Below are 116,646 nucleotides of genomic sequence, written 5' to 3'. Positions count from 1 at the left end.
TCTTCTGGGCCTCCATTGGTTTGTTTTTGTGCCACATTTTCGAATTCGGGACAATAACCTGAACTATTTATAAATGATGAGGGGGAAAAAATCTGCATTGTTGTAGCTGTTTTGTCTGCTGAATGAAGGTAATCAGTCAAAACTGCCCTTGATGACTGCCATTGACAAGTGAGAGGATATTTACTAAAGGATTTTGTTGGGTTAGATTTTTATTTGGGATCACTAGACTCTATAGTTTTTTACCAATTGAATAATCCTGCAGACATATCAGTATAAAAGAATGTGTGGAGGCGGCTGTAGACATGATAACTGGGGCCTGATATCGGTCACGGCCACCTCTTAGCTCAGTTCCTGCAAAACAAGCATTTTGTACGAAGAGTGGGATATGGCTCTTACCAGGGTCCATTTGTCTTCTATATGTTCAAGGCATTCCTTAATACAATTCAAAGTGTTTTACACAGGTTACATTTCTCAAAAGCTAAACTACCAAAAATATTTCCAAACATAGACCCATGTGATAGATGTAAACAGACTCCAGCTACTTCCCTTCATATGTTCTGGTCCTGTCTGAAAATTCCCACCGGTTTTAACCACCCAGATAAATGCACATTCTCATATAAAACTCTGTAAAATCCATATAACACTACATCTATATATCCATTTTTTTGAGTACCCACTAATTCAAAGTCACAGGGTGGCTGGAGTCTATACCAGGTCACCAGTCTATCACAGGGCTAATCTGAGATTTAGTGCAGTAAACAATAAATAAATAAAATGTAGGACAATGTTAAAGAACAGAAAATAAAATATTAACATTTACTGTTTAAAATGTTTAATTTCAGTGTAGTTTTCATCAGTGTCACTGTTGGTTTTCTTTTACATCAGTTGCAATATAGATAGTATTTGACAGACTGAGATTTAAGAAGTTCAGAAGAGATAATACAACACAAGCACTTGACTCACTGTCAACACATGATTTTTTGTGCCTCAGATTCAACAAGGTGCTGAAAACATTCCTCAGAGTTTTTGGTCCATGTCAACGTGATAGCATCGACAGTTGCTGCAGAATTATTTGCTGCACATTCCTCAAGAGAATCTCTCGTTAGCCCATGTCCCACAGGTGCTCTGCTGGATTGCAATCTGAACTGTGGAGGTAATTTGAGCACAGTGAACTTATTGTTTTCTTTAAGAAACCAGTTTGAGATGATTTGAGCTTTGTGACATGGTTTGTTATTCTGCTGGAAACCATTAAGAAGATGGGTACACTGCAGTCATGAAGGGATGGACATGGTCATCAGCAGTACCAAAATAGTTTTCAACCTCAATAAATATGAATGCAACTAAAATATATATAACCAAAAGTTTATTTATTCAAATAATCAATCATTAATGGAGATGTGCTTGGTATTACCCAAATGCATACTAATCAAATAATAATTTGACCAGATTCCATTAAATTTAACATTTTATACTGTACATAAGTAACAAAAATAGATGAAAAACTTACATGTAATCAAATTATTTAAAGGCACATTCAAGCCACCAGTGGCCTGAACTGTTGATACAAAGCAGGATGGAGCCACGCTCTTATCTTTACCCCTAAAAAATGATCCTACCATCTGAATGTCACAGCAGAAACTGAGACTTCATAAACTCCAGGCAACATTTTTTCCATGTCATATATCGTCCTCTTTTGGTGAGCCTGTGTGAACTGTTGCTGTGAACTGTCCTGTTCTTGACAGCTTCAGCCCGTGGTGTGGTCTTCTGGTGCTGCTGAAGCCCATCTGCTTTAAGCCTTGACATGTTGTGCATTCAAAGATGCTCTTCTGCATACCTGTAATGAATACCTTTCTTCTCCTGTCGGTTCAGTTCAGTTCAATTTAATTTTGGTTATATGGCGCCAAATCACAACAACAGTTTCCTTAATACAAAGAAAACTGAGAAAACACCAACAATCTTATAACCCCTGTGAGCAATCGTTTTGGCGACAGTGGAAAGGAAAACAATATTTTCCAAAATATCTTAACAGGAAGAAACCTCCAGCAGGGAGGGTCGGTCATCTGCCGCGAGCGGTTGGGGTGAGGGGAGGAAGACAGGACGCTGTGGAAGAGAGCCAGAGATTAATAATAAGTAATAATTAAGAGACGTGTATATATATCATGAGAATACCCCAGCAATCTAGATCTGGGATCTGACAAAAACTAAAACTATCATTAAAACTTATTTTATTTTTATTTAATTCAATCATTGAAACGCTTAAATTTAAAAAGTCTGTCGTTTGTTTTTATTTCATGTTTTATGGTAATTTTGATGGCACCCGTTTCACCGAGGGACACCTGAAAGCAGCACGTCATTGAGCGTGGACAGCAGCGTCGTTGCGGTGACCTGCTCACACATCCGCGATGACACCCAACACCAGACTGTCTTTGCTGTTCACGCGCGCACAGTGGACGAAACGACGCTGTCACGTGCCTCGCATATCCCCTAACAAACAGAAACGTGTCGGATTATAAGAAGCGCTTTCACGCGGCATTCAGGGAGCAAAAGAATCAGACAAACGGCTTTTTGCGCCATCTGTCGTGCGGCACGAGAAACATACGACCTGTGTCTGTTGTTATAAGCCTGATCCAAAACCACAGAGAAGGGAGGGACAGGTTTCCATGTAACCTCACCTGTTTTCCCTGCTATGAGAAGAGGATACCCACTACACTAGCACTGTTATAGTGGAACTTTTAATTGTGAATAATTATCAGTGTCACGCCTCTGCACGGGTGTAAGAGTTGGGGTGTGTTTGATATACTGAAAAAGGCTTAGTGAGCCAGCGCTTAGTTTATATTATAAGATATTATAAAACTGTTTGATCAAAACAGTCAAAAGAAGCCTGTTAGAAGAAAAGGCTCAGACTCAATTTTTGAGCTTATTTTTAACACTAAATCTCAACTATGAAATAAGAAGGTGAAGTTCTCACATTTGCATAGTGGCTTTCAATCATTTTAACAAAAAAGATGATCTCCCCTCAAGTCACACCTTAGAAATTTAGGATATACACAGAAGACATAGCTGAGGAACTGATAAGCAGTGAGCTGAACTCATCCTAACCTAAAGAAGTCAAATAAAGCAGGGCAGGTTATTGCAGTTTCAAACCGAAGCGAGGCTGAAATTACAGGCCTGCATTGATTTTAAATGGAAGATGAAGGTCGTTTTTGCAGTAAAAGCTGGCCGGAGCTCTTGCCAGCAAAAGAAGACCCAATGAAAATGACAGATAGCTATTAATTATACTGGGCATTAAGGGCAGTCTGGATTTAATTACACCCATTGAGCAGGAGGAATCACAGCAAAAATAGGTATCATGCATAGGTCAGTGCTTTTGCATACTTTGAAAGTCTTCACTTAAGTCTCTTTATTTATTATTTACTGTGGCTGAATTTGACGTGGTAACAAAGTAGGGCAACAACAAGAATGTGACTTAAAAATCAATCAAATTTAATTTAAACTGCACCCAAAAGGTTTCAACCACAACTCACATAAGCTTGGGCTGATCAGTCTTCATGTCTAGACAGGCAGAAAGGCGGCACAGGCACTCCCTGTCCTGATGTACTGCTATGCCAAAGGACTAAACCCATATTTCCTTCACAGGCTTCAGAGCCAGGAGAGCCATATTCATAAAAACAAATGAATTCATCGCTTTGATATTTCTGTTATTTGTTCGTGACCTTGAAAGGCTTCCAGAGGGTCCTCAGGTGTTTTCAAAGTCATTTCCATGCAGTACTAAAGGTTGACCACCAGGTGGCAATCTGCTACAAGAAATATGTTAGAGCCTTAACTAATGTCTTTTAATGCACAACCTGGAGCTATGTCCCAGTTTTTTTGGTCAGAATGCTCAGTAAATGGCCAGTTCAAACCTCAGGTTTGCTTCCATGTTAATTAAAATCCATGTTTTCATGCCAGCTTCGCAGGCACACTCACTTTGGTATCTTTTTTTGGAAAGCAGGCTACAATCCCACCCCCCTCAAATCACCCTCAAGTGATTTTTTTGATGCTTCCTCGCTCCGCTGCAAGATAAACAAGCCTAAAAGCTTCAATTAGCCCTTAAAAATCCTATGAGCAAGCTAAAGTATGCTACGCAGTGAAGATGATTCACAACATCCTGCATTAACTTTGTCAGTTATAATCCATCACTTGGTAATAGTCTTAAATAAATCTCATAGTAATTGAGATGAATCCCTCATTTCAATGACAAGTCTGGTTTTTAAGACCCAATTACCACTTTGAGTTCTCTGGCCCAGAGGATGTGCGGTGTATGAGAAGAGGGGGGCAGCGAGTTGGCTGCTTTGGCGAAGAAGCGAGGATGGAGAGATGGACTCAGTCCAAATAGGGATGGATATCTTCCTCAGGGGCTGCACTGCATCAGAGGGCAGGTAGATTTATGACAAACGCACACAATCTTAATTTGTGCTCGGCCCGATAATGCATCTCAAGGCCAGAATAGTTCTGCTCAGTGTTTCTTAACTGGATGTTTCTTTAATTATATGTCAGAGGCCATAAAACTCAAGAGGAGATTTTCCCACAAAGCACTGTTTTATGTCTCGGTCATTACTGTAAATTACAAGTAACAAGAAAATATGGAGGGAAAAAATCGAAAAGAAAAGAAAAGTGGGTTTATTTGTTTCCATACACTCTTATTTTTTTTCAGCCTGTTGGTACACTGATAATCTATAAGCCTCATCAAACATGACACAGTTGCTGCTTCCCCCCTCTAAAAAGCAAACTTGCAGGAGGAAGGGGGGGGGGGGTCGTTCACCTTAAAGCAGACGTGTGTGAAAACAGAAACTCGTCACGCAAAAAGGAGAGAGGAAAAACAAACCTGTACAAATACTGAATAGATGAATATAACAAGAGCAGCTGTAAACATATACATATTCACAAAAAAAAAAAAACCCTTCAGTGCTCCCCTCCCCAAACATCCAGCAAGACAAGTCATTTCTATTCTTCAGATGGCGTGTGCACACTTACTGTATCGTTATCAGACACGACGGTTAATACTAGGAATAATAACAATTCGAGAAATCACAAAAACCTGCAGGTTCACCGACCTCTACGTGAAAATTCATGACGGCTGTACACAAAAGCTCCTCCCACCTCCGCAGCCCTTGGCACACCACAAAGTGGCTTTACAGTCCTCCCCACTCTGTCCCCCCAGTCTGTTGTTATATTGCCTTTTTCAGTTTCAACATGATGCCGCTTAATCTTTGGTGAAAACATTTCTCCATTCAGTTACACGATTGTTTGTTTGTTTTTTGTTTGTTTTTAATGTATGCACAAAATACCTTCTGCAAAATTTAACTGAGCTGCTGATCTGTCTGAAGAATAAGAAGGGATTCAACATTTCAAATGATTTAAAAGGACCCTTCTTTCAGTCTGTGGGGGAGCATTTCCTCACCATCGGCTTGGCACGCACACACACACACATGCACGCACGCACGCACGCACACAAACAGTAAAATCAGTCAGTGCATGGTTTGCTTCCCCTCGTCTATTTTCAGTCTTTCACCCCAAAGCCACCTCTGTGGAGTCCATGTCTGGAGGCACAGCACAGCTCAGCTCAGCTCGAACCCGGAGGATGACTCGATGGCGTACAGCAGCTTGTTCCTCATCAGGTGCTGGTCGCAGAACTCGGGGAGCTTGAGCAGGTTCATGCAGGTGCTGGCGGTGGGCAGGCGATCCAGGTCAGTCCCTCCGTTGTGGATGCAGAAGGCCGGGTAAAGCTCCTGTTTATGAGTGAAGGCCCTCGATTAGAAACTGATAGAGAGAAATCTCTACATCCCCGAGGCGTTTAAAACCATGGAAATTAAAAAGAAAAAAAAAAATGAGGCGAGAAGCAACACGTGTCCGTAATGATCCCAATTTCAAAACCAATTCAGATTAAGCAATAACTGTCAACTTCCACAAGGGGATAAATGTTAAAAGAGAGACATTAAGTGCTAAGCTAATACAGTGAAAGTATAAATTCAGGAAATAATCTTAGTGCTTGAAAGGTACCGAGTGGGGAAATCAGCCCACGGTTTGACCCTTGGATGAGACGCTGGAGGAATGGTCATTTCATGTTGTCTAGCTGGCATTTTTTTAAATCAAGCCTCTCGCCGATGAGGCCACCTCATCCGCAGGCGGTGACACAGACCGTTTCCATCACTGGCCGGGCCAACGCACGAGCTACTCCGCCCTGATTTCATCCTGCTATTTAAAGTTAGCATAGATGGCTCAGCGGCCACACTTGCCCGATTAAATGGCTCTTTAGGGGTTTGCCCATAATGACCCCATTTTTCTGACAATTACCGTATTAAACTATCGTTGCTTATTGAGAAAGTGTCATTACCGCAGCCATCATTTTGGGGGGGAAAAAATGGAGAGTTTCCATCATCTTTTTTAAATGGCTTCTCTTGACAGAGCTATTTCTCCTCTAATGAATCCTGGGCCGAATCACGACAGCTAATTAAAGCTTAGCTGGCTTGAGCTGAGGCCCAGGTCAGGGGCCGCTTCCCTAGGAATTACCGCCCTCTGCAGCCCAGAGACGAGCGGAGGAGGGAGGAGCGCAGTCATATTTATCAATGGTGGAGGCAGCTCTCAAACACAGAGAGGAGGAGAGCGTTGCTCCCCACAGCGCAAAAATCAAGTTTTCTTAACTGATGACAATAACAAGGAGTACTAAAACCAATCATATCATGATTACACCTTCTGGTTTGACAAAGTATGACATAAAAATTGTTTAATGGCTCAGAGTAACACTTTCTCCTTTTTTCTCCTATCTCAAACTACTTAAGTGTCCCACAAATCAAGTCAGTGAGAAAGCGAAACAGCTTCCAATTAGGAAATCATTTCAGAAATAGGAGGTTAGCGGTAATGATTCAGCAAACGGTCTTCAGAAGTAGATGGATGGAGTTTCCTTGCATATTAATCTCGTAGAAAACTGCTGCTTTCTGCCCCGTCGCGCAAAGTTGAAAAGTTCAAGAGGCTACCAAGTTCTGAGCGGCAATATTTGACCAGCCAAGGCTTTTTCAGCCAAGCCCAAGCATGCGAGGCCACAGACAGACTTCTTCAGCAGAGGAAGGTCATGAACTATAAAACAACAGTGGACGTGGTGATAAGACTCGGGTCTTATCGCCAGCTAATTTGAAAACGATCATTTTCTAAGCTGTTATCAGTCTGGGCATTTTCATTACAAGCCCATTAAAGAGGGAACACTCCCTTCTGTTGAGGTTGGAGAACCAGAGGATAATGGTGGGCAAGGCAAGTACAGAGAGAAGAAGAAGAGGAGGAGGGGAAGCGAGGGGAAAGTCCACATCACCTTGAAGCCCAGCAGCGGTGGTCTGGAGCAGCTGGTGACAAACTTCAGCAACTTGCGCTTTTCTTCATCTGTGAATCCTTCGACCACCTCCCAGAAGATCTGGATGACGGGGTGAGTGGCTGAATACCCGCCTGAAGGAGACGATGAAGGTGTAAAGTTAGAACGGAATGAAATTTCTCAGTTCTATAAATGAAATTTTGCAGAAAACACAAAATGCAGAAAAAACACATAAGAAAATAAAGCACTTTGTACCTACCTGAGTAGTTTGTAAAGTTTTTTAGGTCATCGAGACAAATTGGCACATGAGCCCCAGATATCAGAACCTTTAAGATGTATAAAGCATATTTTTAGCTTCTTCAACACATTTTATGTTTCTTCAGGTTGAGTTATTTATGTCACGTGTAGAATACCTGAATCTCCTGCTGGTCAAACATGCGCAGCCACTCCAGGTTGACCACCTTGGCCAGACCCTGTCTGAAGGCCAGGCAGTGAGGCCTGATCTGCTTGTTGAGCCTGTAGTCAGCCACCAGATGGATGTAGGCTATTCGGTTTGCCGTGGTCACAGGAATATCTTTGCCTCCAGGCTTCAGCTCAACCACCTGCATCAGAAGGCACACGAGGCATTTACACGGTTCTTTCACGGTTCTTCGGTTTCTCTTTAGTTTTTCAGTTGCGAGGTGACCGTTAGAGTATTTATTTGCAGCATGCAGGATTTAATTCAATAACACAAAGGTAATTAAAATAGTTTCAGCGGCACTCTGATTAAAGGTAAGGCTCTCTCCATGCAAGTGTGCGGAGAAGTGCACTTCAGTGTTTCCAAATATAGCCTGACTACTGAACATCTGGTCCAATACAATTTGGCCCAGTGTTCTCTTTTCATTAGCTTTAGAGCAGTTAGCACTTGATAAGATGTGCTCGTCTCAGTTCATAAAGCTGGCAGTGCGATGACATCATAGCATCGGCAGGAGTAAGAAAAAAAAGAAACGAAGTAATGTTCATCTTTTTCCAACGCTGTCTTGGGATATGAGATCTTGTGTTTTGACAATTAAATTACAAGTACAAACGTGAGTTCAGAAACTTGATTTCCTCTTTCTTTTACTATCTTGGATAAATTGATTATAGGGGTTTAAAAAAAAATACTCACTGCCTTTGTTGCTACTGCATTTCCTGCAAATACTGCAACACTGCACCACGTGGCAAGGTGAAACGTTTTAATCAGGACGATCAACACGACGGATTAAATCTCATCTGAAGTTACCGCAGGACTGTTTGCATTAATTTTCCTAATTTTGGTCAGTGTGTTATCTGCAGCTAGCTAGTCATTCTGCCTAAAGTGCCAGTTATCAGCTCAGACTCTTCCGCATGAGGAAAAATATGGACTTGCACAGATTTTCAGCATCACTGTCACAGATAGCTCGACTAAAATGAGCTCAACATCATCGTTTTGCAGTGAACAACTTTCAGCTGCAACGTTGGATCAGGTTGCCATGTTGGAACCAGTTTCTATTCTGTGTTTGTTATTTTTCTCAGAAACCTCCAACACGTGGCAAACAGGAACGCCGCTTTTAACAATGCTCGTATCCAGACGGTCACAAAAACTGACCGATGAACACTTTACAGGATATTTGTTTAACTAAAATAAAAACTATTGTCTGAAACGGCAGCAGTGATGAATCAGCACCTCTGACGCATTCTTAACAAAAACTGATCGATAAGCTTCACAAAGGCGCTCAGTGCCGCAATACTCAGGTAGACCGCACTATAATGTAAGCGGTTTCTCTTGTGGTTTTTTGTGTTATTTTTCAGCTTCTGCCTTTGCACTGTATGTGGTCTAACTTAAAGTTAATCATTTTCTGTCTTTTTCTCACTCACAGTGGATTCTGATTATGTGCTAATGTAAGAGAATTACTATTGTTATCTTGCTTGCTTTGGCTATCTCACGAGGGCAAATGCAGGGCAGACTGCTCCCGGGTGTGTGCCTAATCTTTCACAAATTGTTTTCCCTGTCGTGTTTGCGACCAGGAGGGCTTTACCGTGACTCGACCATTTCAGGTGTTTGAGAAGAGCTAATAAGACGCGCTAAGGCCCTGAGTAAACAGGAGCTCCGTGCAGAGTGCAGGTCTGGGCTTAGGTGACTCAGGGTGATGGTGGTTGTTCATCTCCGGAGCCTTGAGCTTTGGAGGGGGCGTGCTTAAGAGCAGCTAGCTGCTTCTGTCAGGCGTGCTGTGAGGTAATTTCTCGGGGAAAGGCAGGTGGAACGGTCAACAGAGCTGCTGTGTTCGCTGCACCGCAGCAGGGCTTAGGGTGACAGCGGTGGCGTGCTTTATCTCTTTCAGAGCTGAAAAGTGGTACATTATGAGGGAAATGAATTATTAACGCCACAAAGAGAAACCAAACAGGAGGAAGGAGAGACAGCTAAACATGACCAGGATACAAAGAGATGGGAAAAAAAAAAAAAGTACACATGAATCATTTATCCAACTAAATCCCACCCTGTCCCCAACCCCGGTCACCTGAGCTTCTCCCAGATCATTGTTGACCACGGTGAAGTTAAGGCCCAGCTCTTCCACGTCACCCTCATAGCTCTTGAGGAAGAGCAGGTTGCGATACATCTCTGGGTCCAGGGAGGCCAGGTGGTGAATGTCCACATCTGCGCTGGTTCCAAGAAGCTTGGACAGGAAGAAACTCGCAAAGGGCAATTCCACCAGCATGTTTTCATAGAGCGCCTGCGGGAAAATGTTGATGTTAATCCCTTAAAGCCTGAATCATGAAATAATTTGCCACGAAATTATGTTTTGTTTTGGGGGTTTTTTAAATTGAGGGTTTAAACCTTTTGACAAAAACCCAAAATTAATTTGTATAATATTTTCTGCATTCAGCATAAAATCTAACTTTACCGCACCAAATCCATTCAAGGAGTTAATTGTGATTTCCATTCCAATTAAAATGTATTTCTCTGTATCAATCGTGCCCTCCCTCAGAGTTTGTCTTTGTCCAACCAGAGAAGCCAAATATATTCAAACTGCAGTCCAGCTGAACGGGTACACTGTACCGTGGACAGGTCAAAAGCAGATGTGATTAGGCCCTATCCACAATAAAGGTGGGCATTTTATCATGAGAGTCTACGAAGATTTACTCACTTTTAGAGGCAGCCTCAAGTGGCCATTAGAGGAACTGCAGTGTTTGGCGTTTTTCAGCCTTTTTTTTAGTTTCATTGAATCAAACACCACAATTAAATAACTAAGAGTCTGCTTCCAGCAGCAACCATAATGCTAGTAAGCACATATTAAAGAAACAAAAAAAAAACAATAACAAAATATCACATTTGCCTGAAACTCCTAGCAATGAACGAAGTGATAGAGACTTAATCTGATCACATCTGAAAATACACAAAACAACCTACCGCAAACACACACGCTTCTGCTTCACCGGGCTCAAACTTTATAAATGCCAATTCTCACCTTGACCTTAAATGCCATTAAGTACCACAGCCGGGCAGGTGACTCATAAAACGAAAAGCTAATGTACTCGAATAGTCCGAAAAAGAGCCCATTGGAGACATTAAAATATACAGGTCTTTATAAATGATTGCGCTAAAAACCCTGACCGCATCAGCTAAATGGATTATAAATCTAGAGGATTTCCATAATGCATGCATCTTAAACACACACACACGCAAGCATAAATCACGGCTATTTTCTAAACACAGGTTAATTGCACAACTCCAAACATTGTCTATTTTTTATGCAAAATAATCCACTTAGCATTTCTCTCGTGGCCGCGACTCATTTCAGACCATATGCGCCGCGTGGCCCCTTGAAACCTATCAATAACACTTGTGCCGGGAAGAGGCAGCATTAAGTATATGGAAAAAACCTGTAGCCTTATTTTTTTTCAATGCCATTTACTTTATTTATGAGTGTTTATTGCCAGAAATTGTGCCAAAATGACTTGGGCTGGAAAGAATTAATTATTATGGCCCAGGCCCTTTTAATATAAGTGAGTGCAGTGGCAACGCAATTAAAGCAGATCGCGGCACCATCAGGTGGAATAAATGCCAACAACATTGCAGGTGCATTCTGTTAGCTGCCAAATAAACTCCTTAATTTACAACATTAAAAATCAATAAAATTATAATGCCTTCCAAACGCATCTCTATCAATCAGCAGTGCAGAACTATCAGTCAGAGAGGAGACTGTGCAGAGGGCTGGTGTTTGGGTAGGATCACAAAGAGAAAAGGCCACTTCCAAAGAGGCTGGAAGAGAATCTTGATATTTGGACAAAAGCACGCTCCCATCTAGATTAAACGCAACTTTTTAATCTTTATCTTGAAGCGATGCCACCGCAGCAGCAAAGTAACCTGTTTTCATGTTTTCCCATTTGTGGCTTAAATCTTTCAGCTTGTCAGCTGGGTGGACAAGTGAGGAAGAAGGATGATGGCCGGCCTCTATTCTGATGTTCAATCCACTTTCAGTGAGTACCCCCAGACAAGCCACTCCTGCCTGTAATACATCACCTCCACAACAATGGCACGCCTCGGACATTAATTAACAATATTAATCTCCTGTGTCCTTTGAGCCGCGCCGTGCACTGTGCACACTGCAGCAGCGGTGATGCAATCCCAATCTATATAAACGGTTGCCTTTTATCCGGGCAATAACGGCACTAAACAAATATCAATACACCTCTCAAGTGGCCACTCAAACGTCCATTTTTATGGAGAAAGAGGAACTTAAGGTAAGGTTAATTGAAAGTCAAATTCAAATTAATTTCCCACCACCTAATTGCCTGAACCATTAGCTCCGGGGAGCACAATGTTGCAAGACGTAGGGGTGGGGAGCTTGTAACTGCTGATTGATCATGTCTCACTTCCACAGAATGCAGAGGAGAAGAAGAAGAAAGGAGGGGGGGGAGTTACAGAGCTCTGATAAGTGGACTGGACCATCTAGGGCCGAGCAAGAGAGAAGAGACCTGGATGTTCCTGACTGTAAAAGAGATCAAAATGCTATTACCACATGCTTTGAACGCTTATTTATGTCCTGTCTCTGACGAGCTGCTGATTTAGTGCCAACCAAATGTGATCACTACACAAACAAGAGGTAGGAATCATCGGCTAATGGAAGATCTAATTGAGAGGCGACCGCTTGTCATGAGGTAATTCTTCTCCAGACTGAGATGATACCCCCCCTCCCAACAACGCACTCCCCTGAAGGAGGCATCTTGATAAACAATCACCACCACATGCATTAAGGATGATTTAGAAACATTAGGCTCTAATAAATAGTGCCATCAGGCAAGGAAAGGGGCAGAAAAACAATGCAATCAACAGATTACGCAAACTGCTAATTAATGAAAATAAAACCTGCGCAAGTGCCAGATTTAAGTTCTTGACAAACTCCTCCATTATTTAGGCTAATATTTCTTAGTGTTTTACTTTGGAGGCTCACCTTTCCGAGGATCCTGCCTAAGAAGTAGTAGTGTCTGGTGAACGAGTCTCCCACCAGCATCTCTGCAGCGGGGCTGGGGTACAGCAGGCCCTCGTTGGTCGTCTTGAAGAAGCCCTGGTTGGGGTTGAAGCCCGACTTGAGGAGCTCATTGAGGAACTCGCGAAAGATCCCACCGCCGTCGATTCCCGCCTCATCCAGTCCGTGAGCGTTCAGCAGGTGCACTCTGATCCTCTTCTTTAAGTCCGGTTCTTAAAAAAAAAAAAAAAAAGACACGGGACATCAGGAAGATTTCATCAAGGTACAACAAGAATAAATATTAAAGACGCTCTCTGATAACATTCATGGTCACAGTAAACTGAATTTATTTTCCCTCCATAAATGTCACCAACAGCCTCCTGAAGATCTCAGAGATTTTTTATTCTTCACTTCACATTACTTTTTATAGTAATTTCCAGCAGGGAAATTAATCGAGACACGCTGCCAGTATCTTCAGTCTAACAGTTAATGGTCATGTTGTCAGTTTTTATGATCACAAACCTATTTTCTACCATGAAATTGAGAGAACAGCATATAAACTGAGGTTTTCACAACAAAGCTAGCTCCTAGCTTTAAAACAATAGTTTTAGCTTAAAGGCATATAAGGAAACAAACCATTTCCTGTGATGTAAGTGGTGTGAGATTGTTATAATTCAGGACAAAACTGAACTCTTGCATCATTATTTTAAAGTTCGGTTTGACCTTGGTTACTCTTGGAAGTTAGGAGACTGAGTTTCTTGTAACTCTTCGGCAGCCCTGTGGATCAGCAGTCACAACATGCTGCTTTTTACATCACGTGTACACTGCAACACACTGCATTCAGTGTTTCTAATCATAAAAAATATACTTTCATATGTTTTTAAAGCTTAAAATCATCTGTTGTCTGATTTTTCCCCCCGATTAAACAAACTTTGCTGACTATTTTCTAAGTGCTTTTATGAGCTAACAAATGAAATGTGACTGTGTTTACCAAACATGCCCTTCCTGGTAATCAGCTGGATGACCCCCATTGTTTTAAATACCCCTATATTTATGTAGTTTATTTTGTTCTAAGCAGGAAATCAGTTTTGCAAGCAAAAATATAAACTGTTGTGAATAGAAACAATTAAATGTATATAAAAAAAAACAGTGATTAACACATCAAAGTAATCTATGCTTCACAGCAAAGGAGAAGAAATGAGCGGAGAGGCCCAACAGCTTTCACAGAACTTAAAATTTCGAAAAGTTAAGATCAGAGTCCAGATTTTTAGGCCATTTTGACAGAATCATATTAGTGGAGGTTTGCAAACATTCACTTACATAACTTCCTCTACCTTCTTCCTAATTTTCGCCCTCAGTGACCTTCTGAGTAACCCTGTGAAACCATTTATACAGTGACTAAATTATTTCATACTCAGTGCAGCTGACAGGAACGATTCCTGTTCCATTTTGATGTCACCTTTATGTTAAAACTAAAACTTGAACATTTTATCGAGCTGACTGGTTCTATTTTTTTAAAATAATTAATAAAATCGCAATTATTTTGACTTGTTATTATTATCCATCTATTAAATATTAAAAGGTTCCTTTAGAGGTTTGAACTTATTTTCCCATCAGAAAATGTATAAACAGTATTAATGTATACAGTATTAATTAGTGCTTTGAGGGGTCCCGAAAAACTTGCCACCAATTCTGTTAGGGAAACTGCTCATTAAGCCAAATATTTAATCAGCCAATCACATGGGAGCAAATCAATATGTTTAGGCGTATAGGCATGGTCGAGACGACCAGCTGATGTTCAAACCAATCGTCAGAATGAGGAGGAAAGATAATTTAAGTAACTTTGTTAGTTGGTTGGTTCCAGACGGGCTTTTCTGAGTATTTTAGAAACTGCTGATCTGCTGGGATTTTCCCCACACAGTCATCTGTAGATTTTAAAGAGAATGATCCAAAAAAGAGACAATATCCAGTGAGGGGTAATTGTCTGCATGAATTTGCCTTGATAAGGTCAAAGTTCAAAGGAGAATGGTCACACTGCTTCAGGAAGACACAAATAACTACTCATTACAGCCACAGTAGAAGAAGAGCATCTCTGAACACACAACACACTGAAACTTGCAGTAGTTGGGCTCCAGCAGCAGAAGACCCTAAGAAAGGGAAACTGAGGCTGCAATTTGCATGGGTTTACTATCGTGGATATGAAGCCGACTAATCTACAGCCACTGTGTGATGCAAACATGTCAACATGGACCAAAATGTCAGAGGTATGTTTCCAGCATGTTTTTGAATCAGTGCCGCAAAGAATTAAAGCATTTCTGAAGGCAACCCAGTACTAGCAAGGTGTACCTAATGAAGTGGACAGTAGGTGTATATATTCCCACAAGTCTGAGATGCTGTGTGTTTTAATCCAACAAACATATTTTGCACTAAAGCACTTTCTTGACCTGCAGAATATTATAATCAAATTCTGTAAAAGGTCATCTTTCAGAATAATTAATGTATAGCAATAAATCAAGACAGCTATAACGTATATACACACATGAATGATATAGATCATGTCTTTATCCCAGGTCTCCTACTACTCTTTTTAATCAGATTGCTCCCTCTCGAGCACCCTTTCAAATTCAAACACAAAAGAGGTGACTTAAAATAATTGATTCTGCTTTTATGCGCTCCATTATAATAATCGCGACCACAATTAAGGCTTTACTGAAATTCAATACTCTGCACAGGAGGAGAGCCAACCTTCATCTTTGCTGCTAACCAAAACCTTGATCCTTGATATTAAGATTTTAATGGAGCATAACAAGAGTTTCGGGAACATTATCAGCATTTACTACAGAATGCCGCCTCATTTCTTGTGCTCGGAATGACGCTTCACATTATTTACCCACAAAATAACGCACGGATTACAGTTTTCTTTTATTGAAACTGTAGCGGCGCATGCAGTACCGTTTTCTGGAGAGAGTTTGTCGTAGGCATCCTCATAGATGTAGTTGCGTCTGATGGTGACATTGATGCCGTCGGGGAACGGGCCGTCCCCCTGCACATCTCGCTTGTCGGCGAAGATTAACCTCTGGAAGATCTACAAGAAAGACATGAACCCGGTGACAGGGTCAGTGAAAAATCCTGGGAGTTATAAAATGTTTAATCCTGTTAATAATTTTGACTGCATTTCGATTGAGAGCTTTAGATTTTGAGCATACAAACATGAATAATTCCTAAAAGCAAAGCGCTGCTACCCAATGATGGGTAAAATCCACATATGTATCTGGATAACTGAAACAAAACTGGATTTTTGTTTCTCCACTTTTACCTCCAATCAATAAAAAATATGAATGTAGCTACAAAGACATAAAGCGCTGCACTCAAGTTGTTACCACAGTGTTAAATACTTACTGGCAATCTTTAATATTCTCAAAATAACCAGCAAATTTAATAGCATTATATGTATACTATATAAAGGCAATCACTATAATACAACACTCAAAGCTTTATGGTGCAGCTGAGTATGGAGCAGCAGTGCGGTACCTTCACTCGCTCCTCGAAGGGCACCACAAATGGGAGCTCGGTGAGGATGGCCAGATGTCTTTCCTCGGACACAGACAGCTGTGGAGGCTCTAAACCAACTACAAAAAACCACAGTGTTCGATATTTTAGCGATTGCTTTAATGCAGGGAATCAGGCACTTTCTTCTTGTTTTTATACAAAATAGTTATTTAGTGATTTTTGTCCAAATCACAGTAAAAAACAATCTCAAAACTCATGATCTAAATACTTTGTGCTTTTTTTAAATAACTTCAAGACTCTCAGATTTAACCAGGGGTGTAATTTCCAGAGGGGTTAGGGGGGTTATGACCCAACCAATATAATCCCCAAATAAAATTATGAATTATCTTGCATAAATAGGCTGTTGATTTTCTTTACTCATTTCAGTTAGTACCAGCAAAATAGTTGCATGTTAAATCATCTGGGAATTTACCCAGATTTATTTATTTATTTAGACAGAGATCTTGACCCCCCCAATGTTCAGCACAAAGTTTAGCCGATGGATTTAACCCTCAGTATGTGCAATATAATTGTTCATTAATACACAATATTTGTAATTTAACTGCCAAGTGTTTTTTAAGCTGGAAGCATACTCTCCAACATCCCCCTGTAACACTCATCTAACATAATCACTCCTCACTGTTAAGCATTATGATTAAAACGCGGTCCACAGGCCAACCATTAAATACCTTTCCACCCTACAGCCTTTTAATTAACCCAGCTGTGACCTGTCCATCCACCTGCTGGGCTTTATCCATTAGGCTGCTGTTTGTTTTGTATTAAACTTGGCGTTTAGACTGTTTAGCCCACAGAAGAAGAAAAAAAACGCTACAATAGCTAAACCGCTCTTCACCCTCCTCTGTGTCCACTGCAGCTCAATTATTCTGCCCAATTAGTCAATCTGATCTGCATTTTCCCATCAGGTTTCCATCTTTGAGGAGAAATATGGCCTCTGAGTGGTCAATACATTGCTCATTCATCAGCCATGGGGCTGTCCATTTAAGGAAATGAGAAAAGGCCAGACAAACACGTGGACCAGATGTGGCTGACTTCATCAGGTACTTTCACGCTAATTGAATTTATCCCATACGGCCTCTGAGTGGCACTGGGTAGATCATACACACATTTTTATCAGCTTGTTTTCACACCGTACTTCACAGAAACCCAAAGTGAGCCTGATGAAGCCCCGTGTCGACGTCAGTGTACTTTCCTGAGTGCCTAATTGAGTCAATGAAGAGAAAATGTGGTTAATATATCTTGGTAGGAATGGGGAAGGTTAATGACTTTTCTGCAGCTTCTTTTCACATCCCTGGAAGGCCTGTGAAGGAAACATTATGGTACTGGAAATTTACTTCCCTCTCTCTTTATCTCACTCATTGAGGAAGACTCTACTGACGATCAGCAATAACACTTCCTTTACACAAACATGATTTTACACTCAAACTTCTCTTATCAGATACATTTTCAATGCACAATTCCATAATATATGAAAAGCAAACACAGAGAAGGTGACTTTGGACAGCAATTACTGTGATTTCTTGGACTACTTATCAAGCTGACACAAACATTATGTGCTTCTAAATTTTCAACCATTGCCAAATGCCAATGGAGTAGCTGTGTGAGTGTACATTAAACAGCACTGATGATAATAAGCTTAAGAGTCTAGTCATTCCAGTTGATGACAAAAGAGAAACATATTGAAGCTATTCTGCAGAATAAGGGTCAGGTGACAGGATCTTTAAAATAAGAAGTCTTTGTAAAGTTTGCTTAAAAAAACTATTCTAGAGCTGTGGTATATAGAAAATACTGGTATCGGGTACAGGGTAAAATGTGCTCAATTTGAACATCCATCTTAATGTAGCCCGGGGGAAAATAATTCACCTGGACTTACAACTGGTGTTCAGATGTTATGTGATGTAACTCTACCCTAAATGTACCATATGTCACAGTGTAGAGCAATCAAACTGTTATGTTAATCATAAAAGTATTATTTTATGGTATGTAACTCTGAAGGGAGTTAAAATATTTTTCAGAGTTCTAATTTTCTGGAGGCCCGTGAAGGTAGCATAAAACGGGACCTGTGTATCTGTTGCAATGGAGGAGGAGAAGAGAACGGCATGGAGAGATGCACGAGGTTAGCTGAACCAAAGTGAGAGACTCGGCTCCTCCAGCACAAAAGAGTGTTCTCCACACCACGTGTGTGTTTCTGCAGATGGGACGTACAGCTGGGTGACCTGGAGAGAAAAGAGAGGAAGATAATGACGAACCTGAAGCTCCTGCCTGCGCCTTCGGGCCAGAATAAGGGTGACAGGTGACTTTACAAGCCATCGTCCAAAACATCTTTTGTGAATATTGTATGTTTAGTGGATTTATATAACGTGTTTTGGAGTTTTAGTGAGTCACTTACCAAAAGGTGATAATTGCTTAAAAATTTGAAAGGAATTATGTCATTTATACAGTGTATTTTTGGTTAAGGAATTGGAATATCATTTGAGTTTAAAAAGGGATGTGTTGTACTATTTGTCTCTGCCCTTACGTTCAGTGAACGTTTCACATTAAAGAGTTGTCCTATTTTTTAACTTTAATTTAGAATTCTTTTTTTGTACTGATCGGCAAGTACTCAGATACAAACATCGGTTTGAAAAATTGGTATCGTATCCCTAGTTACCACCTATTTTGTTTAATTATGCTTTTATTGACCTTTCAGGTACAAACAGTAGAACATGCCTATTCTGCTACCACCTCTTGAAATTATGCTCTTCTGTGCAACAAAAAAAAGAAAAGAAGCTGAAGTTTATGAAACTCCTCTTACTTGCTCTAAACATGTCTTCACCTTGTTAGGAGGGATAAAATATGTTGTGATGATCATTTTACCCTTATGAGTGTAGAAGGAAATTTTACGGCCATTCATTTTATAATTCTGTCTATTAAAATTAAACCACTGCACATAATAAACAGCTCTGTGAATATCTTTTATTCCACAATAATGCCAAAATTTTGCAGAATACGCAGTGTAGAAATTAACCAAACAGCTGTGATGACAGGTAAATACCTTATCGGCCCGGATATTGACCTCCTCCGACAGCCAGTGACCTGCCGGACAGAAGGGTCGGCGGATGTCACGAGCTTTCACCATCTTCACCAAGTTAGTGATGACCTGAATTGGAAATCAAACACAAAGACACACACATATCCATACACATACCACATTAACATCTTTAAGTATGACATCCCTATAAGAATTCTTAAAAACCGCAGCTCAAGTCTATTTTCACAAAGGAGAGCAGCTGTTTTTTTCTTTTTCACATATAGGCTGTTCAGTAGGATGAGGTGCCTCCTCTTGGAGGAAAAAGAAAAAGCAATTTGAGAATTTAGCCATTAGTGCGCCATTTATGGGGAGTATAAAAGAAAAACGACCTGCGCCATCCCTCAACGTCCAGCCCTGTTAATTACTGGCGAGGTCTGCTGACATCAGCCATCGGACAGAGGAAGCAAAAGGCAGAGCAGCACTGGATCACAGAGCTGTAGCAGAAGGGCGAAGGGTTGCAATGATATTTCCATTTGGTTACACTGATATTACTGAACCTTTGTCCGAATGCATAATGCTTTGAAGGATTGAGACTCGTATCATTAAACTGAATTATTCCGACGCCATGTGAATGTTTCATGTCTCGATGAGAAACGGGGTCTCTTTCAGTAAAAGTTGCAACAGCATTTTTTCCTCTTTGGACCTAAACAGCGATAACATATCCCTACTCAGTTGCTAATTTGCATTAAATTCAGACTTTTGATTCTGGTGCCGTCATTTGTGATTCGCTGAGCCAGTGCGAGAGGGGCGTGGCCCGTTATCTCTCGCTGCAGCAGACAGAGTAGGAAATAACTTCACTAAATGGTGCCTTTACATTTCACTTATGCAACAAGTCTTTTGGAAACCATTGCGAGTCTGTCTCTGTGAACATACCAAGTGACCTGTGTCTGAATGACAGCATGCCCTCACTTTAGCAAACTAATGAGGCCTAAAATGCTACATATCCCATGTCTGGAAAGGCTTTAGAGCTTTTTCAGTCTGCTAATGACTCAAATGTTAATAAGAGGCTCCCCTGTTGCTATGGCAAGTCCGAGTTAGACACCTACTGAACAATCACATGCACGTCTTTGCATGAAGATGTAACATTCGCAGACAGTCAATTTCCGTATAGTACCTCAGCTAGATTATTCCAATCGAAATGTTCATTTCTAAAGCATGTCATTTACATAGAGCAACAATCAATCTTGGCCAATCACTGGGAGGCAACCAGAGCCCGCAATAATGGCAAGTGCAAAATGCTGTAAGAGGCACGTGACGATGGGTTTGGAGCAGACCTACCCCCTGACTCTGGGAATGAATAAGCATTCCTTAATTAGCCCATCGGGTTAAGTGCAAACCTTAATGGGCCTTTCCCAAACTCCGGCGTGACATCGTTCTCCAAACATAGCCAAGAAGAAAGTTCCATTAGCAATATTAATACAAGCTTAGTTGATCATTTTCATTCAATTAACTTCTTTCAATTAAATAGATAGCTCGACAATGGAGGTGATAAAAGATGGGGAGGGACAGCTGATGACACGAACCAAACATTAGCGTGTTAGGGGTCAGCGGCGTTAAACCGACTGTAAATCCCACCGTTCAATTTGGAAAATGCATTTCCCCTGCTCCCCACTTCTTTAATGGGTCGTTTTAGCTGACAAGAGGCCTTTGAGCTGATCTTTTATGAAAATCCCAGACATGCTCTTCACGTATTCACCACCTTTCAGAGAACACCAGCGTTCACTTTTAAATCCTTTGTCTAAGGGCCAAGAACAAAGTTGCTTAAACAGTTTCTCATGGAGAAAAGCAAAGAGGAGAAGTGGAAGGAAGATGTGGAATCGAGACTAGGATTAAGTTGCAGATGTTTTCTGCCTCATTTCCTCTGGGTAAATAATCAGCGTATGACCTCTCTGGTGCTCCATCTCATCTTTGCCTGTTCATGCATACATGCTTAGCTTCCACTGGTATGGACAAGCATTAGGCCACTCTTGCCTCAATGCACAGAGGGACTACACAACAGTTAGGCCCAACGCTAATGTGCCATGCTTCACGGTTAACACGCTGATGAACAGACATCAATAAAACAGATTTAGCATGATCATAGGAAGGACTCATGAAGAATATGTAATGCTCACTGAATGCATGTGTGCACTGAAAGCCAATTACTGAGATACTGCACGAATCCTTATGGTGCTTTGTGCTCCTAACTCCTACTTGCACATGACTGCTCTGGGTTTTTCTTATCGATGACAGAAAATACGCTCACACCTGAGGCCAGACAAGATTATGGTCAGGTGTAGGTGTCAAACACTCAAAAGTTTCCAATTTTATTCTAAATTTTAAATCTTCTACTCAATATAAAGAAAAACTTCATCTTAAAACACTAACTAAATTTCTAAATTTCTCTCGCTGGTATATCTACTGAGATACATTGTGCCCTCACTTCCTGCCTCGTGTTTTAGGGTAAAACACACGTGTAAGCAGGTTAAAGGAAAAATATTTTCGCAACAATGAGACTCTGTGGGCCTTTTTCTGACATTTTACTGCTCAAAACTTCAGTTTTCAAATCACTGGCTTTGCCATACAGTGAGAAAGCAGGTTTATGACTTTTTTTCCCATGATGCACTTAGAGAACTGTAGGAACTGCAAAGTTTGAAAGTTCTGCTTTTTAGAAATTCTGATATTTTTTCCCATTATTTGATACACTTTTGTTTTCCATCAATTTAACTTTAATTTTTTTTTGAATGGGCACTTTGTGTTTGGCAAAACCCCCAATGTCATACGTTTTTATGCTCTGAAAATTAAGAAGATAATAATTTTACCTGGACATAATGAGAAATACAAAACAGACAAACAAAAATGAAAAAAAAAAATGCTATAACATATAGACAGGACTACACATCTTACCTTGAAGAGTTGCACCCAGCGCTTCTGTTCGGCCTGGATATGCTGCTGAACCTCGGTGTTCGTCTTGACCCCCACACTACGGAAGGCAGCCATGTACTCCTCTCTGTGCTCTGCTTTGGTCTTTGGGTAGGCCAGCTTGATGATACCCAGACATGCATCTCTCAGACAGCGAGACAAAGTCACCAGCTCTAACAGCGTGAAGGGCATCATGGAGGACTGCGTCTGACCTGTTGAGCGAGAAAATACATTCGCTATCTTTTACAGATATCGATCTGCACCATCTGTGACAGCTGAAAACAAAGGACAACAGTGATATATTATTTTGTTACAAGCGGGAAATAAGCGATATGGGATGGAGATATATATATCTTAATCGGTCATACATTCACCTGCCCAAAGACCTCTGTACAAAATATTTATTTGTCAAATAAAATATGTAACGTAGATATAAAACAGGGCACTTAGAGGACTACTAGAGAACCAAAGATATGCCATTATATCAAGTTAAACAGATGTTTATGTCTATTACCTTCCATTGCATGTCCGAAAAACTCGCTGTCATGCACGGAGATAAGAGAGTGGCTGAAGAGAGAGCTGAAGAGATAGAAGACAGGAATGATGCGGTTGGAGTCCTCAAAGGACATGGGAGACCCTCGGGAGATCAGCTGTAAGAGCGGCACCATAGACCTAAAGGAGACACAGACACGTAAACATTTGAAAAAATAAGTATAAGGCTGTTAGAACAGGCAGAAATATACTGTACATGGATACAAGCTAATGGGAGCTTAAAAACCTGCAGTATGTCTACTGGCCAACTGAGGCCTACTGCAAAAGCCCCATGTTAAAAAGCTCAACTTTACAGCATTAAAAAGCATATTTACAGATTGGTACTGGTTAACCGAATCACACTGAATGGCAGGTGGAGCCGGTTGGTGTCTGCTAGGCCTCATCCACTAGTTCAAGTCATTAAACTGGACATCTTTACTGTGCGTGCGCTGTTTGCCTGTTCTGGGGCATTTTTAATAGACTATCTGACTAATATTATGACTTGTAGTGTGGTAAAGACTGTCCAAAAAGTCTGCTTCTTTGAGGTTTTGGTGGGTGATATTCTGGTATTTTTTCATCTCTTATTGTATGGGTGTTTGTGCGTCCCCCCTTTCATCCAAATGTCCATCTTCTATTCCATCTACGATACAAACGTAGTGCGTCTGGAAAGTATTCACAGCGCTTGTTCCACACTTTATCACATTACACTCATACGGCAAAATGGATTAAATTAATTTCTCACCTCAAAATTCTACACAAAATACCCCATAAAAATATTTACTTATGTTTGTTATCTTGGTTGTGTGCTTAGGGTCATTGTCCTAGTTCGACAGCCAGAGCACTTTAGTGCAGGCCATCATCAAAAATGTCTCCGTACATTGCCGTATTCATCTTTCTATCGACCCTGACTAGTCTTCGCATTTCCGCTGCTGAAAAATCATCCACACAGCATGATGCTGCCACCACCATGCTTCACTGTAGGGATGGTCTTGTCCAGTTGATGAGGAATGTCTGGCTTCCTCCAGACATGACACTTGGCACTCAGTCCAAAGAGTTCAATCTTTGTTTCATCAGACCAGAGAATTTAGTTTTCATGGTCTGAGATTCCTTCAGCTGCCTTCTGGCAAACTCCAGGTGCCTTTTATCCCTGCGGTGCCTGTGCCTTTTCATTGAGGAGTGGTTTCTGTCTGGCCACTCTACCACACAGGCCTGATTGGTGGAGTGCTGGAGAAGTGGCTGTCCTTCTGGAAGGACAATGAAATTCTCCTCTTTCCAAAAGAGCAATGCTGATGCTCTGCCGGAGTGACCATCGCAGTTCTTGGTCACGTCTTTGTCTAAATCCCTTCTACTCTAATCGCTCAGATTGGCCGGGTTACCAACTCTATTGAAAGTCCTAGTGGACTTTTTCCATTTACAGATGATGGAGGCCAGATCTATCTGAATGTATCTGAATCCATCTTGGAGTAAAACTGTAACATGACAAACTGTGGAACGAGTGAAGCACTGTGAATACTTCCTGGATTTACTGTATATCTATAACAATGCTTCAAAAGATAAAAATCGTATAGCCAATGTTAGAGTAGCTCACCCAGTGATCATCTTAGTTGTCATGGAGGTGATGAGGTGCCAGAGATGTCTCAGGAAGCGTGCATTGAAAGCTAAGCTGTACAGAAGTCTGCAGAGAACAAAGACAAGCACATAAAACAGAAATATTTAAGTATATTAAGTGGAACTAAAAAGACTTGAGTGAGATATTTCAATCAAATGACACAATCAGTGTGAAGAACAATACATTTACCCTCTGCCAACCTGTCTACCATGCTGAGATTGTCAACTTTGCCCCGTTAATCAGGGGACACCCAGAAAAAGACACTGTTAACCAATGTTTCCCTCACAGAATTTCTTAGCATTTTTTTCTTTCTATCCTTTTATACCTCGTGAGGGGCAAAAGGAGATTAAATGAGCCATTAAGCTTTATTTAGGCGAGGCACCTTCCATTAGTAAACTAGTTGGTGGCGAGGGTGCCCAGGTTGGGTCATAAACAGCCCTCTGGCTTCCTGCTGGAGCCCCATTTAACTTAATGACCAGGGGACGGGGGGGACAAGACAATGCAGGACGTAGGAGGAGGGGAAGCCTGGTCCTCGCTGCGACCCTGCAGTACTGGCATGCTTCCACACTCACAGTGAATTACATGATAACGCAGAAGAAGGCCCACATACCTTGCTTTAGTCTCTCTGCACTCAACGGGCTGTGGCACCAAGGTGTGAAGGTGCTCTTTGTTCAACTGTGTGTTTTTTTTTGTGTATGCTCCTAAATTGCATGGCTTTTCACACGGAGGATAAGAACAGGTGACAATAATGTGGTAAGTAAGCTGAAAAGCAACGTGAAGTAGCCCTGCATATAATAGGCCCCTGTCTACTGACACCTACTGTATGAGGACGATTGCCTTTAACAGGGCAGCATCATGTGTTCACAGTAACACAGAGGAATAAAGGTCAGCAGAGGAAAAACATAAAAGTTGGTTGAGTGGGAAAGGGGCAATTCCATGTCTGCTAGATAGTCTCATCTCAGTATCAATGTTCAAATTCCCATTCCACCATCCAATCTGCCAAAATGGAGATGAACATTAGGAGCAGACAAACCTCAATATGGCTTGAAAAGTGGTTTGTGTTGATCACAGGCCATCTGTCAGTGCAACAAGACACTGGAGGGAAGCAAGAAGCAGTGCTGTGGGCCCATAACAAGTGATGTGGGTGTTTGATTGAAATGGGAAACAAAGCACTAAATGCCAGCTGACATGCTGATTTACAGCCTGAGAGAACCCAAACCCCCATTTCAATCATGGAATGAACCACTAATAAACAAAGTCAAGACATCAGAAGGGGTTGTGTGTACATATGTGTGAGTGTGTGTGAAAAGCAGGTTGATGAATAATGTCTGGATCATTTCATTTTGTGGTAATGAAAGAATCTCAGTTCAGCAGAAAAAGAAACAAACATCAGCCGTGCTCGGGTCAGATCTGATACCGCGAGCCTTGAACGTGCCTCCTCCTACAGACAAATTTGTTTTGCTGGCTTCTGTGTCCGCATGAACCAACAGCATTTTCTTTTTTCAGCACACCACCACAAAGATCGCGGTAACGGTTCAAAAGTAAATGGAGGTCACTTAATCAGAGTGGCCCTGTTAGCAGCAGAGTGCTACACTGGAAGAAACCAAACAATCAAAGTGAAATTACACCAAATATCCAACCCTAACAGTTAAAGTGAATTACTGCGTGGTCGCCAGAACAAACCTGGGCTAAGTATAATTAGCAAATCAATCAAAAATCTATTTTGGTCTCAGTTGATTGTCCTGCTTTTAGTTATCCTATAGAAAAAAAACTGGAGTGCAGTTTAATGAGACGTTTTACATATTTATTAAAAAGGCAGTGTGCTGGGCTGGCTGCACGACTGGCCGGCCTGTTTTTTTTTCCTCTCTTTTTTTTTTGCTTTAAGAGTTGTAAATCAAGGCCAGAATGCAATTTGCTCCCCTTAGCCTCTTGTAAAGCTATCCTGTCCACTCCTGCAGTGATTAATCTTTCTCAGTGAGCTAATTATTTTGTACAGATATCCAATAATGATGGAAGACGAAGGACAGGATTTATGGTAAAAGCTGAGAGAAGGAGGAAGCTGTAAAAATAAATAAATAAAATAAAAACTAAGGGCTGAATGTCTTCTAAATTCTTGTCAATGGTTTGTAAGCAACAATGCAAAATTACTAGCTGACCACTGGAGTCCAGCTGCACATGCCCAGTTTATATAATTACATGAAAGGATTTGGGGAATGTTATGGATTCAAACAATAGCAAAATATCTGTCTAGTAAAGCAGAGCCGCTAATGTGATCCCAAACTGCATCCTCACATATAAATGAACTGACAGCAACTGGCTTCAATAATAATTAACTAGAGCTGGTTGCCCGTCCATGAAGCTCAGCCTGATCACCTCCTGTCAGTCAATGCACCATCTAGACCCCCACGCTACCTCTGACATCCTGGCCCTAATGCAATCAACCTGAAAAGAGGTAATTGCCCTCATCCAGAACTGACAGCCTCCCTGACATCCCGGCTTCCTCTGCCGGTTGTAAATGCCAGCGGGTGCGGACCACTGATAACTGCCTGCCTGCCTGGTTTTATCGTTACTTACATTACTGCTTACAGCGCGGAAACACATAAACACACAGTTTTCCTCTCAATCAGGTGGCTCCTGGGATGCAAGGCTGATCCCATCTAGATGTGCAAAGTGTTATGATATGCCATTTAAAAAACGAAAAGCAACATCAAATTTACACTGATGTTGTGTTTTTGATTCACACACGCCTCCTGGCGTAAGGCTACTTACATTAACTTCATTACATGACACAGGAAGAATGAAAGACCCCCAAAAAATGTGCATCATTGTACCTGACTTTTGGCACCATGAGACGATGCTGCACCATCAGCGTGTGACAGATGGATGCCATCATGGTGAAGACCTCCTCGCTGGCTGAATCCCTCCACACCAGGTTGAGCAGGGCGTTAGTCTGGTGTTTGGTGTCCAATTTGTGGACACACTCTTCTGTTATCAGCTGAACTGAAATCCGGCTGTCATCCTAATGAAGAAAGAGATGAGTGTCATTTAAAGGACTGTGATTTTGTGATCGAGAAGTATGTGTACGAGGGTAAAAAAAATATATCTTATTTTAGTTTTTTGTAGTTTATTTTAGAGATGCAATCTGCAAGTTTTAGGTTACTGTTCATAAAACCAAGCGTTTAAATAACAGTTTTTAAACTTGTCGGTGTCATATGAGAGTATTGTGGAGTGTTTGTTGCTACTAATCTGCCTGGTTTGTGCTTGTGATTACGGGTATTTATTTACTTCTCTTTTAAATTAATGTTTATTGGCTCTTGGTGAAAGGATCTTCTGTGACCACGCAAGAGTCCACAACGAATTTCCCAACTAGGACAATAAAATATATTGTATCGTATATTATCGCTTTATAAAAATTAATCTAATAATGAAGACAAGAAGTCTGGGAGCACATACCTTTGCCAAGGCTGAAAATTCCCTCCACATCATGCTTTAAATGACCCCCTGAATCCAGAAGGATATCTGGGTCTGGATCATGTTGTGATATTTTCTTGACAACATCAAGACAAAGTGTCTGAATTTACGCATTTTTGAAGGTCTGAGGCAAAAAGTTTTATGCCACAGCGGTACAAAATCCTTCCAAATATTAATTTATTCAGTTTCGTAAGTTAATCACGTTTACAGTGGTCCAACCACCAACCGGTGGTAAATATTTACTGTAAATCCATCGATAAGTAATGAGTAATCCTGCTTCAAACACAAAAACACAGAAACAAACTAAACCAATCACAACCGCCATAGCAAAGCTAATAAGAAATAATTTAGCAAATGTTGTGATTTAATACCATTTTACCTTCACTTATTCCGCTGATTGTCATCCTTTATGTTAACTTCTTACGATAGACTCATCCAGCATTGTAAGCACATAAGGTATAGTCTGTTAATTCCTTTTATTCCTGAGTTTGGGAAACAAACTCCCGGTTGTTCACACAATGAAAAGTGTGGCTTCTCCATCGCTGCCACACAGTCTCACACAGCGTACATTAGAGCAGGTTGACATTATCTGAGTACAACCTGAACCTTGTGCTGGTATCAGCCTTATTAAGCTTATTAACATATCTAGTGGAAACTGTTAACAGACACGAGAATGACCTTTTTGAGATATTTAAGTTTTGCTTAAATCAAAACTGCTTTGACTGTAAGAAACTTTTGTTTTGTTATAGTTAGCCATATTGTATATGCTATATAAAGGTAAATGTCTTGCGGAACAGTTTCACATCTACAAGGCAAAACTCCTGCCAAAAAAAATGGGGCTTTTCACATATTTTGAATGTGGAAATAAAAGTAAAAATTAGCTGAATTGTGTGAATGCTAGAAATGTGTAGAGGGGCCTTATCAACGCTGACATCCCTCACCCATCAGCATCATACATTGTTAAATGAAATTATGGCCCCGTTATAACACCGATGCAAGCTTTGCTCTGAGATATTTGGACATATACGTGGGGATTTTACCTGCATGGGTAGCGGCTGGATGCCAGCGTCATCGTCATCCTCCGAGTCGCTGCTCACTTCTGGCCTGTTGCTGCTTTCTGACACCGGCAGCAGCGGCAGCAGCGTCTGCAGGGCCCGGAGGTACAACAGGAGACCCTCCTCTGATAGTGAGCCTGCCAACGCGCATCATTCATCATTACCGCGCACATTAACCCATCTCCCACTCTATGAATCAGTCTGATTAACACACAGAGGAATGTACAGGAGAAACAAGTACAGCACAAGCATGAGCCTGTGTGCTCAGCTCTAAACTCCCACTGACCTAGGCGGTTCTCCCCTGCAGAGAGGACAAAATAAAACAGCCACGGTGCTTGGCTCTGTGCTGCTGAAGAGGAGTTGATCGTGCCCTGGAGGGAGCTCAGGAAGGCCTCGAAAGGGAATGAGTGACGGAAGTCTGATAGTGCCGGGACAAAGAAGTGAAAGATCTGCTCAGTAAACGGAGCAGAGATGAACTCCTCGGTAAAAGCCGCAAATACAAACTGCCTGTAACATGACAGACAAAGCAGATATTAATACACTGTGTGAAATCCTAACAAAATAAAAATAATATCAAAATACTGTTTGCTCATCGATAAATTAACTAAAGTGTGGGTTGATTTAACATCTCCCTGCTCTTTCTGCCGTGTGACTTCTCCAATATTGTCTCTCCAAACAGCGCTGCTTTGTGTAGCCTGGTCACACACATCTGGCGAGCCAAGTCAGATAATTAGCTGTTAGAGCCAGTATGTACACAAGTTCCTCTCACTCCCGTCTTGCTTTTCTTCAAAGAAGAAAAGAAGTCCTCTCGTCGTTTGTTATTAAGAATGTCTCAAACCGAGAGGCAAACAGGCTGGTATTCTGCACTCCAGCGAGCAAGCAAGTCTGGGAAACTTTTATGGCTTGTTGTAAATTGGTCTGTGAAGCAATTACTGCTTCACTATTGACAAGAGGGACAAAAACTGGTGTAGTTTGTCTGATTGGCTTAATGGATGATTTTAAAAGAATTCAACAGAGACAAACACCTTCTGTTCCTGCTATTATGCCGCTATCGTCTCCACTGTTTACTGTATGTGCCGGGCGTTCTGCAGAATTGTGTAACTTTTGAGACAATTCCTTCAGTAAATAGTTAAACAATACAGGGCAAACTAAGTTTTTTGAATGCCACTGTTTATTGTTTGAGCTTACTTTCCCAAAAAGTGAAAATAGCAGCGCTGTCTTCTTTTTTTTTGGAGATGCATGCACTAATTTCTCTAAAACTGTCCTTCAGACAATAATCATTGTACAACAAATACTAGCAGGTAATCTTTAAGGAGCGGCTTCCTTGTCGCATCCTGTGCAAATGTTCCTGTTTCCTTCTTTGCCCACCGTACCTTGCGCCTGTTGTGCAGGAGGAGTAGGTAAAGTGCAGAGGTTTGAGGATGTGCTCCAACAGTGTGCTTGCCAGGGGGATAGTGGGAGCGTCGCTGTACTCCAGACTGGAAGGGAGCCTGTGATTCACAAGAATATACAGCGACCTGTAGTATCCTGATGAGAGGACGAGAGAAGAATTAACACTCAAAATAATGATCTGAGAAAACACTAACGCAATTCCATATTTAATATAAACATTTGAAAAAAGAAATCTTCCTGTTTGCAGTAACTGAAATGTTGTAAAAATGAGTCCCTTCAGCCTAACATTCAGGCTAAAAAGTAGGATTTTTTTTTAGTTGGAAGTTTTTCAGATGTAATGCTAAAAGATGTTTCGTGCAGAGAAGAATGACTAACTTTAAACCGTGCTTTTGAAATGACTCATACTTCTGGGAAATTGTCAGCACTTGAAATACACTTGACTTGTATGTAATCCTGTACCAGTCACAACATGAACTGCCCTGTACTGATAAAAAACACTGACAAAATTATATTGACACACATTCAAGATCTCTGCACGCCCCTTATTGTTTAATAATTTGGTCTCAACAGGTTTATTTGCACCTATGCTGCAGGAATCTGTGTGTCACTGACATTTCTTTTCTTTCTACAAAAAGAAGAAAAAAAATCCTGACCGCAGACTCACAACAGAGATAAAAGTTAAGCCAGTGAGCTTACCTTTCTGTACCATGTAGTGCAAAATCTGCTCGAGTAATGAAGCTACATTATTAGCATCTGGAATAACGGGAAGATAGGTTCTCTCTGTAGAAAAGATTTCTAGCATTCGCATGGGAACTGCAACATTTAAACTGTCATCCGTGCAGCTCTGCAAGAGTCTGAAAGACAGGAGAGAGCAACAAGAGTGATAACGGCAACTTCTGTTACAGATATCCCATCAGCTTTTGCATTTATGCATCTGTGAGAAAATTATGTATTTCCCATACCTGCAGCAGAAGCCTAAGATCCTCTTGATCTGAAACACGCATGTCTTCTTCTGTGGGCCCACCAACAGCTTCACAAACTGGCCGTTGTGCTTCACCAGGTTCTGGCACAGCCATATCTTTATCAACACACAAGTAGACACAGTTTTGGTCTTTGGCAAACAGAACTTTTTAATATATTAACGTCTATTAAATCTATTGATACAACCAGAGGGCCTAAAGTTTGTTTGTTTGTTTTTTTATTCTCACCAATCTATGGGCATCCACACTCTGTCTGTAGAAAAATATTAATTGTCTTGATAAGAGGCAGAGACCAACGCCATCCAGGGCGTGTTGAGCTCCTCCCGACTGCGTCTGGCTGACACGCTCGTCAAACTTTGCCCGCTGTATGGCATACTGGAGAAAGAAAGTCACAGGTCACACACTGTAAACACTGTTTGAGCAGACTTGGTACAAAAACAGAAATGCTGCTACCACAAATCAATACGGTTCCCAAAACAAGAAAGAAAATGTGATCACCACATTTGCATTTTCAGAGAAACAACAAGATGCAGCATCAACTTCTTTTAAGTAAAGTAACACAATATCATTGCTGTAACTGTCTGCGGACCAACCGACTTCCTGATGAGATGCAGAAGTTCACAATTTTGCCTAAAGCCACATGTTCATTTCTGATCTTTGAAGCCAAAAACACTCATCACAAGAACGAAGTTAAGGTTGTGAAAAAACTTGCTATTTCCCACACCATCAAATAGGCAGCGTCATTCATTAGTTAGAGGGTTTCACATGTCATCACACGCAATGTCACTAGAATTATGTAATGTATGAAATGCGTTTGCAGACATACCTGTTTTTTCAAGTCTTGGTAACCACGTACGTAGGACTGAATGATAATGGCGTTCTTCAGTCGTCTTCTTTCATCCTGAGCAAATTAAAGCACACACAAATTAGAAACTAATAAATAAACCCATTTCTACAGCGGTGTTTGAAATATTCACAACTTCCAAACTACTGATCCATGTTTCGGGAAACACTGATGCACCAGAGACCGAAGTGCAAGTGATACAGTTGATAAATGTTAACATTTCACTTGTATTACTTGGAGGAAAAAAAGCTTTGCAGCAGTACACTAGTTTCAACGTCATGCTGACTGTCACAAAGAAATGTGACGTTTATATTTATGAACGCAAACAAATATACTCCTTTTTCATTAATATTTCATGTTTCTTTGCAAGTCCATGCTGGGTGAAACAATGAAAGAACTGAAAAATTGAATTGAAATTGAAAATAATATGAGCTGCAAAACTTTAAAGGTCACAAACAAAAGACTTCAGAAGAGACATTACTTCTCTTTTCCGTCTCTCTTCTTGAGTGCGGTGCAACAGTGATGCCTTCTCCTCCTGAAAAGCAACAAAGACAATTATAAAAATGCAACACAACAACACGTTTTAACCCCATCTGTTTAGCATAGATCTATGTGTGGTTTGTTAGTGGCAGCAGATGTATTCCCAGTTTAGAAATCCCACTTACCTTTTTACTCGCTCCTCCAAGGGACACCTTGGGTCTTGTCTTGAAATCTCCCTCAAAGCTGAACATCGTTAGATTTTTTCCATGGACTGACTGACTCAAGGACTTACTCGAATTTCTGAAAGAGAAAATGAAACAGACCAGTCGTGATGACTTGACTGCCAACTTATAAACAATTAACTTCGGCTAACAGTTTCTCCGACCACGACACTACAGAGCTACGTTTGCAGGCCATATTTTCAGTAGCAAAATTAAACGATTATGAACAGTCAAAGCGGACAACTGTTGAACAACATCACAAGAGGTCAAGTTCAGCCAGACCTTCAGTTTGAATGCAACAATAGTTAGCTAACCGGTTAACTTAGCCGGTTAGCTAATGACTCAGCAGCTGCTAGGGGCTTTAAAAAGCCTGCTTCCTCTAAACGACCCCAACAATGAGACACCATATTAAAGCTCATTTATTCATGACATGTCGTAGCAAGGACAACGTATGTGCAAGCAGCATGATTTTGTTGACGTTAGCATTGCAGCTAACTAGCAGGGCAGCTAAACGCTGAGGCAGGCTAACTTTCCGGGGGGGTGCCTTCCTATCCGCATGTCCTTTTTGACATCCTTTCTTTTTTAAAGGACACACATCTGAGCAAAATAAGGAGCAACGTATGAATCGTTTACCTTTGACTTTTCAGTTAAGAAGTGAGACAGACACTACAACACTGAGAAGGATGTTTACGTTTCTCCAAACGTCAAGTCTTCTTTTCCTGCTCTCTCTCTAGAAATCAACACAACACCGGAGAGCAGCCTGCATCCGCTTCCTGCAAAGCGAGGCAGCTGATTGGACAGAATGTCTGCCAATACCGGCTCTAAGACCCGCCCTTCTACTAGAGCCATTGAGAAGGTTCTCGGGCTACAGCGTGAGTGTGTGTTTGGGTTGAATTTGTCATTTTGCGAGGACCTTCGTGCATTTTTAGGAAAAAGCACGAAAAACCATTAACTGTTAACCTGGGATAGACGTTTAGATTACGGTTTGGGTAAGGTCCTCTAACGTAAGGGAAACATGAACCAAGGTTGTTAAAGTTAACTAAAGCTAACCATTTTAGGTAAGTAAAATAAACAATAAAACTTAGACTAAGGGAAAGTCCAAAACAAATACAGATTATTTAAAAAAAAAAAAAACATGAGTGGACAACTTTTTTTTTTAAAGCATTGGGCAGAGTGAAAGAGATGAAGAAGAGATGGTGCAGGTGGAGATGAGTGTCAGAGGTGATTTGTGACAGAAGGATAGCACCAAGATTAAAGGGAACATGGTAGTGAGATCTCCTGGGGTTTATTGTTTGGAGATGGTGGCACTGATGAAAACACAAGACACTGAGCTGCAGCTGGTTAGAACTGAAGATGTTAGATTTACCTTGGGAGTGACAAGGATGGACAGGATATGTCGAAGGGACAGCTCAGGTTGAGCAGTTTGGAGGCAAAGAGAGGAGAGGCCAAGATGGTTTGGACATGTGCAGAGAAGAGACGGGATAGGTGGACAGGAGATCCTCCTACCTGAAGCTGCCAGGTAGGAGGAAAAGAGGAAGACATGCAGAGGGATCAGTATGATGAAAGATACGAGGGATGCGGTGAGATGTTGGGGTGACCTCTAATGGCAACCAAAACAACTGAAAGCAGACAACTACATGGTAAAAGATATCATGTGTAATAGAATAAAAGCTGAAAAAAGCTCATTTTAAAAAGTGAATAAAAAAAATTTAAGGAGTGATTTAACTGACCGAGGAAGCTTCGTGAAGCAGGTCACTGAAACCTGAGGAACCCTGAGGGCAAAAAGATCACAGAGGAAATATCCTCAGTGTTAGTCTCTGTGAGTTTGGTCGTATCTGTTAACAAAACCAGCCTGATGAGGCATTGATGCACATGTTTATTTATATCTGGGATGCCTGCATGCCAGTGAGTCAACTGATTTCATCAGGTGTTGTGTTTATATTGTAATACCTGCTCTGAACTACATAAATCATCCACTTATCTAATTCAAGAGGTGTTGGAGTCTATCCCAGCTGTCGTTGGGTGAAAGGTGTGGTATACCCTGAGACCACACAGTACTAACAGTGAGGCTGTCATGGTCCCACAGTGTTTTAAAGCTGTGGACTTGTTTTCCATGTGTTATTCTTGAGCTTTTGTTTTAATAGTTCTGCATGATTTTCATGGTTTTAGTTTATATTTTTATTTCAGTTTTCCTGCCTCTTTTCTCCTTATTCTAAAGTCTTTGCCTTCATATTTGTTTATTTCCTGTTTCATTTTGGTAATTCTTTGCCTGTTGTGTATTTTTTAAGCTTACTTCTCTTGCCTCGTTACCCTGTTTTAGTTTAGGTGTGTTTCGTTCCCCTCAGGATGTCTGCATATATTAAAAGACTGTTTGTAGTGGTCCTGTGTCGATCGCCAGTTTGGCTCAATGGGCTTCAGAAACACCAAAATAAAGGTTTGGGGGTTTTTTTGTTTGACATTTATACATTTGTTGACTTTATCCTGTTTTGTTTTGTTTTTTCTCCAGTACTTGTACATACATGAAGAGGGGAGGGGGAAACACATGGAAAATGTGATAAAAATAAAGATACTTACATTTCAGTTTTTCTGTGAACTCTCTGGACTTTTCAAGAATTTTATCATTAAAGATGAAATTAATAGTTCAATGTTAATAATTTTTTTTTTTTTTACCCTTAAGTAATCCTTAAGTAACCCTTACCATTGATGTAGAGAAAGCAAAATTAAAACCGGAGGAGAGTTCTGCTTTGAATTTTATTTTTGGTCCATATATAGGCTTCTGATGACCTCAGCCCCACTGCTATTCTAGTAATAGTGTTACTGCATGATTGGTCATTGGAACTGTACTGTACTTATTTTTATCTGAGCTCAAATGAACTCCCGGAAAAGTAGATTTTCTACAGGAAAAGTACATTTAAATAACAATGTTGACAACAATTTCCAGTAATTTGGCATGCACTTTTTTTAATCTTGTGTTTATTTTTGAAGACATACCTTTTGTTCTCAAAAATACTCAAATAAGTTTTACACAAACATGTTTTTTGTGACTGCGGTACAGAGGTCGTGTTTCTACTTAACTCTGTACCTCTGTGACCTCACACCTCTTTTTTTTTAATATCAGCGCTTTCAATAATCAGAAAGGCTAACATTACTGAAAATGTCAGCCTAACATTCATAATAATAATAATAATAAGATTAAATTCTTTTAGTAGAGTCAATAGATAAAAATTTTCTGCGCACACAGATCAGATTTGGGTTTTTTTGTTGTTTTTTTTGTAAAACCGTTGAAATGCACAAATGTTTTTTGATATTAAAAACCAAGTGTTGCACATTTGATATGAGGAAAAAAAATATTTTAAGCATTTAACTGACAAATTGTAGTGAAACCTAATTTTTCCATTTAGAATGGAAATTCTGCTTTGAGGACCTTTCATATATTTAGACAAACTATTTGATTCAAGTCATTTCTTTGAAACTGTGACAAATTTCGTGTGGAAGGTGAAAGATAACTTTAATACTCAAAAGGTCAATGTCGATGATTATTAATGATAATAATACCATATGATTCAATTCCTCTAGTCAACAGAACGTGTAAAAGGGACACGCAACACTATAAATGACATCATTGTTTTAATAAACAAAGAGCAAAAACCTCCCCACTCTGAACATTTCATAAAACGGCACAGTAGCTTTGTGTTGGGTTTGAAAAGTGCACATGCAGTCTGAGACTGAGGTATTTATAAGAGCCGTTAAAGACAAACTATATAGGTCGCATGCAGTGACTTAAAAGGATGATGTTGTATTAAAATTGTGCAGGGAGACGCCAAATCCGAAATCCGAAATTAAATAAATTAGATTTGAGTTAAGGAAAGAAATAACGTGTAAAGTGCTCGAATAATGAACATTTTTAGTGTTATTATTATTTTTTAATATTCTGTATTATCATTTATGATGTTTGTGTTTACATAAAAATTAAAATAACAATCACGAATTAAAGGTCATAAGAAGCTTCCTGTCGTCATTAGACTGGATAATGAGTGTGAACACTGACAATAATTGTCGGATATAGATATGGATATAATTGTACTAAAAATATATCTATATGACTGTTAATGCATATGATTATTGGAGTGGTAATAGAAGTACTGCCCTTATGGCACATGCCAACAAATTGCCTGCGCCTTCAGGCTCACCGTGTAACACTTTTGTCTGAGACAAAAACCTCGATATCGAATTTAGTAAAGGGGTTGAATCCTTGGTGGGATTTTAAGTCGCTCACTCGTAATTGCACTGATATATCTGACACCGATATCAAAGATTTCCCTTAAATATTATATAAAATCAGTATAAAACTGCTGGTTTTGCCAGTTTGAGCGAATTCTGCATTTATAGCTTTAAAAGAAACAGGGCGGGTTCCTTTAAACCGCCTTTTCATAATGAACACATTTACCAAAGGTAATTAATATATAAACTATCTCGATTTGTCACTTTGATTTGTATTTTAGTTAATTGTGAAAGTAATTACGGAGCAAATTAACAGCTTTCAGGAAAGAAAAGGGTTTTAGGGTCAGTTTCCATTGGGCTCCTTATTAATTTTCTCTCTCCTGGATGTGATGAAAAGGAGCTATAAATCTGCGTGATCGGCGAAGGCCAATACTAAATGGCTCCATATTTCACCGCTGCTTTAATAGAAATATTCATGTGGGCTCCTTAATGAAATTAAACCCGTGGTGGGGGACAAGGCACAGAATAAGAGTCCGGCTGTTGTAAAAATCAGACAGAAGGCTGATAAAGTGCGTTTAATCGATGAGGAAGATGCAAAAGAAAACTTGTGTTTCGGCAACTCGCACCTGCTAAATATTCAGAGGTGGAGATATTAATTAAACCCATCGCAATAATTTTTAAACCATCCTCTTTAATGCCTGCGCAGATTGAACGAGAGTTGCTGTGGGCATCTGGACCGGATATTTGGATTGATTTTTTTTAATGCGTTGTTTTCGGAAACATTTTGGTAAAATGTTCAAAAGTCAATAAATTCGAGACTCTAGTACAGCATCTTCACATCATCAACATCTGCGCATTTTCTCGCAGAAATGCTCTAAGCGCATTTGATCGTCTTCCCTCTCTCATACTTCCTCTCTCCTCCACGTTTCCACGCAGGCCCGCGTCCCACACACCCACATCAATCTCCCCCTTATCATTCTGTAATTGCTCGTGATCATCAAGGTCCACAATTAAATGGCGATCCTTTACTTGAAAACTACCCGGTGACTTGTTGATTTCCCCCGAGCAAATAAACGTCCCAGGAGCGCGGTTAGCTGATGAATTGACAAAAACTAATCAGCTTTATTGGTAGACCAGTTAAGGGCAACGGGGTGTCAATAATTCTCATTTTGACCTCCTCTTCCATTAACTTTAAGTGGCTTATTAGACCCACGTCACCCGGAGCCACGGGCCGATTACATCTCTCTCCTCATCACATTTTAAGGCTTTCAAATGCAAAATTTGTTGATGCCTCCTTGTTGATTTTTTTTAAAACATCAAACCATCTATATTATTCGTCACATTTCAGGGATTCTATTTTTTAATGTTAAAATTAATAATAAGTTATAAAAATCAACAACTTAAACGCTACAAGCAGAGACGCATGGACCTAATTAATTCAGATGCATAGCGCCATTGTAACGTGTCGCTGTGCGTCTGTCACCTTCAGGGTTTGGAGCGACAGAAGGAGGGCTTTTACTTAAATTTCCCTGTTGGCCTCATGTGGCTCACTTTTTCGTATGCAGTTTTTTTTTCTGAATTTAATGGGTCACTGTTGTCAGGACAGCCACAAATCACTTCACGTGTAAGGTCTGAAAATTGAGTTGGCGTCATAATCCAACACGACCTATGCGCTTCGTAATATCCCCCCTTATTATCGTGTCTATCGTAAGTATGTTTTGTTTTGTTCTGCTTCGGCTAAACCATGTCCCGTCCTCAAATGAACCATGAAGCATGCAGGCCCAAAGACAGAGCTCACCTCTGGAAACAGGGAATTGTTCTATTTTTATCTGCTCTTGCAGTAGTAATGCGTGTATTTCGCTCATTTCTAAGAAAACTGGGATTTTAATACGTGGTTTCTAATGAAATAATATATTTAAATTTTGGTGTCTTTCAAAGTTAAACCAGCACTTCTAATCGAACAAGGTCCTGCATTTTATAAATAGTCACACTGGAAACATGCCAGACTAAACCTGCTGCTGAAGAATTGCGCATATAAGCAAAATTAGCCTCCAGCTGACCGAAAATAGAAAAATATTTCAAAATGGCTGAATCATTTTCCCCCCCAGTAATGGCAATATTTTATGGAAACAGTAACTCTGCCAGCGCCGTGCTTACAGCAGGGAGGCTTTGTTGGGTGCGCAGTGACGCTTCGGACAGCCCCCTGCCAGAGGGCTGCACCAATCGCCTCCTTCTGACAGGGATTAAGTGTGACACGGAGCGCCTCTCACACACTCCGGATCCCATCATAACTTTTGAGAGGTGGGGAAACGGCTGTGGCTTCTCCTTCAGTCTGAGCAGCAGAGGCGAGAAGGACGCGCACCGGGTCACCGATGGAGAAATCAAAAAACTTTCGCATTGACGCGCTTTTAGCAGTCGATACACCCAAGGCGCAGACCTCGCCGCTGGCGCTTGTCACTTCCCTGTCTTCCTCCTCCTCCTCTATCCCATCGTCTGGAAGTGTGGCAGCCGCGGAGCTGACCACCAGTGCCGATTCTTTACGCGCCGACACGCCGTCACCGCCGAGGATTTCCACCTGCGGGTTGATTCCCAAACCGGGTTTCCTCAACAGCCCGCACAGCATGGTTGGATTACATCCGCAGAGCACGGCAGGGATTCCAGCACAGGCTCTCTACGGTCATCCCATGTACACCTACTCGGCTGCTGCGCTTACAGGCCAACACCCTGCCCTGTCCTACTCCTATCCACACGGCTCCCATCACCACCACACCAGCGATCCCATTAAACTGACAGCCAGCACCTTCCAGCTAGACCACTGGCTCCGGGTCTCCACGGCCGGGATGATGCTCCCCAAAATGTCTGACTTTAATTGTGAGTAGCAGTGAAAATAAAATAAACAATAAAAAGTTGAATCAAATGGACCATTACGGCAAGGCTGGGATGGTCCATTTGTAAAGTAAATCCGTTTCTTTCTTCGCCAACAATAATTCTGATGGCAAAAGAACCAAACGGGACAGGTCCCATGACACAGTATTTTGGCAATTTCAAATCCCTCTCTTTTAATAAATCCCCAAAATATTATTCAGCCCTTGGTTGTGGTGTAGTCTGCTTTATGTCTTATTTAACAAGATATCTTGAAGAGTAAGAATAATGCTGGCCTAGATGCCCATAAACTGTGATTTAACTTGGAATAAAGTTAGATTTGGGAATTTCTGGTGCACAGTTTCTATCAGATATTATTGTCTGAAGGGAACTGTGCGTGACACACTGATGCTTTTTCATAGAGGAACTAAAATGGACAGATAATGGACAGTGGGAAAGTGGCAGAGGAGTGTGAAACCCACAGTCGACATGCTATTTGCTCACCAGATACTGCCTTTTTGTTTCTGCTCGTTTTAACAGATTTGCTCAAAACTGGGTGGCAAATAGCTTGTCTGTGGCTGTATTGATGGCGAGACAAGCTTGCTGTTTGAGTGAACAAGGACGCATAATAAATAGCCTATGCTGCCGACTCCTTTCCCCCCAAAGCATCCTCTACAACACAAACAGTTCTAATGTTATGATTTTGAATATTTGAATATGATGGCTTGCTTTACATAAAATGCATGGCAGAAATTGTTGAATGTGTGAAAGCTGACTTCTTTTTTAAAATATATATATTCATGCAGCTCAGGCGCAGTCCAATTTACTTGGAAAGTGCCGCAGACCAAGAACTGCATTCACGAGTCAGCAGCTGCTGGAACTGGAGCATCAGTTCAAATTGAATAAGTACCTGTCAAGACCAAAGCGCTTTGAAGTGGCCACCTCCCTCATGCTGACAGAAACTCAGGTAAAATATGTCTGCACGACAGCACACACAGATTACACAGATGACATATATATATTTTTAAACTAGAATTTTGCAGAATGATTGAAACAGTTTGTGTTTAGTATTTGATATGAAAAAAATATTTTAATAGCATATATATGAATGATATCTTGAAGTTATGATAACTTAATTTTTCAACTCGTGTTTCTAAACTCTCAGAATGAAAATTCGGCTTTAAAAAATCTTTTAACTTAAAAAAATACATATATACATACATCGATTAAAGCTGATTTTACTAGATTCTACAGATTTTTTTAAACATTGAATTACATTTCAGGCGGAAGGATGACTGCAATACCCAAAAGGTCAATGTCAGGCGCACGGGTGACTTTTACGCGCCGATAGCACCTTCATCCGCGTGCTATTTTTAGTATTTTTGGAGAATTTTGAGTTCATACATAATATTGCACATTGGGTGTGGTAGAAAATGAAAGGATACGGAGAAGTTGACGATTTGTTGACCACGTGTCCTTCACACCAGTTTAAATCATTTATTTTCCCTTTTCCAGGTTAAAATCTGGTTCCAGAACAGACGCATGAAGTGGAAGAGAAGCAAGAAGGCAAAAGAGCAGGCCGCCCAGGAGGCCGAGAAGCAGAAAGGCTCCAAGGGCGGCCAAGAGAAATCAGACGGACTCGAACAGTCGGATTATCACAGCAAGACGGACTCAAAAAACGGCAGAATAAGAGATTTCAGGGACAGTGACGACGACGAAGGCGAAAATTTCCTGTACAACTCGTCAGACTGCTCTTCGGACGACGAGAGGAATCACAACAGTGACATAAGTCCGCAGCCTTGAAGCTTGAAGCAAAAGGGCGAAGGCAGCGTTTTCCATTTCTAGTGACTCTGGGGGGGCTTTCGCTGTAAAATGCAGTTAGATGCATGTAATCCAACCTCTAATCACCTACTTGGAATTGTGGAGATTTTTGTTTTTGTTATGAAAATAATAAAATGTAGGTCAAGAATAGACCCTCGTGTCATAAACAAGCAATAAAGCAGAAGATTTGCGGTTTATATCGTGCAGCACCCGGCTATAGGTAAAACTGTGACATAGCCTATTGCATGGTTATATGCAAACGCTGTAAACTGGCTCAGGATTTTGCAATATCCACCTGCTGTGATGGTTAGTTTATCAGCAATAATCTTTCAATTATATCCTATCCTATATCCCTTACACTAAATAGTGGCTCTTTTATTTTTGTTCTTTGTGATGTTTTACTTCCTCAGTGCCATATCACACTGGAAAAATGTTATGTTTATTTTTCTATCTGTATTTATAAAACAGTCATACATCTGCATGCTAAATTATTGTTTAGCGTCTTCGCAAACAATGTGAAATAAAGTGTTTTGGGGGTTTTTCTATATAAAACTATTTTCTTTCTTGCCAACGCACTCACTCTGATTTATGATTTTGCTCGCAGTGTGTTTCCGGACAGAGGTTTGTGTTTTCCTCCTTGCTCTGACAGGTCGGGTCATGGGAATTACTGTTAATAGCGCTGTCGGATCTGTGCAAACGTGCAGTGTGAGCAAACAGCAAGGAGGCAGTCAGACGGAGGAAACATTTCACACCACACTAGCAATGGGCTCGTATTAATAAAGCTTTTTAAAGGCGTGTTAAGCGACAAACTTGGCTGCTCAGGCACTATTTTCAGTACTGAAATCATTCAAACTCATAAAGTCAGCTTAACAAAATATAAATAATTGACAATTGACCTCACAGGATGCGCGTTTGTGGAAACTGGGCAGTATTGGTGCAAAATTTTTGAGCAATAATAATTTAATAATACGAATATATTCTAATCCGTGTAACATCTAAATTCCATGAGGTAACAGCTATAAACTGTAAGCATAGATCATATATATATATATATGCAGGCCAAATAATAGCGCCTGTTTTTTGGTGAAAATGAGTGGACATCCTCAAATCTCACCGGCTGCTAATGTGTTGATATCCAGCCTGACGCTCTTTCAGACGAACCACCTATTTTATAATATTATGTATATCTCAATTAATCCGACTTGGCCTCTGAGGCAGTTTAATAACCCTCGTGTGCGCGCTTTTACGCATGGGTCTCTTTCCAGAAAGCAGGGCTAGCCGTGATTTGACGCGTTATCATTTCCTCCGCAGTCATCAGCGTTAATCTATAGCAGGGTCTCACTGATTATGTGCCATTTGTATCGGGATTAGTGAAGGATCTGTTGGTTATCTTCTGCTGTTTGCTTTAGCAGACTAAATCAAAGTTCAGCTGAGGGTCAGACCCACACACCAGGTGAGGCTGAAGGAAACTCTCCGGCTCATGGTTGCAGACAATAGCCAGTGTATGGAGTGCACAGTGAGCCTATTGATCCCATTATCTCCACCTCAGCAGCCAAATTCTCGAGCTTTTCCACCAAAATTCTCAACTGACTGAATTGATAAAGTAATTGTACTCTCTAAAATTACCTGAGACAGCTCGCAACATTTCCCCCGGGTGACCTTGGTGTCCGATTCCTGACCTCAGGGTACTGCTCCGCAGTCTTGGATTGATTCAGGCCACACCAGTGGAGCTAATTAATAGGAGCAAGTATCAAATCTAGCAGATTGACGCTGCTATGCTAACAATGCGGAGAGGCACTGGTGTCAGCTAGCGAACAGTATAGGACAGATTCATGGCTCCAGGTCATTTCATTAAGGCGTGTAAACACCTCTCCGTTCGCTCTGCTCCCAGAGCAAATATCAACAAAAGGATAGACATACACAAATATGCAGCAATCAGCCACGTTTAAGGCTGAAAAAGACCTGATTAAAAGTTGCTTTATCATGTGGAAGGTGTAAATAGACTCAGTAAAGCCCAGAAGAATAGACCCAGGTGACCAAACTGTGCAATATTAACTCTTGATGCACACTGCCTCCCTGAGGGCAGTCTCTGAAGAAAACGTAGACGGACTTACGCCAACACGAAACAGTTCTTTTTCCACATAAAGGAGTTGAAAGTTAATTTATCGAGGTTTTCTTTGACATGAAGGTACAGGATATTTTCTTTCATAACAAATATACAAGTGCATGAACATTATGTAATTATTTATTACAGTATTACCCTTTAAATGCTGGTGTGTGCCTGAGGGAATCAATAACTTTCAAATGTAAAAATCTTTCTTTATTGTACAAAGACACCCCAAAGCAAACTGGTAGATTTAACCACATCTTCTTCATTTCCTTGTTTCCTTTATAAGTAACACAGTATGTTTGTGTTTTTGTATTGGAAGGTCTTCTGTTGTTCCAGTTCGTTTTGTTTTTTCATCACAGTCCATATTTTGAGTTTTTGCTGTGTGCATTTCTGTGTTTTACAGTTTTAGCTTTGTCTCTTTTGCCTCCATGGCTTTGGTGGCGAGTTGGGCACGCTCTGACAGCAATGCTGCTTGCTCCGGTGCTCCCTGGGACTGGACGTTCTTCAGGAGGAAGTGGTCTATGAAAAGCTTCAAGCCCTCCCTCAGCATTCCTAGCTTAGGAATTCCTGAAATCCTGGCAGAAGGGAAACAAAAAGAGTCACAATTGACTTTTCAAGGTGTGAGCTAATAGCGGTTAATAGAAAGTAGATGGTACAGCCATATGGTAGTATAGCTCTACATCTATGCCTCAGTGCAGCCTCACAGGGCTTTAGTCATGGCTGCAGCTCTTAATTTTGTTTTTCTTGACAGAGGTGCACCAGCAGCTCCTGGCTACAAACTCTGTGTGATGTCCAACTGCACCCATGTGAAAACCATAGCTCCGGTAATGCAGTGACTTTACAGGAAGAAACACTCTACAGAGACAACCTTTCTAAATCAAATGGAAAAAAACCCTAAACTATCCCCTGCTATGTGTGACATCACTCTCCTGACATTGTGCAGCTCACCTTCCAAATATGCTGGCCAGCTCCTCGGGCTCAGTTTCTTTCAGTAGTTTGGTTAGCACCTGACGCAAGAAGCGCACTGTGGGCTTATCTAGTTCCCCAAACTCTATTACCTAAAGGCACAAACAGCAGAGGTTAATGCAAAGAATAGGTTTAATAAGATTTAATCTGTAAAATCAACTAAATACATGTAATATATACATAATATTGATTACTTTGAGAATGGAGAGTGAGAGGCATTTCCTCTGAAGGAAGCAGGTGACCAGCTGGACCAGATTGTTAAAGGTGCTGCTGGAAAGGTTGGGCAGCTCCCTGAACTTGTCCCAGAGGCTGAACTGGAAAGTCATCTATGAGAAAGGAGAGAGGGTTTGAAGGAACAATTAAATCCAGAAACAGACATATCATATAGTATTGTGTAAAGGAACAGGAATAGTTCTCCATGCTTCTTGAAGAACATTCAACGCCCTTCTTTGGATATTAGCTGGCTTTTATTTTATTTTTCTGTCAAGATGATCCCACACTGCTTCAATAATGTTGAGGTTCAAGCTCTGTGGAGGCCAATCTACGACTGACAGAAAAAAACCCACACAGTGGGACATTATCCAGGTATGCGTTTTCTGCATTGACAGTGTGTTTGGGATCATTTTTATGCTGAGAAATGAAGCCGCTGGCAATCAGATGCTTTCCAGATGCTACTGCATGGTGGAGCAAAATCTAACATGACCCCTAACACCACTGGCTGAAAAGCAGCTCCAAACCATTTTTTTCCTTAAGAAGATGCCTTTTAGACACTGTTCATCAGTTTTTTCTCAATGCCATTTCTTCTTTTGTCATTCACGTGTCCAGTTTACTTAAATTTTTAGGACACACTGCACATGATGCCTAAATATGCCAAGTTTTTGGCCAATAGCTTTTTGTGATTCACCCCATCGGTGTGAAAAGAAAACTATTATAATCCTGTCAAACTGTTACCTTTGGCATTTCTGTAAATTCTACTAATGACAAAGAAATGGGAAAAAATTATGTGTTTCTGCTTTTTTATGCTTGAATGATTCATATGCAAGTTTTAAGTGGCTTAAAAACACTTACAAGGACTTGACTGAAAATGAGGGAAAAAGCAGCCAATGACAAAAGAACCCCCAGAAAGCCCAGAGAACTATCGCTCAAGATCACTTTAAAATAAAAGACAAGCCTGGCTCATTGATGCAAAACAGATAGAAATGAGGGATGGCTAAAGACTTTTACACAACACTATATCCACAATACTGTCATCAGTGATTCCCAAATTAAGCACCTTAAATAACCGACTCCTCTAAACAGGTAACCCTCTCATCGAGACCCAGTTTACATGTGAAAAGCAAACATTCCCACCAGCTCCGTTCTGGAGCTCTTTGATGAGGACAATGGTCACCAGTTTCTGATATGAGCTGCAGGCCTACATGACAGCAAAGTAGGAAGTGTGGTCTCAACGCCATTGTTTGTAGTCACAGTTTGAGTCAAATCAGAAGCCAGAGGTGTTAGAGGCTCCCACACTGCAGAGGTGAACTGCAGGCCACACACAGTTTGAGAGACCGGGTGGTCATATGCACGTGCCAGGTAATTAAATCCCATAATGAACCCTTTTAAACTGATTATGCAAACTTATGAGACTTTAAAACTAAAATATTATAAGAAGGATTTACAGTATAATCTACCATAACCATTGATTGAACAAGCAGCACATGTCTTACATGGTTTTGCTAATAAGGCTACCTGGAAGCGACGGTCATGTGAGCAGAATTTCTCTCCCAGTATGACGTAAAAGGCGTTGAAGTTTTTCTCTTGGAGACAGCAGTCCATCAGAACATGAACAATCTCTCTCTCCTGCTTGTCCTTCAGACCCATCCTTTAAAAAAGCAAATTAAAAATAAATAAGACTTTCAAATGGGCTAAACTACTCCAAAAACTGAAGAAAGAGACAGAGATGTGAGACGAAACAAACCTCAACAGCTTCTCAAATGCATCCAGGTAATCTTCACTGGTCATAAGCACGCAGAAGATGTTCCTTCTGACATCAGTGTTCATCCTCTGTTTCCTGGCCAGCTCTAACACTTTGGCACTAAACTAAAACAATGACAACAGTTAGAGAAAGATAAATGCTATCATTACTGACGAAGCCATGCTTTTCTCGTACCTTATTTATTTGTTAATCATTGTCCTAACAAAGCTGCAGGTTAAGACTTTGATGCAAATGAGGAAAAAATATAAAAGGATTAAAAATGGAGAGCTGGGATCATAGTACAGTTCCTGAAAATATTCTATAAAAAGATAAACCGGCTAAATGTCGGACTCATGGGAATGTTGACGAACAGCATAGATGCAGAGTGGAAAGAAACTTGCTGCCTCCTTGGGGCCAACAGAGATACTGCTGCAGAAAAGCATTAATAAGTTTGGAAGATCACTTCTGAAAAGTAAAATAAACCATTCTGATGGATAACAGGTTATAGATGATTTTGGGTTGAAGAAAAAAAAAAGAAAAAAGAAAAAAGAAAACCGGTTGCCTTAGAAAAGAAAGTCCAGCTGACTTGAAATAGCCAAGTTAGCGCAACTTGCTTATTTTGAGTGCACGGTACTTAGAATAACTTGATTTTTCTGAGTGAGCAATACTAAACGAGTTAGTTCAACTGACATATATGTCAATATAGATCAGCTGACATATATGACACATGCCAACTAACATATATGTCAGCTCACATATGTCATATGTGTAACTTGAACTAATTCATTTAGTATTGTAACTGAGATATATTGACATACATCTCAGTTGAACTAATTCATTTAGCATTGCTCACTCAGAAAAATCAAGTTATTCTAAGCACAGTGAACAAGTTCCCCTAACTTGGCTATCTCAAGTCAACTAAGGCAACGAGTTTTGGTATTTATTTTAAGTACTAGCAACTTATTCACATTTACAGTGTCCAAATATGCTTAAGTGAAAGGAGGAAAAAAATGTTATCTTAATTTGATCTGCCTAGAAGTGCACTAACATTCTTTTTTTTTAAGCAAAACATGGCGAGGAAAATGGAAAAAAAAAAATATGGTGGCAACCATCAGGTGGTCAGTGTTACAGTGTCAAAATGTACACACTACATATTTGCTGCAGAAGGAAATTTTTAAATCCAGGGATTGTTGGAACTGAAAAAAATCTATTAGTTTTCTTCTTGGAAGCAAGTAATTTAAAGGGTTTATTGTGGTAGTGTCATCATTGCCAGAATCTCCTCAGCTGTGCTCATGAGAAGGCCGTTCACTCCGAACATCGGGGTGTCCAAGCAAAACCTTGGGTTTGCACAGGGAGGCTTAATTGCTTCTTTATTAACTGTTCTCATGATCGAAGGAGCCAGAATGAAGTGATGGAGCGGTTAAAATTCATGAAAAACTCTGTCTCCTTTGATTCTAGAAAGGCAAAATTAACAGTTACCAAGTAATTATTCTTGGTAAATATTGTCTTATTCTGTTAATTGTCTTAACTGAACGCACACCCCAGTTATTAATATAGATCTTACAAATAATACCCAAACTACTGGATGTGAAGCTACCTGTAAAACTGGTTATATCCTTGGATGTGTGTTTACTCTAGGTGAAGCAATCCATTGCTTCATCAGTGAAGAACACTCCAAGGCCACACACGGAAGATGGAAAATGTCGCTTTTGAAAGGATCTGCGGCCCTTTAGACGTCAGATCTGCTTCAAAGTGATGATCCTAATAGGAATACGTTTAATTTCTAATTTAATGATGCTTCTGTCCAACTTGTTGTCTTTCATTTTTTGTCATTAAAAAAAAAAAAAAAAAAAAAAAATCAATATCCACCCCTCATATTGATCAGTTTTTGCTAACCAATACAATAATTCTTCTAAGGCATTAAGACAAACAGTCATTCTTTGAAAATCAATCAGTGCCTCCCACATGTTTCTCTACCATTTTTGAACACAGCAGACGGCCCAGTGAATTTTCATTGATATACACACATCTGAAGCAGATGTCTCACACTAATCCAGATGTGCTCCCGCTGCCTAATTTAAACATGAGTTCTGCTATAATAATTCAATATCTTCTGCAGCTCCGGTACTCTACCTGTCCTTCAGCAGGGTGTTGTTTTGTGGTTGTGTCCTCTTGCTTGCTGATCATGGGAGCGCCGCTCCACGATGAGCCGACAATCCACCAGCGGCCCACCTGCTCTGCTGCCAGGAGATTATCAAGAGAGACCCTCAGCTTCATGTCACTGCCCCCTGCGCTTCTGTGGATCTGAGCATCACAAGGTATTAGCAATGAGAAGACTCAGCTGGTTAACACCAGCTTTATTATTTAGTAATATTGTGTCAGGATTCCTGAAGGTGTGAACTATTAAAGTAGAAGTTTAAGTCTATAAAAGTGGTACTCTGGGGCCACCTGGTGGTACAAGTGGAAGCTAAGAGAATGATTATCATGTTCAATAGGATTATGTTCAGGCTTAGAGCTATTTTTAATAATGCAGGTAATAAAATAAAATAAAATATGGCTTTCACCCACCAGAGTCCTCTGCAGCTTCCTTAGTCTCTCCACAGGCTCGGGATCATAGCCAGGGATCTTCCTCATGTCATTGTTTTTCAATGCCATCATTGTTTCCAGCATGAAACGCACCTGAGGACGGGTTTTCACAACTCAGACATGTTTCTAAACTTGATACATGGTTGAGAAATCATGACACAGCATTGTGATCAGTTAGGAAATAAAATGTAATCTTGTTTTTAAAAAAACAAAATCTGATCTCATCTCCCTACCCTGGTTTGATCCTGAAACTTCGACCCCATATTGCTGGCCTTGTGTTGGGCTTCAGAGATGAGCTCCTTCAGAGCCAGAGGATCGTCCTTCCTCAGGGCGAAGCCCACATTCCTCAGCACAAACAGGACCAGCTCGATGTCCTTTTCTGTAAATGTTCCCACCAGCAGTTTTAGCATGTCGAAGATGAGGACGGAATGTACCACCTGGAAGTTATACAGGTGAGCAACGATGGCGATCAGGTTGTCGCACTCTTTGCCTCCACTCGGGTTCTTGTAGTGCTCGTCAAACTTTCGCACAACTGTCTCCAGAAAATGGGCTCCTACCTGGAAAAGGAGAAGATGTATAAGATACGTGATCAACATGAGAGCAATATACAGTGCTATGAAAAAGTATCTCCCCCCTTTCCTGAATTCTTATTTCTTTGCATATTTGTTACACATACATGTTTCATATGAAAGAAAATTTAATATTAGACAAAAACAACTCATGTGATGTTTCAGTTTATTTTTTAGTTATTCTTTTTGTCCAAACCTACCTGACCCTATTTGAAAAAAATAATCACCCCTTCCTTGTTAAATCTTGAATCTGTCCTAAACAAATAACTGGTTGTGCCCCCTTTGGCACTTCTTTTCGAGCATGAAATGCCTGTTTAAGCTCGTGCCAAAACATCTCGATCAGATTTAAGTCCAGACTCTGACTAGGCCACTCCAAAACCTTCATTAGGCTTTTGCTGGTCTGTTTTGGATTATTGTCCTGTTGCAGAAGCCAAGTGTGCTTGAGTGTCAAGGTATGAACTGATTATGGCCAGTGTGTTTAATCTCAGTAGATCAATGATTTAATAGGAGGCTGCAAATAGTTTTTCACCACAGTTAGTTTAGATAGCATTATTTCCCTTAACAAATAAAATCATCATTTAAAAACTGCATTTTGTATTTTACTCGGGTTATCTTTGTCCAATATTAAAATTTGTTTGATGATCTGAAACATTTAAGTGAAAAAAATATGCCAAATAATAAAAAAGTGCAAAACCTTTAATATATGACAAGGTTTGTAAACAAACCCAAATGTTTAAGCCAATAGCACATGGCTTAAAATATCAACCTAATGCTTATAAAACTACATATAGTGCTATAGCGACTGCAGCTTTCGACCAGGAGAAGATGTCGTCAGGTGGTGTTCAACTATTATCGGGCATTTCAACCCTGAAAAACAACAGCCTCAGGTCGTTGGTCCCCAGTTACCCTCCTCCCTCTTATTCTAGAGCCAACAAGAAGCTCTCTCGGCAGCGTCTTCTAACCTATGGATGGCTTCTTTTTATCTCTTCCTGTTATTCCAAAAGCCGTGAGTGTGTTCCACTCAGACTGTGCAGGGAACCTCCTGCATCCTACTTCGACTGGCAATAGCCAGGCCTGCCACCCTCTGTCTCTGCAGCCTTGGATTAAGTCCTGGTACTTATTGCCTTTTCCGTCTGTAGCTTGTTGGTGATGGAAGGGCGTAATAAACTGAGCGGAGCAAGGCTCCAATCTCCAAGTAATCTCACTTCATCCAGGTTCCTTGTGAACCCAGTTCTGTTGCCCTGGACACTCTACCTTCCTCGTCTAACTCCTGGACCTCAGCTTGGACCATGTCTCTCCTCTGTCTTGGATCAGATTTTACCCATTATTGCAAGTGAGTGGATCCGAATCCCTGACGCCCCAACCAGGGATTGCCAGTAACGTCTCTCAACTTCAGCATACTTTCTGCTTGTGCCACTGATGTGTCTTCATTTGCGTCCAGCTATTGTGGTGACTCCTGTATCAGTCACCTTGTTGTCAGTGGAGTCTCTAAGGAGCCACACTGAATTCCTCCACTACTGATGACAAACAAAAGTCTTTGTAGCATACCATGCTGGAATAGCCAGACCTTGAATTTGCCTGGAAGGCCTGAATTTAATATTTATGTTTTATGTCATTTAGAGAATGACGTAAACCAAACTGACAGATAACAGTCAGTGTTACAGATCACCTTCCAATTTATTTAAAGGGTATTACTTTTCAACTGAGATGTGCGAAAAGAAGCTAGCCAGTTAGATAAACAGCCTCCTGTAAATAATCTAAGAGCTGATGTGAATCAGGTCAGTGGTTTTTATTTCTCACACACACCAGCAACCGTGTTAACGCTTTTACCCAGATCTGAGCATCTCCACAAGTTTACAGGAAGTAAAACCAGCCTACAAGCTCTATTTTAAATACCTCTGTGTCTATTTGAAAATTTCTGGCAGACCATAAACCTCAAATTGAGGGCTCAAAGGAGGCGCTCTTACCTCCAAGCCCACAGCATGATGGAGGATGCTGACAAGCAGGATGTGCTCCATCAGTAATCTGTCTGGCATCAGGGTCGGGGTGACGCAGGCTGCTAGCAGCAACTCTGTCAGGGTGTCGTTCATGTCCTTCCTGCTGGAGCTCATATACAGCTCCTCTAGCTGACCGCAGATGGATGACATGTTGGGCTCGCTCAACCTGAGGATGACAAAACAACACTGAACTCTGCAGAATTTAAATAACTTACATGAATTTTTCCTATGTGTGGGAATTTAAACTACCTACTTCTTTCAGTACCTGCATTTAACTAACCAGGTAACAAGCAAGAGCCTTCCACTGAATAATTCCTGAAGTGATTAATTATTTTTTTTATAAAATGTTTGTTTGCTTGTAATAGTTGGTTGCAGAAAAGTCTCTGCATAAAACTTGGATTAAAATCCATCAAAATTACTCATTTATAAATTTAAAACCATGAGTAGGTATTACTAAACTAAGACAAACCACCTATGGCTCATATACTACACTAGAGTTTGTGGGTGATAGTTAGAAAACACTTCAAAGCAAATAAAGCGCTGTATGAATGTGTGTAAAGGACTGAACGTGGGTTGTAGTAAAGTGTTAGTGCTATACAAGTACCTGTCCTGCCTATGCCTAAGATGAGCTTTGTAGGCTGCTATCAATATTCTCAGTTAGCTGTAGCCAAGTTTTACATTTTGTTTTTAAAAGGGGGAGGGGTGTTTTCAGCCTTTATTGGACAGAACAGTCAAGAATACACAGGAAAGTAGGGAGAGCAGGGGGGAATGACCCTCAGGAAATGGACCAGGCCCAAATTGAACCAAGTCCCTGCAGCCTTTCGATATACGGGTCACCTGCTCAACCAGTGGAGCTATAGCGTCGCACATGAGTTATTATTTAACTGCTTTAGCTGTTATATGTTGTTGGTCCAAGAAGTCAGAGACAGAAAATTTGTTCATAATTATGATCTAGGTCTCATTATTTTGGACAGTGATTGCAGTTTTATCATATCAAAAGGTTCGCCCCCCCAGATTTGCTCAGTGTTTGCAACCCAGTCAGACCTCTCATGTCATCAGCTGCAGATCTTTTAAGTGTTCCCAGAGTTAGAAGGTGTGGTGAGCTGCTTATAGGTACTGTGGTCCTGTTCTTTGGAACAAGCTGCCTGCTTTCATAGATTTGGTTCTTATATAGCACTTTTCTACTCTACCTGAGCACTTTATATATGCCTAATTCACCACTTTAAATTATTTCTATCTAACATTGACACTCCGATGAATTCATCTGAGAGCAACTAGAGGTTTACATCTTGCCCAACTATGCTGACTGAAGCAGTCAGTGATTGAATCACCAACCATCTGATTAGTAGATGACCTGTTCTACCAGACAATTACAGCCAGGTATTTAAAAAAAAAAAAAGACCCAAAATCAATTGATTCATTTGATGAAATGTGCTATATAAATAAAATTCCCATTGGGGGATTTCATTGTGTTACCTGTTCATCAGACCTTTCACGTTCCTCTTCAGTTTTTCTAGCTCAGCTTTGCGTTTATCATCTCCCATGTTACGCAAATGAGGTGGCACGTACTTGCCACTTGTGGAGGTGACCTTGACATTGTAAGAATTAGTTTATGATTAGATTAATAGCTCAGTATGCAAGATTATCTAATGAAGTGATAGAAACAATCAGATATTACATGTATCTGCACTCACAGTTTCTGTTTTTGTATCAGGAGCGTCTGTTTCTTCCTCTGTTTCCCCTTCTTTTTCATCCTCCGAGTCAGGCCCGTCACTATCATTAAGCCCCTCTTGGTCATCCTCCATTTCCTCATCTTCATCAGCGTCCTCTTCATTAGACATGTCATCATCTTCATCCTCACCGTCATTATCAATGTCATCATCGCTGCCTTCACTCGCCATCTCACCTTCAGCTTCCGGGTCCTCGTCTGACCCCTGAGAGTCATCTAGCTTTTTAAAGTTCTCTTTGGCTGTTTCCATGTCAACATCATCATCTTCATCTTCATACAACCCCACAGCTGATGATCCAGAGTCAAGCACCCCGAGGATGTAATCAAGTCCATCAGCCACAAAAGACTGAGGGAGACTTTTTTTGTTTTTCCTCTTGTTTAATCCAAGACATCGCTCCAGCTTCTTTATTTCTCTGTCCTCTTGTTCATTTGCCTCCATAAGTGCCATTTTTCTTGTTTCCTGAAGCTTATTGACTCGCTTGCCTTTCTTGGAAGGAGGTGGTGTCTCAGACTTGACTGACTTGTCTTTAGGCTCGATTGGATGAGACTTCGACCCTTCCTTCTTTGTTTTCTCCATTTTCTTTTTCTGCGTCTGTGGTTGTTGTTGCTTGTCCGCTCTTATTCTCGGGTTTCCTTCATCACTTGGGGGCAGAGAGAGGGTCTTTTTGCCCTCGTAGTGACTTTTCATTTTGGCTTTTTTCATTTTCCGCTTTTCCTTGCGTAGTTCCTTTCGGCTCTTCTTCTTCACAAATCTCAACCTCTGGTCACTCTCCGCTTCTTCCGAGCCACCTTTGCTTTTAATGAAGACATCCACTGCCTCCCTGTACTTCTGTAACACGGCATTGCCTTTCTTCTTATTCTTCGTGTTCTTACCTTTCTGCTTCCAGTTACCTTTCATTTCTACCAATTCAATGGTAGCTAGCTTAGAGATAGCTTAGCCTGTAAACTGCTACAAGCATACAAAATAAAAGAAACTATGAACTATTCTGATCATATAAATACCTTACAATGCACATGTGTCTTCATGAGGATGACCCAGAAACACGTGACTGTTTCCCTTCCAGGGCAGCTGATGACGTATTTATTTTGGGGCGTTTTTTTCGGAGGCGGTGGGGAGGATCGATTTCGCTCCGATGTAAACTGTCTTTAACCAGTCAGAGCAGTCTATGCAGAACAGTAAAGACGAAGCAGGAGGAGTTGCTGCTCTGGTTGCTGTCAGTTGTACAGACGAGAATGTAGGGACTCAGTAGCTTTAATTGTTCTTGCAATATGAAGAATGGAAGAAGACGATGTGACTATTAGAGAGCAGAATTTCCACAGCCAAGTTCGGGAGTACATCGTAAGTAGCGGAGCGGCTAGCCGAGCCTAGCTCGCTAACGGTTGCTAGCGTTAGCTTCGCCTGTCAGTTTGACTCGGCAGTATTCCTTTAAGCTTGATATTGTATTTTAAGGTCCACTTAAAAAATGTAAAAAGAAACAATGAAATTTGATATCCGGTTATGTCACACACCAAGTTGGGTTTAAATATAAAAAAGCGCGTGGACCCGCTAATTAACACGAGCTTCCGTTAACGCTAGCTGCCACCAAGTTAATCACAGAAGGAGAACTTGGCTAACGTACTATATGATGTTATTTGGCATGTAAACATGCCCATGGTTAAGTACAGGTGACTGTAACTGTGGCATTGACAAAATGTCAGGGTCCTGTCTAATTCAAGCTTTGTGTGTCGCATATGTTTCAAATCAGGATGAAGTGTTTATGTTCTCGCTGCTTGATGCTCCGTTTAAAATTCGTACACGTTTTCACAGTCACCATATCAGATTTTTATCGCATGATATTATCGTAATACTTGCTTTTTACATTTTATCGTAGAGTTTGGCTGTAAAGATAAGCTATACTTTATCTTCAAAGTTGGGTAATCTTTATGTTACAGAAGCTTTCATATGAAACATAATCTGTACAAACTAGTTTAAATTAAATAAATTAAAATTTAGTACAGAGTAACCAGATTTTGACTGCAGGTTTATCCTGTTAACCAGATGATATTGATAATTACAGTGATATCTTTGTGGAAAAATCCATCTTCACTCATGATGTGTTTATTAACATAAGTTATATTATACTGTGGTTTATTGTAGTTTTAAAAAAAGCTAGAAATAACAAGAAAAATGCTAAGTGAGGCATGAGGACTAATCATGATTACATTCATAGTCACTCGTCAAAGCTCCATTTTGAGCGTAAAACCCCTGTTATATATGTTTTTATTTTTAAACACAGTACCATTATTTCCTTTTTACCTCCCAGCTGTAAAAGGCTGATGGGGTATTATCATCACCCGAGTGGGTAGACGTCGTTGACAAGCAAGTGTGTGACTGTGATAACTCAAGGTGGCATAGGAGTTTGAAATTGATACTACAGGTGTAGCTAAATCTCAGACAAGTTTGAATGTCAGTGACCTCAACCTCAAGGTCAGAGGTTAAGTTGCTTTTGAAAATCTTGTAAAAGCGATAACTTGAGAAGAAGGTGGTGTAGGATTTTCAAATTGACACCATACATGTATCTACTAGGAGGCTGAGGGGTAGCACTGGCATCCACCAGTATTTATAAAAACTATCATCAGTCAATATCGGTGTAATGCCACATCCCAGTGTAGACCGTCCATCCATTTTCTTCTGAGTACAAGGGGTGGGGTACACCCTGGAAATGTAACCAGTTTGTCTCATATGTCATTCACTGTGTAATTAGGGGTGATTAAATCCCATTATATGATCATTTAAAGCCTTCCTGCTTTAGTGGAATTACCATTGTTAATGTTTTGATAGTTATATCTATGTATTTTATGTAGAAGACCATTTTGTTGACATGTTACAGTCTGTTGAATTTGGTAAATAATATAAAGGTGATTTGTGACAATGCAATATGCGTGTATGTTAGGTTCTTATCGGAGAGATGTTTCCCCACTGCAACAGTACATTCTGTCTTTCAAGAAACAATCTAATGCAATCACCAGCCATCTAAATTAAATTAGAATTCACTGGTCCCTGGGACATAAAGACTGCTTGAATAGTTACCAGTCAAGACTGTCTACTGACTTCTCATCCAAAATAAGTTTTTTTTAAAATGTTCTACCACTGTATTTGCTATTGCTGATTTCTTCCATAGATTTCAAATTTGGATTTCCTTGAATGTCATGTCTCTCTCGTTAAGTCTCTCTTTCTCTGTGTTAGAGACTGTCCATGGTAAGCTCATAACACAAAAAATATAGCATTGCTAAGTAACAACCACCTAATATATTCATGTGGCAGTTATCTTATCAGCAGTTTGTCACCGGTTCCTTTTTACACAGCATACGGTAGAAGCTGCTTAATTTCATTTAGATGTGTCAACACAAAGTTTGTCCAGCAGAGTGGCTCTAGACTTACTTATTTGTGAAATGCTTTGCTAGAAAGTCCATTCATTTCTCTTTTTTATAACAACTTTAATATACTGTCTATCAGTGTTTTTCCAAAATTAGCCTTTGGCTATACAGTTTCCTGTGTTTTCTCATTTAATTGTGGTGTCTTGATGTCTCCATAGCTCTAGGTGGGAGGAAAAAAAACAAATAAAGGAAAACTAAAAGAATAGAAAGGTTTCAGTAAGTCTCCTTAATTATTCCTGTCAGAAACTTGTGTAATATAGAGACTATCAGATGTCTCAGCAGTAAGCAAGGCCAACATCTGAGCTTTAGCTTGCACACTTTGTCCTGAGCCTGTACGCCTGGATGTCAGTATCTTATATCAACATTTCTAACCACAAATCGTTCTGTGTGATGGAGTAACATCATTTCATCTTGATGTCTGTGGCGAGTCAGCTTATGGATGGATTTTTTTTTTAAAATACATGTGCCAGGCGACTGATATTTTCCAGTTATTGTGTGTACTTGTTTTGCAGTTGGGGTTACTGTAGGTTAGGTTTAAAGTCAGTAAACATGTCTCAGTGACAGGACCTCATGCTCTGATCAGGCCCTAACTGAGAATCAGTTTTCTTCCACAATGAAACCAGTTGTAAATAATTACGCAAAAATTCTGGGCCTATGTTTAGCAAGAATGCAGAAAATCAGGTTACTGAGAAAAACCAGGTTAGAGTAGAATAATTTTGACCACAGTTCACACATGTTTTGGACAGTAATCATATTTCTTTGTCATCTCACCACAAAGCTCGTAGGTCATTATCAGGCTTTCACATGTTTTTTTTGTAGACTATTAACCATTGTATTTTACACAATAAAAAGTTGTATCATAGTTGACCTCACAATTAGCCATTGTTTAGTAGTAGTTATAATAATAATAATTATCATCATTATTATTATTTTATGAGATTGTTACCATTATGAGTAAGTACTTTTTACTACTTAAGTTTCTGAAAAGGCTGGTCTTTTTCAGTATATTCCTCTGTGATGCTAAACCAAAATCATATTCTTCCATTATTAAATACCCAGACTAGTGACACTTTAACCAAAAGGAGGGACAAATTATTAATTTCACCAGTTTGTTCTGGCCATGTCTCAAAAATTGCTAACATTTTTTGCCTTGTGGTGGTCATCACAGCATTAGGAAAGATCCTTTCCTTGTCTAATAAGCATCTTTCTGATAATAATTCAAGTTTGGAGATAACGTTTCTTAAGGTAATGCACACATCAAAAACAAAACTCAAGCTAATGGTATACAGTACTACCCAGAATGTACCTCTGTTAATAATATTGTTTTTAATAACTTAATCTGCAAAATAGATGGATATTTCAGGTTTTTGTCTCTGAAATCAAACTACTCCTGAATGAGTTTCATTGCCACCATGCATGAAAATAAGTTGATTATTTATCTGTTAAGCCCCTTTTAGGGGGGAAAAAAAGTATTGCTGTTCTTCAGCTCAAGCCAATTTCCACCAATTTGTTAACATAGGATTATAAAGCTGAAATGATTGTTGTGCCAAATTCTGTTTTTCCATAAAGCTTATTTTGCCCTCTCAGCATATCTTTGTCCTTTTGCCCCTTCATAAAGGTCAAAATTCACTTCCGGCAAGGCTGTGGGAGGTTTCTTTCACCTCACATGAAAAGGCATTTTCCCTTGTTTTACGGCTCCCAAATTCTGTTGAATTGGCCAAAATAATTGAGGTTATGGATTTTGCCCCAGTGAGTGAATGTATAAAATAAGTTTTTGGAAATGGTTTGCAACCTGGTTAAATGACGTCCCCTTGTCAACACTCGCTGATTTTTCCTTTACATAGAATGCAAATTTACATTTTTTTGAGGGAAAATGGATTGATAAGAAGGGTAGTAGCGTTGGCGTTGACTGCTGTGCCTGAAAGTTGCTGTTATCTCCTCAGAGACTGCTGTGTCTTTGTGTCTGTGCTGCTTTATCAGCTCTGTGCACCTGATGATGTGTTGTTCAGAGTTTGCCACTTTGTGGACATCATTCGGCTTGCGCCAGCATCACCAGAGAATTTATAGCTAGAAACATATGAGCAGTCTATCATTTGATAGGGGACTGCATATGATAGGAAAAATTGTTTTTGTTGCTGCTGTCACATAATGACATTTGGCATTTCTTATTATGCCAGTTTGCCTGTCTGTAATGTGTATGTCCGCCTGGCATCTGGTTGAATCCTCTCATAACCCCAGCTCGGCCGCAGTGAGCTATGTGGTGTTGACAAGGTGCAAAGTGCTGAAGCGGGAGCTTCTAAGATTAGTTGCGTCCTGGTCACTGTCACAGGAGAAGAAGGGAATGTGGAAAGTGATCTTTCTGTGGCTTGTTTTGAGGCTGTGGTTACCTAATTTGTGGGCCACTTTGCATGTAGCTTTGACCTAATTAGTGTCATCAGACAAATAAGAGCAACAATGCAATTCTCACTTTCCTACTTTAATCGAATAAATGGGTCATATTACACATCTTAGTTGCCACTGTTAAAGTGCCATCATGTGGTTGCAATTAAGGTTTCTGCATAAACTTTGCAACTGACATAAGGGACATGCACAATTTAGTTGCAGTAATCATTTACACAAAAAAAGTAAATTGCCTAATATTAGAGCATGAGGAGTTATTGACTTGCTTTTATGCAAAATGCAAAATTGCTTTTATGCAAATAATTAGAGGTTACACCATTACAACTAAAAGTTACCTTGTGTGAGCTCAGAATATGATGGTCATTGTAAGAAATCTGCCATTGCTGTTAAACTGCAGTCTTGATCTTTTAACATCCGCACCGTTTAGTCCGTTCATATCAGACTCTGGTTTGTTTTTCCCTTTGGTGCAGATCATTTGTGAACACGGTAGCCGCTTTTGGGTGTGGACCAAAACAACTGGTCTTCCGAGGTGGTCTCAGTTCCAAAGAAACTCCAGAGTGACGTGTAGGCTACAAGTTTGAGCTAAATGCGTTCTTGTAGCCAGCTATGCTTTCCGACAGACACCATAGACACCCAGAGTCGAGTTTTGCCTAAAATATTATTCAGATAAATACAAATGTTAGGATTGAAGTCTCCTATGTTATCTACTAGTTCAGAACACAGCAGTTTCTTCCTAGATTTACTTCTGTTGATCCTATTATTTTACAATATTGGGAGAGATGGTCAAGCCTGATAATGCCTTAGATATAAATGAATTCCCAGTCTGTTCATCAGAGTGGGGAGCACAGCATGTACATTTAACAGTGGTATCGCAGTAAAGCTCTGAGAAGAAAGTTTTGATCCTTCAACTTCATCATATAAAAACACAATAACTACTCTGTATCTAAGACCACGTGCTACTGATTTTGAGCTCCACACAATGGTATTAGCATTGTATATACAGCATATGGTGTGACAAATACTTTGACAATCCTTTTAATGCGTAAGTGTGTCATAGTCTTAATGTGGGATATTTTTAGGTTTAAAATCTGCTGGGTGGATGGTGGATACGGTGTCTCCAATGTGCTGATTCATCCCTTGTCATAATAAATCCTGCATTAAAATTCTTGTGATGTTGTTTCAGATTTGCTTCCTCCTGTTTGCCGTCCTCTACATCGTGTCCTACTGCATCATAACCAGATACAAGAGGAAGAGTGGTAAGTTCTGTGCAAAATGTGAGTTCAGACTAAAACTCTCGCCTGTCTGTAACATTTAGAAAGCAGAGCTGTGTCTGCGGTGAAACGATTCTCACACCAAGCATCACAGAGGTTTGCTTAGTTTGTCATTTATGCTGTGTTTGCTCACACTCAGAACCCATGATTTTTACAGCCAAGGAAACTATAGGTGTTTGCTTTGGGTCACACCCGTGCCTGAACACAGCCTGCTTTGTGTTTTTAGGGCTGTGGCCACATTAATCCACTTGGTCACAAAAGCTGTTAGGTTAATGCTGACATAACCTGTCCTGTGAGATGATAACTTCAGCCACCTCACCTAAAAATGTGAATGTAACCTGTGTGACAAACAAGGAGATAAGAACAAGAAGAAAAGGAAAAACAAAAGCATGTAGCACAAAAATAGTCAGGTAGATAATGTGAACTCTTTCCCATTTTCCCAAGACTAATATAGTTTGTCCAGGTCACCCAGCCTTACCTTGTCTTATTTTAAAAGTAGACCACTTTACATCAGAAATCCCTTCTGGAGATTTAAACTGTAGAAAACTAGGCTGCACCCAGTGGTTTGGGTTTTGGGTTATAGAGCAAATAATGTGTGAGTATTTTCACTAAATTTACTGTGTTACATTAGATTACATGACATTAGGACTGTTTTTAGACCACGTTCTAATTTGATATTGAATATTTTAGCTTTCATCATCGAGTAGGTATTTTTTTTTGCTTTAGATAATAGAATCAGAGATTTGATTCAGTTGAGTTTTCTTTATATAGTGCCAAAGCATTAGCACAAGTCTTCGCAAGGCACTTAACATGATAAGGTAAGCGCTTGCAACAGTGTAGAGGAAAAGCTCTTTTAAAACAGGAAGAAGGCTCAGACAGGATGTGTGACCATGTGCATCCAGCTGTTTACTGTCAGTGGAGAATATCAACACTTACATGGTTTTAAAAAACATTATTAGTACAGGTCCAAGGGTTATTCTGGATCTTGGTGGGACCTCTTTGGATTGTCTTGTTAATCTTGACGATTTGTGACATGAAAATTTCCACTATGCACATTTAAATTAAACACAAGGTAACAAAACTGGTACAAAATATTTTTGATACAATGCTGATTCAGGTTTAAGCATTTTTGGAGGGGGGAGCCAAAAAGTCCCATATGACTGCAAAAAAAATGTACATTTAAGGGTACTGTGTCTTAATTCTTAGCCTGTTATGTGATGTTTTTCCCCTAATGACGTATATAAAATCGATGTAGCCTCTTGTTTACTCATTGGTTTGTGAAATATTTTAGCTGACTCTTAGTGTTTTGACACTCAGTGTGCTAAGTGAGGTATGGGTCTGACTGTGAAGCTGGAAGCTCATTGGCCGACGCCTTCTGATTGACAATTGGCAAATTACCATACCCTGTGTAGTCCTTCTTTCTAACATGTAGAATGATCAAAATCCGTGTTTTATTCAGTAGGACCCTAAACGTAGGCCTGAGCCCATAAACTCTTCTTCTCTTCTATACCACCAAAAGTATTTTTGGGGGTTTTTTGTGGGGGGGAGAAGTGATGTACTTTTCAGACCTGGACGCTACATCCACTTTTTTCAACTGTCTGAAATTTGCTCTATATTTGTATTGATAGTCAATCATACATTTTGGTATTGTATGGTGAGTAGAGAATATCAGATACTTTGACCTATTTGTATAAAACCGTTCATTATGTTATTATATCCATGTTGCTGTGTTTGTTTTTCTCTTCTATGTTTGCCCATAGTCTGTGTTTTGCCCTGTTTGTTGTTCGTAGTCTTGCTGTGCTCTCCTTTGTTCTCTTCTCTTTTCCCCACACTCCCCAACCGTTGGTGGCAGATAGCTGCCTCTCTGGATCTAAATTAAAAGGAAGTTCTTCTTTCCCACTGTCGCCAAGTGCTCACTTGTAAGGGAATTATATGATTGCTGGGATTTCCTGACATTGTGGGGTCTTTACATCATAATGTAAAGTGCTTTGAGGAAACTGTTGTATTACAAAGCTGAAATGACCTGTGTTTATGTTCTGCTGCACTTACATATACAGTGTAGTCTTTGCAGAGTCTATAGGCTGACTCAGGATTTCTCCTTGAAACTGAAGTACTTTTGTTTCCCTCTTTAGATGACCACGAGGATGAAGATGCTGTTGTCAACAGAATATCGTGAGTGTGGGGGTTTTTTCGTACAAAAATGAAAAAAACTTTCTTTATTTGTAGATGGTAACCATTAATTTTCTTAATTAAATTAAATGAATTTTCTGTAATTCAGAATTTACTGCGTCCAAATTAGTTAATTCATTTAATGTAGAAAGTAAGAAGAAGACGAGCTTAAGCAAAATAATCATAAATTACCAATAACCAGAAAAATGTTGCATAAATTTGCTTCCCAACAATCTGTATGTTTCGAAAAGGGTTTCATTTTCTAGACCAGTGATGGGGGTATCACGTCACTCCAGCTAGGATCTCACATCCACCCCTCATTGTATGACTGCTGTCATCACATTCGTCCTGGCTGCTTATTTCCAGCTGGACGACATGGTACCTTAGGGTCCTGCGCACACAATAGATAGCATGCCTGATTAACATGCTTCTTTAGTGTTATAGCAAAGGGGTGTCGGGCCCACTGAGCAGCTGGTCACTGCCTTGGGCAGAGTCTGGCTACTATACTGTGGAAAAATACCCAGTTTCTGCCTATTTTTGTTTGTGGACTAAGGCAAAGGTGGTGAAGGTTTAGTTTTATTTAAGTGGCTACTGATTCTAAATAAGCTAATATGTTGCTTGCTGTAAGCTGTTTATTCATGTGACACACTCCCACTTGATGCAAGTGGCTTTTTTTAGAATATACAATAATCTAATCTTTCAGTAAGTAAGTAAATGATTTTTCCTTTTTGGTGTTGTTATGTGGAATTGTCCTAACATGAGTCTGTACGTGTGTTGATTACATTTACAGATTGTACTTGTGCACCTTCACTCTGGCAGTGTCGGGTGGTGCCGTCTTCCTATTGCCTTTCTCAATCATTAGTAATGAGATCCTGCTCTCCTTCCCCCAAAACTACTACATTCAGTGGCTCAATGGCTCCCTCATTCACGGTCAGTAGTTCACACAATTTATCCCAGTTTTCATTTTCTCTTTTTGTTTAAGAAATACTTCACTGTAAAGAAAATTTGTCTTCCAGCGTATTTGATCATAATAACAGTCAGTTCAGCTTTTCACATTAATGTCAGGATAAAAAAAGTTGTGCTCATTAACATTCTGTGTACATTACATTGGACTACTAACCACAGATGTGGTTAGATGTGGTGTGAGTGTGGTCTGTACAGGGTAGCATTTCTCCATGTTCACCAGTAATCCAGAACACAACACCTTCTTCCTGGATTTGTCTTTGTTGCTCCCACTCCAGACACATCTGGCCAATAAGTAGACTGAACATTAACACGTGGTTTGTAGTTATGAATTTTGGTTTCTTCTTTTTGAAAAGAAACTAAATTACGAATCGCCAACTAATTTGGACCAACGTAAATGAACTGTAGGTGTGAAAATGCCCTAAGAGTGTACTTTTTGTGTTTTTGTGGAGTTCCTAGTAGAGATTAATATAAATCCAGACAATAGAGTTTTCCAAAAATAATTATAGTAATTCTCAGTAAGTAATTATTTGGTGACTCATCAACATTAATAGCATCTGAATAGGATCTGTCTATAGCAGGAATGTCAAACTGGATCAGTGAAACTTGTCTTTCTGTCAGTGTTAAAGTTATACTCTCCGAGATATCTTAATATAAGAGACAAATATGCAGTTTAAACAGTATCACAAAGTTGTGCTGAAACATGTCAGCACAACTTTGGGGGTTTAAATTGTAGCATTAAATGTGTAATATCACAAAAAAGAATGCCAAGAATGTCCTGTAATTAATAAACAAAGTTTTGTTAATTCACAGAAAATGTTTTTTATAGTAGATAAATTACTTTGGTGTAGTATGAAGATCCACAGCTGTAAGTTTTGACACCCGTAGTCTATAAGGTCCTCTATCATACAGTGTATCTAGTTTCAATTTGTGGACATATTAATGTGCTTTTATGGTGACACATTCATTTATCTCAGAGTAACCACGTGACTGTGTAAGTTATTCACTCACCTTACACATCTTATTATGAACATTTAAGCACCAATGATTAATTATCTGGGTTATGTTTGTGCTGCTTCTGTTAAGGCTGTTTGATGTTCCAGTATCCACCAGGTGGCAGTAGAGTCCATGACTTTGAAACTGCCAAGAGGGCACTCAACAGACAAAACTGTCTTAACTTAAATTGCAATTTAGGAAACTCTGTGAATGAATCTTTGGGAAATGTCCCCTTCAAAATGAAACATTTTTTTAATAATATATTGTCTCTGTACATGTCTGTTTGGTTACTGCAGGTCTGTGGAACCTGGTGTCACTGTTCTCCAATCTTTGCCTCTTCGTCCTGATGCCATTTGCCTATTTCTTTTTGGAGTCTGAGGGATTTGCAGGATCAAAAAAGGTACAAACTATGAGTCTTAATCTAAAAATTCCAAGTTGCCAACCTATTCAACTGTTCTAAATCTTTGTTAGCAGCATATCATGTTTGTTTTTGTAATACATGTTTATTGATGCCTTTTAAAAATTATGGACAAGGTAGAATTTCATTACAAAAGATTATTTGGACAATTTCTTGGTTTTTAAAAAAACAAACTTGGAATTCATTAAAAAAAGTTTATAGTAAACTTTTGTGTGGTATTGTACTTTAAGCTGTTATATATTTGAATGCTCTAATACCTATGCGCTACTCCCTAAACCTAACCAAGGAAGGAAAATGGCAGATTAGCCTGGGTAAAGTTGAGGCACACAACGATGTGTGCTGCTGGCAAAGTTTCTGGGCTGCCTTTCCTCATAACAGCCATCCCTCAAGAGTCTCTCCATCTAAAGCAATGCATTATCAGGGACTGTAACATCTAGTCCTTTTTACTGAAAATGGAACAAGAGGTTTTCTCTTAGCAACCAGAGCAGCAGCAGGTGCTTAGTCCTTGCCCTCTCCCTGACTCACGCCACTGACCGTAACTGCCACCGCAAAAAGCTCATTAACCATGAAAGTCTGAATCTGGTCTTCACCCGGTGCCACATCCTGACAAACCCTTTCAATAAGGCCATAGGCTGCAAACGCTTCAACACTGCTGCATCGGCCCCACTGATTTAAAGCCTGATTCCTTGTCACCTCCTCCCCAGCCCCCTAAAATAAAACTTCAAAAGGACAGGCTAATAATCGAGTTGTAAGGCTCAGCGAACTTCCTTGTTTAATTGATTACCCCCCAAAAAAATGGGCTGGGGGGGCTCGTGTTCCAAACGTCCATAAAGTCGCGGCAACATGACAGCACAATAGAGCCTTGCAAAATGGAGGGCCAAAGATTTACTTTTAATACACCTCTATCCTGTGTCACAGTTTGAAACCTCTCTGGTTTATGTCCCTCCTGGCAAAAGCACATAAAAATTAGTCTGTACTGTAGTGTATAGCGAGTTCTTTTCTTCCTCAGCCCACTAATTTGTTTCGGTTGGATTTCTTCAGTAGAGGGCAAGCCCTGATGTGTAGGAAGCAGGATGAGGGCCTCTTTCACATTTCTCCCTTTTGTTCTTTTTCATTTCAGCAAGACTGTTTCTTGCAATACAGCTTCCATAAATGTGCCTAGAGGAAGTACTGTTCAGTGTTGAGCTGCACTTCCAGGTATATATTTTGTTGGTTCTGTGCTAAGGCAAGGGTGGGAGTGATATACCCACTCCCCCATTTAATCGCCCTCCAAAAAAACAAAACAAAAAACCCCCCGAACCCGAGCTGCCTGCAGAGTGAATTATACAGCCGACAGCAAGATAAATGTAAAACGCAGATCTGCGTTTTTATAATGTGATATTATCCCTTTATCCAATAACAGCATTAGACCGCTGTGCCATAAGGTTTTATGTGGCATTTTAACCCACTGGGCTAATGTTATAGCACTGCGAGGTCCCTTTGAGTGCGGAAATGAAGTGAATGATGAATTTCACTTCTAACGTCGTAAGTCAGCCTTTTCATGTGGCTGTGTTTACTTTTGACGATGTACTAAAAGACGCCAACAGAATAAAGATTGGTTTTTTTTTTTTTTTTAATGTTGTTGTTTTTTAATGTTCAACTCTTTAGAGGCTCTGTCACCTGAATGATTGATAGTTTAACAAATTGTCCAAATTGTGGATGAATCAGAGCGACTTAAGGTTTTGATGTCAGATGTTATGATTTAGCTTTATTTGCTGCTGTAAAATGTCTACCGCTTTACTGCTGTGTTCTCAAATCTTTGCAGAAGAGCTGCATCACTGAGGCAAGTAAAGGTTGTTGTTTAGTTAGTTTTGAAGTTCTGATCATATTTACAAATTGAGATACTTTGGTACATTTGTGCCACGGTATTGTGCTTATCAAATATTGTCCTACTTTTTTGTTTTTGCAGCATTAGCAAAGGAATTTAGATAAATAAAAAAAGAAAAATGTCATTATTGTCTCTCTGTTACTTGTCTCCACACCACCAATAGGTGGCATTGTAATGATGAGAACCATACATGTCATCCTTATTGAGATGATCAGTATGTTGTAACAAAGACTGAAGACATCAACATAAACCTTTAGTCAGTCTTCTATTTATATCAAGGAAATGTAATCATATTAATAGATATACTTGATGAGTGTGATATCTCAGCGCTATATTTACTCAAAAACAGTGAACTCAAGGGTAAGGGTTTTGATGGTGGCAACTTCCTGTTCTATTTCAACCAAAATAAGTGACGATTATTAAAGCATGCATAAAGTCTGTGAAACAGGATTTGTACAGGAACTCGTCCTTTGCAGTGAATAGTCTTTTGGTCTTACCCACAGTATTGAAATGTGTTTGATCCTCAAACGAGTTGGAACGAGTCTGACCCCCTGACTGACCCAGCAAAGGGCCAACAGGTTTCATCTGGTAGTTAAAGAAACTCCTCATCAATCTCATCCTAAGCCCTCACCCGCCGATGATGAGAAGTGTGTTTATTGTGGAGGGGAAGGAGGAGGAGGGGGAAGAGAAAACGTCTCGCCGAGTAAACCCGTGTGGTGTTACTAAGATACTCGTCTTTGTTGGAGCTCCACAATAGGGGCCTGGATATTTATTTCAAATCTCCTGCACATGCAGACATTTTTCCCAGGCCTTCTTTTGGGTAGGGCCAGCCGGGGAATATAAAGTGGTGTTTACATACCTTCCTTTAAGGTCACAATGTCTCCCTAAAGCTGCCTGTTACAATGTTCGTTACCATGGCGACATATTAGCTTGAGCTAGGAATTGTAAAAACGAGCAAGCGAGATTTTCCCCTCCTCTCGTGACTCAGTTTTTCAAATCTAAATGCAAAGTTCTGAAACAAAACTGAGTCTCTGCTGATTTTGTAGCTGTTTTTGAAGATTTTAAAGTAATCTGTAACTCACGTTGACTTGGTTACACAGCTTTATTTGCACTGTGGGTTAAGTTAGGTAGAGTATTATGTGTTATTAGGTGTGCTTGGTCCCTACTTTCCGCTTAACAAAACCCAGGAAGCAGTCATCTCTTTGAATGCTTATTAATATAAGGACTTTATATAATCACAACAAGGTGCTGCCACAATAGGATGATTTAAAAAAAAAAAAAGAGAGAGAGAGGGAGACTTGACAAACATCTGAAAGCTATGTTATTCATTAAAATGATTCTGCTTTCTTAAGCATCTGTACTCAAACAGATGAGCTGCTTCACTGTGACTGAACAGCGAGGTTTGAATGATATGACTTGACACCAGCCATTTCCCTTCTGCCCTGTTTATTAAGAAGTCTTAGGAGTCCTTAGAAGTTGATTGTGCAGCTTTACAGGGCAGTGTCCCTCTCCTCTGCTTTCTGTCTTCGACACGGTCATTGCGCTGCTACCGACTGGTTGAAGGATACGCTAATAAGGTCCCTGAGCATCTGGCATGTCTTTAGCAAAGAGGGCAGGTCTTTTTGCTTGGAAGTGAAAAGGACCCTGCCCCCTTCCTCACTTATTACACTCTTGGCCCTTGTTGCACACGTCCCTGACAGTGAGCAGAAGGATGGTCCGTTGGATGATCTCTGCCATCACCTGCTGACCTGTTATGGAAAGATCACAGCGACTAGGAAACTCCTGTGCCAACTTAGTTTTGTCCTGTGTTTGATTGTAGCTTGATTTTACTTGGAAGTGGAAACAGGTCATGAAAGATTGGCTTTAGTTTGTCTGCAGAAAACACCCAGCAACAAGCTTGTGAACTGTTTCCAAGGCCCTCTGTAGCGTTGTGTGACTGGGTGGATTGGGAGGAAGATTAACTTGTCTGATTGTGTGTTTCTGTGTGTGTGCGTAGATCAATCCATGCATGTTTGTTTGCTGTCGCATATGAAGTGATTACTTTCCTCTCTGGCCACTACGCACATTTCTTAGAAAATCTCTCTAGTCTTGTACAAGCAAAGTTGCAGTTAACCAGCCCCTCACTCGATGTCAGTGTGAGGATCGGGGGATGCTGAATATTTCAGAGCTTCTATATTTAGAGGTAGTTACACATTTAGAAAGGCAAGAATAGAAACTTTCAGCGGGCACTCTAGATGCCAAGGCGCAGTCTTTTTCTTTTTTTCCACCCTTCCTTCACCAGTTGACAGTTTCGTCTTTGATCACTGATGATGACTGACTTGGATTTTCCTATTTTTAAACCACATTTTTTGCGATGAGGTGCAAAGGGCTACATTTTTCCTTGCAAGAATATGTGATCATAAGCAGAACTTTCACTGTGCTATGTCTTGCATGTAAATGGATCAATAAAACCATTCAAATCAGTCACTTTCAGTGTCCCCCATTCTCTTGACCCGCCAAATCGTTTCTGACACAGTGGATCGTTCTTCCTGCGAAGCAAGAACCAGGGGTGATAGTAAACGAGGTGACAAGCATTGCCTTTGCCCTAAGTGATCTGAATGGGTAATGATTTGAGTCTTATAAATGATTGAGAGACATATCTAAAGGGAATACACCTTCAGCATGGCCTGGACATCTTGTTAAGGTGGACTGGTGCGCTTGAGCGGACACACGTCCTGCCTGTGGTTTCTGCTTGTTCTTATGCATCCTTAAGAGAGCGCGTGAGGGATGTGGCTGAAGTCCCTGAAAGCATTCCTCTCTCACCTCTCTTACCTCCAGGGAACGCGATATGCTCAGACGTTGACTCCTCTCCTCCACCAGTCTCTCTCTTCCATCTCCTCCATCTTTTCTATTCAGCAGTGTTTAGCGTGCTCCCGACTGCACAGTTGAGCTGATCTGTGATGTGCTTGATTGCAACATCCATTTAACATGCAGACACTGAGCATTAGACGGTCAGCAAAATGTGTGCTTATGTCAGCTTGTTACTGTAATTGTAGCCTATTAATTTCAATCGACTGATAAATTCATTGCTAAATATCACAATAGAAAAGTATGCGTAGTTCACTTATATGTCACCACCATGATGTCTCTATTAAGGCTCTGTATTTTTCCATAGCACTTATTTCGTGCTGACTAAAGGTCCCACCCCCTCTAACATTACCTGTGGCTGCAGTGTCCACTTCGGCCACACTGAGGCACTCCAGACCCTGCCCATTTCACTCTCTGCCATGCTAGAAAATTCTACACTGACCCCAGAGGCTTTTCCAGAATAACACCGCAAGAGAAGGCGAGAACCGGGAGTCATTTCTCAGTAATTGCAGAGGGATGCTACAGGGGATTTTTACTACAGAAAATTAATGAAATCTTAGAAAGAAACTTCCTTCCTTACATTACTATAGTAAATGTATACTGAGTAGGTTGGTAGCAATGTGTAGGGATCACATTTATTAAATATTAAATACAAATATTGAATATCTGACTAATGCATACTTGCACAATGGCACACTGAGCTGTAGAGTGGGTAGTAAGGGAATGTTAAAGTGTTTCCACTTTAAAATGCAGACGCTGAAGGTCAGGTGGTTGAGAACTGTGAGGAACTACTAACTCTGCCCCCCATTTAAAAAAAAAAAAAGAAAAAAAAAAAAAAATTAATCTCAAGAATTAAAACCATTTCCACTCTTTAAAGAGGCTTCATTATTATTTATGTACTTCCATGTACCTGTTGACAAATACTGAACAGCAGCCACACAGCGAGCGTACCTGTTGGCAAATACTGAACAGCACCCACACAGCCATTACGTTAGCTGGTAACAAATTACTCATATGTACCTAATTTAAACAATGCTCAAAAGCAGAGAGCGCTTGTTATCCCATGCCCGGTAGCCTAAGCTGACGTATGAGAGCACCAATCTATCTTAGAGTGCTAGACAGTTCAGCTCTCCAGCGGGGGTGGGAGGTTATGGAAACTGTGTGTGAACAGGTACAGGAGGACTTTATTAACCACTCAGCAGTTTGTGACCCGGAAAACCCAAATTACCCCAAACCCTCTCTTCTGCACGGCCTGAGACATGACTGTGGTGCTAAGGGAGCTCCTAATCGGCCCCAGATGGGAGGTCTGCTCTTGATCGCAGACAGTAGCTGAACCAGCCAGGCTTCATGCTCCTTGCAACACCCCAGGACCCCCCCACCTTTTTAATTTTACCTACTACCACCATCCCTGGTTGGACCCATTTTTATAGACCACAATATGTGTATATAAAAGCGCTGTTTTACAGAGGAGTGGATGGGCGTGTTTATGTTATGTTTGTGTGCAGTGAATGGAAATGATGCTGTTGGGTTTAAGTGAAGGAGGAGGGGTGGAAGCAAGGTTTCCTGTAAAAGTAATCATGTTCAGTGTTTCAATATAAAATGTAGGAAACAGCACTTCTAGCTTCTTTAAAGTTCATTCCTGACTATTTGTTTTACAGATGTTCTGCTTGAATTAACGAGAACCATATTAGTGCTTCATTTAGAGGTGGGTTATAGCAAAATAGAAATATGTGGGAGACAGTACTACATGGTACATATAAGGTCAAACAAATCATCATGTTGAATATTGTCTTGTAGTTTTCTGAGCTCCCTGGTTTTAGTGTGGTCCTCAGCAGGTGGAATGTAGTTCACACATGTTTAGCTGTGTTATGCTGCTGATTTTTGAAATGTTTCTTCATACCCCTGCATCAATCCTGTTTCTCCTGAGAATAATAAAGTCATCAAATGCCAATGTGTCAGTTCAGTTAGCAGTCATAGCCATAACGGAACCAAGACCATATTTGACAGATTTGTCACTTCTCTCTTCATCATTTTTTTACCAACTCGTTCTGGCAAATTACCTTCTGATGTTTTTCTGACACATCTGCTGTCTTTCACCTTTTCACTCTTAAGTGGAGGCACTCTGTCAGCTTTGAGACATGTTTGTGCCCTTTTGTGTGCTCAAAAACACAAAACATGCCAAGAAAATATTTAGTAAGCATCAGTGTTCGTTTCGTTGACTTATAATTTTTGTCATAGTTTCTGTCAACAACTATTTTTTTTTCTTTTGATAAAAACAACTACATAAGAACTAATGCACTAGGATAAAAACTATGATGAAACAATTCGTCACACTTTAGTTGACGAATTGAAAACGAGATGAAAATGGAGAGACGAGGTCCAATCAGATTTAATTAATTTGTGTAGAGAGGTGGGGCGAGTTTGGAAGTGATCCAGTCAGAAGTAATCGTGCAGTCAGGTTAGACGTGCACAATTTGATCAGTTGCCAACATGCATGGTCCCGTGGATGGGAGGAAGAGAATAGTAGACATATGGAGACATTTCACATTTGATGTTGAGGAAAATAAGACACTTTGTAAACCATGTAGAGCAACTCTCACCAATAAAAATAAAACAAACTTTTGCACTTTAGATTTAGTCTACAATAATCTTAAGATATTTAGTTCACTGAAATATGAGAATTTTGAGGCCTAAATCATGACTAAAACTAAATAATGTTTTAGTCAAAAGACTGACTAAATCTAAATTTACTATTTCTAAAACTCTGGCAATTTGGGCCCAGTGTGATTTATTTATTGTTTTTGTAATGGCCAGTATATGTAAATGTAAAAATTTGACATGGTTAATAATAAAACTTTTGTGTATCATCATTATGATTTCATATGCATCATTTTAATTGAAATAATTTTCTCTCTTACTCCTGCTTTTTTCCTGTCAGGGCATTAAGGCGCGCATTTTGGAGACCTTTGTGATGCTCTTTCTCCTGGCATTGCTCATTCTTGGAATTGTGTGGGTGGCATCAGCCCTCATTGATAATGATGCAGCCAGTATGGAGTCACTCTATGGTATGATTCTTTTTTTTTTTTTTTTTTTTTTTTTTTTGTAATATTCTACATGATTGGTCATTGTAAATCCATTGTTTTTGCTTTTTTAAATAAAGCAATAGTTTTAGGATTTCCCAATCTGACGGTGCATTAACTACGAATCTAGGCTGAGAGTTTGTTTAGGAAGGAAATCAGATTTCTAACAGCTCTAAAACTCAAATGAACACACATCTTGGCTTGTTTAATCCTGAAGTTTCATTTTTACTAAAAGTATAAATATTTTGTAGATCTTTGGGAGTTCTACCTGCCATACCTCTATTCCTGTATTTCTCTGATGGGAGGACTCCTTTTACTAAGTAAGTGTGTTTATAATTTTAAAAAGTGATGCAAATAGAAGATGTATCTCTATGAACAGTGTTTTCCCTCAAAGTACTTACAACCTTTAGTCCCAGAAACTTTTCTGAGTAAAAAAGAAAGCCTCAGAGCTCTGTCTTTCCACCATGGTCTCAGCACCCTTATAGGCTAGGTAGGTTGTATGTTATTTTTGGGTATGACTGTACAACAAATTGCTTCACTCCACTTCTGTTCCACGGAGACTCCAAATACGTCAAATACCGTAATATTATCCCCTTGGTTTATAAACTCCTGTTAACTTGGTTCACAGGTTTATAACTCAAAGCCTCGAGTTGAGGATTTTCACTATCACCAGCTTTGTGTTTTGAATGTGATGGGCATGGGGGTGGCCCTCTTCTGATGGCCAAGTTGAGCCTGGATAATTGTCCTTTGTGACTTAGAATGACCAGCATATACGAAATGGGCTTCGTGCTTCACTCAGTATGAACCAAAACTATTAACGTGAACTCCTTTGTTCTTTTAGACTTGTACACAACTGAAAGTCTTTTTGTAATCATATGAATCGTCGCCTGGTGCCCACTGTGGACAATCAACTGTCTAAAAGATACTTTTTGTACTTCCTCAGAAAAATTTGAACTAAAAGTTCCAGATGCTATATGTGGAAACATGCCTTTATTCTATTTAAACAAATTGACCACATTGTCCTGTCTCCTGTGTAGTGTGCACTCCTGTGGGGTTGTCCAGGATGTTTACCGTCATGGGCCAGTTACTAGTGAAGCCGACAGTAAGTAACCACTTGGATGAAGTATTCGCTGCATTTCTAAAAGTTGAGTCAATGGAAAAGTGTTTATTAAACAGTTGTTGTTCAGATTTCTTTAAAAACAAATGTCTCTAGAAGACTGCAGGCCGTAACAGACTCAAGTCTGCTCTTCTTGTCTGAAAGATGTCTCATTTAGCCATTTAAAATCACAACAGAGGACTACAAATACATCACCAACTCATCTTCCCATCTGCCACTGCTCCAGTCCCACTTCAGGCCTAATTATAACCCATTTCATCTCTTCCTACTCTGCTCTCTCCCCTTTAGATCCTTGAGGACCTGGATGAGCAGATTTACTGCATCCATTTGCAGGAGGAAACCCTTCAGAGGAGATTAAACGGTATGTCTGTGGGAGACGTGTTGGCACATTATAGGGGAGGGGAGGGGTTGACTGCCCTATTGGGTGTGATGGAGTAGGCCACGCTGGAATCAATTAGCATTGAAAATTCAGCTAAGCACACAGACACACACAGACACACACAGACATTCACAAAATTCACACACACTTGTCACTGGCTTTTCCCTGACACCGTCGCACTCTCACAACTTTCTGCTTAAGGTCAAAGCAGCCACTATGGCAAAGACCATATTTTGTTTAGGAAGTTTTTCCTAAGAGTCCACTTAAGAAAATCCACTGCCGCTGCCATTATTGGTGAAATGATTGCCACATTTAATGTCAGGCCTCGAATAGCAGCCTGTTTAATAGGATGGAAATGAAATTTTTCATGAAAGGGTTTGGAGATGTGGACATTAAAGAGCCATAACTCTTTAGTGAGTTCTGAAAGGACACCGGGAGTCTTGTGCTGTTTTTTTAGGGAAAGTTTGAAGTGTTGAAGAATGTTGAAGATGTTATATTTTTTTAGCCTGCATTTCCTTTTCACGTCCAGCTCTCTATGTTCCCAAATTCCTTGTTTGACGTTAAATAATCTTAAAAAAAGCAGGAAGTATTTCGGCCAGTTTCCAAAACCTACTTTAATATTAACTCAAGCACGCAACCAAGTGTACAGATGTGAGTAAATGAACAGAAAGGAGTGTCCTTTCAAACCCGGGAGGTAAGCGAGATCACTCCTAGATAACACATGTTTTTGAACGCTTTGCTGGCCACCTCCATAGAGTGCCACCAATGCGTACAGTTTCTTAGGGCTCATTCCTCAGTCCCCTGCTTTGAACTACCTGATAGAATAATTGTAATCTGTTCCTTATCATCTCCAGGACCGTTTGATCTTTACATGTCACGGTGGGGCAAAAAAATAACAGTGGTCAACATCCCAGTATGTGAGGACAAGCTGCAGTTCATTTTTGTCTGTTAGAGAGGTGGGAATTGGAGAGAGAGGCAAGGGTAATCTTCAGTGAAGCTTAAACTGTTGCTTATCGGACATAATGTTTTTATGCAGATACAGTATGCATGCAAGTATGTGCACATGCAAATACTCACTGTTCATGGTCATACTTAGGTGGAACTGAATGTCTAAGCGTGGTTCCTTTGATCTGCTCAGGGCATGAAGTAGAAAGCAGGTCAGGAACAGTTCATGGGACACACTCCAAAGACGAGCAATGTTGTCTTCTTGCTTCACCGGTGTCCGCTTTGCATCAGGCCTCTCTAATAAATTATCATCTTAGAAAGTTTGTGTTTGTAGATGTGGACTGTTGAGCCTAATCAGTTGATGCATTCATGTTTATTTACATGTCTGGTCCTTTGTTGTCCTCCTGTGACATGAAATTGCCCATTTGTAATGACATGTTGGTAGTTTATGTGTTGCTGATCACGACATTGTGGTTTAAACCGGCTCATTAGCAATGTGTGTCTGCTTTTCTGGTAACGAGCGTAATGAACCTAACAGGAGAATGTCCAGATAAAAGATGTTGCTTACAAAAAAACAATTGTTACAAGTAATAACACATTGTTGCACCCCTACTATATTGCTTTTAAATGTGTACAAGGTGATGAATTTATCCCAACTGCACAAGTAGTCTGGTGACACAGAAGTCAGGATGGAGTCAGCCTGCAAGTCCTCTCACTGCTCTTCAACTTTCTCTATGTTCAAACTTTAAAAAAAAAAAAAAAAAGGTCCGAGCAAAGCAAGAGATACTGACTTTATTACTGCACTTGTTTATCTCTGTATACAAACCCCAATAATAAAGTCTGATTGCCAGTAATCTGTGTTTTCATTGATGGGCTTTTTAACTACTCCATTTGTAACCAGAAAAAAAGCCCCAAAAACTAATAGATGGGTTTCAAGAAGTTGACATTCAAAAAGTTGAATTCCTAACAAAGTCCTTGTTTGTTAGGAATTCGTCTCTATCATCACTGTTGCTACTGTTGTGCTAAAGCAGAAATTACAGTGGTCTTTAGATCTTAATTCCTGTACACTGTGTTTTCACAATAGTTTTCTCAGATTCCAGATATAGAAGTCAAAGCTGTAGATCCATCAACATTGCTTCAAAAGGAGCAACTAGTGATGGCTGCTATGTGCAGCCAATGTGAACCAAGGTTCAAGAATAATAGTGCACTGTATCAGAAATAAATGATTTTGTTTTTTTTATGATGTGGGAAAGACATAGTAAATATAAAACGTCCTGTTGACACTATTAATTGCATTGCCTCAGTTACAGAAAGCAACTTAATTCAGTTATTAGTTCCATAACAAGCCTTTCACTTCTGTTGCTACATAATCCTAAACTGTCCGTCGTACTACCAGATGTTGCAGGTCTCCATACACACGGTAGATGTGTGAGAGGCTAAAAAAAACTTGTATTTGTGCTTGTCAAAGTTTACAAGGACCAGTTTATATACTGTTTCAGTAGTTTCATAGTGAAGAACAGAATATATTAAAACAGCACCAGGCACACATAAATATACTGCAATACAGGCAAAGCGATGCACACACTTGTACAGACTGGCCTCTCATCATCCTGATGTGCTGAAAACAGAGCACTCGTCCAGATGCTATGCGGCACAATGACCTTGCCAGTGCCTCTGTTGTCTCAGCATGGTGTTTAGCATATTTGTGGATGACGTAATTTTTTGACTGTGGAGAAGGTTGGAGAGGATATGTTGAATTACTCCAGGCCTTCCTGACTGCCAGAAGCCCCACTCAGCATCTCTGCCTTGCTGTAACTCAGTCTTATACTTGACGCTGCCAGCAGAAGGAGTAGAAGGATATATTTAACTTCGGTTTGCAGTGATGTCATTGAAGATACTGCAGTTGAAAATCTAAGCATTTCCCTTTCTCTGCTTTGAACAATCGATTTTATTGTCCTTTGTTTTCGGTGTAAAGTATTGTTTTGTGGATGGTTTTAAAAAAAGAAAAAACCCCACACAAACTTTTTTTTTTTTTTTTTTTTTTAAATTTCAGCAAAGATTTATCTGTGCTAGTGATGCGTCAGGCCTTGTTCAAATACGCAGTGCACGTAGGTAAAGGATAAGTTCACTTGCAGCTGAACAGATTTGGCTACCCCAAGGCAAAGTGTTCAGTTTGTCTCTGGAAAAAAGTGCTGTTGAACTATCTGTGACATTTCCTGTTGTGTTCCGAGCATATTTGCTTGGAGGGTTCAAACTTTCCCTTGCTCAGATCCTGAGACGGGCATAGACTGCTAACTCTCCACCTCTGCGTCTATCTCACCCTCTTTTACCTACTTAAACCCATCCAGACAGGGCGTGACATAATAACAGAGGGAAGAAGAAGGTCTGATCAAAGTGATTGGTCCTTCACTCCTGTAACAAAGATGAAAGATGGTATTTTTATTGCACGCTAGTAACGGTGTAACACTGAACTAATTGGTCTTGATCTGCCAATCACCCGAGGGGATGCAAATGGATACTCTTCCACTTTGGCTTCGAGGGGCCTCTGTGATAGTGCGTCAAGCTGGAAGGAAAACAGAGTAAAATAGATAAATTAGACTTAAATGAGCTGGCCTTGTGGTTTTCCTGGAGAATCCCTTGCTGTCTTATCCAGCCCACTCAACCAGTTGTGGCATGTGCTAGACAGCTCCTGACACAAGAGATTATTTTTACTTGTTTGAGATCACGTTGTTGTTTTCTGTGCAGGATTACTTGTTTTGATGGGATTGCTTAATAAAGACAAGTCAAATACCATATGCTGAGGTAGGATGAATACAGGGAGAGGTTAACATCCTCTCCTCTTCGTTAAGTATTTGAGGGAAGTTTTAAAAAAAAAAAGAAGCGTTTTTCCAAGTTAAGGTCTCCAAAAGAGGAGCTTTGTGTCTGTTTAAACAACATTATAGCTGTAACAAAATCGGTGAGTTATTTTTTTTTTTTTTGCTGTTGATTAATCATTTAGATTGTTTTAACTAAGCAAAAACGCCAAACTTTTCAAAAGGGGCATCCTTTTTGTTTTTTCTTTGTCTTCAGTGAAATAAAAATGTTTAAGAGAAGAAACATAGCTCTATAATTAACCCTACACAACATGTGCTCATACAGCACGTTTCAGACATTTTGGATATTTTTATTTTCACAGGGTCTTCCACAAACGCTTATGCCAGAGGGAGCTTTGCTCACCAGCTCAACAAAGAACTGGACAATATTAGAAATCAGAGGAATAAATTGGGTAAGTATGTGGTAGTTTTTATACTCTCTCGCTGTCTGGTTACTGCCTTTCATTTGAGTTTTTGTTTTTTTATTATTATTATTTCTGTTCCCTTGGTTTTATTCCTTAAATGATATGCATCATTTCTCTTCATTTTCTGTTTTGCATCTCGCACCTTCTGTTGCTTTAACTTTTACACATTTCTGTCTGTTCAGTTGAAAGTCCAGTCTTCTTTTTCTAAACTTTGTTTCCGATGTTCTATGTAAATTAGGTTTATTATCATTATTGTTGTTATTACAGTTATATAATGTTACAGGGGCCAAAATAGATTTTGGCGTAAGACCTTGAATTGCCATGGAAATATATGCCACAGACGTTAGCTTAGCTTTTTACATATTGCTGACAGGCAGCCGCTTTCTCTTCATCTGCCTTAATTTCTTAATTTGGATTTGGACCAGAACTGCCTGATAATTTCCCATCCATTTTAGGATATTATAAATGAAGCCTGAGCCTTTTGGGGAGCAGGGTAGGAGGGGTAGGAGAGCACAAAGGCACTTAGGATATTGGACAAGATGCAAACTTTATATTGTACCAAGCCTTTTAGTGATGTCATTAATTTAGAAGGATGGTGCATATAAAGTGCACTTGGCAAACTTCTTGGGCAGGCTGGGTGGATGCACTTTGAGAATAAGGAGGAGTAACAAGGTTGGAAATGGAGAAAGAAGTCAAAATAGCAAATACTAAAGGGCAGTCACATACACATTGTAAGAGGACAGTTGATGTCTGTAAGACATAGTGCCTGTGGTCCATGGGCTGTCAGCAAAGTCTACAAACATGACGAATGAGCCGTTGAAATACGAGGTACATATAAAGCTGAAATGTTTCATCTGGCTTAGAAGAATGAGAGGCATAAGTCGCCCAGCACATGCATACGTATTTTCTCCTAAATATAAATCATAAAATTAATTTTGTAGCATTTCTTTTCATCCAGGAGTTATTATTTTTTCCACTGATTAAGGCAATGATGAGTGTGGCTAATTACAGAGGAAGAGTGTAATTTTTGAAGGTTATGAAATGTATATTACCTGGAGGTGGGGCGGTTAAGATGAGAGCTGAGATTGTGCTCGGCCCACACACTCGCGATATGTTTTACCAAACAAAGCGGTACAAACCCTGTAAATAAAGCCAGAGGGCTTGTGGTTTCAGTAGGTTCTTTGATGAGCTGATTAATTAACAAGTAGTGGAAAGTGTAATGGAGGAGTTTAGCTCATCGTACATACATTTTTTTTAAAATAAATGAACTCGCTCTTTGTTGCACTTTCATGTCTTCACAGAGAGAAGAAAGAAAGCATCGGGATGGGAGAAGAACTTGTTGTATCCCATAGTGATGCTGATCCTGCTCACAGGAACGGTGAGTGTTAAGATTGACCTATCATTAGGCCCACACTGTTTGCTCACGACGTTTACAGCCTGGCGGGTAGCCACTGGGAGTAACACTGTACCTCAAAATCCATCTTTTCCCACAGAGTCTGGGTGGGGAAACTACTTTTGTTTAATGGATGTTTTAAGACAATGCTGAATACCGACCTGCAACAACAGTGATTTTAAATAAATTACAGTGTGCGAATACTGTTTATGTCGTCTGATACTGTTAGATAAGGTAGAAAGGCCATGTGCAAGGCATGGCACGTGCATCGCACAACCCCCAAATTGTTTAAGTTTTGAGAAACTCAATTTTGGCACAGTTTACAGTTACAAGATTGTTATTATGCATTCAATTATATCATGATGCCGGATACTTGGAGGATTTGATCAATCTTTTTATAATTATACCATGTGTGAACAAATCTTTGTTTTCCTCTATGTCTGCAGACAATCTCTGTTCTTCTGGTGGCACTGAACATCCTCTATCTTCTAGTAGATGAGACTGCCATGCCCAAGGGATCCACAGTAAGCCTTCTGTCTAACTAGGCTTTTGCGTTCACACCATCACACACCTAGAATGTAAACTGCAGTAGGGCTTGCCTATCAGGCCTGCCCTATCCCTGGCGGAGACATAAATCAAATTCCAGATATGCTCAGGTGCACGTTGGAAGAAAAGACTGGACCAGATGTTAATCAGGCTTCAACGTTGTGGCTCTGGTTTTGTTTTGGAAGCTCATTCAAAGTCATTTCACAGCAGTGTGCAGATTCAATGAGGTTGCTATGTGTCTCCTGCCCTCAGTGGGTGAATAAGCTGCTTTCCCTCCCTTGTGCAAAGGCAGACGGGGGCAAGTGGAGGGCTCTTACTGTGAAACAGCCATTCCACCAAGTGTGGAATGGCTCTGAGATTCTCATCTCTGCCTAACATGCAATGTGTTTTAAGCTCTTTGTATCTCATCATCTGCAATGACAGAGGTGCGTGCATGTGTGTGCTTGCATGTGTGCGCGGTTGTGGTTGCATTCTTGTCTGAAAAGGGGCAACATAATGTATCCTATTTCTCCCTCATTTCATTTTGCGTCTCGCGGGCATCTGACAGAGCTGCCCTCGACATTCCAATTATTTTATTGAGCAGAGATGTTTTCTTTGGCATGACACATTGCAGAAAATCCCCCAAATTACACTTGTCATGTAGCTTGAAGCTGTCCTCCCTGACAGTATGGCCTCACTAAATGGTTTATGCTTTATGTTGAGCTGGATGGATGCCACACCTCTGATCTCACAAATCTACGAGCAGAAGGGGCCATCTCATCTTCCTAAAACAATCAATACTGATATGAGATCATCTATCATGCTTTCTTTAACCTTATCCTCTAACTCTCAGACTGTGCCCCTCTGGCACAGAAATTCCCTCTGCCCTCTGTCTGGAAAAAGATAAGGACAGGGGAGAGAATGTGATATAAGAGGGGAGAGAGAGGTTTGACATCTCGACAAGGTACTGCCAGAGCGAGAGAGACTCAGACTGTGGGAAAGTCAAATGAGGCCCTGATTGTTATGGGAGGAGAGCACAATAGAAGTGCCCTGTCAGTGTTTGTCTTCCCTTCCAGCTAAGCATCCTGCTGTAGTCTTTAGAATACTGAGCAGTGTACCGCTCAGCTTTACAGGGCAGTGGATGGGTATAGAGAAGGATAACAAGGAGTAGGGAAAGAGAAGGATGACGAGCAGAGAGGAAATGCAGGTGGCTATAGATGAGAAGTTGGCGCTGCCTCTGTCATAGGACAGAGGGATTTACAGCTTTATGAACAAGCACTTAGAGACACCAATAAAACTGTTACTACAGGGCCTTCTTTTTGGTGGCCACTGCACTTGACACTGTATTTTGCAAAACAGGCAATTACTGTGGCTGGACAGCAATTTTCACCCCACTAAAGTTGCCCTTGTCTAAATGCACAAAGGCTTGCATCCATCCACCCATCTTCTGCCTGTCCAGATCCGGGTCACGCTAGTCCCAGCTGTCGTGGGGCAAAAGGCAGAATACACCCAAAACAGTTCACGCTTACATGAACACCTGCAGCCAGTTTAGAATTATCAGTTAGCCCAACATGCATGTGTTTGGACTGTGGGAGGAAGCCGGCAGGTTTTCTTTGAATTATTGTAGTGTCTTTACCTTACAATTTAAAGTGCTTTAAGGCAACTGGTATTAAATTTGGCACCATGTAAATAAAATAAAATTAAATGAGTATGACTGTAAAAGTAAACTTTGAAACGCAGTTGCTGTTTCAAGGTTGTTACATGGGCACAAGCAACTTCAGAGATCTGAACAGTTTCTTCTCCCACTTGTTTAGATTTTTTATAGGTTGGAATTGGGTTGTTTTCAACTGGATACATGAGTAGGACATGGCTTTGGCTATATGAAAGATGAAAAATATGAGAATATTTTATGGGACTGCCTTGAAATAAGTTAACCATAGGGTTAACTGTGTAGCTGCATGTGTAGCTGTGTTAATAAAATGAAATTAAATAAAATTTTAAAAAAAACTTAGTACAAAGTAAGAATGTGAAGTATAGATGTATGTATGGCATTGACAGCCTCATCAGCCTCAATATGCAGTCTTAATGTGCAGTGTGAGTTAGCTGGAACGTAGACCCTTCCCTCTATGGACCCCTATCCCTCTCTTTCACATACACTAACACACGATCCGTCACTCTTTCTGCTACCGGAATGTAAAGACGAATGGAAATGAGGTGTACAGCAGAAGCTAGGTGTCCTGTGCACGCACTTGCATGCTTATTGCGAGTGCACACGCCATCTTAATGCATGCCTGCCCTCCCTCCATTAATAAATGACATCAGATTCTGTCTGCTAATGCTGCTAATTCTCTGTGTAAGAGAGAGAGGGCACTGCACCATGGCTCTGCAGTAAGCTCCCAGGGATGACAGTTGCATAAAAAGGCATGAAACAACCTGCCAGGCTTTCCTTTTTTCCCCTGCAGCCCGTTTTACAAAACAAATCAAGATAAAGACACTTAAAGTGGGAAAGGGAAAAAGAATACAAATGTACATCTCAAACAGAAACCACGGCAGCACACCAAATATATGCTGTGCAGTTTAATATGCTGTAGGCACATATTGCATGACGAGTAACAGCACATTTGCCTTGCACTTCTGTACACTAACTGTACATGCAGTACTCTATGATTTAGAGTTAAAAAAATAAATAAAATGACTGGATTTGTGCTGCACAGCTCTATTAAGATATGTTTATTGTATCAGCATGCCATTAACTACAACAATCTGAATTTGCAGCAAACACTTTTAGGGGAGTTTTAGGTAACTTTGTGTGAAGTACTGTAGATGCCCCCATTCAATGTACAAATCCTCTGGAGGATCGTCTTGGGTGCCAAGTGCGAAAAAAGCAAATATTTGGCATTTGACAACAGATGCTTGGTATGTGGTGTGTATGTGGATGTATGTCTCTATCCTGCTCCACTTTCAAAAGGCCTTAGGGGTTGGAGGGGGTGAGGATGGGTGAGGGGGTTCGCGTAGTGTATTTGCTAAAGGATTTGTTTAGTTGTTTTTATGTTTTTGGCATGCTTTCAGCCTGTACACTCTTCTTACCGTAAGCAATGTGCCGTTTTTGTTTGAACACCTGTTCACATATTGTATGGTCGACAGTGATTTGCAAAGAGCCTCTTTCATCTTGTTCCATTCATTACTTAGCCAATTTGATTCTGTCTTTCTCAAGTAGGGAAATTCTTCGTGCACCACGTACTTACTTTGCAGGTCTTCTGTAATTGCTCATGTCTGCAGTTGTACACAACCCCAAGTGTTGTCATTTTTGTGATCTGTTTTAGTCTGAAGGGTAGTGTAGGATGTTTAATATCCTTGTTTTCCTATTTGTCTCTCTCTTCTAGGATCGAGCCATTAGGAACACCTCTTTGTCCACATTTGGTGTGGCTCAGGCAGTGTTGGAGATCATCCTCATGTTGTATCCTTTCAGTGACCTCCCCTTTGTCTGTGGCCTGAGTAACATGCTCCATGGCCAAGAGCAACATTGCCAAGGCAGCTTTGTTTACCCAGGACATAGTTGAGCTGGACACCTTCCGGAAAACATGTTGCGTTGTTTCATCACCTTTTATGATAGCTGAAAAGGTTGAGCCTTGACACATAAAAAGTTGACTCAAAGAAAAGCTGCTTTCTACTTGCAGCTAGGTGTTTTTGCTCCTTGATTGATTTGCTGAACAGCTACTTGATGGTGTCTTCTGTCGTTGGCTTCTACAGTCTGCGTGTCTTTGAGGGACTCACTCCCAGGAAGGATGACACAACCATGACAACGGTAAAGACGGGATAGAAAGGCAGGGAGTGGGGTGAAGTGGGGGCAAGGGTGCTGAAATTGCTCCTAAGGTGCTGATGTGTTTGCCCCCTCCTGTGTTTCATCTATTTCCCCTGTCTTTTTTTTCTGTCTTCATTGCTCCCGCCTTCCTGTCTACTCTGTTCCTGCTGCCCACTAATGTTTTCCTCCGGGCCCCTCAATGGCCTTAGTTGATCTGTTCAATATTTGTTTGTAAGTTGCGTAAACACCAGCAAAGTGCAAGCTCTTTTCTTGTACATCAGAGGGAGAGTGAGTTTTTTTTTTTTTTTCAGGGGAGAAGGGGGCTGGGTGGCAACTATTCACTTGGTAATGAGTTTGGGAGTGGTGAGGCTTGTTAACTAGCATGATGCTTCAGTGAAAGGACTTGAAAGGACAATAGAGGGAACCTCATAATGAGCATCTTCAGAGGTACTAATTGTATAATATGTGGAACCAATTTATCATCAAGTGGCATGTATGCGTGTGGGCACATCACGGCTAAAACTGCTGGTGCAATGGGTGCTTTTTCTGCTTCACACTCACTATAAATTGCATGTAATTTGTTGAGGGCTCTAAAATCGGAGGTTTGATTATTTGGTCTTATTTGCAGATCATTGGTTGCTGTGTCTCCATCCTGGTGCTGAGCTCAGCCTTGCCAGTGATGTCCAGAACGCTAGGTGAGTATGCTGTTTCATGTGAGTGTTTTGTTTTTGTATTTTCTTTTGCCTGTGGTAAGGAGAGTGAGTGCGGCTTGCTTTTTTTTTTTTTTTTTTTTTTTCTTTTCTTTTCCCCATTCACAGCCAATTTTTTTGTGTACACATTAAATGATTAAATAGCAGTAATTTGACAACTTTAAAAATGTGCTTTCTTTTTGAGAGTTAGATGAAAACATTGATAGTGGTCAAGTCCACCCACTAAATATGAAGCTGTAGCTTGTTAGAGCTTGATAGCTTGAAAATGTAAATCCCTGATTATTGTCCATTGTGGACACAAACAGCTGGAAAACTGACAGCTGGGTAGTTCTTCCTGTTGTACTTGAAGTCCACTACCCTAGGGTGCATGTGTAGTTGATGCATTGTAATATAAATTCTCCCTTGACCAATGTTTGTGGTGACACGTGGATGTCTGCGTGGACCCTTGTGCTCACCGTCTGATGAAATTTGCCACTCTGACCTGAGCGGACCCAAGCAGACTCCTGGATGTGTAAAGTATAATTGAAGGTTAAAGGGACAAAACGGCTAGCTTTGCTCTGTCTGAAAGAAGTGAGAATCCACCAACCAGCACTACAGTTTTTGTGATTCAAAGCTGGAATTTAGGAGGACACGCAAGGCTGGGAAAATCCGACTTCATTTATACCAGAGTTTTAAATATTGTGAACAGGCCAACCTTTTTGCAATGTGCAACCAGCAGCAATTGGTTTTCCAGATTTGAAGAGGGCAGAAAAGGTAGCACCAGGGACAGAGTAAACTGCGCTGATAGAAATACAGATTAGAAGGGGGAAAAAAGAAACTCTCCATTCAAAGAAAGGATAATGGTCTAAAAAAGAAAGCGGTCGACAGTAAGGCCCATTGGTGTAATCTCTATAAACGGCTATCACTTACAGATCAGTTTGTTTTCTGTTAGCTTTTTAAAAAATTATCCAGATCCATTCTAGTGGACAGAACAGGCTTCGGTCATGGTATCAGTTGTCCTCTATTCCAGTTGGTGCTTCTGGTGTGTAAAGAACAAAGTTATTGGCAAGCTGATGGGTTCCCAGACTACCTTTGGACTATGGCTTGTCCTCGTTATAAGCATGTCCACTCTCACTGCCAGATGAAAGCTGCAAAAGTTCCAACTGCTGGTTTATCAAGGAAAACCTGAAAGAGATAAAAACCTCTCTTTCAGGGTTATCCTGGCTGAGACCAGCATGCTGTATCTCCTTTTATAATCTGAACATGCAGAACAGACAAGAAATATTCCTGCCCAAAAACCAAAAACAGACTTTGTTAATGAAAGAAACAAGATACAGCATGCTCATTAGTGAGCTTTACAGAAGGTGGTATTTTTGCTGTGTTACGACTGAATGATTGAAATGTAGGTTACAGACTTATCAGAGCTGTCATTGTGTCCTTGGCACAAACAAGAAGAAAGATTAAATCTTCCTCTCCCACAACAATTTTCATTGTTACCACCAACACCAGGTCACAGGAGTTGAATTCTCCTAGAGTCTCTCATGGTGATGTTAGAAAAGAGTGCAGGCAGAATAAAAATGACAGGAGTAGCACCATCACAATGGCACTAATAAACATGCAGAGTGCAGAGCACAGCTGTTTAAATAGCATTACTTTTGTGTGTGCAAGTGTGTGTGTGTGTGTGTGTGTGTGTGTGTATGTGTTTGTATGTGTGCACGCGTGTGCAAGTATGTGTGAGAGCAACAGAGTGGGAAAATAGGATGGAGTGAGCATACAGTGACTCACTGGGAGCTTTACAAAATATCAACAGGTTCTGCTTTGTGACACTGAATGGATGAAAAGGAATAAATGCATGAGACAGAGTTGAAGAGAAAAGGCCGCTCAGCACAAGATAAAAAAAAGACGTGCAAAGAGTTGAGTGTGACGAAGTGAGATGTTAAGAGACAAGAAAGGGTTTCGTGTGTTGACGTGAGGCGTTTTCATGTCGGTGGGTGGTAAATATGCACTGTGTAAGAGATAAGGGAATTGTGCTAGAGCACGCAGCATGTTTAATAGTGTAGTAACAAATGGTTAGTTACACCAAATGCACATCACAACCAGCTCCACCCTCCCCTCCCACCTCTGCAGGTTACACATGTTTGGGTGAACGTTAATGTCTCTCTCTCTGTGCACTTTAAGCTGCATCACCATCAAATCCAGCTTGATTAATGGTAATATCACCAGATGTTATGTCTTGGTTTTACTTTGCACCAATTCATATTTAAAACGTTGACAAAATCTGCATGATATGTTGGTCTCTGCTGAGTTGAGGCAGGGTCAGAGTGAAGATGGAAATGCAGTGTAACGTCCTGACGGCTCTGAAATCAGGCAAAAGCAGCATGATGTCTCTGTCTCCCTGCTGACATTTCAGAGACTGAACATCTTCTCTTTTCTCTCTCTCTTTTTTTTGAAACCCTCAATTAGATTTTCTCACATTACTAACCCAAGATCAAAACCTTTGGCATTAGAAATGAATTTAGCCCGACCACGGTGGCTAGCTGTATTGACTGGGGTCTCCATCATCTCTCTCCCCATCTTTTCTCAAGCAATTTTGTTAAAGGTCCTTGATGCTTGCCAAACCGCTTACTGCGGCTGTAAATACATCTCTCCAGACGCTGAATCGATCGCCCAATCTAATTGATGACAGAGGTTGTGAAGATGTTACAGGAGAAGTTGAATGTCCAGGGACTAGGGCTTCCTCAGTCTGATGCATGTCAGTGTGATTTCTGCTTACAGATAGCAGGACAGAATACAGTTACGGTACTTGGACTTTAAATATTGATGCAGTAATTTCCTTCATCAATGTTGCATGCAAAATTAACATAAGAGAAGATGATTTAATAACATTAAACAGATCTGTACACACAGGTTATTGAAAGCTTAATTATCTCCCCACAGTACTCTGTGGGAAGGCACAGCTAGAGTGCATGAACGCATGGATGGATAAGCAGGAAAACAAAAGGGTGTTGATGGCTTTCCAAGCTGCATGTGATCAGCTGTGACAGATGGTTTGAAATTGGTCTGGCAGTGTAGAGCTAAGAGGGAGCTGCAGGAGTAACTGCTCCTTTGTCTTTGTCTGAAGGAGAGATGAAGTCCACCTGCAAGCCACCTTTGCTGCTATAATTAGCTCGCCATCCTTTTATGTTCCTTAGAGAATTGTGCTCACAGTAACCAAAATGCAGCCAAGTGATAAAAATAAGCGTCAACTCTGCCGTGCAGTGGGTCAGTGGATGTTTACCCAAGCCTGAGTGAAATTGCTTTGGTCCAAACCAAATCAGAATTCTTACATGTTGTACATTTGGATGACCTCCCTTCAAGGCCGTCTCGTTGTGTAACTCTGGATCGCTTTTAGCGTGGTCGATTTTAAGATCACTCCCTGAAGTCCTGATCTGACCACTATACCTCTGCACTGGACACTGGATTCCCGTCAGTGTGGCAAAATGGCAACACACAGCTGAAATATCAGTTTGGAGAAACTGTGTGCATTGTGCATCTTCAATTTGTCTCTATCGACGGCCACATTAACAAAGGTCATGATGACATATTCACAGCAGTGTGGCAACAGTGCTAAAAGTGGTCTAGAGGTCCACGAGTTGACCTTACAGGGGAGATTGGACAAATATGAATTGTCCATAGTATTTGAGATTTCAGTAGGCACACTCTGTCTTCGCACAAGGTTATTGAAGAGGGTGGAAATACTTAATGTAGGTTTTTGTTTTATTTTATTTTATTTTTTTTTACATTTGGGCGTAAATCTGCTCAGAAATGTGCAGATTTGTCAACAGAAATTAGAATTACATGAGCATGAAGACTAGTGGTGTGAATCTGTGGAGTTCTTGAAGTAGTTGTTTTTGTACCACCTTAGAACACAGAGGGCTGGTCTTGGACCCAAAGTGCACAAAAGCTATTACAAGTAGTTTTTGAGAGTCAGAAATGTATTTATTCCTGTAATCCATATTAAATTGTTTTTGTATATAAGCCCTTTTTTTCAGATTTTTTTTTTTTTTTTCAGATTTTTTTTTTTTTACTTTTTGAAAAAAAAAAAAAGATGGGCCTGGGGAGAATGACATTTTCAAAGTGGCTCATAAGTTTGCTGCAGCCTTGTGCTTTTGTTAGGAAGAATTCTTATGAACAATACTTGTCTTGTCAATAGGAGCCTTGGGAAAGATGAACTTCATTTTTCTCAGGGTTTTGTTTATTTTGTGGAATTCAGCTGAGGAGAAAACATTTCGACTCTTGGTTATCACAGCTTTGTGTGAAGAGTTATTAAAGGTCACAGTTCTGAGTAAGAAATTGCACATTTTTCAATGAATGTCAACCTCATTTGTAACCCAGTTATTTTGTGTGCATGTGTGTGTGTCTCTGTCCTTCACAGGCATCACCAGGTTTGATCTTTTGGGAGACTTTGGCAGATTTAATTGGCTGGGAAACTTTTACATCGTCCTTTCGTACAACCTGCTGTTTGCGGTTGTGACAACACTTTGTCTCGTGAGGAAATTCACCTCAGCTGTCCGAGAAGAGCTCCTGAAGGCTTTAGGTAAATTCATCAACAGGGTCTTACAGATCCTAAAAGTTTCTAACCAGCAGCTTTCAGTAAATAGTACAGGATAGTGCGTAGTCTTTCATGTGCCTCAGTTGGTACAGCTATGTTGGTTCTACGTCTGTCTGATAATAGTATGTGACTGCTCAATTTAATCCTAATTTTGAGATGCTGACAAATCCAACCTAGTTGGTAGCTTTGGAGAGAAATGGTGTTTATTTCTGTGTGATAGAGCGACACGTCCAGCGTGTCGCCGAACTGACATGTGACAGAAGATGAGACTAGTCCCCAAGGCTTGTGGTGACGGGCCCTGCATGTTTGATACACAGGGTGGGATAGGGCTAGAAAATGCCAGACAGAAGCACCGAGGGAGGAAAAAGGACATCAATACTTCTGTCTAAGTGAAAGTCTGAGGCTTTTTAATGAGATTTTTCTGCCTTATCTCCCACTGCCCAGGTCTGGATAAATTGCAACTGTCAAACAGCCCCACAGACCCAGAATCTGGGAAGCTCTCGGCCAATGGGCATCAGAAAACTCTGTGAAAGGGACGATAGATCAACACACACGTACATGCACACACACACACACATACACCTACACACGTAAATGCAGCCAAAGGGAGATTTCGACAGTACTGCCTGACTGCTGAAAGGTGAAAAGGATTGGAAGGAACTTAATAAACCCAGGCAGTGTCTGACGGATGCTGCAAATGGAGGCTGAGAGCAATTTAGCTTCGTGACATTCCATCCTCTGCGTCTCGGATGGAAGCTGGGACAGGGCCAGGGCTGAGACTGAGGATTGAAATAGACTGGCATCACTGCAGTGACCTTGAAGTTGACCTCAACCACGACTGTGACTTCAAACCACCCATCTTTTGCTTCAGGGGCATTCTCTCCCTCCCTCTGCCCATTCTCCTACAACCTTTACACCGCCGCACTACACAGAAGCAACCAGAGTCTTACATTTACCTCTGTGTTCACTAACATAACTTTCACCTACACAATTCAATTAGACAGTTTTGTTTTGTTTTTTATTGTTAGTGTGTCTGTGACAGTGAGGCAGGGTGCACTCACAGTTAAGGTTCTTTAATCGTAGAGGGTTTTTTTTGTTGTTGTTCTAATGTTAACAGATACAGGCGTAATGAGGTGTCAGTTTGTCGAAAAATAACCAAGTGCTTTGTGAAGCGTGAGGACGAGTCATTTATTCCCACTCATCACGGCTGGTATGTAAAACTGCACAGCATCAATACGGCTCACATATTGTGAATTAGGCACTGTCATTCTTAATAAAAGGGCCTCAAATTTTTAGCACTCGGGACTGTCATCAGTCATTTTATCTGGCTTTACTCTAAGTGCGCTTTAACTTTATTGATGATGTCATTAGTTTGTATGTAGTAGGATAAGAACTTTTTTTTTTGGGGTGCTCCAGATTTGACTTGAGCGACTCCACAAATGGGAAACTATGTGGGAGTTTTATTTAACTTCGCTTCCAATGAGCAGGTTTGAAAGTAAGGACGAGGTTGTATTCCTTTATGCACATCGGAGGAAAATGTCACCGCAATATTGCTTATTCCACACCCCCAAATCCTCAAAAGTAAATAAATAAATAAATAAAGAAGGAAAGAAACTTTTTTTACAGGGCCCAGAAATGGTCACGTTTCTTTGTAAATGTTGTATACACATGTACATATTTCATTGTTTCATACCTCTTTTGGATGTAAACATTGGGCTCGCACCCAGGGTCTGAATCACTAAGCATTCTGTATTTTCTTGTACATATAGCTATATATATATTTTTTTTATAAACAGCTTCATCTAATGCAAACCTGTAGGTCTTCACACAGAATGCATGAGTAAGAAAACATCCAGCTTTGTTGCTGTGAGAAAGACTAGGTGACTCAGGCCCCTTTTACATGTTGTTGTATTGCTGCATAATCTTCTGAACTGTGATGTTCTTTGTCTCCAGAACCACCTTAAATGCCTTATACGAAAAAGCATCTCGCAGGCTTAATGTTAAGGTTCTGTGGAGGTTTTGTCCGTGCACACGGTGCGTGTGTGCGTGGGCATTGTGAGTGTGTAGACAGTTCCACTGTGATCTCCTGTATGCCAGAGTTTCTAGTCTGAAGCCATTTCTTTTTGCCATGAATGTTTATGTCACATCAGCTCCATTGAGACTAGATTAGAGTGATCTGATGTGATATGTGTGTGTGTGTGTGTGTGTGTGTGTGTGTGTGCTTTGTATTTTCATGGTTGTTTAAGTGATAGAGTGATGAAAAGAAGGAAAAAAAACCTGAATTTGCATATGCAATCGAAATGGGAAGGAGATTTTTTTTGCACCAAAAACTGACTGCAATTTGATGTTTTTACAAAGACTGGAATTTAAGGAAAAAACTCACTGACACCAACTTCTCCAATCAGACCTGAGAATGTTTTGTAAATGGTGACTTGTATGTCGGCTTTTCATCCCAAATCCAAAGTACGGCCATGTGTCTGATTTGTGATCAAGGCCATATCAAGAGAGCAAGTTGTGTAGTGGCAGAAACTTGAGGTAGATGTTCTGGTATGTTTCTTGTCATTTTATTTGTTTCCAGTAAAAGCACGCTGATGTCTGCATACTGTGAAAAATACCATTGTGGCACAAATTAATGTGGTAGTTCAAAAAAGGGTGACGCTGATGGATTAGAGATTCAAATTAATAATAATTCTTCATCTGGGTGAAAGGGTTAGACTTGTACGTCCATCCACTCAGCTACACACTGCAGGAAAGTGTCACACCCCTAATAAAACATCACAGTCAAACTCTGCATACTGCATTTACAATACATCTGTTTAATGGAGTTTTTTAAGGGGGGGGTCAAAAAACTTGAAAGTTGCTCTGAAATGTCAGTGAGCAGGCTTTCATTTCTGTCCATCTGTCACTCGATCCCTGCATGTAATTTTGGTACATGTTTTTTGTGAATGTATTTTTTTTTTTTTTTTTTTTTTTTAAACAATTCTTCAGTTTGCTAAATGTAATGTTTTGTTCTTTTTGATGTTTGTGTGTTTGCAAATAAAAGAAAATGCTTCAACTTATTTTCATTTGTCACTGTGGCAATCAGGTCATCAGCGGTTGTTGGCTAATTGTGACTTAAATGTTTACCTATTACTTGTCCAGTAATCAGTTTCTTTCCTTCCCATAATAAAAGGTGAAAATGTGGATGTGTTGGATCAGAAGAATGACACCATTGTAATATTTGTGTTGTGGGTATGATGGCAGGATGTTATTAGCTTTGCTTAGGATAAGACTGGGAAGCCATCCTAGCTCCGTCCTCAGATATAAAGAAAAATGGCACCTGTAAAGCTCACTAACATAATATCTCACTTGTTTAATCCATAAATAAGCAATGAAAAGATAGCTTGTGGTTTAATGGGGAGCTACGCGCTATAATTATGTCTTGTCAAACAACAGCTGCTGGTTGCCTGTTAACTCTCACGGTGGCACAACTACAGAAGGTCTAGCTGCTGTTTGGTAAATAACGCGCCGAGCAACGTACTGTCGTCTCTCGTGTTTCTCTTTAATGCACAAAGTAAACGTGAGCGATGCAGAGTTTTATGTACGCTTTAGTTGTGGTTTTAGTCTGCTTCACTTCTTCACCCTGCATGATTATGCCGAGATCACGGCCTGCCAGTTCCAGCTTCATATTTAATGTTTAACTGTGATAGATGATTAGATTATCCCTATCTGAAACCCTCAGGATCAGCTGGTTTTATTTATTTATTGTACATAAACCGTAGCATTTTAATGAAGCTTTGCAAGATTGTGCTTGCATACTATGATAGGGTGAGTCTAATATGGACACTTTTCAATTTGCCTTATGTATTCCGTCATTTTTTTATCCCTCATAACATCTTAATTATAGGTGAAAACCTCATGAGATTTCCGGGGCTCAAAATTGTGTCTATGCTCTCTTAAAACTGCAGCCAAAGCAATTTTACACCCACTTGAAGTGTCACAATCTGAAGTCAAAGTCAGTGTAATATGTACACTTGCTGGTCACTTCATTTGGTACAGGTGCTTATTAATACAAATATCAGCCAATCAAACTGCAGAAATCTATTGCTTTAAGGCTTGTAGACATAGTTCAAACTAAGACCACCTTAACTAAGGATGAGAATGTGGAAAGAAGGTGATTTAAGTGACCTTGGTTGTTAATGGGCTGGCCTGAGTATTTCAGAAAATGCTGATCTGCTTTGACTTTCCCCATACAACCATCTCTAGGGTTTACAGAGAATGGTCTTAACAAGAAATCATCCCATAAGCAGCAGGTCTTTGGGTGAAAATGCTTGGATGTCAGAGGTCAGATGAGAATGGCCAGACTACTTCAAGCTGATAAGAAATAAGCACTCATTACAAATAAGGTATGCAGAAGAGCATCTCTGAATGCACAACATTTTGAACCTTGAAGCAGATATTTACAGCAGCAGAAGACCACACTGGATGACACTCCTGTCAGCTAAGAACTGAGGCTACAATTCACAAGGGTTCACCAAACTTAGGCAGTAATTAGAAGATGATAGGATCCATGCTGTCTTGCATCAACGGTACAGGCTGCTAGTTGTGTAGTGGTTTGGGAGATATTTTCTTGCCACACTTTGGGCCCCTTGTTACCGACTGAGCTTTGATAAAACAGCACAGCCTACCTGAGTATTGTTGCTGACCATGTCCATCCATTTGTGACCACAGTGTGGCCATCTACTGATGGGTGCTTCCAGCAGGATAACACACCATGTCACAAAACTCAAAACATCTCAAACTGGTTTCTTGAACAAGATAATAAATTCACTGTAGTCCTCCAGAGTTACCAGATCTCAATCGAATAGCTTTGTGATATGGTGGAAAGGGATATTGACATTCTTTTGAAGAGTGATCAGAAAACGGATAAAACATCCAGGCTACCACTCTGCTACCCTGTGTCCCAGACATTAAATTGGTGCAGTTGTGCAACTATCAAAATTGTGATACTGCTTCAAAGTTGGTTATAGGAAAAAAAAATTGGATCAAATTCAAGAAGTTTCCCAGAGAAAAACTGATTTGGTTGAAGTTTCTAACCAAACTGAAAATGTTATTTTTTTTTTTATTCAGTTTGTGACCCACCTCTATGTAGAGGCTGTAACCCAGAGAATATTCATTGTACGAAAGCATAATTCTGCACAGCTTCAGCAAAAATGCTTATTTTATTTTAGTATTTTATACAGCTGATTCTGATTTTATATTGAGTGACCCACATGGATTCATCCAGATTGCCATCTCCATCCTATTAGATGAGTTTTTTGTGGTACGCAGATCTGCACAGTGGACACAAAGGTCTGCTATCTGCAGAGAAGGCCTCAAAGGCCTCAAGACAGAGCTGGTGGAAAAGGTGGGAACAGGACAGGAGCACGGTTGGTCTCCGCTGTTGATGGTTGGATCTCTCCGATACTGTCGGGAGGCTGAGGTTGCTCAGTGCAGTCAGGCAGATGGGGCAGTCCCACACACCTCTCTGGATAACCTGTAGGAGTTTGAAGTAAACCACATAAATTCTCTTGAACTTGCCTTAATACGTACCTGCACAATAAGAGGACATTGAGGTTCTGTTGGCAGAACCTGACAGGTTTGATCGGACACAAAGCAATAACCCGTTTATCAGCGATCCTTGTAAAAACAAAGCATCACATGCATGGATTCACCAATGATTAACCAAAGGCAAGCTTCCTGTATTTAAGGGCCAGCATGCGCCCGCTGTTTAATGTTTCATAACGAGCTGCACGCCAGTTTATAGAGTTTGTACCCGTGAAAAAGGTGCAAGGCATGTGTTGAAAGCGCATTCAGCGTTTGATGCTTCATGTCAAGGCTGAGCCACTCCTGCCTTGTGCTCAACCTTTTCACACCAGATAAAGAAAAAAAACAGACATCTTCTTTGCACACACCCCACTCCCTCTATGGAAAAATGGCACTGACTGCAATGAAAGCCAACAATGGGGCCTTAAGGAACAGCAAATCTTAATGTCTTTTCAGTTCCTCCGCAGTAGGCCAGGTGATGAAAAGCCTGCCGTGCATCATCAGACTTGCTCGTGTTTTTTGGTAAACACAGAGGATTATTAGCCTACTCACTCACATTCATTTGGTAAAAATGAATGATCACCTCTGAGAGATATGTACTTTCTGTATTGCAGCTGTGATGCTGTCGTCCCCTTGCAAGCATTGACTTGTCAAGGGAAAGGCAAGGCTGGAAGAAGAATCAGACTCGGATTAGATATTTTTATGTAGCCTTGTTTAATTATACAAGCGGCTTCTAGTGTATCTCGCCCCCTGACCTGGCTCTTTATTCGGTCCCAGTCGTTCTCCTGAGGTTCGGAGACGCTCTTTCTCTCCAGCTGCTGGAACACTCGTCTGCTTGATGACAGCGAGCGGTCGATATCACTCAGAAAAGCCTCCGTGTCGGTGTGACAGTATCGGACAAAGCTGTCATTCAACTCCTGCAACTAATTAGAAAAACCATTTTAGCGGCACAAAGGATGCGAACGTTTTCATTCAGCCGCACAATAGAGTCGTGTTTTCGGCGAAGGCTAATTGTGTGTGTGTGTGTGTTTGTGTGTGTATGTGTGCGTGTATTGTAATGGCTGAGGCACGCTGACAGGGTGCAGTTGTTAAACAGCCAGATCGATACAGTCACATCTCCCACTAGCATGGAGAATTAATGGAAACCAGTAAAAAAAAGGAAGAGGGTGCTGGGAAACATGGAAACACACATCACTGACACTTTTTTCTGCTTCATACACCAGACGCACACGCAAACTGCTACACACCGTCTGGGCAGACACTCAGTCAAACCAATTGCACAGTAATCGTTCAATCTAAATGATTGAATACTAACTCCTCTTTTCCAAAGCAACTTCTGATTTCTTGATATTTGTTCCAAAGCCATATTTCTGGATTGGCTTAACCAGCATGATTTTATCTTTCTCACCTAGATGGAATATATCACACATCATGGTCGGTTTTCTGTCTATTCAGGTGGACTTGAGCTTTCCTTTTCGATATATAGACAACACAGACTGAGTCCAGTGTGATTTAACTACTTTAAATTTAACTACTTAAAAATTCAGTATCACTTCACAAGAATACTGCTGTGAAGAAGTAGCATTTAAACCAAGTAAAACATAGCCTACCCGCATGCCCCACAAATTCTTCTATTTTGGATTTTATTTGGTGTGTGGGCAACATTTTCCAAAGAGGGATGTGGACTTTAAATACAGCGTCTTCACTCCTCTCTCTGAAGCATTTAGTCAACTATTCAATTGTCAGATTGACCATTTTAAAGTCTTTTTTTAATTATTATTATGATGTCTATCTACACAGAATTCATCTGTCTTCTCCCATTTACAGCAGCTGTTGCTAGGCAACAATTAAAACATAGTCAATGAAAATATGAAGAGGCTGTACATTCATTTAAAGCCTTCTGATTTGAATATTTTAACTAGTTCAACAACTATCGTGGCTTCATGCAGGCTACAAGCGATTTGATGTTCTGCAGAAATTTTTATCAGACCTTCCTTAAGCTCAAGGTGATGTGTTTAAAATCTCGTCTTGTTTGATCAATAGTCTTAAACCTCCAGCGATTCATTTAATCACATAAGACAGTCACACTGTCGGTCTGTGCACCTCGCAAAAGTAAGAATAATTTGCAAGTGCATTAACAGCAGAGGAGCGTTTGGTCCAGCACCTGCTTTCATACATGCACAAATACAAACCTTATCCCTTAGCCTGCCACAGTGACATCAGAATTGCTTTACAGCTAGGCTTTTATCACTAATTAAACAACTGTTAAGCATTCGGATGGAGGGTTTTATATGGCTGGTGGACTTTTTTTCGACAGTCAATGCAAACAGCTCAGCCTCTGATGAACTTTGCCTCGCTCCGCAGTCGATGCAGACAAGAGAGTGGGGAGGGGGCACGCTACGTTATCTCGCAGCAATCCACGTAGTTGTCGGAACTGTCTCGAGGTAATGTGTTGACTCAGGGTCGGACCTCCGAAACAGGACGAAAATTGAAAGCTGGACATCTGGATAAGCTGATAAGAGTTCTGAAACTGGCCTGTTGTTGTCAGTGTTTTTTTCTGAGGAACACCTTCGGGAACACCTGTAGCTTCATGATACAAAGATGCTTTATTGCCGTGTGTTATCATAAGGAAAAACCGAAAGAATAGGTTTCTCCCACTCATACAGGTCCCGGCTCAGCGCTAACACGCCTGTTTGCATTACAGTCAGCTAAGCAAATAAGTCTCCCTCTTGAAAATCAAGTCAATCAGACCTGTCAGCGCTGCGGTGTGCGGCTCTTGAAGATCATCCTCGGTGTGACAAAAGATATGAGACAATCTCATGACCACCCACAACCACTGAATCACACAACTTGAATGTAGAGTAGCTGATACAGCTGACTCCATCCTGAGAATGTGCACACGGACTTGGTCTAATGTGTTAGAACAGAGTTAATTGGCTCAGTAAAGGCTGTGTCTTTGTTTATGTGACATCTGTAGGGACGATTTATAGGCGAGAAGATGGAGACGGACAGGGGGATGGGTGGGACACTGTGACCCTTACGACATATTGTAAGTGTGGCCCTCACGCATTTGTCACTTGTGCTTAATCAGCCTCTTGGAAGAAAAGGAGCACTCTGCATGATTGCAACACTCCATAGAGACATAAAAACATACGTGCGTTTGAGCTTTATCTATTACAAACAATGGCCGCTGGATGAATTTTCACGAGGGTTTACTCTGCAAACAGATGTTTGGTAAAGAAAAATGGTGACCCGTTTAGCCTTTGGTCATTCAAGGCCTCAGCTGGGGGAGGTTCACTAGGTGGCAATGTTCCCTTTTCCTGAGAGCCGTCATGAAAGCGACACAGCTTCAGAGTTAAAGGACCCCATTCCCTGGCAGATTACGAGATCAGTGGTCAGGGGTTTGTAAAAATGACCTCTTATCGAGTCCGCCTTAGCTTTCAACATATCACAAACTGCATCAAGCATCCAAAGACATGTTCACCTCCCTCTCCTCTTCACCTTCTTCCATATTACCCAGTCACAGGACTGAACACACACATACACACACCAGACATAAAGAAAAAGCAACCCAAGCATATACACGAGACATGGTGCAGTTGTGTTGACCCAGGAATGTCCAGACTGTTTGACTAGAACACAAAACTCTCTCCACATTCGTGGACAAACAGTGTATGATTCACAAAAGATCAAAGGAGCTCAAGAGGGTGAGAGCAGGTGAAGAAGTGTGCGCGTGTGTGTGTGTGTGCTAGCACTGGGGTCAGCGAGTACCTGAAACCCACGTCTGAACCCTCAAGATGTGATAGTCATCGCGGCCGTTATTTGACCAGGTACACAGTCGAAGAATGTCCGAGTTAAATGTGGAAAGAAAGAAATAAAAAATGGAGGCTTGACGCCCTGTGATGTGATCTTATGTTTGTTTGCTGTGATCACTGTGATGTCATCCCTGCCGTGTTTATCTCACCCTTGATTCGAAAAACTGACGTCTCAGCCTTTTGTCTTTTGGGCAGATGCTTTTCTTGATAGTTCTGTACCATTTACGAGCCATGTAACCTCGCCAGTACGCTTGAATCCTGCACACATACATCATGTGAAAAGACACCCATGTAACACATCATTGACCATCCAAATTCCAGCGAGTGTTGCCAAACGTATCCCAAAAAATCAGTTACATTAAAGGTGAATGCCTCCTTATGTTTATTTATGGAAACACTAACACACACACACACATACACACACACACATATATATATAAATATATATATATTACTAGCTTATCGCCCCTACCTGGTGGCACACCGATGTCGGAAAAGGCGAGCTGCATCGTTGATGACACGTGTTTCATATGGCTCCCTTCTGCACAGCGGGCAGCGCTTCCGCCCAGAAAACTTCTCAAAGGCCTGCAGACACGCTCGGTGGAAAACGTGAGAGCAGGATAGCAACACCTGAAAAGAACAGCAAGGAAAACATGCAAAAAAATCTAAACTCTTGATCTAAAATATTCCGCTCAGATTCCACGGTTGGACTGAATATATGGTGCTGACTTGTCTCCAGCCTTGAGGATGCTGAATGCACATTGGTTTTAAGGAAAGCTTGATTGCATTCTGAACACATACAGTGTGTGGTTGTGAGGTTTAAGCCACGCTAAATCTGTGTGTATTCAAGCACATATGTGATCACCTGTATCTGCCTTTCACTGTTATTTACCAAGAGGATAGAAGGAGTCAGTGGGCCAACTGGGACCTGGACTATAGCCTTCTTCTACCTGTAAGAGGAACTCCTTTATTGCCTGAAAGTAGAGCACTGAAGCTATGGGGCTGGGCACACAAACCAGTTTACTCAGGTCTCTAGAGGGCAAGGGGGGAGGCGTATTGATTTCCCATTGTTTTTGGCCTGACCAACACACTCCATCACCAGTGAAAGGGCCCCCTGCAGTGTACAATTTCCAGGAGCTCGACAAGCCATTAGACCAGAGAGAGAGATTTCACATCTCTCTCTCTCTACGCTCTAAAGCTTCAGGCTGCACTTTGCCATCAGACACACAATATAGAAGTGAAATAAAACATTTGGGAAGCAGAGGAGCTCTTGCTATTTTATTCCTGCAGTGTTGCAAACAATTTGCGGTAAGTATCAAAACATTATCAGCTGCAGAGAGGAGCAAATACTCCACACGAAAGATTCACAACAACTGCTGTCGTAAGCATTTTCAAGTGTCACATTAACGCTGGAATGCAACATAAGATTTGCAGCACAATTGCATCGTTACAATATGAAGGCTTTCAAGAAAATGCCAGATCAACAACGATTCCCTCTTGTCACTTTCCCTTGTTAGCAGGCTCTAATTAACTTTTTTTTTCCTCCCCCTGAGTCAAACTAATATTTACACGCGCATCTATGGCAACTGTTCTTTGTGAAGCCGTCTATTCTGGTCCCGCATTCTTGAGGAGATTGGCATCTTAAAAGGGGATCGGAAAGGTGTAAAAGACCGAATGACCCTCACAGTAACACACTGATTGCTACATCATCACGTCACAGTTGAGTTCCAAGGCAGTATGGGTAAATTTGTACAGTTGTCTACACAGATTAGAACATACAGGAACTGCAGGGGAGAAGGAGGGGGCGAGGGGGATGCTTTGTGTTTCTGTGTGTGTGTGTGTGTGTGTGTGTGTAGGGAAACACAGGCTTCCCTGAGGCCAGACACAGAATACAGTAAAAAAAAAAAGTAAGAAGAAAAGGGGGAAAAAGAGCTCCCACACAGGGAATTAAGAGGAGCTACTGTGTTGGGGAGTACCTGAGGCTGGAGTCGAAACTCCTCCCTGCATATTGCACAGGGCTGAGCTGATTCCTCCTGCTGAACGGACCTTCCTTTGACCCGGGTCCACTCATCCTCTGTCAGTCTCTCTCTAGGGGAGGCCACCAAACCCAACTTTTGAGCTATAAAAAAATAAAATAAAAATTACTTGAAGTAATAGTTATAATTCATATCCTAGTCTTCCTAAAATCCCCAACTGTCTGTTCTACCTAAAGTTAACGGCGGTGGAGCAGGGCCAAGCACGTATTCTCTCTCTTCTTGCTCATGTCGCCTTTGCAGATCCCTTTCTTCCACTCCTTCTCTCACCTGGGGATGTTTGCCTCTACTGCGTCTCCGCAAAGGGTCAGAAAGTGAGAAATCTGGATGCAGCAGGCTTCGCATTATGTGGTCTTGGAAAGCAGCTGAGGTGATCACCAATTTGCTGCTTGCATTGGATTTTAAGTTCTGTAAAATATGTGAACTACTGCAGTTACATCCAGTAAATGCATAGCTGGGCAAAAGCAGTGAATGCAGACTTATTTATCTTAGTGAGGATGAGCACAAAGCTATAAACAAAAATAAATGCACTGTGAGCTATACTGTCTACAACAACAGCAAAATGCAGGAGGAAATGATTATTAGGTAATGCAGAAATTATATAGACATCATCCCGTATGGAGCTATAGAAAGCCACAGAAAGGAGAAATTTTGTCAAATACTGTGCCCAGTTTTCAAGTCTTCAGCTAATGAAGTCAAAGTCTAAGGACCAAAGAAGTAGAAGAAAACTACATTTTCAGATTAGCAAACTACAACGTTTTGTTTAAATAATATCACGCATCTGGGTGAAAAGGAGCTGAAATTAAAGCCCAAACCTTCCGCAATGCCATCCTATCAGCAGTGTTTCGGTGGTTACCGGGTTACCAGTCCCCGCCCTCCGCATCACCAGAGCAACCAACGACTCAGCCCCATCAGTGCTTCTGATTGGCTTTCGATAGTTTCTAAACTAAAACAGCACGGATTCAGTTTTGTGTCGTTAATTAATAACTGCATAGTACAGGAATATGTTCAAAATCTAAAGTACCTCTAATGCTATTCGTGTTTTGGGATTTGTGATGAATATTTTATCACATAAATAGCAGTGGAATCTGAGCAGCTTACATTTACGGTATTACTGTAAGTATTGTATTATTTGCAGTCCAGACTTCTGTGATTTTTTTTCTCCTGTGATTTAATCTAAGCTTATTGAATTTACATGTTCTCTCTTGAGCCACTGAGAAAACTAATGAGCAAGTTATATAATCTATTCAGCAACCAGAAACCAGAATCGAATCCAAAAATTCACTCCACCTTCGCTTTAACCTTCCTACCTTGTTTCTTTAAAGAATAAAGTACAACAACTATAATAAGTGATCATTTTTACCCTTTTGGTCTTTAGTTGATATCTTCTAAAGTCCCTCTGGGGCTGTGGAAGTGCTGGAAACTGCAGATTCAAATACAGCTGACTCTAAAACCAATCCTCATAATCCCTGACCGCCTAGTGAAATGAACACATTTACATCCAAGTACAAAAACTGCACAACAACAACTGTAAATTGGGTAATTTTTTTTGTATTGCAGTGTATAATATGTACTATATCTATATCAGCTATTCTCATCTATGATGTTGGTGTCTTTTGAACATTTTTATTGCCATTATCAGAAAACAAATATAGCTTGATTAAATTATATTACATTTTATTTATATACCACCAGTTCACACCAATAGGCACTTCAATGATAAGCAACCACCTAGCGAGAGTGGGGAGGAAAAACTTCCTTTAAAAGGAAGAGACCTCTATGTAGGGGTAGCCATCAGCTGTGACTGCTTGGGGGTCTGGCAAGAAAAAGAGCAGAGAAAGACCACAAACAGGGCAAGACACAAACTATGAGAGGTGACATGCAATAGTGACATTTCAGCAACACTGCATTAGCATGTGCAAACAAAGTGTAAGAATTAGTTTTAATGAGGAAAACTTGTATTATTGTGGCCTTAGAACACGTGTGAAGGTGTCTGTGTGTTTAGGATGAACACATACAATTTTTCAAGATTTTATGCCGGATATTTTTTTAATCAAAGCAAAAGCTTTTGATACTTCCTCCACCACTGCAACACAAAGTCTTCTAAGTCATTGTCCTTCCATCACCACACAAAGACAAGTCTTCTCTTTGAAGACTGTGCATCTCAGTCTCACTAATGATTATTTTATTGTCAGGGGAGTTGTCATTAGTTGGAACCTGACCAAAGGAGGTTAGCCTAGGTGAGTGTGTCTAGGTGACTCACCGAGCTGTCGTCAGAGTAGGCACTGAACAAAGCTAAGCTGCTCATACCTGTCCTGTGAGCTCAGGGATCCCTCCCAGGTCACCCTTACACTGAAAACCATACACACAAACAAGCACAGTACAAACCGTCTCTCTTTTTGTGAGCCTGATGAAAAGTTTGCTTTATTTCTCGCATACAAGGAGGGGGGGGTGCATGACTTTTAAAATGCTTTGCAGCACTGATTGACTTTGATGTGCTCAGTCAGAATCGTTGAAAACAGATGGCTGAGGAGAGGGCTAACGGTGAGGCCTGTCAATCCAGGGAGTCCTCTAAGAAAACAAAGTGAAGACACTGGCTCTGGGAGAGGAGGAAACCCCTGAGCTTCTCAAGAGGCTGCCACATTCTTGAGATTAGGACAAGAAAAACGTAGACTACTGCTGCTAATGCACCAGACAAAGGCGCGGAACAATTTATTAGTTAAGAATTCAAGCTCAGAGCTCAATCAAAGGGCCATCGTCCACAGTGCCAGACTTGGAGATTTGGTTTGTTGTTTTAAGTAAATAATCACGCTTAAAAGATACAGCAAAGATGGGGCTCAAGTCCCCCATAAAGCCCGCATTCTTCCAACTGTCATCAGAATGGACTTTAGAGCATGCTTTTATTTTCAACGTGACATTGTTTGTCTTTTTCTCTATGAATACCATTTTAAAGAGCTTTTTATTTAACTTTCTTCCCCCTAGACCTCTTTACCTGAGCTGTGGTATTTTTAAATAGACAGCTCGCCTTGACGTGCAGTGAGCTGATGACTTAAGGGGTGAGTTTGAAAAAAGGGAAAACCTGTGTGAAGGACTAGTTTGCAAATTTGCACCAATAGCTGGTTGAAAAGACTAATAAATCTGTCAGCTCTGCAGTGCTTGTGCATATGTCTTGGCGCTAAGTGAGGCGGCAAGACAATCGTGTGCTTGATGCAAATTAATATTTGGGTAAATAAGTAATCCATACGTGTGAGTAAATGCACAGTATCAAGTTGATTCGTACTCATAAAACTGGTCTGCATCCAAACATCATGCACTGTGATATACTGCATTGTTGTCAAATGAGTAATTGCTGTGAGATATAGATGAGAGAGGGCAGCCCATAATGGTTAATTAACAATTATGTCAGCCAGTGAGATGACCAGGAGACCAATCACTTTGATAGGAGACAGTGTAGGGGGACAGAAATCAAATTACTTTATGACTTGACCCATAATGCTTCCCTAACATGACTTTAATCACTCTGTGGTGCATAGGAGTCCCCCATGGCTCTTTTGGAGTGAACCAGCCTGGAGTGGAGGACAGCAAGGCTTTACCGGTTGCTGTTATCTCCTGCGACATTGCTGAGTAAGTAAGCCATAAAAGAACACAGCCATCATTACGGCAGTTTGGTTGCTTTTCAGAGAGATGGAGCTACTAATGATTAGACATGTTCTTTGTAAATGAAATACAAATCACCCCAGGCTTTGGGTTTTACTTCATTTACTAAGTGCTACATTACCTCATACTTTGGACCTAACAATGGATTTCCAATAAATCTCCCGGTAGTTGAAATGATGAAGGGGCTCACATATCATGAAACTTGCCAGTGCTTATTAGCACTTGAGAAGTTATTGATCGGGGATTTTGATTAATATCTGCTGGAGGGTATGGTGGCATTCAACCCCTCCCCCACCCCCAACCCTGGCAGCTGGCAGGGACTTCTCTCAGTTACCTCCAGTTTGTGCTGACTGCCAGCCTGAGCTCTGGCAAGGCGACAGCCACTGCAGAGCTTTAATGCCAGGAATAATAGGAGCTCACCCTCTATTTCCCGATTCTTCTCCATTATTTAGACATAAACATATTGAAAGCAGGGGAGGTAGCTGTAAAGGGTTTGCTTATTGGAAAAAGTTTACTGTATGGGTCAGGACCACAGAGTATGGGAAAAGCATTAGATAACTGTAATAATAATACTGGCAACATTATATTTAAAAAATACCCTCTTAAAAAACAGACAGCGAGAGACCAATAAAAACATTATATTTAGATGACAACCTCTGATTTTATGGACTCAGAGCTAAATTGCAAGCTGATTTTTTTTTTTTTTTTACAATTTAATCCAACAAAAGGTAAAATGAAAGTGTTTTTGTGTCGGATACATTCAGTTACAGGTGATCAGACGAGCATCTCTAAATTGAACGACAGGTCAAACCTTGGAGCAGATGGGCTAAAGCAGCTGAAGACCATATCTGATGCCCCTCTGTTCAACTAAGAACAGGAAACTGAGGCAAGAATTCACTCACCAAAATTGGACAACAGAAGATAGGAAACATGTTGCCTGGTTTGATTTGATTTCAGCTTTGGTAGGGTCCAAATTCATCAGTCCATCCTGTCTTGTATCCACAGTTCAGGCTGTTGGTGGTGGTGTAACAGTGGGGGATATTTTTTGGCACACTTTGGGGCCCTTAGTACCAACTGAGCATCTTATATCATATAATCTTATAATCATCATAGCCTACCTGAGTATTGTTGCTGACCATGTCCATCCCTTTATAACCACAGCGTACCCATCTTCTGATAGATGCTTTAACTGGATAAAGCATCATATCTCAAAGCTTAAGTCATCTCAAGCTGGTTCTTTGAACACGACAATGAGTTTACCGTACTCAAATGGATGTGGTGGAACGGAAGATTCATATCTTGGATGTGCAGCCACCAAATCTGCAGCATCTGTGTGATGCTATCGTGTCAATATGGAGCAAAATCAAAAGGAACTCCAACCCAGTACTAACAAGGTGTGTCTAACAAAGCGGTCATAAAAATTCCCACAAAAATGTGGGTAACAAAACACCTCCTTTGACCTGCAAAAAATAAATAAATAAATAAAGAGAATAGGAAAAAGGAAAAAAAAGGCAACATTTAATTTAAAGTGCACGCATCCCCACAATATGTAATATTTTTTAATAGGCCACAAGTATGAGAACATCATGAGGAAAAAAACATCAGGCAAAACTAAAGGAATCAGTCACAAAACAACAGATTTTAGTTTAGGCCCAAGAGATCATTTCTCTGTAATGTACTGCAGCCAGAACCAGTAATTTCTCGTACAATTGTGCGGCCATCTTTCTCCATAATGGACAATAATTGACCCTAATCCATCTCTATGGCTAGAAATAGTCCACCGTAATGGCCATAAATTGTTCCCTGCAAAGGCACTTAAAAATCCCGTCACCCCTGCTGTGTGAGAGAGGCATTGCAACTTCTGTACATTCCCTTTAGTCCTTACATTTTGACTCCATGCTGATTACATACAATGAACATCCAGTGGCGTCAAATCATAGCTTTTAAGCACAGAGCACACTCAAATGACCTTTGCAGAGTTTTAGTGGCACAATGTAATCCAGGATTTCTGCTAAGAAAAGGATTATTGATTGAAAGCATGACATATAATGGTTCCTGATATAATCCCTATCCGTCTGTAGCAGATACATCAATTTTACATAAACTATACACTGCTTGGACTCTTAGAACTTCTAGTATTTTTTCATGGCTCTGAAAATTTTAAAACATATTCATCGACCTTCTAAAAGAGGAGCTACTGTAAACCTAATTAACTTGTTTCATTTTTTTGAAAGGGCACCTGCATTAAACAAGCCGAGCTACTGGAGACTTTCTTCCAAACTCCACCATAAATCAGCAGCAGCAGCTATTTCATCTGATTGAGCTGCTGCAATGAGCCTGAAGTTTGCCTGTGCTGCGGGGAATGCATTTGCGGCAAGTCTCATAAATGCCAAGTTCTTTGGGCAATAAGAATAAATATCGCAACCACTCTCTAAATTTACCACATAATTGGGGACTTTCCTCGTCTGCACAAGACCTCGTTGTATCCTCCTCCCACCTTGCATGTACCACTACAAATGAATCCATCTTTAAGGTGATGAGGTGTAGAAACATAAGAGGATGAGCCACATATAAAACCTGCCAATGCATATCATTGAAAACTCCTTTATAATATTGACAATAATAAGTAAAATAAACTATTGATCAAGATGCATGATGAATGTAATATTTCAGGAATCCTCTTGCATCCCAAACTAGAGTTTGTATTTTAGTACAAATAGATGCTGCAGTCACAATTGAAAGACATCAGTATGCACTAGATGTGTGGTGAAGTAGAGCTCTTCTCCTGTGCTTTTGTGGGTTTCCTCTGGGTATCCAATCTAGAATCACATGCATGTCCTTGCATGTGATTCTAGATTGACCATATTTGTTAAATGATTGGTCAGTAAAAATAGAAAAGCACTATATGCATTACATTTTGCCCTTGCCCTTGTTTTTCTATGCTGCCCTGACTTAGTTCTGCTGGATGTCTCTTTGTGAGTTAAAAGGGAGTTCTTTCTTCCCGCTGTCACCAAATGCTTGCTCATCGTCAGATTTGTACATTTTTTGTAAAAATTTAATAAAATTACACTATAAGTAAATTCCAATTCAGTACAGTGTACAATAATTTTAAGTAGTCTGTAATATCATCGTAATTTTGTGGAAAAACTATTAATATTTCCCCATCTTACAACAAAAGTATGCTGAACGTTTCAAGCTGCGGGCCAAGTTATAAAGTGGATTAATCTTGCCTTTTCACATCTTTATTTAACTCATTATGTTGATGTGCATGGTGGATGTTCTTCTCATTTCCCCCACTTTATAGAAGGCATATTGTAAGGATTTAGAGCAGTTTATTGCTAAAGTTGGTTGGTTATACAAGTTGTCTTTTGTGATGTCTCCAACTTTATAAGGTCACACAGACCTGCGAATTTTTATGGTATTTATTTTTTCTTGTAAGCTACAAAGAGAGGACTATCTTTATTGCATTTATATTGATATAATAAAAGGACAATTGAATATAGCTACACCACAAAAAGGATATAGCATACATGTGATATAAGATAGGGAAATATAGTCTGTGGACAGTGACAACATTTTTTTAAGTAGCAGACACATTGATTTGGTTGTTTTTAAATATCTGCACAGCTCTTGTGTCAATAAACAAGGTATAACATAGATTACGTGGTCTAGCCATGTGTATTATAGTCACAAAGGCAAATTTTATTTATTTTTTTATGAGAAAGAAGATGTCTGGCTCTGGTACATGCAGTAGTGCTGTGTATGCACCTTCCTGCCGCGACAGTGCACAGAAGGCTCCACTCAGCAATCAACATTGGAGTATAAAAGCTTTGAAGACTAGCTGGCCAGCCCCACCGGCCAGCTCTGGCACTGTTATAAGTGCTTCCTTATTTGAGGGCGACTATAGCTCAGGAGAAAGAGTGGGTTATTTACCATAATCATAGCTCCTCTAGTCCATGCGTCAAAATATCCTTGTGCAGGGATCAGTTGGCTCTTGGGCACTGGGGCAACTGTACCCTGAACTGCCCCAGTGCAGTGACAATGATACATAAAAGCACTGGGGGAGCAAGACTTGTAGTAGAAAGTGTAATACCTCTGTAAAGCACTTTGTGACCGGCTCTCATCTTAAAAAGCACTACATGAATACATTTTACTTATTACTTACTTAATAACTAACAGTCTTTTCTTTTTTAACCATTTTATTTTTTTCAGCTTTGAGGATTTGTTGCAGACTTTTTGGTTTTTTTGTAGGTTTTTGATGGACACATTGGCCTAGTTATCTCTTTAATTGAAACCTTTAAAAAATACTATTACTAATAATATTTATAGACACTTTTTAAATTGTTACTCCCCATCCCCTAGGACCTTTTGATGAGTCTAACAATTTGGGGGCTTGTCTGGGATTCGGACTTGGGACCAGGTACCTGGGATCCAACATTACATTGACACAAACCATATAAAATGTTTCACACAAAGCAGTGTGGCTTTGATTGATTTATAGATTTGCAAATAATGAGTAAGCACACTTAAATTGTTTGGAAACACCTCTAATAGCAAACAAAAGAGGCATTAATTGGCATGAGACGTAATGCTATCATAATGACAGCCACATACATTTATTTTATTGCATTCCCATACAAATAAATACACTTAAACACATATCAGTCATACAGAGATCAACGATGCATATCAGGTATATGGAAGGATGCTGATTACAGATGTGAGCTGTTCAAATCCCCAAAAAGCAGATTATATGTGTTAGGCACAACTTCACCTACTTCTAAAGTAGCTGAATGGGACCAATACTGACGTGCACTGGTCTGGCAATAAAGTTAAAAAAAAATCCTCACCTGCATGAATGTTCAAAACCAAAGCCAGGAAATCACAGAAACTGCTAAATATAAACATTACAGAGCATGTTTACCTTAGCGTTATGTTACTGACAGAAAATTAACGGTTACATAAGTGTCCTGATGGGTTAGAGGATTAGGCTGTTCACATGACATCACATCAACTATGTATACCTATGTACCTTTGTCTAATGTAATTCCCCATCTTTCTGTCCCTTCATTAAATGTTAACCCTCTACTCTCCACACATACACTCATATAAAAAACAAACAAACCCTAAAACAGGTCACACGTGGCAAAGCTCACACTGCCTTTCCACAACATGTTCAGCGATTAGCTCTAGTCAAACAACACCAAACAATTTGATTTCAGTTACTGAAAATAAAATCTCCCGAGAGCAACTCACTTACCATAACTCATGTACTTCAAAGCATGTAGAGAGACTGCCAAGCATGCATCATCTCTTGGTTTCTTGTTGTAATTTTCATGTGGGATGAAAGTAAAGTAGCAAAACTTATTTGCATCTAGTGTGGCAAAGGTAGGTGCAGCCACAGGTGTTTTTCCTTTCCATTAACTGTCTCATGAAGTGAACCTCAGCTTTGATGGTTACTATTTGAAAGTAAGTCGCTGGTTACAACATAAACCCGATTCCTAAAATAATAAATAGTCTGCACATTTATAATCATGATTTCCTTCCACTAATGAGAAGTTACAATGAGTGTGTCTTTTTTGTTTTTTGCCTGCAGCGCACAATCAATTAGTAACTTGTAAATCTTTGATTGTCACCACTTAAATCCATTTCCCATTGCACACTGTGTGCACAGGAGCCTTTGATAGACAGCTTGTAAACTGTTGCGTGATCAGAAAGTTAGAACTTGAGTAAAGTTAAGGATCTGAGTGATATAGAAAGGAAAACAAAATGCAGCGATATTCATCTACTCTATCTACCAAGATATGCATTCTCTCAGTGACACATTTATTCAGCTGGAATGTAATTTATATACTGCTGTTAATTTACATAAGCTCCTGCAGGAGGGGCTCGTACTGAAATGTTCCCCTGACCCGTGCTTGTCATGTTAAGTGCGACGCCGGGTAACGTTTCTGCATGGCTTGCATCGATTCACTCACATGCGTGGGGACAGAACGGGTAGATCCAGTGGGAAGAGTGACAAGCTATTGGCTGTTTGCCTGCTCCGTCTTCACTGCCAAAGTAAACAGGTGAGCTTCTCATCTTTTCGCACCTCTGCCTGCTCCTGACAGGGAATCACATGGAAGAGAATCAAGAAGAAGCACACCAGACAATACGGACGATGCTTTGGCCTACTTACAAGTAGCAAAGGTGTTTTGATAGACTCCCCTGACTCAAGCTGGCTATTTAAAATAAGCCATCTTTGCATGGAAGAAAAGAACAGCTAGATTTCACAATGCTGTAGAAGTGCCAGAAGATTAAGGCTTGAAAGGCGTAGTGCGAACTTGTTTACATTCCTGTATGATGTCCCACTCCAAGTATCTCATTTGACACCACAAATCAATTTTAGGACAGATGAAGTGGAGAAGGGCCCGTGAAATTCAAACATTCCTCTGATGTATATTGCAATTTGCTTAACCTTTTGATACGGTCAATAGGGCTACGTCACTCACAGCTAGATGGCTTTTTGTTTATTTTCCCCTCAACATTTGTCACATACTTGTGCTGAAAAACAGGCCGCCGCAGCTGCCCCGCTGGGAACCCAAGATGTCATACAAGCGCCGCAATACCTGGCCATCACAGACTGACAACCTTTGAACTGTCAGCTTTGAAATGACTGAATCCGCTGAGGCTAAACAAGACGTGTCAGGCTAAACAAGCTGGCGTGTAAGCAGACAGTTCAGGTCATGCAACATGGGAACCACAGACTACATCTTTATCAAGAACCTGTGTGACCATGCAGAGATTTACTCACCTCCGAGCACACACCCTCCACTGTATACTCACATCTTATTCGTGCAGCAGTGACTTCAAAAGGAATGTGGAGATAAAACAAAATGAATTGCAGACACATCAAGCCTCCCATGCCCTTTAAAGCTTAATTATACCTGTTGGGGTGATGAGAGACACATCACAGAACCTAGTGATTAATAAACAAACGCCGCATCCCATAAAGTGCCTGACAAGTCCCTGCTTATCACCCCTCGCACTCACAGTCTGGGCTCAGGTGGAGTGCACATATCAAAGTATATCAAACGGTTAGCCCAGCCTTGGCCAAGAATCAACCCTGATACTCCCTGTTCTGCTCTCCTGGTCATCTTTCCCAGTTCACCTGTCTGTCTGACGGCTGATGAGAGCATCATCCAGACACGCGCTCCACAGCAGCGGTGTCAGTCCACGCTTTCATCTTTCATTGCTAGTCCCAGATCACTTGGCCGGAGGCTTTGTACCTGCCGACATTGTAAGTGTCACATTTGCTGGGGTTTTGTAAACAGACACACCTTTTGTGGAAGATGATGTGAACGAGATGAAGTTACTAACTGCTGGAACTCTGCGGCTGCTGCTGAAGGAAGGGGCTGAGGGCATATTAGATTGCACCGTCTTGAAAGGAAAGGGATACCCATCCACTGGGATCCAAAGTCGCTGTGAGCGCAGTGAGTGCACAGCCAAAAATCAGAAAAGACCACCAATGAGACAATGAGAAGTGTGCAAAATATTTATCAAGCTCATTTATCTTGAGTCACGCAGCTTCTTTTCAGTATAGAACAACATAAATCACGGTTTGTGATATTTCTAAGATCTCCTCTGATCACATCTGTACAGGTGTGATCTAGAAACAACAAGTGCAGATTACAATAACGTGATGGTTTCGGTTTAACTTTTTAATGTAAACTTTAAATTGATATGAATGAACAGTAACCATGAACACAGACTGAATGAGGACATTGGACCCAACTGTTTGTTATGTTGTCAGACTTCTGGTATTTCTAAAGCCCCCCTCCAGTCACTGTGTTATTACACTCTTGGCGATGCATGCGTCTTTTAAGCTGCTTTAGCCAAACAAATGTGATTTAGCCTAATCATTTCACTCAGACAAGTCGGGATTGTTCGGCGGGTTTTTCCACTGACCATTTTGTTTTATCTGCCTCAAAGACTGTTGATATTCACCTTCTTAAGGCCGTCTTGTTCTTAAGTTTCGGGTTTAAAGCGAAAAAAACAAAACAAAAAACTGCGCCCATGAAGAATCCTACAATGTCCTGACTTCACTTAAAAGCAACATTTTAAAGCTACAGTAACCTTTTTGTTTTGTATAAACAATGGATGAAATGATTTGAAGAGAGAGGCTTGAGAAATATGAAGTATTACCACACTCTGCAGGTCCCTAAAACACTGCAAAGTATTTAATCATCTTTCAGCTCATTATTTTGAGTTTATAGTGGGCATAATTATGTCTTGGATTAGTATCAAAGCTCCCAATGACCCATTGTTTAGCCACAGTAGGCAGCTTTATTTATTTTAAAAATACAAAAAACCAGATAAACCCGTGTACACTACACATCCACCGCCAAACAACAGTGTTAGGTTCATTTTTAGAAAAAAAAAACCTGTGCTCCTGTACCAATATGACATCTACATGTGCAAATTATGGAAAATATTGTACTTTGTGTTGCAGATTAATTGCCAATTGCATTAATATTGCTAGTGAGACAGAACACGATGCCTTTTCGGTTTGGCCAATGCTAGTTTAACTGTCTAAAGTAAACTATTACTGTTTAAAAATTACACCGTGTAAGCTCTATACAAGCTTAGCTTAAATCGCTCTGAGATATAATGTGCATATCAAATGCTATTTGGTGTCACATGACAGCTACTGTCATAACTACTGTCTATTAGGAGAGCCGGTGTGTTGTATTGCTGTGGACTGGTGATAGACTTGGACCAAATGAGAGGGCTGACAGAGACACTATAAAGTGTGGTATAGTATAAATGGTGATGTCTTACCATTGATTTAACTAATGATGAGTGCTCCGAGTGCAACAATAGTAATTTTGTCATAAAGCTGTCAGCAGTTAATCAATCTGTTAAAGGTTTTCCTCCTGCAATGTAAGATTTATTAAAAGTTCATGCAGGCGTGTTCAGGCATGCTCACAGTCTGGCTACACAAAGCAAGTCTAAATGTTTCACAAGTACTTTGATGTTCCTATTTGTCACGATCTCCATTATTATTTCATACAAGCTACTTACTGAATGGTTTAAAATTAAGGTGACATAATTGGGCTTATTTTCCACATGTGGACATAATGACATAATTTGTTTCTTTTCTCACCTGTGTGATTTTTTTTTTTTTCGCCTGGAGTTTGAATATTTCGTCTGAGCTCCTCAGGCTGTTGCTCATAAAGCCAAGACTTGCACTGTAGATGCCTTTAGGACTTTCAAGACCTGTTGGTACATCTGCCAACAATAGGGATTTCCCCAGTTTACACAACTCCAACTCAGCTATCTGTAAAGATTTAGCCTCATTGTTTCCTTTTTTGAGGATTCCTGCCAGTAAAGATTTTGAGGGTTGTTACCTCAGCATCTTTTAACTGAGCCAACTTAATCTTAATGCAATTATTGTAAGGAGCATTGCTCACAGAGCTGTTTTGTAATTGCATCCCTTTTTCCCGTTAAAATATATTACTGTAACTGTGGTATGGCTGATATAAGCCTTTGAAAATGCTGGAGTTTGTGAACATTGCAGTTTTCCTAGGAAAAAAAATCACCTCTTTCAATGCAGTTATTGCAAACAAAGCGAGGCACTTTGATTTGTTCAACATGCTTCACACACAGAGTCAGAGTCAAGAGGTAGAACAGTGAAATTTAGTGATAAACTGAAAATAAATCTATATAAAATTGCAAGAGAAGATCATCAAGCTCCAGAGTCATGCTTTCTACCTCACAAACACACAAGTTCATAAATTATCAAATTCATGACTCTTTGTGAGAAATATGGCATTCAATTAAACAATTTTGGTTGCACCTAGCATTAGTGTAGGTTAGCTTAGCATAAAGGCAGGAAATGTGCCCAAATGCAGCCAAATGTGCCTGCTAAGGCCTTGATTATCCGTTTGAGTTACAGAGATATACATTTTAAAAAAACACAGACCTAGCATACGGGCTGGAAAAACTAAGCTAACGCAGACATACCTTAACCCTGCATTCTATCTGAATGCCACCAGAGGGCGACAGCTGTGGTTGCAAAAAGACTTCTAATCCAATCCAACTGCATAAAAAAACAAACTTCTGACTTTACTTTAACACTGAGTGTAGGAGCTCAGTCACATAATAAATTACATCTTTTTAGCAAATCTTGGTCATACATTTCAAAAAGGAGGGTTATCTAGGGTCTCCTCATTGGCTAAGGACCAGTCAATCACAAGTCCCTACCCAATGAGACCATCCTTTCCAGTTTTTTAAATCAACAGCAGCATCGGAAACACTTATCTGGAGGCTTCAATACGGGACCCAACCAATGGATGACGCCAGTGTAGCTACGTCCACCCATTGTAATGTCTGTACACCTTTTTTGTGATTGCATGCACGTGTGGAAGTGCGCCTCTGGTGGCGGGCTAAGCACACTTACAAGAAATATAACTACAATGGCTATTTACCCTTGGTGTTTCAAGCTGTGTCAACAAGCAGAATATAATCAAGGCTGAACATGTTTTCTGCAATTAATGTGCTATATGTGGTTTCTTTAAACCTGTTCATAAAACATAAAGTGTGAAAACAAAAATAAGGTCATTTATTTATTTATTGCGAGCAGGCTTACAGGACCACATGACAAACCTTAACAAATACAAATTTAACGTATTTAAACACATTTTAACTAAAGACCTCTGACAGTAATCTTTAGTAAAAATGGTAAGGGGATGTTTTTAATTCTTTTTTACTGTCTTTAAGCTAACAAGACTTAAAAAAAAAAATTAAACCTTGTTTTCTACTATTTTAATTGATCATGTCAGCCTTACCTGATTCATTCATCATCCAGCAATCTTATTTAGGTCAAGTAAACATGAAAAAAAAATCCACCCAAAAGCAGATTTTAATTTTAACTAATATTTATAATGACCTGTGAAATTATTGTTTTTGTTTTCAGTGCTTTCTCCTGGTGCTCTTACTTTGCCACTTTGAAGTCAGATATTAAAGTGCTTTTTAATGTGGTCATAGGCTTCATATTTTGCCTTCCGACTGTAGTCAGCTCTTCTTAAATACATAGCCAGGGCTGTAATTTTTACAAGTTAAGGCAAAATGCACTCTAAATACAGTATCATAGTTTCAAATGGTTGGGATAACCATCTCATTTTGTATATATATCACCATTTGATATTCAGTCAGCCACGCTTTCTCTTATGGTGTTATTAAAATGTATAATCATAGATTTTGTGAATGAAACGTCTCAAAATGGCAGGTATGGAACATTTACTTAGAGTTGTTAGAGTTTTTTTTAATTTTATTTCATACTTGGCAAGCCCCCAAATTGAAATGTGTCATTGTAGAAGGAAGGTAAGGTTGAACACGAACACAAGTGTAGTTTTATAAGAAACACACTGATAAACAAGAAGATGATGAAAACTCCTTTTCTGGAGAAATTAAATTAAAATTAAAAACTAATGCAGATGAGGACAACCCAGTTTCCTGTAATTTGTTCTATACAGTCGTTGTCAGTTGTTTTATCATCATCATTACTTTTTTTTTTAACTCTCTGTTGTGTTTCTAGCCCGGTGTGTTTCTTAAAGTCTATAAATGTGAATGTTTTGACAGGAAATTTCTCAAAATAACCTTTTATAAAGAGAAGCTTTCATGCTTTCATGTATTTCAAGCCTTCA

General features: G+C 40.4%; 5 protein-coding genes and 1 long non-coding RNA gene across 11 annotated transcripts; 3 read left to right on the top strand and 3 right to left on the bottom strand.

Annotated features, from left to right (window-relative positions):
• Window positions 1-4,636: 4,636 nt before the first annotated feature.
• Window positions 4,637-33,713, bottom strand: ube3c (ubiquitin protein ligase E3C). Its single transcript, XM_039617274.1, has 24 exons — window positions 33,559-33,713; window positions 32,890-33,004; window positions 32,706-32,759; window positions 32,207-32,281; window positions 31,609-31,755; window positions 31,363-31,478; window positions 31,097-31,254; window positions 30,382-30,535; window positions 29,295-29,515; window positions 28,994-29,145; window positions 27,314-27,501; window positions 24,462-24,548; window positions 22,857-23,014; window positions 22,328-22,554; window positions 19,406-19,510; window positions 18,528-18,587; window positions 16,336-16,476; window positions 15,757-15,889; window positions 12,790-13,037; window positions 9,856-10,068; window positions 7,753-7,941; window positions 7,599-7,665; window positions 7,343-7,473; window positions 4,637-5,768 (listed from the first exon to the last, which is right to left on the bottom strand). The coding sequence occupies exons 2-24, from the start codon at window positions 32,953-32,955 to the stop codon at window positions 5,598-5,600; spliced, it is 3,261 nt and encodes a 1,086-aa protein (XP_039473208.1). The 5' UTR covers window positions 32,956-33,004; window positions 33,559-33,713; the 3' UTR covers window positions 4,637-5,597.
• A 5,726-nt stretch (window positions 33,714-39,439) lies between these two features.
• On the top strand, window positions 39,440-42,383 carry mnx1 (motor neuron and pancreas homeobox 1). Its single transcript, XM_031732588.2, has 3 exons — window positions 39,440-40,017; window positions 40,815-40,975; window positions 41,524-42,383. The coding sequence occupies exons 1-3, from the start codon at window positions 39,519-39,521 to the stop codon at window positions 41,809-41,811; spliced, it is 948 nt and encodes a 315-aa protein (XP_031588448.1). The 5' UTR covers window positions 39,440-39,518; the 3' UTR covers window positions 41,812-42,383.
• A 1,592-nt stretch (window positions 42,384-43,975) lies between these two features.
• On the bottom strand, window positions 43,976-54,783 carry nom1 (nucleolar protein with MIF4G domain 1). The gene is made up of 11 exons (XM_031732534.2): window positions 53,709-54,783; window positions 53,491-53,603; window positions 51,985-52,180; window positions 49,682-50,005; window positions 49,431-49,541; window positions 48,996-49,166; window positions 46,866-46,987; window positions 46,637-46,769; window positions 45,100-45,231; window positions 44,888-44,997; window positions 43,976-44,514 (listed from the first exon to the last, which is right to left on the bottom strand). Exons 1-11 carry the CDS (start codon window positions 54,639-54,641, stop codon window positions 44,337-44,339), a joined length of 2,523 nt encoding a protein of 840 aa, XP_031588394.1. The 5' UTR covers window positions 54,642-54,783; the 3' UTR covers window positions 43,976-44,336.
• A 52-nt stretch (window positions 54,784-54,835) lies between these two features.
• lmbr1 (limb development membrane protein 1) lies at window positions 54,836-93,072 on the top strand. 2 transcript variants are annotated; one of them, XM_031732535.2, is made up of 17 exons: window positions 54,836-55,082; window positions 60,744-60,816; window positions 62,964-63,003; window positions 63,791-63,930; window positions 65,256-65,359; window positions 73,030-73,156; window positions 73,423-73,491; window positions 74,209-74,273; window positions 74,577-74,649; window positions 78,788-78,877; window positions 80,191-80,267; window positions 80,729-80,806; window positions 84,191-84,264; window positions 84,522-84,612; window positions 85,238-85,304; window positions 89,713-89,874; window positions 90,334-93,072. In XM_031732535.2, the coding sequence occupies exons 1-17, from the start codon at window positions 55,020-55,022 to the stop codon at window positions 90,417-90,419; spliced, it is 1,479 nt and encodes a 492-aa protein (XP_031588395.1). In that variant the 5' UTR covers window positions 54,836-55,019; the 3' UTR covers window positions 90,420-93,072. The 2 variants fall into 2 exon arrangements, with proteins under 2 accessions (XP_031588395.1, XP_039472851.1); XM_039616917.1 differs by lacking the exons at window positions 54,836-55,082; window positions 60,744-60,816; window positions 62,964-63,003; window positions 63,791-63,930 and having other exon boundaries at window positions 65,265-65,358; window positions 73,028-73,156.
• Window positions 93,073-95,093: 2,021 nt separating this feature from the next.
• rnf32 (ring finger protein 32) lies at window positions 95,094-103,342 on the bottom strand. 4 transcript variants are annotated; one of them, XM_039616920.1, is made up of 8 exons: window positions 102,977-103,342; window positions 102,666-102,779; window positions 101,476-101,710; window positions 101,246-101,388; window positions 99,742-99,899; window positions 99,419-99,527; window positions 96,210-96,377; window positions 95,095-95,404 (listed from the first exon to the last, which is right to left on the bottom strand). In XM_039616920.1, the coding sequence occupies exons 3-8, from the start codon at window positions 101,645-101,647 to the stop codon at window positions 95,174-95,176; spliced, it is 981 nt and encodes a 326-aa protein (XP_039472854.1). In that variant the 5' UTR covers window positions 101,648-101,710; window positions 102,666-102,779; window positions 102,977-103,342; the 3' UTR covers window positions 95,095-95,173. The 4 variants fall into 4 exon arrangements, with proteins under 4 accessions (XP_039472852.1, XP_039472854.1, XP_039472853.1 ...); XM_039616918.1 differs by lacking the exons at window positions 102,666-102,779; window positions 102,977-103,342 and adding an exon at window positions 102,118-102,217 and having other exon boundaries at window positions 95,094-95,404; window positions 96,210-96,371; XM_039616919.1 differs by lacking the exon at window positions 102,977-103,342 and having other exon boundaries at window positions 102,666-102,889.
• LOC116314505 lies at window positions 102,349-105,836 on the top strand. Of its 2 annotated transcripts, none has more exons than XR_005614185.1 (3): window positions 102,349-102,418; window positions 104,836-104,926; window positions 105,724-105,836. It is a non-coding gene; the product is annotated as an uncharacterized LOC116314505 (long non-coding RNA). The 2 variants fall into 2 exon arrangements; XR_004199023.2 differs by lacking the exon at window positions 102,349-102,418 and adding an exon at window positions 104,285-104,358.
• Window positions 105,837-116,646: the final 10,810 nt, after the last annotated feature.

The sequence above is a fragment of the Oreochromis aureus genome, linkage group 9 (genome assembly GCF_013358895.1).
Source record: "Oreochromis aureus strain Israel breed Guangdong linkage group 9, ZZ_aureus, whole genome shotgun sequence".
Lineage (NCBI taxonomy): Eukaryota > Metazoa > Chordata > Actinopteri > Cichliformes > Cichlidae > Oreochromis > Oreochromis aureus.
Note: the sequence above shows the minus strand (reverse complement) of the source record. Positions and strands in the feature narration are given on the sequence as shown.

Bases quoted from the DNA above. Each gene is read 5' to 3' on its own strand.
- ube3c (XM_039617274.1), bottom strand. From the start codon at position 32,955: ATGTTCAGCTTTGAGGGAGATTTCAAGACAAGACCCAAGGTGTCCCTT. The intron at 31,756-32,206 runs GTATGTCTGCAA...TTCTTTCTCCAG, and splicing joins ACCAAGACTTGAAAAAACAG to TATGCCATACAGCGGGCAAA. The intron at 23,015-24,461 runs GTGAGCTACTCT...TGTCTCCTTTAG, and splicing joins ACAACTAAGATGATCACTGG to GTCTATGGTGCCGCTCTTAC.
- mnx1 (XM_031732588.2), top strand. From the start codon at position 39,519: ATGGAGAAATCAAAAAACTTTCGCATTGACGCGCTTTTAGCAGTCGAT. The intron at 40,018-40,814 runs GTGAGTAGCAGT...ATATTCATGCAG, and splicing joins CAAAATGTCTGACTTTAATT to CTCAGGCGCAGTCCAATTTA. The intron at 40,976-41,523 runs GTAAAATATGTC...TCCCTTTTCCAG, and splicing joins TCATGCTGACAGAAACTCAG to GTTAAAATCTGGTTCCAGAA.
- nom1 (XM_031732534.2), bottom strand. From the start codon at position 54,641: ATGAAAGGTAACTGGAAGCAGAAAGGTAAGAACACGAAGAATAAGAAG. The intron at 49,542-49,681 runs GTAGGGAGATGA...ACCCGTCCTCAG, and splicing joins AGTTTCAGGATCAAACCAGG to GTGCGTTTCATGCTGGAAAC. The intron at 46,770-46,865 runs GTTTGTTTCGTC...GCTTTTTTAAAG, and splicing joins GCATTTGAGAAGCTGTTGAG to GATGGGTCTGAAGGACAAGC.
- lmbr1 (XM_031732535.2), top strand. From the start codon at position 55,020: ATGGAAGAAGACGATGTGACTATTAGAGAGCAGAATTTCCACAGCCAA. The intron at 78,878-80,190 runs GTAAGTATGTGG...ATGTCTTCACAG, and splicing joins AAATCAGAGGAATAAATTGG to AGAGAAGAAAGAAAGCATCG. The intron at 84,265-84,521 runs GTATCCTTTCAG...TTTGCTGAACAG, and splicing joins TTGGAGATCATCCTCATGTT to CTACTTGATGGTGTCTTCTG.
- rnf32 (XM_031732592.2), bottom strand. The intron at 99,900-101,245 runs GTACTCCCCAAC...TGTTCTTTTCAG, and splicing joins AGTTTCGACTCCAGCCTCAG to GTGTTGCTATCCTGCTCTCA. The intron at 99,528-99,741 runs GTAGGGGCGATA...GTATGTGTGCAG, and splicing joins CGACATCGGTGTGCCACCAG to GATTCAAGCGTACTGGCGAG.